The sequence below is a fragment of the Heptranchias perlo genome, chromosome 36 (genome assembly GCF_035084215.1).
Source record: "Heptranchias perlo isolate sHepPer1 chromosome 36, sHepPer1.hap1, whole genome shotgun sequence".
Lineage (NCBI taxonomy): Eukaryota > Metazoa > Chordata > Chondrichthyes > Hexanchiformes > Hexanchidae > Heptranchias > Heptranchias perlo.
In genome coordinates, this window is record NC_090360.1 from 3,206,152 (window position 1) to 3,350,330 (window position 144,179).

The 144,179-nt window shown below is 42.0% G+C and overlaps 1 long non-coding RNA gene across 1 annotated transcript; it reads left to right on the forward strand.

Moving 5' to 3' along the window:
• Positions 1-6,292: 6,292 nt before the first annotated feature.
• LOC137303941 (uncharacterized) lies at positions 6,293-113,953 on the forward strand. Its single transcript, XR_010958480.1, has 3 exons — positions 6,293-6,372; positions 18,537-18,655; positions 113,850-113,953. It is a non-coding gene; the product is annotated as an uncharacterized lncRNA (long non-coding RNA).
• Positions 113,954-144,179: the final 30,226 nt, after the last annotated feature.

The following is a 144,179-nucleotide window of genomic DNA, read 5'->3' on the forward strand; positions in this document are numbered from 1 at the left end:
TTTAGTTTCAAAACTGAGATATTCTACAATGAAGTTTGTGAGTCTTTTCTCGGCCCACTTCACTGCAGAGTACAGAAAGTTCAGCTCCCCGTCTTGAATCTCAAGTGAGCACCCACCTGCATATTTGAACTTTGAGGGACAGTCACATGAACAAAGGCAAACTCAACTCAAAACAACTTGTCTCAGATTTGATGACTTGAGGAGAACTGTTTAAAAAAAAAGAAACAAGTTAGTCATGAGTACGCCAGGAGCCAATGTATGAACATCGATTGATGCAAACTGGGAACAAAGCCGAGGAGCACTGTGCAGTGCTGATTCAGATTTCCTGTGGTTCGGGGGGGACCCTAATCACTCCTGCAACAGCTATGGAGCATGGGAAATGTGAAATCTTTGATTTGCCTACAATTATGAAGACCTGCAGACAAATGGAAGGCCTTGAAACTGTTCTGTTTTCATGCACTATTTTGAAAATATTTAATTTTATTTGTCTTCCTCCTCTTCAGTTTCTCCCCACTTATTCTGGAAAATTCAGAAAAGGAATTCCCAATTTCCTGTGTTTCACTCAGAGCAGGACTCATGCATGGGATTTGCAGGTGGCAGTGGGGAAAACCGAAAAAGGAAGAAATATAAATGGCTAAATAAGACTGAATAGCAGGGATCCCACATTCCCAGCGTGGGTTGGAGACGGGCCAATATTCAGTCATGTATCCTAACGTTGGAACCCTGATTTACTATCCTGCACCCCTAAGAGCACTAATGCCTGCTGGGAGTGTTGAATTTGCTCACGAGTACTTTTACAGTAGTACATCGAACGTTTTAAGGCAGTTCAAATGTCCACCGGACTCTACATTGCAGCTGAATCAGAGAATTCAGATGTCCCATGCACCAGGGAGCCACTTCACCAGAAATGTGAAACTTTGATTTAACCATCTGCAAGGGCCAGGAGAGGCAGCACATTCCAGCAATGAGCAGCCCCTCTTCAGGCACGGAAGTCACTGCCTCCCCAGCATTAACATTTGGGGAACAGTTACTCCCCCTGCTCTCCTTAATTTGGCAGCTGCCTAAGCCTTAAGCTCTGGAATTCCCTCCCTAAACCTCTCCGCCTCTCTCTCCTCCTTTAAAACACTGCTTAAAACCGACCTCTGTGACTCGTCACCTGTCCTAATATCTCCTTACGTGGCTCAGTGTCAAATTTCTTTGTTAACCGCTCTGGTGAAGCGCCTTGGGATGTTGCACTACGTTAAAGGTGCTATATAAATGCAAGTTGATATTGTTTGGTTATTCCACCATATTTTGCATTGCAATGAAGCTGAAAATACTCTGCAGTGTTGCAATTGGGCAATCGAGCAGAAATAATTACAGGTTAAGAGCAAATGTTGTGGACCTGTCCCTTGGACAATCTTTCCTTCCTTGTTACGTTCCTCCTCTTCCCCCATCTGTGTACTGTCCTGTATTATTTCCATCATTTCCATATGTTGTTGTTGTACAATTATCTCATTCAACCATGTCCCCTCACAGGAGTTTGACCATCCACAGGAAAGGCAAGCTTACAAATTCCAGATACGCAACAGCCATTGTCCTGTGAGATTAAACCTTTCATTTCACTGAGAGCGTTCAAAAATGATGCCAGAGATGGAGGTAAATACACTACTAACGTAGTGAAAGTAAGGTCAGGTCAGACTGATTTCTGGTTTCTAGAGTAGGCATAATAGAAAAATAGATCAGGAGGTGGTATTTTTGATTAAATATTATAAAATGTGTTTGTTCTCTTAACATCCATAACTCCATTGTATTGTCATTCCCATATCCTCACACACTGATGGCATTTACAGTGCTCACAGTAGGATGGAATGAGATGGCCTTTTTCTCCCCCCAAACGCACCTAAACCATTCTGCTACTTGTTTTCTCAACCTATTGATCAAGAACCAGACAGACAGATGCTTCCGCATAGAACTCAGTCCTGTACTCAGCACTGTCCTCTGAAATGTCAGCCATGGGGTCAGGCCCGACTTGCTAGATCAGACTCCAGGCCAGAAACCAATTACACACAATACTGCTGGGAACCACTCCTGGTGCAGGGCGTTCACATGTACACGTGACACTAGAGGGTAGAAATTACGATCGGCACTGTTTTTGTATGAATGCTTAATACAAAATTCCCCTGTGCTTTAAAATGGGTGTTTGTTTTAAACTGGTTAACTCCTGCCTTAAAATAGCACAGACAGGAATTTGGTACAGGCGCATTAAGGTTCGTCGAGAACAGCGGCAATCGGAGTTCTATCCTTCCCTTTCCTTTACGTCATTCCACCAACGAGATAAATTAGTGTGGCTTTGGCCACGGATTAGTTCTCTCACTGAACATTGCTCCTTCTCCTTATACCTCAGAGACCAGGACAATTTGCAATTCCACTTGTAAGATGCATTCAGATCAAACTCCAGCCCATCAAAATCCACAGAAATGGAGTGTTGGGACAGAAACGCATGGGGTGGGTGTGAGGCTCCAGAGTCAACTCTAAGTGTAGAGCTCAGAAAATATCCTGAAGTCCAGCTCTGAACAAGTAATTAATGGAGATGAAGTCCCAGATAGGAAAAATATAAAAGTGGTTTGAGCATTTGATATGTATCAGATGTAACATCTCTTGGTTTTAACTGCAGATCATTTCTTGATATATTTGCATTATCAATGACTAATGTGAGAATTATCACACATCAAGGGCACACAGTTCATTGACAGCTGTTCTCACTAATGCATTCATGGTGGACATAAATATGTCTTGAAAAAAATAAAACCCACACTTAAAATGAAACAGATATAGCCTTTGCTATCACTCCTGGGTAATCTAATTTTGGGGTTCAGGTACAGGTTCGATGGGCCAAATGGCCTCCTTCTGTACTGAAATGATTCTATGGTTCTAGATGACAGTTATCAAGCATTTTGACTTCTCTCTGGTGGTTTAGACTGCTACGGGGGAACACCCCTATCTATATCTTCATTATCTCCGAACTTGACATTTCTAATGCACTCAACAATTTCACAATCTCCTGCTCCTGCAGAACTCTGCTACCCACATCGTATCCTGTGCTACGTCCCACTCACCTACCACCCCATCCTTGCTGAGCTCTACCAGGCATTGCCCGTACTTGATTTGATTTCAATATAAGCTCCTCCTTGGCCTCTCTCCACCCTACATCCATAACCTCCGCCAGCCCCACAACCCAGCTTTCCTCACCTCTTGTGAGACTGGACTGCTGGAGATATCCTCCCAGCCCCAACTTTGACAGAACATGGTTCATCCATCATAGCCCTGCACTTGGAAATTCCCTCCCCAAACCCCTTTGCCTCACTACACCTCCTCCACCTTCAAAAGCCTACTCAGAACCTACATTTTTGATCTTGCTTTCAGTCGCTAGCCCTAAATTGTCTCCCAGTTCCTGCTCTGCGTTTGATCTCCTCTCCCTTGTGAAGAACCTTGGGATGCTCCACTACATTACCAATGTTATACAAGCAAATATTATCCGAACCCATCGATTAAAAGCAGCTCACGGTCACTCCCAGGTATCTGTTACTCTCTATTCAGTAAATAAGGCTGGTGGAATTAGTAAATAGTTCAGCTTGGCCCATTTTCTGTTACTCACCACACTGAATGTTGTATAGATGAAAGGAGATATCAAAAAGTAGGACAAAGAAACCATAGTCACACATGTACAGTTTACCCAGTTCTGAAATGAGCACAACTTTACCAAGTTTAAATTATTTTTTAGCCAGTAGTGGAACTGTCATTTTGTGCTTAATTATCTGTAGTTTGGTGTCGGTTGAACCCGCAGCATGGAACTGTAATTCCCCAAATGTTGACACCGCTGGAACTTCCGACTGCACTGTATAATTTATGAACCAGTCAGCAATTATAACCTACATCTTTTATCTTTCATAGTCCAGGCCTTGACATTGGGACACTTCCTTTAGTCCCAGTATGTTCTGCGCAAGACTATTAAATTTTGGGTGGGCAATTCCTGTGACAATGGAAACTCCCCAGCACAGTTTCCTGCAGGCAGGGTGCAGTGATAACAACTTGGCACAACAACTTCAGTACTCGCAGTAGGAAAATACTCTCCAACAAAAACTCATGAGTTTATTTCAGCCAGTCCAAAGTTAACACAATCTCTTGAAAATTTTGATTCAAAATAAAATTGATCTGATTAAAAAAAAAACAAAATCTGCAACACTAAGGCTGCTATCAAACTACAAATTTGCAGTTGATGTCATGTGGTTTTGGATGCACACCAACATGAATGTGGGATATGACTCTGCAATCTGCTCAATGATCTGATTCCTGAGAGCACTGCAGCTAAGGGGCGTGGGACCACCTCCAGGGGGTACTTTCTTACTGTTTAGGTTTGGCACAAAATGTAGTATAACTCCATTCGGATGCAAAGCCAAGTTTAAAAAGTACTGGACTTGCTGCATTTAAGATTTTTAAGCTTACTGCGGACTTATTTTCACTTATGGGTGATGCAACGCTCTCCTCTGGTATCTGTACGGTTAAAAGCAGCCAATTGCATAGCTCGGGTCTGCCAACTGCACCTTGTACATTACTGATATCTGTAGGATAACGGCAGGCCAATACGTTATGGGGTAAATTCTCTGAATTAGCATCCCTGGCGTCAGAGCTGCGTGTGATGGGAACACGTGCTGGGAATTTGGGCAACACCCAATTCGAGGCCAGCTCAATTTTCCATCCATTAGTTTTTCTCTTAACTGCCAAAGCATTTCTATGACAAGCACACCATTACACACCAACAGATAACATCGATAAAATCCTTAATTCAGCTTGAGTAAATTTAAAGTTTGCTGATTACTGAAAACCACAAAACTGAAAGCGCAAGCAGAGTTCAATGATGATATTTCAATGCTATTTTTATTTTGCACGGCAAAGGCTGACTGGGTAACTCATCAGTAACAAAAGTGATTCACAGTCAAGTCCCACGAGAGGAAATGGAAACTGTGTTTCATGGGGAGATACTGTGTAACTCGGTCTCTCACAATCACCGAGATGGTCAGGATCAAAAAACATTTTCGAAGATTTTTGCTTGTTCTTTGGGAAGAGGGAAAAACCATCAGGTCCTCAAATGGTGCCATTCTGATGTAGTTACCAACCCACATGAATGTAACAAACCAAGACCTGCTGAGCCTTGTCATGGTTGAGTCTTACATAGAATGAGAAGGAGGCCATTCGGCCCATCGTGCTTGCGCCGGCTCTTTGAAAAAGCTATCCAAATAGTCCCATTGCCCTGCCCTTTCCCCATAACTCTGCAAAATTTTTCTCCTTCAAGTATTTCTACAATTCCCTTTTGAAAGTTATTATTGAATCTGCTTCCACCGCCTTTTCAGGCAGTGCGTTCCAGATCATAACAAAAAAATTTCTCTTCAACTCGCCTCTGGTTCTTTTGCCAATTACCTTACGCTTTGAGCTTTGAAATGATGCCATGGGATAATAGCATAATGAGCGCTTAAAACATATACGTCTGAAATTCCTCTCTGCTATTTTAGCAGCGGTGCTAACCAGCTTAAAATAAATGGGTTAATGCCTTGAGAGAGAGGAATTTCAGACCAATGTGTTACCAGTTTGTATGCTTTGATCACACAATGTGATTTCATGGCCTTAATACGATAGCCTTTGCTCCTCTGTGATGCACGGTGTATAAGACTGGAGTTATACTTCACTGAACAGTGTGAGCCGACTTACCTGAGGTGGTTTCTCATTAATTGCTTTATAGTGAGGTGGGAATTGAAATTATCGACCTGACTCCTGAGTTAAACAGCTTCTTCCGCATCAGTGTGCACCCGAAAATGATTTTGTAACAAAGCGAAACTAATAGCTAAACTGCACCCAAAGGCCTATAACTTTTTTTTCACGAGTGGATCATCAAGATGTGTTCATTCGTGGCTGCACAACTCCTTGAAGAACCTAAAATATCTCTTTAAGTTAACTTTCGATCATTGCAGCTTTGTAGAAATATCAGACTAGGCCAGAGAAATGACTAATTCTTCCTCCAGATAACGTGGCATTGTTTTTATGACTGTGTTTGATGACATAAAAGTCTGCTTTTTTTGTTGTTTTTCTTTCCCCGCTTAGCAAAAGAATAACTGACTTTATAATTCACTCGTGACTCCCCATCTCGAATCAGGAAATTGTAAGATGGGACGTGGCCTCTTTCACTGGCCCATAAAACATTTGGGCTCTTACCCTTACTGGCAGAGTGTGAAGTGGAGGATGAGGTGCCACCCTGAGAACCCAGGCACTCATCACTGAGAGAGCCTCGGGCTGGGCAGATTCCATTCGGCAGCTTGCGTTTCAACCGTGGTTTTAAAGGTCAGGAGCACGAGGTCACTCAGTGTTTTTAAACTGGACAAAGGACTAACTGGAAATTGTAGTAAATCACAAATTAAAGCAGAGTTTTAATTATGTATTACTCAGTTGAGAATGCAGAACTGTATCAGTACGCATGGTACTTAATACCACACATTTCACTGCAGATAAATAGCACTCTTAAAAATAAGATTAAAATGATGGTTTAAATCTAATTAATTTTGATATTAGAACTGGCAGTGTTTAAAGTGATTGCTTTTCATTTTGCGTTGCTCATGCTGATTGCCCTGCATCTTGAATTGTTGGAGCCACATCCAACTCTTAATTTTTTTCAGTTTATATTTGTTCCATTAGTCTAATTTTCAAAACTTTTGCAACTCTGCTTTCTGATTTGAGGCAAGATTTCCTCTGGCTGTTATGTGTTAATAACATCATTGATGTAGCACAGAGATTTACTCTAAACACAATTTCTAGTTAATCCGTAAACCTATTTTTTTCGAATGTGTTTTCAATTGTTAGAAATAGGAAGATTTGTTTGTTAATATTTAGTGAGCTGAGCCAATCTTCCTCCTTTCACTAATACAGAACTTTGATTAACTCCAAGCACCAGGTGTGCGACCTAAATCACCCATTTGGGGTAATTTTGGACGAGATGTTAAACCGAGGCCTTGTCTACCCTCTCAAGTCAACACAAAATATCCCACGGCACCATTTAAAAAAGAGCAAGGAAATTCTCCTGATGTCCTGGCCACTATTTATCCCTTAAACAACATCATTAAAACAGATTATCTGCTCATTTTTCTCAATGTTGTTTGTAGCACCTTGCTGTGAGCAAATTGGTTGCCACGTTTCTCTACGTTACCACATTGACGTTGTGAAAGGCGCTATATAAATGCAAGTGCGTTCTTTCTTTAATTTGCAAACACCTCAATTATGCTAAGTTCAGCTGATTATGCGGCTTGGCTTGACCTGACCTTTTAAAAAATAGTTACGTTGCCAAGTCACATCACCACGTTCTCTGCTTTAACCATGTATCCCACTGTCATGCTGGGTAATGAATGATTGGTTGTCACTTACAGTTGGACTCACAGCAACAACGGTGCTCCCATGGGAGAGGCTGTCCAATCCAGGCAGTCCAGTGGCACAGTATGCAGTCATTATCCGTCGTCCATGGTCGACCAATAACACAACTGAGAGTCGGGCAATTCCTGGAGCACAAGTGATGCAATTCATATCATTATTCCATACATGGTCCAGTCAGGGGAAGGGAATCTTTTATCGTACAGTGGTGGGCCCTGTGTCATTTTCTATGCAAAACAGAAAATGCTAGAAACACACAACAGGTCCATCAGCATCTATATAAAAAAACAGATGGGTTAATGTCTTTGGTGGGACCCTTTGTCTGAGCTGATGTAGGAAGAGCTGGACCAAAACAAAATTGGACAGTTAGAACAGTTCCAAGTCAAGAGTACAGGCACGTAATCTAACTCTCTCATCTTCCAATGGCAGTTTCGATGAAAGCCTCCGCATCAACCTTTCTTTATTCCTTTCAGACCTTCAGTTGTTTCTCACGTTTATAGTCTTTTTTATGCTTTCTGTGTACATTGGGCACAGTTGTAATCTATTATAAAGTAATGTTAATTTTGAAAGACCATCTGGTGTGGGGGCAGGAGGGGAGGGGTAAAAGAAGGGTCAATCTGCTTCCTTCCATGGTGACTGTGTTGTAATTGGGGTAGGGGAGAAACTACAGCCAATCTTTGTTTGTGAGAGGATGGTGAACATGTTGTCTAATGGTGGAGAGCATTCCCTTTCGCTGCAGAGTAATGGTGAGGTGGGGGAAAGGAGGGGCAATCTTTTGCAATCTACTGGTTGGCTATGTCTCCGTTTTCAGTTGCAGTCTAGTATGTGTGGAGTGAGGTAAAGGATGTCGAAATCATTCAAGTCTAGTAGACTTGTTTATGTCTCCATTTAGAATACAGTTTAGTGTTTGTTTGTTGGGGTGGGATTTGAGATGAGAAGAGGTGGCCCAATTTTTTTTGAAGTCCAGTAATGGAAAATGAATCTGTTTTCTATAATGTTGCACTTTAAGTTGTGGAGAAGGGTTAATCATTGGCGTCTATAGTGCAATTTGTGTTCTCTGGCAATCTAGCATGTGCTTTCGGGAAAATGTGTGTGGGTGTGTGTGAGCAAACAAGAGTCTCTCCATTTCAGAATTATGGATTAGTTTGAGTCATTTTTAGTTCCCTTAGAATAATTAATACTCACTGTGCATCTATACTTGGAGTGCACCAAAATGCTGTCTTCAGAATGGAAGCTGACAAATGAATTCAGTTCTGTAATAATTTGATTCCAAAAGGAACATTAATGAGGATCACTGAAACAGACGATGGAAAAAAAATTATTATAATTTACATCTTCAGTTTGACCAAATGAATTCTTCATGATCTTCCCGATTTTCCTGAATCGTCAGAGACCCACCATTCTGTCTACACTGCAGTGAAAAACACGTCAATAATTGATGTCTTTTTAGCAACTATTGTAATCACAGGTTCATTGTAATGGATATAAAATAGACTTTGGACTAATGCCACTTTAAATAAAAACAGGCCCATGGTTTATGAAAATTAAATCAATTGTCAAATACCCCAAGAAAGGGATGATATAAGTGACTGGTGTTGAGTCTGAATATTAAAACACTCCACCTATTTCCATAAGCCGCTTTTTCACATCTGGTGGCTTTCAGAGGAGAATTTCACATTGCACATCTGCTCTTTGACAAGTGAACAGTATTATTCAACTTTGTCAAAGCTTATTGCTTCCATTTGTACTTCTTGCATTTTATATGCTAAATTGGATACACATTCAAACAGTAAGAACTGCCTGTTTCTTCAGATCCTCCTTCCAAACGATTCACACAGAGATAAAGGGACCCTCAGCCCGTAATAAAGAACACTGTTTATATGAGGACAGAATTTTAATCTTTGCTTTGAAAGGGGATGACATTCCAGTACATTACAGTTTTGTTAGCCATAAAAAAAAGTAATACTCTTTCAAGTCAAAAATTACAGTTGGACTGAAGACGCTGGATCACTTTATTAAGTTTCTGTGACATTAGAGAGAGAAGAGTTACTGATGTGAGGTTCTGGCACAAATCCACAAACCCAACACAAGTCACTGTGCTGCTAAGGTCACCTGAATTAGATTTAATTCGCAAAGCCTAGATGGGAAACTTTTCATGAAAAAAGTTTGAAAGTTATGAAGGTGGGTCATCAAAATGGGAACGGCCATTAACGTTATGGAAGTTTTCCAACATTAAGACAAAGACACTGAAATGAGAAAAGGCCATTGAATCTATCCCGTTCACTCCAGTGTCCAGGTCTTATTTAGGAAGGTTAACTGCTTGTGTCTTAACATATTACATAGAATTACATAGAATTTACAGGATAGAAACAGGCCATTCGGCCCAACTGGTCTATGTCGGTGTTTATGCTCTACATGAGCCTCCTCCCACCTACTTCATCTCACCCGGTCTACATATCCTCCTAAATATATAATTTCCCTATCTCCAAAACCTGTGAACCCTTCACTTTTAGCATCTTCTTTTAAGAGCAAGTTTTACTATTGTATTTTTTACCTGAGTTGCAAAGAATTATGAACATTTAAAAAATATTTTTGCTGAAATAACGAGTGTTGACCATATCATGGGAAGGCCTCACCTAAAGAATTATTATTTTTTATCTCCTATTTTGTTATCTCCTTTCAATTTCAATTATTTTTTCAATTTTTCTTGTTAAAACAATGAGATAATGTGGTTAGGCCTGGAGGATTCTGTCAGTAATATCAGTACAAATGGAAAGGAGTGTTAAAGTTAACTATTTCCATCTGTTTGATTCTACAAAGGGATCCTAATGGCAAGACTCGATCTTAAACATTTTTTTTACTTCTTAAGTTACAGGTCCAACCCTCATAGTCTTTGACCTCAGTCCAGTGTAGAATGACTGAATTTATCCTTTCAAATTAACTTTTTAAACAGTTAATCAATGTAACTTTTTAAATTTAAGTCAGTCTTTATAGAATCACTGCATTTTGTTTGTAGGCTACTGCCAAGCACAAAAAGAGAGAGATGCCAACTGAATTCTAGGATTCAAGTAAATACCAGCACTTAAATAGCAGCATTTGTGGCGAGAGGAAGGTCAGGTTAACGTTTCAGGTCTGTGACCTTCTGTCAGGGTTCTGGTGGAGGTCACTGTGAAAGCCCCAGGAATTTACGGAGTAGTGTGGAAACTGGCTTCACTCACACGCCATATTTGCCTTAGATTTTTGTGCTGGAAAATGGCTTTACGACAGAGATGCAGCATCATTATAGCGCAAGTGTTCAGGAAATTCCTGGCCGATGTTCCATTGTTCTTTATCGTTTTCTTCTGGATTTATTAAGACTTTCATATGCTGAGGAATCGAGCGATCACTTTATGATCTTTTTCTTTGTAGATCTCCTACAATTGGCTGCCCGAAGATAACTCAATCTTTGGTTCTCCCTCTCTCCATGTAGGATAGAGTTGCCAACTCTGGTTGGACGAATTCCTGAAGGTGTCATCACCTGACTGCCCACCTCCAACCGCCCCGCCCCCACACTCATGCCATTGGTCGTCCACCATGCGGTGCACCAATTGGAAAGCAAACAGACTCTTCACTACCCGATTGGATGATTCTTAACTGTCAGTCAGCCTTTCTCCTTCCATGTCCAATATTATTGCGACTAATAAACAAGTGTTGAAAGAATTTTTTTTTTAAAAAGGCACAATTTTTTTTTAATGTTCCTATGATTTTTCCCTTGGGTTTTTGCTTGCAGCAGTGTCCTGGAGATTAGTCTTTAATTCCTGGAGACTCCAGGGCAATCCTGGAGGGTTGCTAAGCCTAAGTAGGATGCCGTCCACTCTTGGACCTTCTGAGTTGGGGAGATGTTTGGGTGAGAGGCAAAAAAGGCATGTGAGGTCCATCAGTGCTCAGCACAGTGTCACTAGATTATCTGCCTGACCAGTAACTTTTCAAAATTAGGCAGTTGAGAAGCTGTGCTGTTTTCCAAATAACTTTTGAGGCTTTTACTGGAATCTAGGGTCTCGGGCTCCAGCTGTCAGCTGTACAGCTGAGTGCAGTTATCCAGTGACTGACAGCAGTACAGTCACAATTTGGCAGTAGGATGTTGCTAAGGGAAGGGTAGAAGGCTGAAACAGAAATCTAACCAGAAGGCTGGGTGGTTTCTGTCTCTTCTGCTCCTTTCCTTTCATTTCTTTCTGTCAGAATGTTATTCCCTCATGTCTCCTGCCTGTTGTAGGTCTGCATATTTATACATCCGAGGTCAAGAGGCAGGTCAAGAGTAGCAGAATAAAGAAAAATACTGAATTCATAGCTCATTAGATGCTGCTACTGCTCCCATTTAAGTGTGTGACCTATTTCCAAGAAAAACTTCATTTGCTTAACAGGCATAATCGCTTACTGCAATCCTCAGGGAAATTCCACTTTATGTACTGATGAAGCTGAATGCCTGTTAGCGTTTTTGACTGAAATAAATAGATGTGTAAATGGTGCAGTGACCTGGCACTGAGTACTGTGCACAGGCAAGCGCACAAGTTTGCACCTGTGATTCACATTATGCTCAGTTCCTAACTGCACGATGCCAAGCAGAAGACAAAGGAACAACCAGAGGACAAATCTAAGGGATACTTTTGTGCACTTCCTGCCACAACAGTCCCTCACAGTTGTCAGTCTAATTTTGACTCTGCTTTTTCCTTGATTTCAGTTATTTAAATGTAGAGAGTAAGTAAAAAGTTGCAGCGGAGTCTTAGAGAGTCAGATGATGCCAAGAAACTACCTAAACTCTGCTGGTGCAGTTTATAAAATGATCTGAACTTCTCATTTAATTTCTACATATTAATAAATCAATCTTAAACATGCAAAAGTGATGCGATTTTGCAAACATTCCAGTTGAATTGCAATTTTATTACATATTAATTACTGCCACGTTCGCAGAGAGTCACTCCTGTGTGAAATTGCACTGATTGAACAAAACAATGAAGTTAACAGTGTAAACAGAAAAAACATTCAGAGTGCATCTTAATCACAGTGCAAAACTGCACTGTCCTGGTAAAGATTTCCACTTGTTCTCCTAAACGAGTTGTGACACTAATTGTTTACCGTTTGTTCTTTTGCCTCCTCTCCAATTCTCTTGTTGAGTTCACTGGGCCCCGTGAGAAGACACGATTTAACTGTGAGGATCACAGCAGCATTTTTGCACCAGGGTTACAACTTTTATTTTGAATTTTTTTGTTGTGAATCAAGAAATTCTCCACAGTCCCAACAATTCAACTTGTTAACGTATATCCCTGTAATTTACTCTCCAACATGACCTCTATAATTCTTGAGGTCCTTACTCTATATTATAGCAGTCCCCTCTTGAGCGTAAGGACAAAGACAAGTTAATCTACACAAAAGCACAAGTTAATCTACACAAAAGCACAAGTCACACTAAAGCTTGGGGGACAGGGGGATGTGGTTGGTCATTCAAAGTCAGCCAAATCCTAACCTTTATCAACTTGAATTAGAAAAGAAAATACTTCATTTATATGGAACCTTATCTCAAACATATCTCAAAGTGCCTTATACACAACAGATTGCTTTGAAATACAATAACTATAATTACGTAGAGCAAAATAAAGGCCTTTATAAGATATAAGCTGTGGATGCATAGAATATGATTGATACCTGATAAGTGGACTAAACTGATATCTTACAAGCAACCAAATAGGATATAAATTGTATCTCATGAATGCTTATCACATTCTGTTTCTAGCACAGTCAGTGATTTAAACAAAAATGGTAAAAATTAGATGAAGTATTCATTTTATCAGCAAACGAAATTGACACGCAGATTTCACATGGATTCTGGTTAGTGTGAAATATTTTGGTCACAGTACAAGTCTGTTCTTGATTGTATCAATGTCGCAATGAAACAAACAAAATGTCACACAAGACCGTGGGGACAGAGGGTGAAGCTGATACCATCGTGCTTAATATAAAATATCACTTGAAAAATCTCACTAATGTTCAGGCACACAGACACCATTTCAAAAATCATTTCTACTTTGATGTTACGTTTCTGCCACTGCCCATTTCATTGGGATGCTGGTACTGTATTTGGGCTGTTACAAGTTTCCTGCCTACTTTAGAAATTCTCTTGGGTGCTGGTCACTTCCATAAGTGGTCCAAGCATTTACATTCAGGAGTCTTTCTTTGCTGCCCAACATCTAAACACATTAGAGCGTAACTTAGGGGTGCAACAATAGGACCCCTTGCGATCTGAACATGTCTTTCACATGTGCCCTTCAACAATCTGTCTGAAAGTGGACTGAAACACTTTAAAAAAAAAATGAGATGAGGCCAGATACGAATTGATAGGCTGCTTTATTTTAGGCAGGAAGCAAATGTACAAACTAACAGGTGGTAATCCAATCTCACCTTGATTCCAAGTATTGAACCCTCCTCGAGAACAAGAAAAATAATAAATATGTCAATTATCCCTATTATTGGGCTGGCTTAGCTTTTTCTGGCCATTCTTCTGATCCGGAACAGGTCTGAGCTTGAGAAGAGCAAGTTGCCACTCACTAGACTAAGCCTCCTCTCCAAACTCTGCATGATCAACTCCCCATCTGTCTCTTTGTCCCTTTCTCTGTCTTCCCAGTCAGTGGAAGGGCTGTCCTTCTGACTCCTTCTCCGATCAGTGATTTGCCAATAGGCCTGTCAATAAAATCATCTAGTCCTCCTCCCCACCACCATGCGGGTTTAAAAAAAACAACTTCTTCTATTCTTAAAATAGGCATCATTCTGGTTTAAGGATCATGGATGGGCCAATGGAGCTCACTATCAATGTGAAATAGACTGTGAGCCGCCACATTCCACAAACTGGCTTATTCGTAGCTTGTGGCTTTTTTAAAAAAACATTACTCTTCAACATTGTTCATTCCCAAATCCTTTCCATGAAGAAAAAGATGAACAGGCATTCCAAAACATGACAGGAGTGTTATTCTAGTTGGCCAACGCCATGTATTTGCGGAAATGACCATTTAATGGCAATACTGTAATTAACCAGAGTATGTCTGGGTCACAATGAAAAAGTAGCAAGCAATCAAAGCAGAGTCTGTGTTATTTGTTTAAGCTTGTCAATATTGATTAGTTGCCATTTTACGATAAACAGAATAGATAATGTAAAGTCACATATGATTCAAAGCTGAATTCAAATTACAATTTATTCATACAGTGGAGAGTGAATGAATTGATTATCTGTAAGTTTCAGCCAATTCACTCATCTCAGTGAGATATTATGGAATATAATTTCCTGGGTGTGTAAAGTAAAGGACTTTTACTAAACTGTTGTTATAAACACAGAGGAAAGTCTATCCTTAGGTCGATCATATGACCCAATGAGGACTATTAAGTGAACTGTGGGACAACGGTGCTCCCAGTTACATCTGGAGTGTCCCCCATTTAAAGCAACAGTCCCGGCAATGAAGAGACCACTCAGTCCCATTCAGCAGGAGTGTCCGAGCTTCTTGTCTCTGTGGGCCGCTCTGGTGGGTAACATTTAAATCAACATTCCCGTTAGTTTACACAAGTCTCACGCTGTGGATACGAACAAACCTCGATGTTCTGATTTAATACACGACAGCACCAAGAAAAGCTCTGTGCAAACCTCCAAATGTGTGAACTTTGAACAGAATAAACCAACAGTAAAAAAATAGAAGTGTAAATAGAAATGGAATTAGCTGTGCTTGTGGGCTGCATATGGCCTGGGTTGCACTTTGGGCACCCCTGCTACATAGAACACTCCTGGACCTGGGAGAGAAACTTGGTCAGAGAGCGTATCGGATTATATAGCATCGATTCGTTTAAGGGGAAGCTAGATAGACACGAGGGAGAAAGGAATAGAAGGTTATGCTGATAGGGTGAGATGAAGAGGGGTGGGATGAGGCTCTTGTGGAGTATGGACCAGTTGGGCCGAATGGCCTGTTTTTGTGCTATAAAATTCTCTGTAATTCTATTATATTGATGTGTTAAAGTGGTTTTGTGGCAAATTTCTTATTGCAACACACTGGGGTAAAACAGAGCATTTTGTTTCTCAGTGCGGGTTGGTTGCTTTTCCATTGACTGTCTTACTGCTCATGCGTTGACAGCGTGAAAGTACCCATGATGTATGGAACAGGGAGAACAATGAAAGCTGAGGGCAACAGGAAGTACTCAGCCCTGTTACTTTGCTATTGTATGGGTGACACATTTAATTTAGAGCCAGAGAACCCATTGCTAAAAATATAATGCAGCACATTTCTGGTAAAAAAAAAATTCCCACGGGCAAGATTCCAAAGGATTCATTTTGGAACAAGTTCTGCAGGGTTTTCATTTGGGCAGTCCAAATACCTTCATAATTTTTTGAGGAGGGGAGACAGTTAGTGCATATTGCTCTATAGTAGCAGTAAGTGGCAAGAATAACTATAGGTGTATCTGGGATTAATCTTCTGTTACCTTAACGTATGGTTGCAAAAAAATGTCACGACTTAACACTTTTGACAGTTAATGATCTCAGTCAACCAGAAAATGTTTATACACAGCCTGGCCACCCAACACTCGCTCAGCCTCCAGACTAGTCATGGTGTGAGTCATGCTGCCCCTATCTACCCAGCACCTCACAGGATTGGCTCCATTCCCTTCCTTTGCTGTGAGCAATCCACACATTAAATTAATTCACAATATTTAACAGATAAAGCCAAAGCCAATCGGATAAAATCAATTCGGCGGTTTGCACAAAAAAGAACAAATTAACTCCATTAAGGAATCAGCAGTCTTTCTTCAGAGGATCCCATCCACCAGAGTACGTTTGGGGTCACCTTAATACGGAGTGCCCCATTAACTGCATTTCCGTTCACACGCCCCTGCAGAGGTGCGACTGCTGCCAATAAATAACATGTTGACAAAGACAGAGTTCCAACATTGCAAACACAAGAGTGGCATTCAAGTGGCAGTGTAAGTCTTGAGGTTTATGATTTATACAAGCCACCTGAACCTTAAGATTGCAATGTATGCTTTATTGTTCCCTTTGGTACGTACAAACTGAATGCGTCGTTTTGGAAAGAAGGACATTGTGGAGAAATATTGAAGGCAGCCATCCAACTGGCAAAAGAAATGGAAATTAATTGTGCTACATGAGCCAAGTACTGTTTACTGGGGCCTAACTAAATGCCACTCAATCTGTTACGAATATTGCCCTTATGCTGCAGTATGCCCAACAGTGAGGTACGGACAGTATTTCAATCATGGTACAAACAATGAGCTGCCTGTACCCATTGTGGACCGGTAGAAGGTTCAGCACATGCGGTCAAATGCACACATGGAACAGTGCTGCCAGCCAATTGACTCTGATCATTTCCCTCCGAGTGATGGGACAATCAGCTCCTTTGCATTTGGCGAAAATCGAAGGCAGCCTGCTGCCCTGGCAGAGTTTTAAAAATAAATCTTTTCACAAGGTGTGTTAAAAAGCAAAGCGAAAGGAAGCAAGATCATCTCTTGCGATTATCTCACTTCCTGCATTACGAACCTGAGGATGTGATGGGTGGAGTTTAACTCTCCCCGCTGGGCGAGAATGGAACCGGACGGCTGTTAAAATGGAGCAACTCCATTTCCCACACCGATCCCGCGTTCTCCGAAATTAACTCCGCTGGTTTTGCCGGTGGACGAGGTTCTGCCGGATTCAGGTGGGAGCCGTGTGCATGAATTCTAATTGGGGTCCTATGATGTCAATAGGACCCTAACGGCATTTAACTGGAGCTTGAGAGGGGAAGCTGTCACATTTACCTGAAAGAGGCTGCGTCCGTTAATCCTACCCATTATCTTTTAACTGTTGCTGAGGTGCAGTTTTCAGCCACCCCACCCCCCTTGTCTCCCCATCCCCCCTCCTCTCCCCTTCCCCCCTTCCCTCACCTCCGGAGGTTCCACTGTCAAGTCCAAGATCAGCAGGAGTTCACCCGCATTATGTAAATGAAGCTGACACTGCAATATCTGATGGAGTTAGCGCCCTGATGTTCTGGCGAGTGCTAACAACACATCATTTAACGCCGGATTGAGAATCCGACCCTTCATTGCCTGTGGCTCCTCTACTAATTATATTGTACTTATATCACTGAAATTGCAAGACTAAATTGGGAGAGGAAATTGGGTGCAATATGACTGTGCTAACCTCCGTGCCCAGTTCCGTGCACTCTCGTTGAGTGAGACTCCATGTCGGGAGCGGAGTCTTTCAATTTCAGGACTTATGTTTAAAGCTGCCTCCAACACTAACTACTTTAAAGCTAAGGTATCTTAACTAAACACAGAGAGTTTTGCGATAGGTCTGCTCCAAATCAACCTGATGTTTGCTTAAAAAGGCAGCTCTTGCAGAGTGATGAAAGAGCAGTGATATGTGCTGAAAGATACAGGACGTTCAGTGTATTCTAGTACCCATGAGTACAAACGACAGCCCGGAAAACTAATGCTGCACGTTGGCCACATGCTGTCAGATATGATGGAGATTGACACCGAGTATTTATACAAGGTTTCTGAGCTGTAAAGATGCATCAATGTGGGAAACAAATCAACCTACCCCTGCATGTGCGTGCACTGGGTAACAGTCTGTGTAGTTTCCACAGGCAATGTTAGTGAAAAGTTCTTGCTGTTACACACATCTGGAAATTTCTGTGTGATGTCAACTTATGAAAGCTTAACGCCTTGGGATCAAATTCCTCTCTCCACTATTTTAAAAGGAGGCATTAAAGGCGGGTGAGGAATGAGTGGGAAGTGGTATTTCCCAGCAAGGGCAATGGGAGGAATATCACGTTCAGGTGGTGAGGCAGAAGTAAACCTAACCGCTCAAATTTTCTTACATTTTCTGCTGCCGCCCAATTTTGGACAGGATCGCAGAGGAGAATTGCCCCCTTTGTTTTTTTTCATAAAACAGTTACATTATGAACTTTTAAGGAACCTGACCATTGGGAATTGGTATCAACCATTAATGCCACCAACTGCTGCGGTACAACGCTCCATTTTTTCTGAAATGCATCTTTGACAGTAAATGTGTTTTTTCTTTAAAGGAGAGCCCAAAGAGGCCCAGACTTCAGAATGCCACAAAGAACTGAAACAGTGAGAGAGAGAAGAGGACAAGGCACACCAGGAAGTTTGAAGATTGTAGAAAGAGGGAACGATTGATGAAGTAAGGAGTTTCTTAACTTTGAGTCCTGGGAAAGAATGAGTTAGAGATGGAGACGGTGCGATGTGTATTGATTTCAATGCAATAGGGATGTAGGAAAAGAAAGAGTGTGTAGAATTTAATTGGAGCTTAGAAGGAACAAAACAGGAAGTTCAGAACAGCACGGACCATAGTAGCATTGATAAAATATGGAAAGACAAGAAAAGTTGCAATGGAGAGAGAAATTGGAGTATTGGAGAGAAGATTGAGACAGCAAACCTTTTTTCCATCCTGTCCAGGACCGTGAGAGAGGTGTAAGAAGAGCCTCCCCAGGTCTAGCAGCAGAATTCAAGTCTTGGATCAATTGGGCTTCATAGAAAGTTAAGAGTTGTTGAGGGGAAAGAGTGTCTAACAACAATGGGAGGGAGGTTTCCTCTGTACACTATATGTAACTAAATCGTAAACCTGCGTATAAAGGAGTTTATAGTGTCACTATATATAGCACATAGTGGAAGCCTCTCCTCCCCCCACCCCACGATGTTCCTGATCCAAGTTCCACTCAGCTCAGCTGACAGGATGGGATGGTTGCATTGAGAAATCCTGCATATTTTTGCTCAGAGGTGGGACTCTGCTGTTTGGTATATAGTACATTGTGTTTTAGAGAGGTGAGCACTCTTGTGCATGATATTCTATATATCGTAAATCAATTCTTACCATTTTTGGTGTTAGTGAATTAACACCCAATATAAGGACACAAACTAATTGGCCCGCGGTGCAAATGCTTCCCGACACTCAAAATTCGGAAAACTCCTCCTTTCCCCTGTTGTTCCGTAATACTGGTCTGTTGGAGACAGCAATGTTCTGATTTCCGATCACCCTGTGGTAAATTTCTGTGTTTTGCTGAGTTCAGTCTGATCACTAAGGATGAGTGTGAATATAGTTATGTTAAAAAAAACACAAACAAGACACATTCTTGTCAGACCTCATCTTCTGCAGTAATGTTTTTGCGCTAAAAGCACTTTGACCAATACTGCAAAACACTTCATTTTTAGAGGCTGTTAAATTTTACAGATTAAAAAATAACTAAGAATTAATTAATGTTGAACTAGTGTTCTGATGTTAGACAACAAATTTAAATTCAAACCCCACACTTCAGTTCAAACACCACAGAACTGTTGTCACAAAACAAACACGTTTCCCGACTCCAGAGTGTGTCTGCCATTGCTTGCTCACTGAACTCACGGTTTGAGGCACGCTGCTGTGGGGAAGGAGCCAAGTATTTACCCACAGAGTAAAAGAGCAACAGAATGAGTGATTCCAGGCTCCATTCATGTACAGACTGGTGGAGAATTGTTTCTAGAGACTGGGAGAGTGTTACCGCGACACAAATAACTGGGACTCTACATTCATTACAAGTTCTATTTGATAATAACCAACTAACTGTATACCATCCAATTGCATGTTTCTATATTTACTTTGGTGAACTAAACGGCAGCATTAATTGGATTTAATTTTTTTTTAAAGTTGATGTTGAAAGACTGACCTTCCCTTTTACAAGAAATTTTGTGCTCATTAAAGTGAGGGATGTTCATGTCAGGGGATGCAATCTTTTCCAATTTGGACATCCGGCATCAGCTTCAATATCAGGGGGGTAATTTTATCCTAATAGAAAATAAAATGAGGTAGAGTGTAAAACAGTCAGCCGATCCAATCCTGCTCACTCTGTATCCCCGCAAAGTTGAATTTCACTCCCACTGAGTTTCTCCAGCGAGCAGCAAACAGAGTCCAAAAAGTTAACCACCAGTGTCCAGCTCCTAACAACCCACCATCCACAACCAGACATACCACAACCAGCCTGCCCTCCACCAGCAGCAGCCAGACACACTGGAGTGCTCCTCCGGGCCCCATAAGGAAAGTTTAGGCTTCTCCTGCCCCGGACTCCCTCCCCCTCTTCCCTATGGCGAGAGTCCCATTAACCCCCCTCCCCACCACCGCCCCAGAACTTCCTTCTCCACACTTACCTGAGTGCCCTTTGGTCGCCCGATTTGCTGGAGGCCGGTAGATACTTTCCGCCCCCGCTTCACCATCGCCGTGGCCTCATCCTGTCGCGGGCGGGTAGGAAGCTATTGATCGCTCTTCTCCTCTTCCCTCTATTCACCGAGACACTCTCCTTCCCCTTTCCCCCAATTCACAGAGATTCTCATCCAACACCAACAAAAACAGATTATCTGGTCATTTATTCATTTGCTATTTGTGGGACCTTGCTGGGCGAAAGTTGACTGCTGTGTTGCCCTGTGCAGAAACGGTGACTGCACTTCAAAAAATAATCCATTGGCTGTAAAGCACCCTCGGAGGTTCTACAGCTGTGATGAGACAGTGTATGAATGAAAATTCTTTCTTCCTTACGCTGATTTGCCCCTCACTGCAGCTCCCAATTTCAATCACAAGATAGGGAATTCCCAAATATCAAGAAAGTTTATTACAGGAATATAGGAACAGGAGGAGGCCATTCAGCCCCTCGAGCCTGTTCCGCCATTCATACAGATCATGGCTGATCTGTATCATAACTCCATTTACCTGCCTTGGCTCCATGTCGCTAGTATCCTTGGCTAGCAAAAATCTATCGATCTCAGATTTTAAATGATTAATTAAATGCAGGAAGAAAGGCATCAGAGGCAGGGGGTAGGAGACAGCTGTGGATGGGACCATTAAAACTGAGCTGTAATGGCTCAAAACATGACCTCAGTGCAACCGGGGCAGTTTAAATCCATGCTGATTCCTCCCTACAAGTGCGGACGTGCAGACATTGGATGTAAAACACCAAACTGTCCATTTAAAATGCAGATGGTTGTCATGCAGGCTGACTTACTGTCCTTTTTAAAAACATAAATTGTGGGCTGTAATTCTGGTCTCTGGTTTCACAAATCACTTCCAGTTTACATTTCTTTAACATGTGTAAACATTTGACACATTTGGCCTCTGATTGGCCCCAATGTATAACTGTAGTGTAATTTATACACTCGGCACAATTTGTTAGCTGCAAAATGCATGAGGCAAACATATGCAAAAAAAACCTACAAAAAATAATGTTTTGCAACCCAACTTTCTATTAAAGAGTTACAGAAACCCTCTAGCTTTAAAAATGAACTCTGGCAAACAAATGTAACAGAACATCTGATCAAAAGATAACAGTGAATTGGCAATGTTTAGAACAGTTGCTCTCCCAGAACTATATTGTATGAATCACTTCTGTTTCAATGTACAAGTATGTTGAGGTTGACTCACTGCTGAAATCCCATTAATTTCTGAATCCCATTAATTTCTATTTTAAAGACGTTCCTGTCAAGTTCAGAAATCCCAGTTAACCTGTTTAAGGCTGGAAAAGTAAGTCAGTGTCAGTACCGGTTTATAATTTTATAAATCACTGGTTAGGCCTTAGCTGGAGTAGTGTGTCCAATTCTTTTATTCGTTCATGGGATGTGGGCGTCGCTGGCGAGGCCGGCATTTATTGCCCATCCCTAATTGCCCTTGAGAAGGTGGTGGTGAGCCGCCTTGAACCGCTGCAGTCCGTGTGGTGACGGTTCTCCCACAGTGCTGTTAGGAAGGGAGTTTCAGGATTGTGACCCAGCGACGATGAAGGAACGGCGATATATTTCCAAGTCGGGATGGTGTGTGACTTGGAGGGGAACGTGCAGGTGGTGTTGTTCCCATGTGCCTGCTGCTCTAGTCCTTCTAGGTGGTAGAGGTCGCGGGTTTGGGAGGTGCTGTCGAAAAAGCCTTGGTGAGTTTCTGCAGTGCATCCTGTGGATGGTGCACACTGCAGCCACGGTGCGCCGGTGGTGAAGGGAGTGAATGTTTAGGGTGGTGGATGGGGTGAAAATCAAGCGGGCACCACGCTTTAGGAAGGACGTCAAGGCCTTAGGCAGAGGAGATTTACTAGAATGGTACCAGGGATGAAAGACTTCAGTTACGTGGAGAAACTGGAGAAGCTGGGGTTGTTCTCCTTAGAAAAGAGAAGGTTAAGGGGAGAGTACCATAGGTATGGTAGCATAATGGTTATGTTACTGGACTATTAATCTGGAGTTATGAGTTCAAATCCCGCCACGGCAGCTGGGGAATTTAAATTCAATTAATTAAATAAAATCTGGAATTAAAATACAAGTATCAGTAATGGTGGCCATGAAACTATCGGATTGTCGTAAAAACCCATCTGGTTCACTAATGTCCTTTAGGGAAGGAAACCTGCCGTCCTTACCCGGTCTGGCCTATATGTGACTCCAGACCCACAGCAATGTGGTTGATTCTTAATTGCCCTCTGAAATGCCCTAGCAAGCTACTCAGTTGTAAAATCTCGCTAAAAAAAGTCATAATAAGAATAAAACCGGATGGACCACCCGGCATCGGACCACTAGGCACCGGACACGACAAAGGCAAACAAAGCCCAGTCGACCCTGCAAAGTCCTCCTCACTAACATCTGGGGTCTTGTGCCAAAATTGGGAGAGCTGTCCCACAGACTAGTCAAGCAACAGCCTGACATAGCCATACTCACAGAATCATACCTTTCAGCCAACATCCCACACTCATCCATCACCATCCCTGGGTATGTCCTGTCCCACCAGCAGGACAGACCCACCAGAGGTGGCGGTACAGTGATATACCGTCAGGAGGGAGTGGCCCTGGGAGTCCTCAACATTGATTCTGGACCCCGTGAAAGCTCATGGCATCAGGTCAAACATGGGCAAGGAAACTTCCTGCTGATTACTACCTGCTGCCCTCCCTCAGCTGATGAATCAGTCCTCCTCCATGTTGAACATCACTTGGAGGAAGCACTGAGGGTAGCAAGGACACAGAATGTACTCTGGCTGGGGGACTTCAATGTCCATCACCAAGAGTGGCTTGGTAGCACCGCTACTGACAGAGCTGGCTGAGTCCTGAAGGACATAGCTGCCAGGCTGGGCCTTAGGCAGGTGGTGAGCGAACCGACACGAGGGAAAAACTTACTTGAACTCGTCCTCACCAATCTACCTGTCGCAAATGCATCTGTCCATGACAGTATTGGTAGGAGTGACCACCGCACAGTCCTCGTGGAGACGAAGTCCCGTCTTCGCACTGAGGACACCATTCAACGTGTTGTGTGGCACTACCACCGTGCTAAATGGGATAGATTCAGAACAGATCTAGCAGCTCAAAACTGGGCATCCATGAGGCGCTGTGGGCCATCAGCAGCAGCAGAATTGTATTCCAGCACAATCTGTAACCTCATGGCCTGGCATATTCCTCACTCTACCATTACCAACAAGCCAGGGGATCAACCCTGGTTCAATGAGGAGTGTAGAAGAGCTGCCAGGAGCAGCACCAGGCGTACCTAAAAATGAGATGCCAACCTGGTGAAGCTACAACTCAGGACTACATGCATGCTAAACAGTGGAAGCAACATGCTATAGATAGAGCTAAGCGATTTCACAACCAACGGATCAGATCAAAGCCGTGCAGTCCTGCCACATCCAGTCATGAATGGTGGTGGACAATTAAACAACTAACAGGAGGAGGAGGAGGCTCTGTAAACATCCCCATCCTCAATGATGGCGGAGTCTAGCACGTGAGTGCAAAAGACAAGGCTGAAGTGTTTGCAACCATCTTCAGCCAGAAGTGCAGAGTGGATGATCCATCTCAGCCTCCTCCCGATATCCCCACCATCACAGAAGCCAGTCTTCAGCCAATTCGATTCACTCCACATGATATCAAGAAACGGCTGAGCGCACTGGATAAAGCAAAGGCTATGGGCCCCAACAACATCCCGGCTGTAGTGCTGAAGACTTGTGCTCCAGAACTAGCTGCGCCTCAAGCCAAGCTGTTCCAGTACAGCTACAACACTGGCATCTACCCGACAATGTGGAAAATTGCCCAGGTATGTCCTGTCCACAAAAAGCAGGACAAATCCAATCCAGCCAATTACCGCCCCATCAGTCTACTCTCAATCATCAGCAAAATGATGGAAGGTGTCATCGACAGTGCTATCAAGTGGCACTTACTCACGAATAACCTGCTCACCGATGCTCAGTTAGGGTTCCGCCAGGACTACTCGGCTCCAGACCTCATTACAGCCTTGGTCCAAACATGGACAAAAGAGCTGAATTCCAGAGGTGAGGTGAGAGTGACTGCCCTTGACATCAAGGCAACATTTGACCGAGTGTGGCACCAAGGAGCCCTAGTAAAATTGAAGTCAATGGGAATCAGAGGAAAAACTCCGCAGTGGCTGGAGTCATACCTAGCAAAAAGGAAGATGGTAGTGGTTGTTGGAGGCCAATCATCTCAGCCCCAGGGCATTGCTGCAGGAGTTCCTTAGGGCAGTGTCCTAGGCCCAACCATCTTCAGCTGCTTCATCACTGACCTTCCCTCCATCATAAGGTCAGAAATGGGGATGTTCGCTGATGATTGCACAGTGCTCAATTCCATTCGCAACCCCTCAAATAATGAAGCAAGATCTGGACAACATCCAGGCTTGGGCTGATATGTGGCAAGTAACATTCGCACCAGACAAGTGCCAGGCAATGACCATCTCCAACAAGGGAGAGTCTAACCACCTCCCCTTGACATTCAACGGCATTGCCATTGCCGAATCCCCCACCGCCAACATCCTGGGGGTCACCATTGACCAGAAACTTAACTGGACCAGCCATATAAATACCGTGGCGACAAGAGGCTGGATATTCTGCAGCGAGTGACTCACCTCCTGACTCCCCAAAGCCTTTCCACCATCGACAAGGCACAAGTCAGGAGTTTGATGGAATACTCTCCACTTACCTGGATGAGTGCAGCTCCAACAACACTCAAGAAGCTCGACACCATCCAGGACAAAGCAGCCCGCTTGATTGGCACCCCATCCACCACCCTAAACATTCACTCCCTTCACCACCGGCGCACAGTGGCTGCAGTGTGTACCATTCACAGGATGCACTGCAGCAACTCGCCAAGGCTTCTTCGACAGCATCTCCCAAACCCGCGACCTCTACCACCTAGAAGGATAAGAGCAGCAGGCACATGGGAACAACACCACCTGCATGTTCCCCTCCAAGTCACACACCATCCCGACTCGGGAATATATCGCCATTCCTTCATTGTCACTGGGTCAAAATCCTGGAACTCCCTTCCTAACAGCACTGTGGGAGAACCTTCACCACACGGACTGCAGCGGTTCAAGAAGGCGGCTCACCACCACCTTCTCAAGGGCAATTAGGGATGGGCAATAAATGCCGGCCTCGCCAGCGACGCCCACATCTCATGAACAAATTTTTAAAAATTGATAGAGTTCAAAATAATGAAGGGTTTTGATAAAGTAAAGAGAAACTGTTTCCAGTGGCAGAAGTGTCGGTAATCAGAGATTTAAGGTAATTGGCAAAAGAACTAGAGGTGAGATGAGAAGAAATGTTTTTATGCAGTGAGTTGTGATGATCTGAAATGCGCTGCCTGAAAGGGCGGTGGAAGCAGATTCAATAACAACTTTCAAAGGGAATTGGATAAATACTTGAAGGGGGAGAATTTGCAGGGCTATGAAGAAAGAGCAGGCGAGTGCATATATTATGCTCGCGCAAAGCACCTAGTCACACTGAAGCAAGGTGAGCTGGATGACTTTTCTGAATTCTGGTAATTCAGCATTTTCCTTGCGGGGACATAGTTTCTCTTTGGTTTCATTCCAGTTGGCCTAAGACCACAGGCAGGGGCAAGGCAATGTTTAAAACTTCAAAGGTGCTTTACATGAGAACATAAGAGAATTCAAAGTGAGAAAAGGCCATTCGGCCCATCAAACCCATTCTATCCAGAGCCCACATATGAGTATTCAATCATTGTCTTCCCTCCAACAGCACTTTCGATAAGGAAAGAGTTGATGGGATACTTAGCTTTTTGCTAACTCACAAATGTCACTGGCAGTTGGAGACTGACGAGTCGAGTTTTGAGCACGAGTTTAACTGTACACACACAAAGCTCTGCTTTCCAAGATCGAAGAGTAATGGCCCAGAAATCACATGGTAGGATCATAGTGCACCGATGCTTAATGTGTTTGCATAAATGTCCTCCCTCTGCTTTTTTAACAGAGGCGTGAACCTATTCTATTTTAAAATATTAGACATAGGAATGTCATGTAAACATTTTCAGCATGGAACACTAGCTACCGCCTGCAGTCATTTCAAGCCCATATCAATAGGCAGTATAACTCCATACTGCCTGCGCTTGCTATTCCAAAAATAATACTGGTACCGACAGTATGACTGAACAATCAGACTTTCTTAATGATTTACATGTACATGTATTATACAACTGAGAATTTGGAGCCTGGAACATTGAAAGTGACAGCAGAGCTGTTCAAATAAAATGAATTAATAATTAATAAGTATTCAACAAGCCAGACCAGGAAAAAAAAACTCACTTGCACAAACCTCAGCTTTCACGGACTAGAAAGCAAATCTCTTTTGTTTATAACTCCAACCTGAAATTCTAATTGAACTAACTCTGAAATTCAACCAGTACTCCATCTCACAGACTTCATCACAACATCTCTAGATCCCATTCAATACCAATTCCTTACTTTGTTCTCTGCCAATTCCACATCTCATTCCCCATCACACAGGTCAATAGCTCAAACCATACATCATATCAGACCCAGTGACATTGCTAATAAAATCTTCAAACCACAGCTGGCCCATTATTATTGATGATAACATTGGAGTTCGTTCCAGATCTGGGGTCCAATTTTCAAAACATTTTGTACAAGATAATAGATTTGCATCTGTGATAGTTTCAATCCCCAAAATGTACCATTTTGACAGGATATGCAACAAAAATGTACATAAATGTTACGTTTAATCCCCTAATTAACTTTTTTGTATACTTAGTGCATTTCTATTCCCCTATGTGACTTTCAAACCATTTTGTTCTTGCAAATCACAGAGGCAAAAGGACGTGACCCAGCTTCCCAGTGTCCTAAAAGTAGCAAGTACTATAAATAATGTCCACAACATCACACATTTATACCATCCCCAAGGCTGTTATTGTCCTTCCGCCCACATGTTTGGAATCAAATCTGAAATGGTCTTAAGGATGTCTGGCAATTTCTCTCATCGACAGCTATTTATGTGTGACGGCATCAAGATTGGAAGTACCATTATAAATCCTGTGCCCACTAAAAAACTTATTGCTCTGAGACACTCATAAAAATACTGTAAATACTGTGGAGACTCTTGAAGTGGCATGCAGCCAACTAGCTATCAGACTGCAGTTGAGAAATGTACTGGTGTCTGAAACTTGCGTTGTGTGAGAGAGAACGAGACAGAGTGCATGCTTTTTTACTGTCTTATGTAGCTTGTGTCGTGTAAAAATGTTTGTGCATGTAAACACGCGTGTGCATGAGAGAGACAAACACCAACAACACAGTCAATGTACAAGACTAAGATAGCAGCTTCACTGACTTGCAGTTGTACCTGCATTTTGGCTGTTACCCACCTCTGTGCATTGTTCCACATTTTGTAAATCCATTACACTTCAGCTGAAAATCCAGAGACTGGGATAAATCCCATTTTTCTTCGTATCCCACTGAAGATACAATGGGATTTCAAAGGGGATCTAATTTTTTGTTAGAACTGAACCCTTCATCTCCCAAGTAAGATTTTGTGAAGATCATTTTCTCCGAGAGTAAAACAATTCCATTTCATGTAACTGACCCTGCTGTTGACCCGTGTATTTCTGGGGTCTCTGTAGATGCAGTTCATACCCCGTTGCAACACTCCCAACCCTCAATTTCATTAACTGTTGATTGATGTAGTGCCATTGTTTTAATGTGCCTGATTCACAGTGACAGAAGGGGCAAGACAGATATATATAAATACACACATTATATATATATATATATTCTTTCCATATATAAACATACGGAAATGAAGGTCAGGAAGTGACTCGCTGGTCCATGTCACAGTGTGACTTCTACACACCATCACCTCCATCTGCACCCCACCCACCAGCCATGCAATCTCCTGGGGGAGGCAGAAAACAGGAGAAAAAAAACATAGGCCAATTTCAGAAAATACTCTTAGAAATTCCTCTCTGATCCCTGAAGACGATTAAACAAGTTCCAGGAGATTATGGTGACACATCCCCCAATAATCAGCCACCGACATTTTATATGGGAACACGTTGCAACTTTTGAGTGCTTGATATTTTCATACATTTAGTTTTAGTTTGGTTAGATAGACCTTGATATTCCTGTTGGCGGCAAGTGATTTTTGACTCTTGTTAACACAAAGTAGTAGGTGAAATTATTTTTCTATTGATGCGAACACTGGCAATATCATTTACCCTGGACCCGTCTCCTGATGTTTCTATAGGGGCCAAGATTGGCTTTATGACTGTACCACGGAGTCTTTTTTTAAATGGCCCATCACCCGTTAAAAATGACCAAAGTCTAGTCCTGATATTTTACCCTGTGCATTAGCTTCAACAAATTTGTAAATATACCTGTAAACTCCTTCACAAATTTGCTGAAATTAATGCACAGAACTCAGCGAACAGCACTGGAGGTAGGGCGCAATAAACTCTTGTTTCAGTCCAACTCCTATCTGTTTAGCCATTTTTCCTAACCTCTCTTGGTAGCCACACTACTGCTTCAACCTAGCCAGGCCTCCCCATTATATGGTAATTGAAATACTTTATACGGCAAATAATGCGAAATGCATTATGTAGGTGCACGTACCAGTGATGATAACCAATGCCTGCCCATAAAGAGGAATACCCGGGCCTCAATACCTCCAAGCCTATATTTGAGACACAGGGTAGCTCAAATAATTCTTCACTGTTTCTTCTTACCTCTAAGCTTCCTCCTGGTTTTTTTTGAACGCAATGACACATGCTAGAGGAGGGTTTCCTACTATTAGTGTTTGACCTGACACTCTATGTTTCTATATATCGACATGTTAATATTTCACAATAAAATCAGCCTTTTTCACTGGGATTGGAGTTTACCAGCATCAATCAGTTTTAAAGTGGGATTGGAGTCCAGTGAGGTTAGTTGGAAGGTGGGGCTAGAGCCTGCCAGAGCCAATCAAGTTGGTTAGCAGGCAGGATCAGAGCCTGTCAGAACCAATCGGATTAATGGAGAGCAGGACTGGGGGCGATAAGAACCAAAGTTCACATTCTGCCTCTGTTGGTTGCAGGTGAAGTTAAGACACAACAATTTTAAATGGGTTGATGCCTTCTGGGAATTGGAGTTCCAGCTCTGCTTTCTCAGCCTTTGGTCCTAAATGAGTTTCATAGAACAAAAATGGTGCGAAAATGCAGCTTTTAAAAACTTTTTATTTTCCCCAAAGGGAGACTTTGGGAATTTCCTGTTGTCTTATGTGAAGGTTTATTTTGTTCAGGAGGGGTTGCAGCTGCTCTTTTGCAATAAGGTAGATGTTCCCTGGTGCATTAATTGGCTTTCTTTGATCATTCCTGTCACTGCACGTATGGAATTGCCACAGTTTGGGAATAAAATGGGGAGTGAGGATGGAGTGGTAATTTTAATTTAATTGTTAAAAACTACACTGAAGTTCCCATCTTTAGGATTTGCATTATTGAGATGTATGAAATGGACTGTGGGTGAGTTGTAGTATCGACTTATGTTTTGACACTTTGAAAGCTGTTTTCAGTTTGTTTATTTGGTTGTGATGGAGGTCTTTTTTAATTATTTATTCGTTCATGGGATGTGGGCGTCGCTAGTGAGGCCAGCATTTATTGCCCAGCCCTAATTGCCCTCGAGAAGGTGGTGAGCAGCCTTCTTGGTCTGCACGCAGACCATGCAGGAACTGGGGAGAGAGCCCCACCACATATATTGGAGCAGGCAACATTCATTGAGAAATTTGAGGAGTGATATTAATAATCAATGAGGGTGTAATGAGCTGAAAACCCCAGGCTGGAGACACCATTCAGATCCCTGAGCTTGTTCTTGCAAATGACATTTTCGAGCACTTCTTTTATTTAAGTGAATGTAGATGTGTAACGATTTTTATTTGCCACACAATCTTTTGACAAAGTTATAAGAACAATTTATGCTGCAAGTTATTGATGCTGATAATAACAGACGAAAGCTTAACACATTCACATGACGTTCCTCTGCCCACTATTTTAATGGAGGTGTTAACTTTAAAGGGGGGGTTAATGTTTCCGTTAAAATAGCTGAGGACTGTCGTACAAATGAACTACGTGTTTCTCTCCAACAATATTTTCTACCCTCGTGTGTTTTAAGGCTCTAAAAACAGAAACTGTTTGAAATGCACAGCAGGTTGAACAGCAATCTAAAAGGGGAAATGGCAGATTAATGTTTGGATATGACCCTTGATCAGAAGTCCGTTTTGTTTCGATGATTTTGACTCACTCCTTTCCCTCCTGCGGCTACTTAAAAATAAAAATTGTTCATTTAAAATAGCTAAATCAGCATAATCCTCAATTCACGTAATTCCCCCAGCCTGTTTCTGGGCTGGTTTGGAGTCCAGGATAGGGATATATGTGATACAGAATCGGTTTATACCCCTGAGGGTCAAGAACTCTACTTGCCAAAAAAAACAGCCATGGACAACTAAAGAGGTAAGGGACAGTATAAGACATAAGGAAAGGGCATACAAAAAGGGAAAAAATGGCACAGATCCTGGCGAATGGGAAAGATACAAAGATCAACAAAGGGTCACAAAACAGATAGTAAGAGCTACAAAAAGAGAGCATGAAAAGAAACTTGCAAGGGATATCAAAACCAACGAAGAACTTTTATAGTTATATTAGGAAAAAGAGGGTGGTCAGGAGCAGTGTTGGCCCCTTAAAAAATGAAAGTGGGGATATTGTCATTGACAATGGGGAAATGACGGACATGTTGAACAATTACTTTGCGTCAGTATTTACAGTAGAAAAAGAGGATAGCATGCCGGAAATCCCAAGAAAATTAATATTGAATCGGGGAGAGGGACTCAATAAAATTGACATAAGTAAAGCAACAGTAATGAAGAAAATAATAGCACTAAAGAGTGACAAATCCCCAGGACCAGATGGTTTCCATCCCAGGGTTTTAAAGGAAGTAGGTGAGCACATTGCGGATGCCCTAACTATAATCTTTCAAAGTTCTCTAGATTCAGGAACTGTCCCTCTAGATTGGAAAATTGCACATGTCACTCCGCTTTTTAAGAAAGGAGAGAGAGGGAAACCAGGGAATGATAGACCAGTTAGCCTAACATCTGTTGTGGGGAAATTGCTGGAGTCTATAATTAAGGATAGGGTGACTGAGCACCTCGAGAATTTTCAGTTAATCAGAGAGAGCCAGCATGGATTTGTGAAAGGTAGGTCGTGCCTGACAAACCTGATTGAATTTTTTGAAGAGGTGACTAAAGTAGTGGACAGGGGAATGTCAATGGATGTTATTTATATGGACTTCCGGAAGGCATTTGATAAGGTCCCACATAAGAGACTATTAGCTAAGAAAGAAGCCCATAGAATCGAGGGTAAAGTACGGACTTGGTTAGGAAGTTGGCTGAGCGAAAGGCGTCAGAGAGTAGGGATAATGGGTAGCTACTCACATTGGCAGGATGTGACTAGTGGAGTCCCGCAGGGATCTGTCTTGGGGCCTCAATTATTCATAATATTTATTAACGACTTAGATGAAGGCATAGAAAGTCTCATATCTAAGTTTGCCGATGACACAAAGATTGGTGGCATTGTAAGCAGTGTAGATGAAAACATAAAATTACAAAGCGATATTGATAGATTAGGTGAATGGGCAAAACTGTGGCAAATGGAATTTAATTTAGACAAATGTGAGGTCATCCACTTTGAATCAAAAAAGGATAGAACAGGGTACTTTCTAAATGGTAAAAAGTTAAAAACAGTGGATGTCCAAAGGGATTTAGCAGTACAGGAACATAGATCATTGAAATTTCATGAACAGGTGCAGAAAATAATCAATAAGGCTAATGGAATTCTGGCCTTTATATCGAGAGGACTAGAGTACAAGGGGGCAGAAGTTATGCTGCAGCTATACAAAACCCTGGTTAGACCGCACCTGGAGTACTGTGAGCAGTTCTGGGCACCGCACCTTCGGAAGGACATATTGGCCTTGGAGGGAGTGCAGCGTAGGTCAACTAGAATGATACCTGGACTTCAAGGGTTAAGTTACGAGGAGAGATTACACAAATTGGGGTTGTATTCTCTAGAGTTTAGGAGGTTAAGGGGTGATCTGATCGAAGTTTATAAGATATTAAGGGGAACAGATAGGGTGGATAGAGAGAAATTATTTCTGCTGGTTGGGGATTCTAGAAGTAGGGGGCACAGTCTAAAAATTAGAGCCAGACCTTTCAGGAGTAAGATTAGAAAACATTTCTACACACAAAGGGTGGTAGAAGTTTGGAACTCTCTTCCGCAAACGGCAATTGATGCTAGCTCAATTGCTAAATTTAAATCTGAGATAGATAGCTTTTTGGCAACCAAAGGTATAAAGGGATATGGGCCAAAGGCAGGTATATGGAGTTAGATCACAGATCAGCCATGATCTTATCAAATGGCGGAGCAGGCACGAGGGGCTGAATGGCCTACTCCTGTTCCTATGTTCCTATGTTTTGTCTTGTGAATGAAGAATGCACTGCTCGTTGGGACAGTAGGTTTGTGTTATAAAAGCTTTCATTTCACAAACTAACAAAATACATTTGAAGTTAAATTCCCAATTAAATAAATTGGATCCTGTAAAATTGTATTGGAGTTCACCCAACAACATCCATTTTCATATTTAAATAATTTGTACCCTTTCCAGGAGAAATTATTTTTGGCTTGAAAGGCAGAATTACAATAGGCCCCCAAATTGCTGGAAAACACATCACGTAAATTGCCGAAAATTATTTTTTTGGGGGTGGGGTGGGGGAGGCGGGGTGGGAGGGGGGAGGCGGGAGGCCCCCACCTCCATTAAAAAATAAATCCCCTGCCTTCAGCACTCATCTCCCTTCAGTAATTTCTAAATTCACCACTGATGTAAACTGTGCTTTTGTGTTTTTATACCTGCAATATGTCATTGAATGTTTGGTATACCTGCAGCTTTAGCTATGACAAACCTGTGTCCCTCTGCATTTCCATCCATCTCCTGGCCTTCATGTGTCATAATGCCTAAGTTTAGGGTCGTTTGCGAGTTGTCAGCTTTTTGCTGTTGATCAGATTTTTGCTTGTTTTTCCAGGTTGATGAGTCCTAACACCCTTCCAAAGCCCTGTTCATGTGACCTCTTCTTTACGTACAAGCCTGGACAACAAGTGCAGGCAAATTATTTGACCACAGAGGCCCATCACTGCTAACCAAAACCCTATCTTCATCTAATGTTCCCACACATAAAACTTCTAGCAAAGGTTGTTTTCCAGCAAAGGTTATGGATAGCAACCATGAGCAGGGAGTTCCAGGATTGTGACCCAGCGATAACAAAGGAACGGCGATGGGGTGTGGGGCTAATTCGATAGCTCTTTCCAAAGAGCCAGCACAGTTATGATGGGCCGAGTGGTCTCCTTCTGTGCTGTATCATTCTATGATTCTGTGACCCAAGTTGGGATGGTGTGTGACTTAGAGGGGAACTTGGAGGTGATGGTGTTCCCATGCACCTGCTGCCCTTGTCCTTCTAGGTGGTGGAGCTCACGGGTTTGGGAAGTGCTGTCGAAGAAGCCTTGCCAAGTTGCTGCAGTGTGTACTATCCACAGGTTGCACTGCAGCAATGGCACTGTGAGAGCACCTTCACCACATGGATGGCAGCAGTTCAAGAAGGCGGCTCACCACCACCTTCTTAAGGGCAACAAGGGATGGGCAATAAATGTTGGCCTTGCCAGCAACGCCCACATCCCAAGAATGAATTTTTAAAAAAGGAACTCTAGCCCTGGGGCACAAGATACCACAGTTGGTCTCCCATAAATGTGTTGGTCGAGATCAATTAGCTCAAACCTGGGATCTTCCCTGGCCAGAGTGGCTCAGTATCACATAGGATGATGCACTCACCCTCTGAGCAATCGTGATGATTCTGTTCTACCCGATAGAATTAAATCACCAAAGCCTTCTTTTCATTTCTATCAGTAGAATGGACCTGTGTGGTCTCAAAAATTTGTGTTGCGTGTATCTATTACCCCTATAACAATAACCACGTCTGTGTTTTCTTCTTAGGAATGCAAGCCTTTACTAACCACAACATCTGTTATTAAATGGCAAAGCTTCTTTAGCAAAAATTGTTGCTTACTTTTCTCCAAAAATCTGTAACTTGACCAAAATATTTCTTAGTTATTAATGACATTAATCCCCATTTTGAGCTGTAGAGTATCATTTATTTGGTGGACTAATAAACACTTGCATCTGTTTGGCTTTTCAATTGATTTTCATTCTATAGTCATTTTTTCATTAATTACTGCTGAAACAACAACCAAGGCAGGAATATAAATACAACTTTACAGCACATAAAACTTATGGTGTACTAAAGACTGGGTATATTGGAAACTAGATGGAATCATTCTTGCTTGATCTTGTTGGTCTGTCTTTTACCTCTGGGACCCACGTTCCAGCAGAACAAATGGAACTAAAGTTTTTTTCCTCTATTATAGGTCAGAGATAAATGAAGTTTTGGTCACTCTTTCTACTGTACAAACCAGCTTCATAATCAGAGGAATTTTTTGTATGACTGTGGAAATAAACCGAGAAGTCAGACACCATGGTGGCTTGGCAAGGATGTGAACCCTATTATCATCCTGATAAAATGGCTTGCCCCCTAATCGTTAGGTTTGTAAAGAGATGTGCAATGATCCAGTTCACATGGATGTGAACAGATCTTGACTCTACCAAAAAAAAATGATATAAATGTACTGCAGTGATTTATGATGCAGCAGATGTAAGGAAGAATTTTCTGCTCCCACTGCTAAAGTGTATTGGTCATCAAAATTGCACTTGCCTGATCTTGTTGGATTTCCCAAGATCAAGTCCATTACATATTCATAGCGAGAGTCAGCCTGGATTGGGCCTGGCATTGGGAGTATCACTGGGAGCTTCACTGCAGATAACTATGGAGATGTCACGCATTCCATGGTGGGCTGCTCAGAATCCTCATACATGACTGCACAGTTGTAAAGAGTGGACTTCCTCACACTCGCTTTCAATTCTTGGAGGGTTCCTGGCAGGTTCTCTGAAGACTGCAGAAAATGTCAGTGCTTAATTGGCGTTCTTCTGTAAATGTAGGCCTCATGGGGTCTGGATCCCAGAGCTCGGCTCCTGAGGATAGATGCCAGCCAGCCCTCCAGCCGGGCACATTCCTCCCATTCCTCAACCTTTATCACCTTCCAAATGGGTATCCTAAAGAGGACCCCATTATTATTTGTATTGTGTGTGTTATTTGGGGGATAAAGAAGAGGATACAAGGCAGGTCAGATTGGATGTGAGGCAGGATGCCTACTTCCACTGTTACTCAGGAACCCGTATGTGCAGGCAGAGGCACAACTACACTGACATGATGGACGAAAGCTGTCTTCATTGTGTACGCTTCACACAAGCAGCAGTGACAGAGTTATGTTGTCTCCTGAAAGCCTTTAGCCAACCAAAACTCTTGGCCAAAAACCTCCAAAAAAGAAACTTCCAAAAATGACCACAGAAAATAACACCTAACTGTAATGTATAGAGGCCTCGCATTTATTTCTATTCGTTCACGGGATGTGGGCGTCGCTGGCGAGGCCGGCATTTATTGTCCATCCCTAATTGCCCTTGAGAAGGTGGTGGTGAGCCGCCTTCTTGAACCGCTGCAGTCTATGTGGTGAAGGTTCTCCCACAGTGCTGTTAGGAAGGGAGTTTCAGGATTTTGACTTAGCGACGATGAAGGAACGGTGATATATTTCCAAGTCGGGATGGTGTGTGACTTGGAGGGGAACGTGCAGGTGGTGTTGTTCCCATGTGCCTGCTGCCCTTGTCCTTCTAGGTGGTAGAGGTCGCAGGTTTGGGAGGTGCTGTCGAAGAAGTCTTGGCGAGTTGCTGCAGTACATCCTGTGGATGGTACACACAGCAGCCACAGTGCGCCGGTGGTGAAGGGAGTGAATGTTTAGGGTGGTGGATGGGGTGCCAATCAAGCGGGCTGCTTTGTCCTGGATGGTGTCGAGCTTCTCGAGTGTTGTTGGAGCTGCACTCATCCAGGCAAGTGGAGAGTATTCCATCACACTCCTGACTTGTTCCTTGTAGATGGTGGAAAGGCTTTGGGGAATCAGGAGGTGAGTCACTCACCACCGAATAACCAGCCTCTGATCTGCTCTTGTAGCCACAGTATTTATGTGGCTGGTCCAATAAGTAATGTATAGAGGCCTCACACTTTCAAGTTCCTATGAAGTTTATTGCTTAATAACTCTCCTGTGCAGCTGCTTAGGATGTTTTACTATGTTAAAGGCGCTATATAAATGCAAGTTATTGTTGTCGAGGCAATTTTCTGACTTCCATCCTCCCACTCGTTCTACTCCAGCATCATCACTGATAGGGCCGGAAAATTTCTCTGTTTTTATGTATTTTCCCTCCAGCCAATATAGGGGTTCAGACAGTGACAGACACTCTCATAGTTTGTCAGAATCCTCACAAATGGGACGCGTTATGTCCACTGCAGTATCAGCAATTCTGACGACAGAGACTGACGGTAACTTTGTGAAATCAGATCACGTGCTTTGAAATTAAGAGCTATTGTGCCACATGATTTCAACCCCAGTGATATTAGCTCCTAATTCATTGCATGGCACAGGGTAATAAGATATGCTGTACGTGTCATCAAACATCATGCACTCTCGTTGCAAGTGATGGAGTGCATTGCAAAGATAATGATCATTCTAATACTACTGCAATTCAGTGGGCTAATTCAAAGTAATTAATGTGTCACAGGCAATAAGCAATTTAAAAGTATTCCTAACAAAGAACTGAAACTCACTTAAAAAAAAATTAAAATCCATTTACACCACAACACAATTTACTCCATATAGCTCCACAAACCTTGTTAACCCATTGGTATCCAATTTGATCTCTGAGCGTTGTCCAGTCAATTTGAAAGAATCTCAGTTGGCCACGTTGAAGCTTTGTTTGTCTGGGTCACTGCAGACTCCTGAGCAAGAACAACAATTGATCCAGCACCTTTAACATAGTGAAATGTCCCAAGGCGTTTCACATCTGAGAAAGAGATTAAATGGCAAAGAGTGGGCCAACTTTCACCGGACGCAGGTTATGGAAACAACCAATGGCCAAAGGAAGAGTTGACTAAAATGTTATAGAGGCCAAAGCTCGCCATAGTGCTCAAGAGATTTAGCTGTTGACGTCTAAATATTGGAAACTAGAGTTTGGTAACATTAGTATGGGATGCAAGTCATCAATTTTTGAAATACATTCTTTGTAACGTCACCTACAGGACTCATGGTAAAAGAATGAATTTCAAAGGGCTATCTGGATTTTGATTTAGAAACCAGAAAGTGTTATCAGACCCACAGAATATATTCATGTTTTTTTTTCTCCCCCAAGACTCATCTGAGCAGAATGGGTTGAGCATGGATTTTAATCTCTTTATATTTTCATTATCCTGCTAGCCTTTACGTATTTTGATATTAGGATAAATCAATTGTTAATTTGACATATATTCACCTATATAAATTGGGAATAATTTTGGTTTTATATATTCTTTAGTCCAGAAATGACTGTTTGCCATATTAGCATTCGAACACTAATTTAACAGAGATGCATTAGAGTTTAGCCGCTGATATTGTCAACAATTATATCTAGACTTTTGTGACTATGTTAATAGTCTTAACCATTATATTATTATACTCAATTTGCAATTTAAGTATTGATTGGTATCCTTCAAACTGATCAATAGAATCCTATACATTCTTATCCTTTGTCTGATTATTTTCAGCTCCCCTTTGCCATATTGGCTAGTACCCTTCACACTGATCTATAGAATTCCTGGACAGTTACATCAAAGGATAATATGGATTTAGATTTTATGGCTCTGGAAGCAATAAAATACTATTTCTATTTTTCTTTTCAGAGTAACTTCAAAAGAACATCTTAGGATATTGAGCCCATATGACTTTTGGATTTTAAAAATACTATTTCAAGGTTTGCCAATGAAAATGCATCTGCACTAAAATGATGACTTGAGTTTAGGCAGCTGGCCTTTAGAACCCAATACATGGTGGGCACAATGTGTAGTGTTAATGAAAGTATGTTGTGTGTGTGTAAAAGTTAATATTGTTCCTCTGTTTACTCTGTTTTGCAACATGTTGAAGTAAAAGCCACCTGCCCTACGTGTTCTAATCTCCAGTACAAGCAGCATCTTTTCTTCCTGTGTCCCTGTGTGCACTGAAAGTTGGAGCTGCTGCATGCCATACCTGTCCATCTACACAGCTGGATTGTATCAGCCCCTGATGTTACACCTGCCCATTCCATTACATCATTTAATTATGTTTTCCTTTGTCCACTCTTGATCCTTCATCCCCTTTGAATGCTTCAAAATAGAATGTTGAATGCAGAAAAAATTCTCTTAATGTCCTTTACTTTTACTCTAATGCTGCTTTCCATTTTCCCCTTTCTTACTTTTCCGTTTTTACTTTTCTGTTCTATTTACTTCTGCAACTGCAATTGGGGGAAAGGCAGCAACATCGGTAGTGACTATAACCAGGGCTCAGTGGGAAGGGGTGCTGGAACTGCTGGGAGGGTAGGAAGGTTTTCTGGTTGATAGATTCCATGGGCGGTGGTGTCTGTGGAGAGAGACAGGTGAACTGTTAGGCTCAGGCTTAGCAGTACTGACTTCCAGTGCACCAGGGGTTTTACATGAGCAGTTTTCTGCCACCTTCAGTAGTCTTGGTAATACAAATAAAGTGCAAAGAGACCAACATATTTAGCAATGGGCTAGAGACGGTGGGGTGTAGCTTGGCCAAAAGAACGCAGAATGCATTCCCATGCTGATGCATATGCATCCTACTTCTTTAGGGGAATCTTTGCAGAAACCATTCTGCCCGCTTGATAACGATACGACACCTCAGGTATACTTTAGAACCCCATACCTCTGAATTTTCCTTTATTAAAATATATCAACAAATCGGGGAGAGTTTGACATTCTTTGAGTGCTTTATATCTACGAATGGTATTATTTATTGAACAACGCTTCATTCTATCACCTCCAGAAATATCCAATGTGCGGGACACTTATAAATTGTGCAATATTAAAACTGACAGCCAATTGGTTAACATTTACAATGGGCTTGCTAAAATGAGGATGAAATGTTTACAAAAATATTGGGGTTTAAAATAATTCCACTTTGTACTCGTTAAGGATCTCTGAGATGAAACATTAGAAATTGTGAGCAAAAGTAATTGAACTTAATGCAGTGAATAAAATATGCAATTTCAATATGAAATGGCTTTAAAATTAGTCTGATAAATCCATTACTTTTTTCTTCCCCTTCCTGCAGATCTGTCAACAGGTCCCATCTCACAAACTCCACAACACCCTGCAGAGTGAAGGATGGGTTAATGCCACTGAGAACATGTCTGGTCACGGGGCCCCAGCTACACACAAGAGGCCCAGCCCGTAAATACCCTCGGAGGAGTGGGGGGGGGAGGGGGAAGATAGCCCCTGTTCATCTCTGCCCCATCCCATCTCCACTGCACAATCAGGCTGTAAATGTAGCCTCCTGTAAATGTTATGTAGGAATATACACATATTATATCTGTGTACCATTTTACTCTTTTGTTTTAAAAAAAATGGTTTTTGAACATTTTAAATTTTATAAATTGTTTGCACACAGACTTTAATCACTAAACATTTGCCAGTTTTCTTCTTACAACTTGTAATCTGTTGTAATGTTTGATTTCTTCAAATAATATGTGGGATTCATTATTTTAATAGTATTTCCTAACAACTAAAATATCTCAGTACAAATGTTTTCAATATGAGTTCTGAAATGACACCATAGGATATTAACAGATGAACACTTAACACATTCATCTGAAATTCCTCTCTCCTAATTTACCAAAGGCTTTAACCTATTTATTTTAAACAAATGGAACACATCCATTTAAATAGCAGAGAGGAGAATTTCAGACAAATGCATTAAGCATTCGTACGCTAGTAATTTCAGGGTCATAGTCCCCAGGGATCTGTTCTGGGGCCTCAACTTTTCACCATAATTATTAATGACTTGGATGAAGGAAAAGAGAGTTGTTTTTCCAAGTTTGTAGAAGACACTAAATTAGGAGGGACAATAAATAGTGCAAATGGGAGCAGGAAGTTGCAAAGGGTCATAGACAGATTAAGTCAGTGGGCACAACTATGGCAGATGAAGTTTAATGTGGGCAAGTGTGAGGTCATCCACTTTGGACCTAAAAAAGATAAATCGGAGTATTTTCTAAATGGTGAGAAACTAGAAACTGTAGAAGAGCAAAGAGATTTGGGAGTCCGAGTACACAAATCACTTACAGCTGCTTTAATGACAGGTTCAAAAAGCAATCAAAAAGGCGAATGGAATCATAGTATGAAAGTAGGTACAGCACAGGAGGAGGCCATTCAGCCCATCATGCCTGTGCCAGCTCTTTGAAAGAGCTATCCAATTAGTCCCATTCCCCAGCTCTTTTCTCATAACCCTATAATTTTTTTCCCTTCAAGTATTTATCCAATTCCCTTCTGAAGGATGCAATTGAATCTGCTTCCACCGCCCTTTCAGGCAGCGCATTCCAGAGGATTACAACTCACCGTGTAAAAAAATGTTTCCTCATGTCGCCTCTGGCTCTTTTACCAATCACCTTAAATCTGTGTCCTCTGGTTACTGACCCTTCTGCCACTGAAAACAGTTTCTCCTGATTTACTCTGTCAAAACTGTTCATGACTTTGAACACCTCTATCAAATCTCCCCTTAACCTTTTAAGGAGAACAACCCCAGCTTAGACCATAAGAGCATAAGACCATAAGAGATAGGAGCAGGAGTAGGCCATTCGGCCCCTCGAGCCTGCTCCGCCATTTAAAGAGATCATGGCTGATCTGATTTTTACCTCAACTCCACTTTCCCGCCTTTTCCCCATATCCTTCGTCTCCCTTGCTGATCAAAAATTTGTCTAACTCAACCTTGAATGTATTCAATGACTCAGCCTCCACAGCTTTTTGGGGTAAAGAATTCCAAAGATTCACGACCCTCTGAGAGAAGAAATTCCTCCTCATTTCCATCTTAAACGGGCGACCCCTTATTCTGAGACTTTGCCCCCCTAGTTTTAGATTCCCCCATGAGGGGTAACATCCTCCCAGCATCTACCCTATCGAGTCCCCTCAGAATCTTTTATGTTTCAATAAGATCTCCTCTCATTCTTCTAAACTCCAAAGTGTATAGACCCAACCTGTTCAATCTTTCCTCATAAGACAACCCTTCCATACCCGGAATCAACCAAGTGAACATTCTCTGAAATGCCTCCAATGCAAGTATGTCCTTCCTTAAATAAAGGCACCAGAACTGCACGCAGTACTCCAGGTGTGGTCTCACCAGCACCCTGTACAGTTGTAGCATGACTTTCCTGCCTTTATATTCCATTCCCTAGAAATAAAGGCCAATATTCCGCTTGCCTTCCGGATTACCTGCTGCACCTGTATGTTGACTTTTTGTGTTTCATGTACGAGGACACCCAGATCCCTCTGTACTGCAGAATGTTGGCCTTTATCTCAATGGGGCTGGATTACAAAGGGGAGGAAGTTATGCTTCAGTTGCATAGATCCTTAGTCAGACCCCATCTGGAGATACTGCATTCAATTTTGGGCACCACACCTGGGGAAGGATATATAGGCCTTGGAGGAAGTACAGCACAGATTCACCAGAATTCTACCAGGGCTTAAAGGATTAAATTATGAGGCTAGGTTACACAAACTTAGCTTGTATTCTCTTGAATATAGAAGGTTGAGGGGGTGATCTAATTGAGGTGATTAAAATGATGGAAGGGATTTGATAAAGTATATACAGAGAAACTATTTCCTCTGGTGGCGGTGTCCATAACTAGGGGGCACAATCTTAAAATTAGTGCTGGACCATTTAGGAGGGAAATCAGGAAGCACTTTTTCATACAAAGGATAGTGGAAATTTGGAATTCTCTCCCCCAAAAGGCTGTGGATGCTGGGACAATTAGAGCTTTCAAAACAAAGATTGACAGATTTTTATTGAGGTAGAGTATCAATGGATATAGATCAAAGGTGAGTAAATAGAGTCGAGGTACAGATCAGCCATGATGTAACTGAATGGCGGAACAGGCTCAAGGGGCTGAATGGCCTCCTCCTGTTCTTATGTTCCTAATTTCTTCTTTTAATTTCTCATTCCACTTCCTGATTTTGTTATCTTTCGCTGTTTTTGTAATCTAATCTTATCTTTTTCCCTTACGTCCAGGCATTTGTTGCGCATTTACTCATAAAATAAAAACAATTTGGCTTAGCTTGTGAATTGTACGCAATTGTTTAATGTCAGTACCAAACTAAAAATGAATCAAATTTTGATAGGTGTCTATATGAAAAAAAATCTGAGTATCTTGCTGCAAATCCGAGATGAATTTGAAGTTTGCCAAGACAGTTACTGCTGTGAAATACTTCATTTTGAAATAACTGGGTGATTTTTATATTTGGTGCCACTTTATATGAGTGCATGGTTTTATAATCATCATAAATTCTCACTTTATGGAGCGTTCGTTTTATTTGAAATGTGGAGTCACTATCAAAGGAGTTGATAAGATACAGTGGCAATAAATGTAGGCCAAGGTCATGGGTGTAGCGAAATGGATTTAAATTCGGGGGCACTATTTCACACCAGCTACTTCCTCAACTTTCAGTCAGTTTACTCCTCCCTTGCTGTGAGGAGCAATTTATATTGATCCTTGAAATGCTATCCACTGTAGACAGGACTTCCTGCAGACGCTTCCTTTGTTCTGGTCTGTGAGAAAGTGCCCAAGAACACAGTAACCACGTGGAACATGTGTTCATCCAATTACACCTGATGGTTAGCAGATGATAATAGGATAATTATAATGAGATTATATTGGATGGGATTCTCGTCTGTAATGCCATCCTACTAAAATTACAATTCTTTAATAGAAAGAAAATGGATCATTTTTCCTTTTGCGAGGTTGGAAACTGGAACCTGCCCAGGTTTAACTGACTTGGAATGTTTCAGTAAAAACAAGAACGAGCTCGATGCATTTCACACACATATTCTGGACTGCGAAAAAAAGTCTGGAGTTTGGAGCTCATGAAAGTCGTTATTCTAAAAATAAATTGTAGAAACACAGAATTGTGCCTGTACATCGTGTAAGCAAGAAATAATTCACAACAGAAAGTGGCAACACATTCATTTTGCTAGCGCTCACTGAGGTCAGGGGTGACTCTGTGGATAATGGAGCCTTTATCTACTTTGCACCCAATGGCGGGGAGAGCTCTCCTGGGTGAGATGTGCCACTGGCAAGCAACAATACTTGTCCCCATCTTCCGACTGGTTTATTTCAAGAGCTTCAAGGCTCAAGGAAGGTTTTTACGTGGGAGAACATTTTATGTGATGCAGCTGGCCTTGGAAAGAAACTGTAGAGAATAATGGGCCAACAATGCACAAACTCTCCGTCAAATTCAAGACAGATAAAGGTGTGCTGCTGCCCTTTAGAGTTTCAATCAAAATCTCACAAATTAAGTAATATTTAGCATCTTTTACATTTTAAAATGGCGTCCTATCCGCATTAAATCCATTGGACTGAACTATATGAATTAAGCTGATCGTGACCCTCAAAAGCTATTAGTAAAATTAGATCTTTATCCTGTCAGCTGGACATTATTATTATGCAGTAATTTGTTAGAGATTAATGCTGCACAATGACAGGAATCAATTTCTCGAATACCTTTGTGGAAATAGGAGTACACTGGGGAACAACACTGAAAAAGGCGTTAGGCCCATTACCGATGCACATCAAGGGCAAAACGCCAATATTAGGCTCATTTCCGATATCGGATTGTGCCTGCACTTTGCAGGGCCCTGGAGCTTGCCACTGAAAAGGTAAATGAATTTTTTTTTTTTACTTACCTGAATGTGGAGGAGCCAGAAGGAGCTGGAGTGCTTCTCCTGGCTCCAAATTAAAACTGCAGGGAGCTGCCGGTCACCATTCACACCACCAACCACCCTCCGCTCCCCCCACCCCCCACAGCTCTTCTTTTTTTTATTCGTTCATGGGATGTGGGCGTCACTGGCGAGGCCGGCATTTATTGCCCATCCCTAATTGCCCTTGAGAAGGTGGTGGTGAGCCGCCTTCTTGAACCTCTGTAGTCCGTGTGGTGACGGTTCTCCCACAGTGCTGTTAGGAAGGGAGTTCCAGGATTTTGACCCAGCGACGATGAAGGAACGGTGATATATTTCCAAGTCGGGATGGTGTGTGACTTGGAGGGGAACGTGCAGGTGGTGTTGTTCCCATGTGCCTGCTGCTCTTGTCCTTCTAGGTGGTAGAGTTCATGGGTTTGGGAGGTGCCGTCGAAGAAGCCTTGGCGAGTTGCTGCAGTGCATCCTGTGGATGGTACACACTGCAGCCACTGTGCGCCAGTGGTGAAGGGAGTGAATGTTTAGGGTGGTGGATGGGATGCCAATCAAGCGGGTTGCTTTGTCCTGGATGGTGTCGAGCTTCTTAAGTGTTGTTGGAGCTGCACTCATCCAGGCAAGTAGAGAGTATTCCATCACACTCCTGACTTGTGCCTTGTAGATGGTAGAAAGGCTTTGGGGAGTCAGGAGGTGAGTCACTCACCGCAGAATACCCAGCCTCTGACCTGCTCTTGTAGCCACAGTATTTATATGGCTGGTCCAGTTAAGTTTCTGGTCAATGGTGACCCCCAGGATGTTAATGGTGGGAGATCCAGCGATGGTAATGCCGTTGAATGTCATGGGGAGGTGGTTAGACTCTCTCTTGTTGGAGATGGTCATTGCCTGGCACGAATGTTACTTGCCACTTATCAGCCCAAGCCTGGATGTTGTCCAGGTCTTGCTGCATGCGGGCTTGGACAGCTTCATTATTTGAGGGGTTGCGAATGGAACTGAAAACTGTGCAATCATCAGCGAACATCCCCATTTCTGACCTTATGATGGAGGGAAGGTCAGTGATGAAGCAGCTGGGTCATTGATGGGCCTAGGACACTGCCCTGAGGAACTCCTGCAGTGATGTCCTGGGGCTGAGATGATTCTCCCTCCACTCCTCCTGGACTCACGGTAAGCGTGGTGCTGGCACCTCTACTGACCAATCTTCATCTTCATCACAATTGGTGCACTGCCTCTTGGGCTGTCCCTCTCCCCTGGTCGCATCCTGATGACACACGAGGACCAATTTCGAGTGATCCTCTTGCTCATCAGTGTTTGGCACAGAGGTTCCTGGATGTCGCTTGCCAATTTCTAGGCCAAAAAAACATTTTCTCTCTGGGCCATCGCTTGTTCCCCAACCTACCCCTTCAAATCTTCAAACTCTGCCTTCTCCACATCTCTCATTCCTGATGTACAATCAGGCTTGGGTAAACTCACCTACACAGATGCATGCCTGATGTTGCTGCTATTGGAATGCCACAACAGCTGCTTCTGTTACTACATTTCTGCTTTACATTGAGGATAAACAGTGACTTGGATGTGGATTACAAAGCTACAAACAGACTGGAGGGGGTTTGGGTGATCTCATAAACCATAAGTGAAGCTTGAGCAGTTTACATGAGCATCGGAAACTCAAGAGTAAGTTACAGCCTTGAATATACTCTCACACGATTTTTCTGATACATACAGCTTAGCCTTGTTTCCCTTTGCAGAGTTTTCCTGCTGGAATTTTACTGTCAGGGCATTTATTTATCCCTTTGCTCTATTCTGCCTCCTTGTATCATGTGATCGGGAGTGGGGGTGTTTCAGCAAATGGACCAAGGCTATAATGAGGCCAATTAACAGGAAAATGGGGTTTGACTGAGAAACAATACATTCCATCTTATGAAGATAAGTACTCCTATATAGTACATTTAACTTAAAACTTACTCTTTAGTTATGGTTAGAAATACACAGTAGTTGTGAACCTCCAAAATTTGCATTTATGATTGCATTACTTTCACTGAGTTACATTTTTAAGCCAAATCCTTACTTAATACATAATTATTCCACACACGGGCAGTTCAGGAGTTAATCCTTTCAGACCTTATCAACGAATTGAAAGGAGAAAAGATTTTCTGTAGAGGCTGCACTCGCTTCATAATCCCAGAAGTGCCTTCGACTCTACCCCTAATCTTTCCGTTTTCCCACTTGCTGTTTTTTTGCCCCCGCCTTGTAAAATGCTTTCTGATGATTGCCTGCACACAAGGAGCACTTGGTAGTGACAGAAATGATGGTCATTAGTGGTACTGATGATTGTGGCAGAAAGTATCAAGTGGACCATCTGACGCAAATCTCACCTCACCTGGGGAATGAGAAAGGGAACTTGTTTGCGTTGCACCCCCTCTCTGTCCCCCGTTTCCCGCCCTCCACTCGCAGCCCATCACTATTGGCAACGTGGTCGTGGAAGAGTCCTCAATCTGGACCACCTGAAGGGAGATGTCTCAACAGTAATATTCACGTGGGGAAAAGAGGGCAAGGAAAAAAAACAAACGATTCAGCTCGTGCGTCAACTTCAACTAAATAACACAAACAATCACTGCTCGGACTACAGCTTCTCATTCGTTGAACAACAACTTACATTAATATAGCATCTTTAATGTAGAGTGACGTCCCGAGGTGCTTCACAGAGCCAGAATAACAAAAAAATGGACGCCAAGCCAAAGATCACAAAGGGAGGTTTAAGCAGGGTTTTAAAGGAGGAGAGGGAGGTGGAGTGGCTGAGGGCTAAAGGGAAGGAATTCAAGAGCGTGAGGCCTTGGTGGCTTAAGGCACAGCTGCCAATGGTGCGGAGAATGGGGGGGATGCACAGAGTCAGAGGAATGGAGAGTTCTTGGGTGGAGGTTGTAGGGGGTTACAGAGATAGGGAGGGGTGAGGTCATGAAGGGATTTAAACACAAGGATAGGAATTTTAAATTTAAGCATTGGAGGACCTGGAAGAGGGATAGGGGTGATAGGTCACCAGGACTTAGTGCAAGATAGGACATGGGCAGCAGAGTATTTAATGAGCTCAGTTTGCAGAGGGAGGAAGATCGGAGGCCAGCCAGGAGAGCATTGGAATAATCAAGTCTGGAGGTGACAAACGCATGGATGAGGGTTTCAGTAGCAGATGGGCTGAGAAAGGGCAGAGATGGGCAACATCATGGAGATGAAAATAGGCAGCCTTTGTTATGGAGAGAATGGGGTTTGGAAGTTCAGCTGGAGGGGTTGAATATGACACCGAGGTTGCAAACAGTCTGATTCAGCCTGAGACAGTGACCAGAGGCAAGAGGATCAAGCGAAATGGGTCCTCTTACGGAGTTTGTCCGAAGATGATAGCTTCAGTCTTCCCAATATTTAACTGGAGGAAACTGCAACTCATGTTGGACACGCAGTCCGACAACACAGAGGCAGTGGAGGGGTTGAGAGAGGTGGTGGAGAGGTAGTGCTGGGTGCGGTCAGCGTACATGTGGAAGATACTCACTTATCGGAAGATGATGTCGCCAAGGGGCAGCACATTAATGAGGAGGGAACCAAGGATAGATCCATGGGGCACTCCAGAGGTAGTAGTACTGGGGTGGGACCAAGTGAGTGCAATCCCACTGAGTTGGATAAAGAAGGAGAGGTGTTGGAGGAGGGTGTTGTGGTCGATTGTATCAAAGGCTACAGAGAGATCGACAAGGATGAGAAGGGAGAGTCCAGCACGATCACAGTCAGGAGGATGTGACTTTTTGGTCAGGTGCTTTAGCAGAGGTAGAAACCTGTTTGGAGAGATTCAAACATGGAATCACTGGAACGGTGGACATAGATTTTGGAGGCGACAACACGTTCAAGGATGTTGGAGAGGAAAGGGAGGTTTGAGATAGGGTGGTAATTTGCAAGGTCAAAGGGATTGAGGGTGGTGATTTTGAGCAGAGGGGTAATAATGACGGTTTTGAAAAGGAAGGGAACAATACCTGAGGAAAGAAAACCATTTACAATGTTGAAAGAATTTCAACTTGGCTTCCAATAGTTCATTATCTTTTTTGCTCATCATATTCAGACACTCCTGATCCATCTGTGTTTCTCATTTCTGTTCGAGAAGCTCAGGTTGTTTCCTGACTCTGTTGGGTTACTTGTGTAAAACTTACTGCTACAGATGTTTTCAATAATAAAGAACTCTTCCTATATCCCCTTGGAAATGAACAAAGGATTGGTTTTACTCACTGTACAGTAAATGCTCTTCTTTCCCACCAAAGCTTTGCACAAAACATATAAGCTGACATTTTGCAAACTTATGATATGCAAGTTATTCTGAGTTGATGTTTTTCCAAAACTTAAGACTGCTGTTGAACTGTGATCACAACTAAATTCAAATCTGTTCCAAGCACAGAATTCCAATGTATTAAATCAATTCTCATTCTCTTCCATTAATTAAAATCCCTCACCCATTCACAATGCATATATCCTTTAAATATTTTTCCTTGGACAAAACAATCGTTTTTATTACTGTAATTCATTTTTATTTTTCTGTCCTTTAAAATCTGGAAGGGAGATCTACAGAAATGCCACATCACTAGGTCCTTGTTTACTCTGCCAAGGTCCTCAAAACCATCGAGACTGGTGAGATTTACCCCCCATCTGCCCTGGGAGATCTGTTTATCATTGTAAATCAAAACTCAATTCTAACGCAGGGTCAGCATGGTAGCATTGAACCTAGCAGCCAGATAATGTGAAATTCAGTCACGTTCTAAAATCAGGATGCGGTTTGAGGTGATTTTAATAGTTTAAAATAATATATCACATGCTCTTTAACCGGTTTCTCAAGTAGTATTAGTTTGTGTGATCCCTACTTCTGTAAATACAGTAAAATAGGTTATACATTCATCTATGTCATTTCTTCTATGTTTCTTTGGAATAGTCTGTGACTTAGGTAAAAACCAGACAGTCTGCTGCACTGCCCCTCTGACTTTTCAAATCAAATATACAAGAGTCATTCCCAGTTATTCAGGGTTGCAGTGATCAGCAGATTGAATGTAAGTGATTCACCAGCAGCCACCACTACTCTTATCCACTGACAACTTAATGTGGAGTATATTTTATCAAGTACTTTGTTTAGGTTTTTTCAGTACAGTTCAGTTGCTGGGAGGGCTGGTTGAATTGCTACAGAGCAAACACTGCAACGTGTTAGTGATTTAAAATCTGTATAAGTCTTGATCAAAAGTTAAAGTATTAATTTCCTTGGCAACTCTGTAATAATTGCATTTTAGCATAATTTCAAGACCATTATGTCTAATCTCAGAAGTATCTAGTTTGTGTACAAGAAGATACCCAGCGAGCCACGTGACATTTTTAACTAGCTTTAGCTGTGTGGCGGCCCCTTTAATCAGACACAATAGCTAAAGAGTTTAAAAACCAGCTGCATTCAAAATAATATCCCAGACTAACTCATTACAAATGTTGCCAAGATTTGTTCAACTGTTTCCAAGGCTACAGGCTGAAGGGAGGAACCAAGCCGCATTCATGTGAATTGCTCAGTTATGTGTATGACTGGCAGTTACTTTTGAATTTAGCAAGAAGTTATGTAAATCCATAATTGTCGGAGGGATATTTATGAGCATGGACTGTTCAAATCATCCCTTTGGTTTGAGACTTTGAAAGAGCTATGTCTGGCCAATTAATTCCTCCAGTTGGTACGACTACAAGAAAATGAATATGGCACATTTGAAGATTGATTATGACATAATAGTTTAGTGTAGAGATCGCAAACATTGAGGAGTTAGTGTACTGTAAATATATCTATTATGTAATTCATTCTCGTTTATCTATTGTTCAATAAATTCGATTTATAGTTAATGTCCTGATGCTGTGATTCTCTGACTTCTCAAAGACATAAGAAAGATTCTGTGGAGAGACAGGAGAGATGCAGTAGCTTGAGAAATTTTTAAAGGAAGGTTTTCTGTTCATTATTGTGGATACATTACTAAAACTCTAGATATCCGGACAGATGAAAGTAGAAAAGGAGCAAATGCCAAGGCTTTGAGAGAGGGTTAGGAGAGGGGACCAAAAGTTTAGTTGATAAGATGGGCTTTTGAAGGAGTGGAGGGAGATAGAGAGGCAGACAGATTTAAGGAGGGCGTTTCAGAGAGCACAGCAGAGACAACTGAAGGCTCTCCTACCTAAGATAGAGTGGAGGGAGAGGGATTCACAGGAGGCAAGAGTCTGAGGCATGGGGGGACAGAAGACTGGCGAACGATGCAGTGATAGGACGGGATGACTCTGGAGGAATTTGGAAATATATTTCCATCCCGATATATTTCCATCCCGACTTGGAAATATATCGCCGTTCCTTCATTGTCGCTGGGTCAAAATCCTGGAACTCCCTTCCTAACAGCACTGTGGGAGAACCGTCACCACACGGACTGCAGCGGTTCAAGAAGGCGGCTCACCACCACCTTCTCGAGGGCAATTAGGAATGGGCAATAAATGCCGGCCTTGCCAGCGACGCCCACATCCCGTGAACGAATAAAAAAATTTTAAAAAATTTGTAGATGAGGAAAAGGATTTTTAAGTTTGATCTAAACACAAGATCTAGCTCTGATTAGACCCCATTTAGAGTACTGCGATTAGTTCTGGGCACCATACCTCAGGAAGGATATTTTGGCCTTGGAGGGGGTGCAGTGCAAATTCACCAGAATTATACCAGGGCTAAAAGGGTTAAATTATAAGGACAGGTTGCATAGACTAGGCTTGTATTCCCTTGCGAACAGAAGATTAAAGGGTGATCTAATTGAGGTGTTTAAGATGATTGAAGGATTTGATAGGGTAGAGAGAGAGAAACTATTTTCTCTGGTGGAGGAGTCCAGAACAAGGGGGCATAACCTTAAAATTAGAGGTGGGCCGTTCAGGGGTGATGTCAGGAAGCATTTCTTCACACAAAGGGGAGTGGAAATCTGGAACTCTCTCCCTCAAGAAGCTGTTGGGACTGGGGATTAATTGAAAATTTGAAAACTGAGATTGATAGATTTTTATTGGATAAGGGTATTAAGGGTTATCGAACCAAGATACAGATCAGCGATCATCTAATTGAATGGCTCAAAGGCTGAATGGCCTACTCCTGCTCCTATGTTCCTAAGAAGAATGGTACCAGGGCCTTAATATACCCAGCATCATACTGCAAAGGACTGCAATGCCCCATGTTGTACTATTTGCAAAGTTAAGAATATAATATCCTTGATACATAAACTTAATTTTTGAAACTTTCTCTGAGACAGCCACGATCCAAATCTCTTCCCACTCCTCTTCCTTAATCGGGCCTAGAGCCTTTCACATAACATTGCATGTTGTTTATCTGTCTGTGTTCCTATCAATAAAGATTCAATACATTTTTGATATTATTTTAGTATCTGCAAATTAATACTCTAGTTTTTTTTTATTACCAGTGGGTGGAGGGAGAGAAAGAAAATCAATTTTGTGCCATTGGATATGTTTTTACAGTTGGCTGAAGGACCTGGGTCTTTCTCGATGCGAGGTGGGTCGTCCTTGTTATTTCTTCAGAGAGTAGACAATCCAGTGACCTGCTACATGACCATATTATGATGGGAAAACAAGCAAAAGGCAAGGAACATGAAAGTGTTCAGGACCGCCTGTTGCCCGTATATTTTTTTTGGTATTGTTGTCAAAAGAAATATCTTTAAAAGGAATTTCAACTTGTGACCCTGTGCAGAGCAACTCACAAAGGCAATTTCCCAGTCACCAGGATATCTTGTAAACTTTCTCTGTGTGTTGCTTCATATTGTAATCACCAAATTGGATAAAGTATTATTTCATGTTTAGAACATTAGCACCAGAGATTTTTCAAGTGAGGAAACCTTTTTACTTTGAGCTTCAGTGACCTTGTAATGAATTGGGAATATTTCAGTGCACCCCAGCACCGCCCCCCCCAAATTCCTAATCAAGTAACAGAGACACAATCACCTGTAAAGAAAGGGGGGCCATCTAGGATTTGGAGCAGGGTTGCTTTTTGTAGAAGTGCAATCATTGCATAAGTTGATGGGAAAAATTAACTTTGGAAAATAGAAGAACTCTTTTACTTTTCGGACCTTCCTACAAGAATGCTGGTTCCATCCATTTGTAATGACAGTATTGGAATATTATCGTACACATAAACTTCTAGAGAAATCCTAGATTTTTCATCCAAATAAAATTCCGTTTCTTCTTAGGATTTTAAAAAATTTCTCTCTGTACTCAAAGGTTCTTTACAGTGGTTAGTGTAATATTGTCACTCAGAAACCCCTTCATTACAGCTTGATATTTCATGGGGATGCATTGCAATTATAGGATCTAAACTGAGCCATGCAAAACACCTAGAAATCTGGTTTTGTACTGCAACTAAGAGCCGGCGAACAGTAGCTGCAGTATACGTTCCAGCCAGGCAGCGCGTCGTTTGATGCCAGTACCTTCTGCCTGGTACCAAATGGCCGAGCACAAGCTTCATTCCCAGCCAGTACAATATCAATGCTTTGAGAGCTTGGGCAAGAGAATCCACAGTCTTAGTACATGTAAATAAGCTCAAGAGATCCAAAGGATCTCCTGAACACTTTGTAAATCCAGCTTGACACCACAGTGAAGATTGGTGAAGATTTTCATGTTCCTGCAGCTGGGGCTATTGGATGTCGGGCCACAGAGATTACAGGAAAATTGGGTGGGTAGAGTACACAGCCTTGACAGCCCACCCAATTTTCTGTCCATTAATTTAAATGGACGGAAAATTGGACAGACATCCTCATGGGCATGTACTCCTCCTCTGATCTCTGTTCACTAGTCCAGGTGATCCAATAGCACCAGATACAGGAACAGAAAAATCTGCCCCATCTGTCCTCACAATGTCGTACCCAAGGTTAGTAGTTGACTGGAGTTATACCATCACTTTAACATTGCTTAAATTACAACAGAAACACACTTAAAATCAGACAAGGAATTTGAAATGTTGAGTACATTGCCTTTTGACATTGATTGGAAGTATAATGCACATTCATAAAACACACAGGCTTAAGTAGATTTATTTGACACCAAATCTTTCCACAGTAAATTATTTATCGGCCATGTTTCCTCCCGCCCCCGCAGGATTACATTAAAACTATGACTGTAGTATATCACTGCCTAAAATAGCTAAGAAAGGAACTGTCACCTTATAAATCAATTCAATTATTATACTATGAATGTTCAATTTTTTATAACATTGTCAAAAATGCATGCATTTTTCATGGCAAAATCACTACATCAACAAAGGAAACTGGCACAGTTCCTTAAAATGTGTTTAAAATCAAAATGGAGCCAATGAAAATATTAATGATATTCTTTGGAAATAAGGCAATGACATTTATTGAGGACAATGGTATTTAATATGGAAGAAGGGATCGAGAAATTGCTCGGTATTTGTTTTGGCTGTATAAAATATGAATGGGGAACAGTTATGCAATATTGGATTAAGTCAAACAATTATTTCCTTGCTTTGCTTATTGAAGGAAGCAACAATGGTCTCCCCACAGCTTTGCTGTCATACATCCAGTAATATTATTCCACTGTCTGTATACTGTCTTCTACCATTCCGTCGCCTTTTTAGATTTCCGCCTGCTCTATGCGGAATGCAGACTGATCTCCTGAACACTAATCTGATCAGTACTGACATTTAACCCACTTAGATTGACACTGGGAGTTCTGCACCAAGTCAAGAAATCATGACAGGTTATCACATGACAGGTTTTCACATTGTTTATTAATTGCAATGTAGTGCGTGTTCCTCTTATTTCTGTATTACTTTTAAATGGCTCGGAAAAATTGGGCAGATTGCAGTTTCTGTACTCAACAATGCCTCAAGGCAACATGCTGTTGTAACCCAATACCTCAATGCTACCTGTTCTAGTGATGACATAATTCAGCAACTCCTTGGATGCTAAGTGGGGTCTGGAGAGTAAGTTAAAAATGGGAGCTGGCTGCTCAAGAAAGTCCAGAAGAATTTACTGTTTTCAGTTTTTATGCAAAGATGATAATACCATTATCTTGTTAAATATTAGTAAGAATATTGAATAAAAATATCTTGTATCTTAGATTCTGTTCAAAATACTGACTGTGGTGAAATCATGAGAATAGAACAAGAAAAAGCCATTTGACCTATCCAGTTTGATCTAACTGAAGGCTATTTTCTGGAAATGTGCTATTCTAATTCTATTCAACCCATCATCAAACCTTAAATCCCAATCGTTCCTAATTGGACTGTGGCTATTTATCTCTTACATTATTTCACTGTTGTTGGTGGTCTTTTATTCTATACAACAACTGTAAGTGAGAAGAAGTTGTGCCTTAAGCTATGTCTACTTCATCGTTTCCTGAGCTTTTAATTAAAGTCTCTGGATCTTCACTGCCAGGATTGCACAAAGAACATATCAGCCAACTGAATAATTAAAAAGGGAATTGAAGAAAACTGAAACCATTTCTACCTTGTTTTATTGAGAAGGAAAAACCAAGGTCTTAAAACTGTCCTCATTACTCAATGATCTCAGCCCAGAAATATCTTAGTTTTCATTCTTCTACCTTTTTCAATTCCCTGCCTTTTTGTGGTCATGGTAATTAAACTGGATGGAGTATACTGTGAGTGAAGGTTTCCTCTGTGCAGTATGTGTAGAAAAATTGTGACATGTTGTTTATAAACTAATTTAGCATTTTGCTGCACAGAGGACAATTTCCCACCAAACCAGTATTACTTCCTTGGACTCGCACTCTACACATCTGGCTACATACCAATTATTGCCTCACGTTATGGAAATATTTCCAGAGTTTTCCTGCGCTGTCATCTGTATTGTTATTCATTGAGTACTCAAGTATTTTCCATTTTTAGCACATATATGTGTTACATATAATTATCAATACTGTTGATACATCAAGTACCATCAACAAACTTTGACATTCTAATGAGAAGATGCTGGTCAAGATTGTTATTAAATATTATGAACAGTAGAGGTCCCAGGACTGATTCCTTGAGGGTCTCCAGTAGTTACCACTACTGACCTTGAACTATTTCTGTTCAATTTGCAAGTCCACCATTAATTCCATCAAGATGCATCTCCGTTGTAAATGTTTTGAGAGGCAAAATGCCTCTGAGAAGTCAAAATAGGCTATTTCCATCATCCATGATTGTCAATAAATTGATGATCTGTCCACAACTGCAGGCAGACTCATTGTTATTACCTTCAATACAACTAGATACTCCTGAATTGTTTCTTTTATAACAGTCTCCAATATCTTCCCCAATGTTAATGCCAAGTTAACAAGGGGACAAGGGGACAAGGGAACAAGGGGACATAGATTCAAGGTAAAAGGCGGGAGGTTTAGAGGGGATTTGAGAAAGAACTTTTTCACCCAGAGGGTGGTTGGAGTCTGGAACTCACTGCCTGAAAGGGTTGTGGAGGCAGGAACCCTCACAACATTCAAGAAGCATTTGGATGAGCACTTGAAATGCCATAGCATACAAGGCTATGGACCAAATGCTGGAATATGGGATTAGAGTAGACAGGGCTTGATGGCCGGCGCGGACACGATGGGCCGAAGGGCCTCTATCCGTGCTGTATAACTCTATGACTCTATAACTGCTCTGTAATTCACAGACTATACCTCAAACCTGTCTTATTTATAATCATCTGTTTTAAATCTTTCTTCCCTATTGCAGCACTATATTCCGCTGTCCCATTTCATAATTGAAAGGATGGACAAGCAACTATGCCAGCTTTGTACGTGTCTTCTCTTCCATGCCTTACAGCACATGAGGCAACCCATTTCTTTCACTGCTTTACATCAAGCAGATTGTGCTCTGGGTCGTTTCTGTAATGAATTCCCTTTTTACATGGACAGATCATCAGCCTGACTTACCACCAGGATAACCGGCTAGATGGGATGGGGGTGGTCATTACTCCACTCCCATCGGACGCGAGTACCCCACTGGATGTCAACCCAGGACTCAAAGACCAACTCTCCACTCCACTCGTCGGGGCCCTTGTAGTTGGTGAAAATGCTGACACTGAAAGCATAGATCTGATTTAAGATAAAAATAAACCCTCAATTTTAAATCCAATGATCATTGCTTCCGTGTTTGCTGGCCAACAAAATACATTGCTAGAAATCAAACAACTTTTTTTTCTAATAATTCCAACCCTCTTTATTGAAAAATGGACATTTTGATCTTATTGTAGATCTTGACTGTGCAATCCGATACCTTAATACTTCCAGGAACTGATGCCAACTTCTACTGTTAGCGAGGTGTAGTTCAAACTGATTGAGACTCGATTCTGTTCTTATCCTCTAAATTAACTGTGTTGGATCAATTTCTTTTTATAGCTACTTATTAAAAGCCAGTGATAAAAAGAACAGCATGCACTTATAAAAAGAATGATAAAATTGTACTTGTTCCAAATTATAAATTTGCAAACTATATTTTATTAGGTTTTTAAGGAAGATGGGAGTCTAAGTGGGGCAATGGGTTAGAAAACATTCTTTCTCCTCTGGGACCTGGGTTAGAAACCACCTCTGAGTGATGGGATGAAAGCTTCCTGCCGGCTGTTAGGCTCCCAAGTAAATTGACTCAACCCAGTTATTAGTGCAAATCTGTAGCACACTACAAAGAATTTGGCACAAAACTGGAAATATTACTCAAAGAGGCCACAAGAGTGCCTTATATATACAATGGAAATGCCACATGGGTCCAGTAGGCACATTGTTGAGACATTGTAAAGGGACCTTTGCTCAGCACCTAGTCGATACTATATATGACCTAAGAGTGCTTGATGCTGACTGGATGCCAAATGTTGAAATGATTCCTCTGCAGCACCAACATCCCGAACCTTGTGGAGAGAAGCATTTTAGAACCTTACATAAGTTTGCATCTGGAATTGATACTTTATTGTTTTGAAACTTTCCCTCAAAAAAATCCACTAATTTGCTGGACCAGCTTCAATAATGGATGTGGCAAAGTGTTAGGACTATAAAGTTTGGCTATTGGGAAGTTAATTCAAACAATAATGTTCTCTCAAGACTACATATGGTACACAAAGAAAATGCCTCTCTGTGATTACACTACTCCAGAGGAAAGAATTGTTGCCTGTAATTTATATCCATGTCACATTTAATATTTGTCAATTTGTTGTTACTTAGTTTAATTTCCTTTCAAAATTTAACTTATGTGCTTTAAGTAAGAGCAACTTTACAGAGGAAACCAGCTTTATTTTCCTGTGTGATTTCTGTCATCTTGAATGCCAAAAGTGTCAGAAATTGGGAGCATTTTATAACAGACACTATTTGCACGAGTCCTTATAAACTGGAGACAGCAGGAAACCCATTTTTATGCCTACTGAGATATAATAAAAAATGAAATATAAGGATTCATCTAGTTTAAACAAAATTTTAGTGGGTATCAAATTTTAAGTAAAATTGCTTTTAACAAACCAATGGAGGGAGGGAGGGTGGGTGGGGGAAAGAGACCAAGAACTTGGCATCACCCTGCAATAAAAAACTATTCTAAAGATTTCTTCTTTGGGCACAGGTTCATAGTCGGCTCACATCTGACCCCTTGCAAATTGTCGTTAAGGTTCATGAGTAGAATAGACTACACTCGCAAGTGTATTAAGAACATAAGAAATAGGAGCAGGAGCAGGCCAAACGGCCCCTCGAGCCTGCTCCGCCATTCAATAAGATCATGCCTGATCTTTGACCTCAACTCCACTTTCCCGACCGATCCCCAAACTAATTCCTTTGATTCCCTTAGTGTCCAAAAATCTATCGATCTCAGCCTTGAATATACTCAATGACTGAGCATCCACAGCCCTCTGGGGTAGAGAATTCCAAAGATTTACAACCCCGAGTGAAGATATTCCTCCTCATCTCAGTCCTAAATGGCCGACCCCTTATCTTGAGACTATGCCCCATAGTTCTAGACTCTCCAGTCAGGAGAAACAGCCTCTCAGCACCTACCCTGTCAAGCTCTCAAAGAATTTTATATGTTTCAATGAGATCACCTCTCATTCTTCTAAACGCCAGAGAGTACAGGCCCATTTTACTCAATCTCTCCTCATAGGACAATCCTCTCATCTCAGGAATCAATCTAGTGAACCTTTGTTGCACCGCCTCTAAGGCAAGTATATCCTTCCTGAAGTAAGGAGACCAAAACTGTACACAGTACTCCAGGTGTGGTCTCACCAAAGCCCTGTACTATTGTAGCAAGACTTCTTTACTCTAGTACGAGACCTGGGTGTCCTTGTACACTAGTCGCTGAAAGCGAGCATTCAGGTGCAGCAAGCAGTTAGGAAGGCGAATAGTATGTTGGCCTTCATTGCAAGGGGATTTGAGTACAGGAGCAGGGATGTCTTACTGCAGTTGTACGGGGCCTTAGTGAAACCACATCTGGAGTATTGTGTGCAGTTTTGCTCTCCTTATCTGAGGAAGGATGTCCTTGCCATGGAGGGAGTGCAACGAAGGTTTACCAGGCTGATTCCTGGGATGGCAGGACTGACGTATGAGGGGAGATTGGGTCGACTAGGCCCATATTCACTAGAGTTTAGAAGAATGAGAGGTGATCTCATAGAGTCATAGAGTCATAGAGTTATACAGCACGGATAGAGGCCCTTCGGCCCATCGTGTCCGCGCCGGCCATCAGCCCTGTCTACTCTAATCCCATATTCCAGCATTTGGTCCGTAGCCTTGTATGCTATGGCATTTCAAGTGCTCATCCAAATGCTTCTTGAATGTTGTGAGGGTTCCTGCCTCCACAACCCTCTCAGGCAGTGAGTTCCAGACTCCAACCACCCTCTGGGTGAAAAAGTTCTTTCTCAAATCCCCTCTAAACCTCCCGCCTTTTACCTTGAATCTATGTCCCCTTGTTATAGAACCCTCAACGAAGGGAAAAAGCTCCTTAGTATCCATCCTATCTGTGCCCCTCATAATTTTGTACACCTCAATCATGTCCCCCCTCAGCCTCCTCTGCTCCAAGGAAAACAAACCCAATCTTCCCAGTCTCTCTTCATAGCTGAAGCGCTCCAGCCCTGGTAACATCCTGGTGAATCTCCTCTGCACCCTCTCCAAAGCGATCACATCCTTCCTGTAGTGTGGCGACCAGAACTGCACACAGTACTCCAGCTGTGGCCTAACCAGTGTTTTATACAGCTCCATCATAACCTCCTTGCTCTTATATTCTATGCCTCGGCTAATAAAGGCAAGTATCCCATATGCCTTCTTTACCACCTTATCTACCTGTTCCGCCGCCTTCAGGGATCTGTGAACTTGCACACCAAGATCCCTCTGACCCTCTGTCTTGCCTAGGGTCCTCCCATTCATTGTGTATTCCCTTGCCTTGTTAGTCCCTCCAAAGTGCATCACCTCGCACTTTTCCGGGTTAAATTCCATTTGCCACTGTTCTGCCCATCTGACCAACCCATCTATATCGTCCTGCAGACTGAGGCTATCCTCCTCGCTATTTACCACCCTACCAATTTTTGTATCATCAGCGAACTTACTGATCATACCTTTTACATTCATATCCAAGTCATTAATGTAGACCACAAACAGCAAGGGACCCAGCACCGATCCCTGTGGTACCCCACTGGCCACAGGCTTCCAGTCACAAAAACAACCTTCGACCATCACCCTCTGCCTTCTGCCACTAAGCCAGTTTTGTATCCAAAGTGCCAAGGCACCCTGGATTCCATGGGCTCGTACCTTCTTGACCAGTCTCCTGTGGGGGACTTTATCGAAGGCCTTACTGAAATCCATGTATACCACATCCACTGCGTTACCCTCATCCACACGCCTAGTCACCCCCTCAAAAAATTCAATCAAATTAGTCAGACATGATCTTCCCTTGACAAAGCCATGTTGACTATCCCTGATTAATCCTTGCTTCTCCAAGTGGAGACTAATTTTGTCCTTCAGAAATTTTTCCAATAATTTTCCTATCACTGATGTTAGGCTCACTGGCCTGTAGTTCCCCGGTTTTTCCCTACTCCCCTTCTTGAATAATGGTATTACATTAGCGGTTCTCCAGTCCTCTGGCACATCCCCTGTGGCCAGAGAGGTTCTGAATATATGTGTCAGAGCCCCTGCAATCTCCTCCTTTGCCTCACACAGTAGCCTGGGATACATTTCGTCCGGGCCTGGGGATTTATCCATTTTTAGGCCTGCGAAAACCGCCAATACCTCCTCCCGCTCGATGTTAATATGTTCGAGTATATCACAGTCCCCCTGCCGTATTTCTATGTCTACATCGTCCTTCTCCATAGTGAAAACAGATGCAAAAAATTCATTTAGAACCCCTCCTACATCTGCCGGCTCCACACACAGATTGCCATTTTGTCCCGAATGGGCCCTATTTTTTCCCTAGTCATCCTCTTACCCTTCATATACTTATAAAACATCTTAGGATTTTCCTTTATTTTGCTCGCCAGTGTTATTTCATGGCCCCTCCTTGACTTTATATCTCATCGAAACATATAAAATTTTAACAGGACTAGACAGACTAGATGCAGGGAGGATGTTCCCAATGGCTGGGGAGTCCAGAACCAGGGGTCACAGTCTCAGGATACAGGGTATGCCATTTAGAACCGAGATGAGGAGAAACTTCTTCACTCAGAGGGTGGTGAACCTGTGGAATTCTCTACCACAGAAGGCAGTGGAGGCCAAGTCATTAGATGTATTCAAGAAGGAGATAGATATATTTCTTAATGCTGAAGGGATCAAGGGATATGGGGAAAAAGCGGGAACGGGGTTCTGAGTTAGACGATCAGCCATGATAATTTTGAATGGCGGAGCAGGCCCGAAGGGCCGAATGGCCTATTCTTTCTCCTATTTTCTATGTTTCTATCTTTCTATGTACTCCAATCCCCTTGCAGTAAAAGCCAACATTCCATTTGCCTTCCTAATTGCTGGCTGTACCTGCATGTTAACTTTCTGTGTTTCGTGTACGAGGACACCCAAATCCCTCTGAACACCAACATTTAATAGTTTCTCACCATTTAAAAAATATTCTGTTTTTCTATTCTTTCTACCAAAGTGAATAACCTCACTATTCCCCACATTATACTCCATCTGACACCTTCTTGCCCACTCACTTAACCTGTCTATATCACTTTGCAACCTCTTTGTGTCCTCCTCACAGCTTACTTTCACACCTAGCTTTATATAGTGGATACATTATACTCGGTCCCTTCATCTAAGTCCTTAATACAGATTGTAAATAGCTGAGGCCCAAGCACTGATCCTTGCGGCACCCCAACTAGTTACAGCCTGCCATCCTGAAAATGACCCGTTTATTCCTACTCTTTGTTTTCTGTCCATTAACCAATCCTCTATCCATGCTAGTATATTACCCCCAATCCCATGAGCCCTTATCTTGTGTAAATATCTTCTGTGTGGCGATCCAAATATATTACATCCACTGGTTCCCCATTATCTACCCTGCAGTTACATCCTCAAAAAACTCTAATAAATTTGTCAAACACGATTTCCCTTTCATAAAACCATATTCTGTACTATGTAGCAAAGTGACTATAGACTTGAATGAACATGACTAAGAATTTCTGGCTTATAGTTCACACGTTTTGAAACAATTGGCTCCTGTCTAAATATAGAAGGTTTTTTTGGTTTTTGAGTAAGACATTCCCTTTAATTGGTCCAACTTGTTTAATTGGAATTCAAAGCATTTAAAACTGACCTCTCAATTCTTAGTGAAATTATTGCATTTCTGTGAACACTATTTAAGCTCCCTTCTTCCCTGGAATCCATGGCGTTCTCATTCATTCTCTTCATGTCGAGACTGCAGTGCAGTTACTGAAGGAGTGCTGCAACGTCAGAGGTGTCATCCTTCAGATGAACCATTAACCCAAAGCCTGTTCCATTGGTTCAAGTGGTTAACATCAAGATTCCACAATATCGAAGAGCAACTGGGAATTCTTCTGATGTCCTAGACATTGATGCTTGTTCAATCTTACTGTATGTTAAATTGCTCCCAGGATTGCCCACATAGGAACAAGCAAGGTAACTTGTTATATGTATAGAACTTTGAGACATTTCTGAGATGTGTGACAAGGTGCTCTATAAATGCAAGCCTTTCTTTGCTTCCCAGCTGAAGTCAATTTCTACCGCCATATTGCCTGGTTATTTTTAAGTGGTCAATAGTTCATTGAGCAGTTAATTAGTTCCTATCACATCAATGGTTTTACTTTACTTTGCATTAGTTAAGGCTGTTGCCACACACGGCACGTGGTGTGATTTGTTAGATAAGCAGGAGAGACAACTCTATCTTCTCCAGCTGAGTTGGACTGAATGGTGGTTTATCTGTGATAGCCAGGGATACTGAACCCTCAACAGTCGCACAGTTACCAGAAGTAGTGCCCTCTGCATTGCAGGGGGAGTGAATCGCTGCTTAGGCAGATTTATCAGCTCAATTTAGGGTCTCTTTCAGTAGCAAATGAGACATTCACTTCCTAATGAGACTGAATTTGTAGATTAGGTCCTGTTGCCTGGTGAGGATAAGATAGAGTATACATTTCTCATTGAGCTTCTAGTTAAACAGTTGGTAGAGAGACCCATCGCTTCTAACTACAGAGGCTATAACCAACTAATCAGCATATCAGAAGGTAACAATCCGATATATACTGATTTCACAATGCATAGTAGGGTTGATTTTCCATTGCTTTGCATCAAGGGAATTGTTGTTTCTTAGGCACAAAGCAGCAGAAAAAAGGGCCAAGACTCACAGTGCTGGATCGCTCCCCTCTTTGGGTTGCATGTACTTCCGGGTGTTTCCCTGAGGGGCATTTGGTATTTGTGCCTACAATAGGTGGAAGGATATAAGGAGAATCGTAATGTGATGGGAGAGACATCACCATGTCTTCTGCCTAATTTTTCTAGGTCTCCCCTTGGCAGAGGCCCAGAAGGAGTGACGGCCATAGTTAATGGGCCTTACTGCTTGCACACAACCCCCTCAAAATTGGAGGATCGGAGAGGGGCAGGTAGCGAATGAATGGAGGACCCAAAAAGATTTTGGACATCAGCTAGAAGACCCCAAAGGCAGTGAATATTACCACTGAGATAACTGCCCTCTTAACAGTGAAAATGCCACTGAAGTGATCGTCACAAATGATCAGCAATAATAGCATCAGATGCGTTGTGGAAAATAGATTTTGACTAATGACTGCAACCGGGATTCGTTTAAACTGGGAAGCAGTAATTCCGTCATCAGCTATGGTTGGCTAAACTGTTGCTTAAATGGGCATTGCACGTCAAGGCTGGAAAACTGCATTTTATTAGCATTAAAACAGAGCTATTAGTAAAACTAAAATAGCTGAATAATCATAGAATGATACAGTACAGAAGGAGGCCATTCGGCCCATCGTGCCTGTGCCGGCTCTTTGAAAGAGCTATCCAATTTGTCCCACTCCCCTGCTCTTTCCCCATAGCCCAGCAAATTTTTCCCCGTCATGTATTTATCAAATTCCTTTTTGAAAGTTACTATTGAATCTGCTTCCACCTCCCTTTCAGGCAGCGCATTCCAGATCATCATAACTTGCTGCATAAAAAAATGTTTCCTCGTGTTGCCTCTGGTTCTTTTGCCAATTACCTTAAATCTGTGACCTCTGGTTACCAACCCTTGTGCCACAGGAAACAGTTTCTCCTTATTTACTCTATCAAAACCCTTCATGATTTTGAACAGCTCTATCAAATCTCCTCTTAACCTTCTCTGCTCTAGGGAGAATGACAATGCAAACTGGCATCGTGACCCAGTGCTCCATGCCAATTATCATCCTAAACTACTCAAATTTTGGCCCTGTTGTACTTTTCTTTAGAATTTTCCTAACTGGTATCATATTGCTAATCATAGTATTCGTTGAATTAAGCTAAACAAGCAGCACTGTAATTTGGTCCATTAAAGACGGGTACATTTTTTGTCTTTACTGCCGGTGTTTTAAGTATCACCTGGGCAGACAGCTGAAAGGAAAACCTGGCGGAGAGGATCTCACGCTGGTAACAGATCCCACCAGATTATCTTTCCATTGAAATGAATGAAAGGAAAATCCCTGGGTTCTGTTACTGCCGAGTAATCCTCTCCATCAGATGTACCGCTCTGTGCCCTGCCCGGATAAGGACACAAATCCACACCACTGTCTGCAGTCCAGACTTTTTTGTTTGAAAGAAACCTCCTTGATACAAATACTTGAAGATATATCTCAATTCAATTTGTATTTCTGGTGTCCACACTGATCTTTAATGAACTAAAATTAAAATCCTTAAAGTTCATGCATTAAATAAATAATTAATCTGAAGGATCTATCATATGAATGGCTAATGATATTATTAATGGGCTGTTAATTGACAAATTAAATTCCTTAAAATTCCTGCTTTATAATGCACACTGAACAATGAGGCAGCCAAGTGGCACAGGACATTACAGCGTCAGATTGGCTCAATTCACAACTATAACAACAACTTCCATTTATATAGTGCCTTTAACGTAGTAAAATGTCTCAAGAACACAGGAACATAAGAAATAGGAGCAGGAGTAGGCCATCCGGCCCCTTGAGCCTGCTCCACCATTCAATCAGATCATGGCTGATCTTCTACCTCAACGCCATTTTCCTGCACTATCCCCATATCCCTTGATGTCTTTAATATCTGGAAATCTATCAGTCCCTATTTTGAATGTACTCAATGACTGAGCCTCCACAGCCCTCTGGGGGAGAGAATTCCAAAGATTCACCACCCTCTGAGTGAAGAAATTTCTCCTCATCTCAGTCCTAAATGGCCTACCCCTTATTCTGAGACTGTGACCCCTGGTTCTAGACTCCCCAGCCAGGGGGAACATCCTCCCTGCATCTACCCTGTCGAGCCCTGTAAGAATTTTGCATGTTTCAGTGAGATCATCTCTCATTCTTCTAAACTCTAGAGAATACAGGCCTAGTCTACTCAATCTCTCCTCATACGACAATCCCGCCATCCCAGGAATCAGTCTGGTGAACCTTTGTTGCACTGCCTCTATGGCAAGTATATCCTCTCTTAGGTTAGGAGACCAAAATTGTACACAATACTCCAGGTGTGGTCTCACCAAGGCCCTATATAATTGCAGTAAGACATCTTTACTCCTCTACTCAAATCCTCTTGAAATAAAGGCCAACATACCATTTGCCTTCCTAATTGCTTGCTGCACCTGCATGTTAGTTTTCAGTGACTCATGTACAAGGACACCCAGGTCCCTTTGAACATCGTTGCTTCACAGGAACGATTATCAGACAAAATTTGACACCGTGCCTCATAAAGAGATATTAGGACAGGTGACCAAAAGCTTGGTCAAAGAGGTAGGATTTAAGGGGTGTCTTAAAGGAAGAGAGAGAGGTGGAGAGGCAGAGAGGTTGAGGGAGGGAATTCCAAAGCTTAGGATCTCGGCAGCTGAAGGCATGGCCGCCAATGGTGGAGTGATTAAAATTGGGGCTGCTCAAGAGGCCAGAATTGGAGGAGTGCAGAGATCTGAGAGGGTTGTAGAGCTGGAGGAAGTTACAATTGTGTGTTCATTTGGGGTACAGAATGTAACTGACACTCCACTGAGAGAATGCTGTATTGTCAGAGGTGCTGTCCCTGGAAATAGACATTAAAATTGACCTCTCCTAGAATAATCTGCCTGTTCCGATGGTCCAGGTGAATGTTAATGATCCCATGGCACTATTGGTGGGCCAGCATTCCTCTGCCAACCAACACCACCAAAACAGATTAACTGGTCATTCATCACATTGCTGCCAGTTGGTACTTGCTGTGTGCAAAATGACTACTACATTTGTCTATATAACAGTGGCTGCCTTTGAAAGTAATTCATTGTATGTTTGTGTGTGATAATGCATTATGCTGCAAAACATAGCCTGCAACTCAGCAGCAGGACAGGAGTATTCGCCCCTGATTCCCCACAATGAGTCCTGACCGTAGCCACGTTTTCAGGAATAATCAGGTAGAGACCAGGCATTTTTCCACAGTGAGTGAGGCAAATTCGAAGCATGAGATACCCTTAATAAAAACAGAAAATGCTGGAAACACTCAGCAAGTCAGGCAGCATTGGTGGAGAAAGAAACAAAGTTAATGTTTCAGGTTGAAGCATGAGGTACCCTTAGCTGCTCAGGCACTTTTTTTTTGCAGATGATTATGAAGTAGCTTTACTGGAGACCTGGAAGATGAATTTCCTGCTCACCCCCTTTAACCACAAATTATTGTACGCTCTGCAGTGGAGAGAGCAGGAATACACTGGCTGGGCAGCCAGGTGACTGTCAGTACATCCTGAAATCCGGCAGTGTGGGCCATCATTTCAGGGTCTTGGTGCTTTCCTGTTGGAAAGGAGATAAAAGTTCTGGCCAGCACATTGGATCATTTCAATCCAGGTTTGTTGCATTATCTAGAGGCATAAACATTGAGAGCAGCGGTGACTTTGACTATAAACTTCTACAACTGGCTCCCTGCTGACCCAGAGTCTGCAAAGGCAGTTCTCCCTCAGTGTGCCAAAGCCTGCAGGAATGGTCGGTGATCTAATAGGTATGGCTAGTATGGCTTAAGTTCTTGCTTAGCTCCCTGGCATGCCTTCTTTCATGCTGTACCACTATAACCATGAAGCACTGTATTTGGGTGCATGTAAACTAACCGTGGCTCTCTGCTGATTGCAGCTAGATGCCTTGTGGTTCTTTACACTTTCCTGAAAGTTGGTACGTGCCTTCCTTTTTCATCTGTTCCTGTTACGTGCAGAAATGCTTCCACAACAGTTTACTTCTTGATAAAACTCCATTATTGCCCACCAAGTTAAGACAATAAAAAATATTATCCCCAAAATTTATTCCGGAACATAGGCAGCGTCGTGAATTGAAGAAAAACATTGTTATGGGCTATGGGGTGCAGTTCTGAGTTATAAGGATCAGGAAGGTGCAAAGCTCAGTATGTAGTCCGCGCAGAGTTAACTGGACCAGTCATGAGGGCAATACAAATGGGCACAGTGTCCCCAGAATAGGGAGGGTGAAAAATTATCCAAAATTCCTGTTCGTGATTGGTATTTAGCCAACCCTGCTTAAATATATATGTGTGGACATCTCTGGTATCAGTCTGAGTTGTGATGCCCTCTTACTCCCATGGTTAAGAAGCCTGTCTGGGCTTACACAAGAATGGTCACCTGGGCAAGGAACTACAGGGCTACCTGCAGTAAAGCATAAATCACTGCTTTCAGATGAGGGGAGGAAATTGAGACAATAAAAGGTTTGTTGTGATGTAAAATTAATTGTAGGTAAGTTAATGAAGAGTTTTTCTCTGTGACGTATGTAAGCATCCTTTTGTGGTTTTGCTGAATCCCATATTATTCTTGAAAAACATGCAATCTGACCTGTCTCAGAGGTTACCTTTTGATCAGCTGCCCGTATCAGTCACCTCATCTAATTCTCCGCAGCCCCTCGATTATTCATGAAGCACTAAAACCTGCTTAGAGGCCAGCTGTTCACAGCTGTCTTGGTTGGTGTCCATATGCTGGTTAGGAAATAAAAGTGGATGCATAACGGATTACAAAGATATTCCAAATGGAGGTCAGCTCATGAAAGGTTTTGCTGTTTCAAACCTTATCCTCTGCACGGTGTGTTGTTTTCCCTATAACAGTCACCACCACTTACCAACAATCATTACTAACCGACTGTGACCAGGGATCTACTTAGTAAACAAGTCACGTTTTTGTTTGTTTTTAATTTTCTTCCCCCTCCTTTTATGTCTGCCTAGACCACATTCCCACGCTGGGACCTGCTGCTGGTTCCCTGCTGGTGCTGCTCTTCAGAAGATGACCAAAAAGTGTGTGAGGGTGGCTTGGAGTCTCTTGTCTTGATTTTTTTCTCTCCCTGTTAGACAAAACTTGACCCCACCCGGAACCAACGTTCCAAGACTGAATCTTGTGTGTCAGATATTGCACTGTGTAAATGTATTCCAAGCTAGAAGTGCATTGAACGCAATTTTTTTCCCCCAGCTGAATACCACTTCCCAATTTCAAATGAACGTTTGTGGCCACATTAGGCTGGACTGCAGAGGAAAACCAAGTTGAACTCTCGGGAAGGATCTGAAATATTACTCTGCAGCCCTAAGAATAGATGATAGGTCCTTAACTTTTAACATCCAGCTAAAGGGTCAATATTGTCAGATTGGGGAGTTTTGCAGGGTCAGTTCTGGAAGTGACTGCCCTTAAAACCTGTGCTGATTTCCACTGTAGAACAGCTCACGGTTGTAGAAATTGTCAGTTTTATTTATAGCAACTGAATTTGAATAAAGTGTTAAATGAACTAATGGCCTCCTTGTGCATTTGTCGACTTCATCATTCCTATTATGACAAATGTTCTCGAAGTGTGTACACAAGGTAATCTACAGTAGTAATGTCTCTAAAGCATAGTACCAAGGTGGCAAAGCCAGAGGGAGACCTGTTAGCGAGGTTGCCACACCTCTGTTCATTTGTTAACTCCCTCAATAACACTGCTGGCTCCCTAACAGCATCTTGTTGCTGGTTCTAACTCCTACCTGAAGCTGTTGCTTTATTCCCGGATCAGACCGACTGCTAGCACTGCAGGTGAGAATTCCCAGAGCAGTGGGAGCAGGGTGGCAGTGAAGACCACCTGAAAGGGGATGGGAGAGCACTCTGTGGGCAGGGTGATTTTTTTTTAGTGTTTAGTCATTGTTGCAATATGATTATGCACAAAGATATTTGAGAGGTTTTCAGCTGCTAGCGGACGCACAGAATCCTAATCATAGGAACAAAGAAACAAAGGAACAGGAGTAGGCCATTCAGCCCCTCGTGCCTGCTCCGCCATTTGATAAGATCATGGCTGATCTGTGATCTATCTCCATATACCTGCCTTTGGTTGCCAAAAAGCTATCTATCTCAGATTTAAATTTAGCAATTGAGCTAGTATCAATTGCCGTTTGCGGAAGAGAGTTCCAAACTTCTACCACCCTTTGTGTGTAGAAATGTTTTCTAATCTCACTCCTGAAAGGTCTGGCTCTAATTTTTAGACTGTGCCCCCTAATCAATGTGCTGTGTGTCACAATTAAACTTTCTTTGAATGTCATTATAACTGAGTAGTGGCACACTCTCAAGTTATCAGCCTATCTTCTAAAATAACCCCCTCTTTTGCTTCCCGCACATTAATCATCACCCAAGTTTTTAAAAATTCATTCTGGGGATGTGGACGTCGCTGGCAAGGCCAGCATTTATTGCCCATCCCTAGTTGCCCTTGAGAAGATGGTGGGTTTGGGAGGTGCTGTCAAAGAGGCCTTGACGCGTTGCTGCAGTGCATCCCGTGAACAGCACTGTGGAAGTAGCTTCGCCACACGGATGGCAGCGGCTCACCGCCACCTACTCAAGGGGCAACTAGGGATAGACAATAAATGCCAGCTTTGCCAGCGACATTGGAGTACAGCTTTCTACTACCAATCTTAAATCAATCAGTGATTTACCTGTAATTTAAGTGCTTGGAATATTTTAACCAACAATAGCTCCTTCTATTTACATTTATATAAACCCTTTAACATAGTAAACATCCCCAGATGCTTAAAAGAGAAGAGATGCTGAATAGTGATAGGAGATGACCACAAATATGGTCATTTGAGGCACCTTTTGAAGATAGGGAAACAGTTAACATGGCAAAGGGGTTTAAAGAGGGAATTCCAGAGATTGGAGCCAAACAGCTGAAAGCTCCTTAACCAAATATGGAGCGAAGGGAACGAGAAAGAATAGTCTGCTCTGGGACGTTCTTTGATTTAAAGGGGCAGTGGATCGGCTTATTTTGGCTTTGATTCAGAAACAGAATTGCTGATAAAAAGTACAAGTAAAATCAAGAACATGATCGAGAAGCAATGATTACAGAAACGTATTTGAGGACAATGTCTATACACTTAAAACAAAACAATATAAGCCCACGAACGTTTTTTAAAAATATAAATTAATTTACTTTTGATGAAAAACAAGTCCATTTTGGCCAATGTCTTTTTATGTAATGTATTTGAAGTACAATCTGTGAGGAACAGTACAAAAGAAGGGATTGTTGCATTAATCCAGCACTTTGATTCTCATGGTTACAAAATATTGTACAATTTAGGCTGGGAGCTTATTCCATTGAAGTCAGATCGTAATTCAAAGACAATGAACTGAAATTCCTGTCTTTGTTAATTTTTGTCAAAAGTACACACAAGTATAAAATGGTGGAATACGAACTTTTGCTCAATTTTCTTTTTTGCTGAAAACAGGAATTTTGGCCCCTAGCTCGGTTAAACAAAAACAGACCCATATAAATATAATGTTCTTTGAAAACCCGTATTTATAGATGTGTGGAGAGAGAAGTACACCATTGTACCTGCTGTTCTCTGGCATTCTAATGTGATTTATAAACCCCATGCCTTTTAACTATTCTTTGTAGCTTTCCACATAAAGTTCCAAAGTTCTTTGCAATAAAATGTATCAAAAACTTACCCCTGTATAGAAAACAGCCCAAGAACCTGTCTCCACGATCATCCAAAACAGACTGGGATGCGAAGAGGCAGTGTTCCTGTACTAGTTAAATGTTTGGAACGCTCCAGTTTCCAGAAAAGCCAATATCTCTGCTGTATCTGATGGTCCACAGGCTTTCAATAGTTTTCATATTTTTGTCTTCAATTTTTATAATTAAGGAACTCAAGTAATTATAAATACCAGATGCAATCAGGTCATTGTTCCTTTTTGCTGTGTAAACAAGAGAACTGTTTTTCACCATGGCCATAATGTCACTTTAAACCAGACAGTGGAGAAAACACACTTTTTTTTAAAAAAACAAACAACGTAGATTAATTCAGTAGTATGATACTCATTACTGCACTGAAGTGTCAGCCTGGCTTATCGATTCCAGTCCTGGAGTGGGACTTGAACCACAACCTTCTGGCTCAGAGGCAAGAGTGTTATCAAGCTGATATCTATTTTAATTACCTATGCTTTTGCAGTTGCAATTTATTTGGACTCTGAAGGCTAAGTACAGACATACCTGCTGTCTGGTTACTGATGGCAGGACATTATCTGTAATGAATTTTTCACTGTTCTGCTTTGTCTTGAAGGTGTATGAATTGTTTGAATCAGGATTCCGAGAGGCTACAAATGTGCCTTTGAAATCTATTTTGTTTGAGTTTTGATTAATTGTGAAGATACCTTTACATCATCTTTTGTAATAGCTTAAACATCAAAAGAAAGAAGCCTTTCTTTTGTCCGTTGGTGCCTTTCCTGCTTTGTTGTTCCATTATATGTGCTGGGGCAAATTGGGTGTCCTGTGATGGTTCAGTCCCACATAAAACTTGTTGTAAGAGTGTAAGAACATATGAAATAGGAGCAGGAGTAGGTCATAAGGCCCCTCGAGCCTGCTCCGCCATTCAATAAGATCATGGCTGATCTTCAACCTCAACTCCACTTTCCCGCCCGATCCCCATATCCCTTGATTCCCCTAGAGTCCAAAAATCTATCGATCTCAGTTTTGAATATGCTCAACAACTCAGCATCCACAGCCCTCTGGAGTAGAGAATTCCAAAGATTCACAACCCTCTGAGTGAAGAAATTCCTCCTCATCTTGGTCCTAAATGGCCAACCCCTTATCTTGAGACTATGACCCCTAGTTCTAGACTCTCCAGCCAGAGGAAACAGCCTCATTAACCTTGTCAATCACTTGAAGAATTTTATATATTTCATTGAGATCACCTCTCATTCTTCTAAACTCCGGAGAGTATCGGCCCATTCTACTCAATCTCTCCTCACAGGACAACCCTCTCATCCCAGGAATCAATCTAGTGAACCTTCGTTGCACCCCCTCTCAGGAACGTGTATCCTTCCTTAGGTAAGGAGATCAAAACTGTACACAGTACTCCAGGTGTGGTCTCACCAGAGCCCTATATAATTGCAGCAAGACCGCCTTATTCTTATACTCCGACCCCCTTGCAATAAAGACTAACATACCATATGCCTTCCTAATTGCTTGCTGTACCTGCATATTAACTTTCTGTGATTCATGTACAAGGACACCCAATTCCCTCTGACTACCAATATTTGTTAGTTTCTCACCTTTTTAAAAAATATTCTGCTTTTCTATTCTTCCTACCGAAGTGGATAATTTCACATTTCCCCACATTATACTCCATCTGCCACCTTCTCGGCCACTCGCTTAACTTGTCTATATCCCTTTGCAGCCTCTTTGCATCCTCCTCACAGCTTACTTTCCCACCTAGCTTTGTATCATCAGCAAACTTGGATACATTACACTCGGTCCCCCCTTCTAAGTTTTAATATATATTGTAAACAGCTGAGGCCCAAGTACTGATCCTTGCAGTACCCATAAATGATCTGTTTATTCCTTCTCTCTGTTTACTGTCCGTTAACCAATCCTTAATTCATGCTAATATATTATCCCCAATCCCATGAGCCTGAATCTTGTGTAACAACCTCTGGTGTGATACAGAAGAGGACTGTTAAAGTTACCGTTTTTTTTTTTAAATAGATTGAATAAAGTTAAGTGAAATACTGTAATCTTTCTAAATCTACTTATCTATTTTTTGCTTCTGTATAATCTTGCAATTTAATAAACACCCAATTATTTTTTGCCTGAGCCATCAATCTATCAACAAAATGTTTATCAGTCAGAGAGGTCAGGTGTGCAAGGTGGTATCCTATACTATTTCCAGTGCCTACCACAACTGTAAAAGAGTTCACTGTTCACCCGAGGACCCACTAGCCCAGATATTTTGTGCACAAGATCAAGTTTCAGCTCACAGCAAATGCGTGCTTGTATGTGGCAGCTGAATTTGGCATTGAGCACCAATAAAGGATATTGGGATAGAGACAGAACAGTCTAAAATATGAGCTTGGAGTTCAGCTAAGTCTCACACAAAAAAATAAAACCAGCTATGAATTCTACCTGTGTATATTACTTAGGATAACATAAGCTGAAGTGTGTTTCAAAGACACAATCCATCTCAGCTCTCAAACAATGAATCACTCGTCATGATACTGCCAGGTAACAACAAATGCTGATGATACATGTTTGTGCCAAATTTGTGAGTACTCATAAACGCAGATGCTGGTCCTGGATCAGACATCACACCATTGATAGGACATGTTCTGCTGTGTGTGATTGAACAGTTGGTGTAAGCAATGTTACAAAATTATAAGTTTCCAGGTAGACAGTGAGTAGGAATAAGGCAACTCTATATAAAAAGGACCAAGAAAAAACAGAAGCATTAGTCATACCAAGCCCTCTAATGCACCAATTTATGGCAGTCATGAAACAGTACTGGTAGAGGCCAGGGGTGGGGAGAGGAATAAAATACAGAAATAATTCATTAAAAAAAATCAATCCCACTCAAACAAGTATCTCATCAAAATCTAGTTATGACATTGTAACCAGATGTGAAGTCTATCCCCCAATTCTATCCTTCATTACTGTAAATGCTTTACTCCAAACATTTCATTGAATCAAAAACAAGACATCCCTGGTTATTATTTTTTTTAATATAGTTTTTAGATATTACTTTTGTTTTACATTGGTTTAACACAAATTCTAATGTGGCATTAAAACCGTGCTGGCTCATGGTTTATGGTTCCATAACAATTATAAAATGAATGCAATGTAGAATTTCTGTGCCTTTAACTTTTATAGCTACTTTGCACTGCTATAAACTGGCACAGAATACATAATGATGACATAAAATGCACTTTTGAACAAAAAAATAGCAGTGTTACAAAAGGAGCGCAAAAAGTGAAAAAATGGAATGCTACAAAATAAATGAAAGTATCCAAGTTGATTTTGTTGGAGAAGAACATCTGAATTCAAAATCTAAAAGGTCATTTCCTTGAAATAAGAGTCAGAAAAGGAATAATCAGCAATTGATGAAAAGTTGAGGCTTCGAATTGCTCATATCTACTATCGTTCATGGGCTCTCAGAAGCTGAACAGATCTGCTCTGTTTAAAGGAGGAGGGTCACATTGCAGATTGATGTGAGTTTGTTTCCACTTGCAAATCAAAGTAAATGGAAAATTACTCAAATTAAAATATGCATGAGGACAGATTGTGCCAAGTCTTTGAATTGCCTCCTTTCAAGTAACTTTCACATCCAACATGAAAGATCACACAATCACTTAATTAAAAATTACAGGTTACTTTATGAATTTGGGAAGTCAGAAGCTTGCACACATTGTCAGCAAATATCAGTGAGTCCATACGTATGTCAGCACTACGTAAGCACATTGAAATGATTAAGAAATAATTCTGCCATATAATTAAACAAAATTTGATCCAATAAATTGGAGACATATAAGAGAAGAGTAACTGCGGGGGCGGTGGGGGGGTTCCTCTGATCCAGTGAGCGTCATCTGATTTGGGAACAGTTGATCTCTGGTTTACAGATCACATTAAGCTCAGTTTTATATAGACTATACAGGCAACATACTTTCAATGTATTCTCCTTAGAAGGGCACATCCAGCAGGAAGTACCCAAGAAGATTAACAGAATGCTTTTATTGCATGCTCAGGGTTCAACAACCTCTTATAATACGTCACTCTTTGTGTGTGAAAGGAACTGCCTCGGCTGCAAGTTGCTTTGTGACAGCCATGAATAGCCATGGCCTGAAGCCCTCCCATCCAACTTATTCCTAAAAGATTTACAACAATGCCAAAAATAACTTATTATTGATAATGTTTAGATCCTTGATAGGAGCGAGTGTTAACAGAAGCCATTGTTCGTTCGTGTGATGTTTGTCTGTTCCTTGCTGTTTTATAAAATTGATATTTACAGCACTATTGCAACAATTTTGCAGGTGCATGCCTAATTGTTTATGTTCGGAGCTAATAACATTAATTTCATTACAGCGCCCCATTTGTGTTATTCCTGACACTGATTGGGAAAATGAAAATAAGCCCCAAATAATTGGTAATCATCAAAAAAATATATTTTCTTTCAGTAAAAATGGAACTGGATTAGTCACTTGATGATACAAAAGAATCAATGGATTTATAAAAAAGTTTATAAATACATTATTTTCACACATGACACAGAGCTGCGTCAGAATTGAGTATATCAAAATAACTGGTGTTCTGCTAGTCCATCTTCTCAGTCACGGGTCAATGCAAGAGTCTCCAGTACCCACAGAAAGAGGGGGAGAAAACCCTTGATAGAGGTGCAAAGTTCATCATCCTCACCCAATGTGCCAAAAGGCTTTTGCCATGTTCTAAGATCTTTGAAAATAGCAACCAGACATTTATTAGCTATTAAACAAATAATAATCTTTCACAAAAACGTGTTATCTTTAGCATCATCAAAAGAGATTCCTTAAAAGCAAAAACAGCATTGAAATCTCATGCTGCTGTTGTCAGCATCTCCCTACTTTGCTAAGCACCAAAAACACCAAATACTCCCCTCCACTCAGTCAGTGGCATCAAATCAACCCCTGATTGGGTTTGTGATCAGACAAGCCACGATCTCCAGTAATACTGACTCACCATCAGCTCAACCTCCAGTTGACTTGAGTCATTATCCAACTTCGAACAAGTCTGGTCTTTGGTTGTTTCTAGTCCAATTTCACAAGGTTGCAAGATACTTATAGATGAGGAAGACCATTCAGTCCATCTGAACTCCCCCATCCAAAGCAACCCTACACTCCCTTCAAGGTGAGCTTCTGCCCATGATTCTGCTGTTGCAGAAATCAGAATGAGGTGTCTGCCTCCCTATCAATGCAGACTAGTTCTAGAGATCCTTTTATAATATAAAAGCTGGCATTTAAATGTTTTGTTAGTTATGTATGAACAGCTTCACAATAAAGCAGGTCTTATTTCAAGTCTATACTGATTGTTATCTAGAATTATCCAAAGAGTAAAAAAGCATTGTTAAAAGCACATAAAAAGCTCATAGCTTATGTCGATGTTATAACTGGGAAAGTAACATCTCTATAGACTGTAAAAGGTTAAAAGGTTACTTTAATAACCCAGTCCAAATGAGACTAAAGGTGATTGTGTTCAAGCCAAAAAAAATTACAGGGGAAGCATTTGAGCAATAGATTAATGAATATTTCCTTGTAGAAAGTAAATCCCATCTATCCTGCTGTGCATAAATATTGGTGGTTTTTGGTGGTTAAATTTATAATGCTCCGAGTCCAAAGGTTATGCCTCACAGCTAATGCTGACACCAGCATACAGTGTTAAAGGGCAGTGCAGTCTTGGAGTCACCATCCTTTGAAGAAATTGAGGCCCTGACAGTCTATCCTAGACAGCCTTCCCAAAAGAAATCCTTTCCAATACCTTCCTTTCCTCAGGACTCAGACACAAACAAGATATGCAATCTCATTAAGAACCATGATTAAATATCTTCTCAATTCATAAATACACAAGTCGACAGTTCAGTTTGGTTACTAGGCTTTCGCTGATTACATTAAACAAATTTGCTTTGTGTAGAATAATAAATTATGCCTTAACTCTCTGGTTAGATTTTAAAAATTGTCTCGGAACAGTCTGAAATGTTCCTAGAAATAGTTGCTATTTTAACCAAGCTATTATAGTAGCTAGTAATGTCAGTGCTAGACTCTATAATCACCTCAGGGCTCATTTCAACTCAGGGTGGGAATTGGGGCAGGGGCCATAGCAAATGGCAAACTGTCCGCCCCCGCCAACCCCCCTCCACCCTCCAAGAGCGTGAGGCCCGGGAGACTTTAACTCCTCCCCCCCGGCCTCGTTCGCATGCCCTGATTCTGACTCTCATCCGAAGCCAATGGGAACGACAGCACCACTGGGAGGCGGGAGTCACAATTGGTGGGAGGTCTGGCCAGGGAACCCGTCAAGATACGTAGAGATTGGGGGAGAGGAGGGGAAAACGGCGAATGCACAATGGGGAGGGGGGGTGGGGAGGCCCAAGGTGTCCTTGTGGGACCAGCACTCCTGCTCTTCCTGGCCCACAAGGAACCTTTAAAGTTTTTTTTTTAAATGAGAACTTACCTGGGCCCGGATCCTTGCTGATGCCAGCATTTGTTCTCTGGCTGGAGACAGTGGTCAGGCCGTGATTAAAGTAACACGCTCGCCCCGATGACATCATCAGGGCGCGACACGGCCATTTAAATTTTGGCCCCTGCTCCTCTGGGTCAGGCAGCCTTTCCGTGCTTGAAGACAGGCAAGTAAAAGATGTTGGGGGGGGGACCGCGAAGGAAACACGGTGCAAACTCCCCTCGCACTGTTCCCACTGGGCGGGAGGGGTTAAAATCGGTCAACACGCCATTACCAACTATCGTATTATATGACACAAATACACGGCAAACATTTTGAGGGATATTCCGGTGAATCGCCAGAGTGGTCCACATACCTGAATCAACACAGCAGCATGTGTGTCCAATCGATTGCTCTCCGAGTAGACCAATGTCTCTCACTGGATTTGTGCTCACACTTTTCACTTTGCACCAATGTAATTATCGGCGGTTTCAGGCCAAAAGCTTCGCAAAATAAAGGAAAAGAATTTAGCAAATGAGCACAAGAGTGGTTAAAGCCAGTCAACAGAAAGGAAAAGACACGGAAATGCAGAATAACATTGAACATTTATTCATGATCCAGGCCCTTTACAGCAAACCAGACTCAAAACTTCCTGTGCAAAGAAGACTGAGACAAAATGAATGAGTCATGCCCTAATCATGGGTAGTCAATGATCATATTTGCAATAATACTTTTGGCATTTAAAAAAATACATTCAAAGAATGAAATCCTTTCCTGCTGTGGACATGATTTCATGCTGGGCAGATGCCTGCGGTGAATCTTATGTTTAGTCAATGATACCCAGAACCTTTGGTAATGACACAAGCTCTTTTTGATTTTCTGGCTCTGCTGTGGTATAATGTTCTGCTCTTTCGAAAATGCAGGTATTACCTGAATGATGTGCACACAGATGGAATGATGTAATGTCTACTGCATGAAATAAATCAGTAGTGAAAAAGCTAAAGGGCAATTGTCTCTTTTGCATCCACTGACAAGACACAGTACAGTCGTCACTTCTCTCTGTCTAGGTCAAACACCATTCAATGCTCAAAAACTGTGCGATGGGTTCAGCAACCTCTGGGGCTGAGGCCTCTGATGTTCCGTTTTACACCAGGTATCTGTTTGAGATCAATACCTGCTGTAGAGCAGACTGAGCTGGCATCAAACCTCTAATCAAATCTATATTGTTTGTTGGCGAGTCAAGCAGAGCTCCGTGTGTGTATGAGTAGAAATTCTGGTTGGCGCACTGATGTAAGATAAGTGAATGGGGAGGGATTCAGTTCACCAGATCCCCGTGCGAATCATGCACACCACACAAATTCTACCGTCCCCTGGATCACCATGAAATTTCTACTCCATGTTGTGAGGTTCTTGGCTTAACAGCGATTTGGTTGCAAATAATCTTTATTGAGTTCAACCGAGTCTTGACACACTCAATGTCTTAAGCAATAATCATAGAGAAATAAACAATATTACCCGTTTTCGCTCTGGATAGAGAACGTAACCTTTGTTGATTCTTTCGTTCTTGTCTCTCTCTACGAATTGTGCAGGAAAGCTCAAGATCTCTATAGGTCTCTAGTCAAACACAGTGATCCCTTAAAAGGAGTTGTTATTCAATTTCCGAACTGATCTGTTGATCATTGTCTTGTTTGATGGTGATGTAAGCTACCCCCTTAACCGGGAGACGACTGCCTTCTTATTCAGCATTCCTTGCGAACAAGAGACCTCACCTTGCTGACAAAGCTTTCTCTTGCTAAATGTCATCCATACCCTGAGCAACTTGACCATTTTAATATTTCTAGCTACAGTACAAGTCTACAAGCTGTTTATAAGTGAAAAGAAAGCAAAAACCTTAATCATATGAGATTAAACCAAGTCCTAATCTTATGTATATAAGAATAGGGTATCTTAACATGCTCAAATACTCTACTCCGGATGCAAGTGAAATTTTTAACCTTAGTAAACTGAGTTTTCACTCCTTACCAGCTGCCACAGGAATGGCAATGAGGTGGCTGGCTTTTTAAATCAAATATCTTATTATTAAAGTAAAACCCAGCACATAAATGTTTGCCCAATTATATATGAAGAGCTACATAACACAGGAGGTTTATTATGTACACGTGGCTGGATGGAGGCAACCAATACAGGCACAGAGCACATGCACCTCCTTCAGAACACCAAAGGAGTTATTTTAACAACAGTCAAATAAATGTCACAATCTTCAAAAGAAAGTGTGCAGTACTTCATGGATTTGCTTGTAATAAATGGTTGCCTAACAGAAAATATTTAGATCAGTTAAGAGACTCTATCCAAGGTTGTGTTAGAATTTGTTTCAATGGGCCAGAAATCGCTCACCTCCAGACGTTGTTCCATAATGGCGTCCTCTCTCTTCGCCGGGGGATCCAGGAAGCAAGTTCACGTATGCGCACGCGCACACTAAAACCCGGAAATTGTGAATTTGCTCCCATTGGTTTGCTGACGGTTTGACAGCTGTGAATTAAAGGGGGATGGTACGTTACAATCACTGAAATCGTTCAAAAATTGTAAACTTACCCATCTGCCCAGCTGGAACAGGTACCAAAAAGGTACGCTGAAAAATACCAGCTCTGCACTACTTTTGAAAAGTGCGATGACTCCTAATGACTGCGAAAAACCTAAAAATTAAATATGTGGAATGTCATATTACTCTTATTTTAATATTTTTTGATCATTAAAAAAAAATGTTTTAAATTAAAAATTTTAAAACTTTTTTTTAAACTTTTAACTTCCAACTATTTCATTAAATTAAATCATTTGCTTGGCTTTTTAAGGTATATTACATTTTTATTTACGCTGACATACAGAAGTTCACTTTAAATGAACGGTTTGTACTTGCCTGCTTGTGGGCGTGGCTTCCATTCCCACAGACATTTCCCATGCGAATCAACCCACACTGTTCAGAGGCTGGGCTGAAGTTGCGATTTTTTTCAAAGCTTCAAAATCACGCAGGTCTACGCCACGATCCACGGTAAGTAAATTTGTAAATTTTATTCGCAGGAGCTGCTGTGAATGTTGCCATGCCGATGTGAGGAATTTCCAGCCCAATGACTCTAAGAGAAAGTAAACAATGACTAGACTTCATTCATATATAAGGAGATAATCTTACCTGATTCGCTCCGTTGCTGTATGGTTTCTAACCTCATAAACTTTCAATGAGAGGTTAAACAATCTTACAAAATCACAGCATCAGTTAAATAAGCAGCTTGAAACACCAATGGATATTTTGCTGTGCCCATTGTGTCTCCCTTGACACATTTTGTCTATGAGACAACCTTGGGAAGGAACTCATTGTACAGAAGTTTGGAATTGAATGAGGGTATCCCGATTAAATGAATAAAACAGCACCACTTTACCGAATCAATCTCTTAGACTACTTCAAACAGATCATACGTATGCACTTCAATGGGCCAAATGGTCTTTTATCCTCTTTGGATAGGCGGGATGAATGACCTTCTCTCACTCTACATTGTGATTTGAGAACATAAGAGAATCTAGTTATCTCTTCCACTTATGATTGTCTCTGATGGAACTTTGGCAGTAGAATGGGGGAAGTAGTGCATGTGTAGAAAGAGGAGTAATGAATTGATTGGGATTGTAATGAATGTACACGAGGATCTTTTGTACCTCCGAAGCGTGTGAGAGATCTACTTTTGATTAGCTTTATCAGGCGTATTTTCTGAACAATAAAGTTCAGATACAAACAGGTTATCACCTGGCTAAAAATAGCAGAGAGAGAAATATAGGACATATACATTAAGCTTTTGTACCCAATCTTCACTGATCAGATAACAGCATAACATTCACCACATCAAACCATCACTGCCATGCAGTGTTGAATTAATGGATTCGATAGAAAATGTGAATTTTTACCATTACTTTCATCACCCACATTTAGACAGTCAACAAGTCCATTTATACCAGATGGTTTGTTGAAACTCATTGCCATTATTATTTAATTACAATCAACAATCCACAATTAAATGACTGAAGAGGTTTGCAACCAAGATCTCTTTTTTTAAATAGTCTAATAAAATGCATCAATCATCACTGTAGCACATCTACAAATGCAGTTGCATTAGACTGATCAGCTTGGAGCAACTGTGGGCCTACATCAAATGAAGTAGTTCAGTTAATTTAATACAGATTTAATGGTATAGGATCAGGCAGTTTGTCATCATCAGCCAATTTAGACATGTCAGTGGACCCAATTATTTTCTTGCCCGATTGTCACCGACTTCTAATTCATTGACCATTGCCGTCCTACCTGCATTGGACAAGTGCACTTGTCTCTTGTTAATTTGATTCGGGAATCATTGCAGTCCACACCAGGCACGGAGCTGCAAAGCACTTCACACCACCATAAAATTAGTTGCTGGTTACTGAAAACCGTGATAATACATCCTAAATAGAGATTCACAAATTTACTCTGTTAAATTAGTGCTGTATTGTAGGATGTGTATGGAAAAATTCAATAAATATTCTCTAAATACTCATTTTAATGATAAAGTTCAGCTGTGGCTCAGTGGGTAGCATTCTTGGCTCTGAATCAGAAAGTCATGGGTTCAAGCCCCGCTCTAGAGACCTGAGCACAAAATCTAGGCTGACACTCCAATCCAGTACTGAGGGAGTGCTGCACTGTCAGAGGTGCCATCTTTTGGATGAGATGTTAAACCGAGGACCTGTCTGCCATCTCAGGTGGACAGAAAAGATCCCACGGCACCATTTCGAAGAAGAGCAGGGGAGTTCTCCCTGGTGTCCTGGCCAATATTTATTCTTCGATCAACATAAAAGAAACACAGATTATCTGGTCATTATCACATTGCTGCTTGTGGGAGCTTGCTGTGCATAAATTAACTGCTGCGTTTCATGCATTTCTCATTGAAACATATAAGATTATTAGGGGGTTTGACAGGGTAGATGCTGTTTCCCCTGGCTAGAGAGTCTAGAACTAGGGGGCATAGTCGCAGGATAAGGGGTCGGACATTCAAGACTTGAGATGAGGAGGAATTTTTTCATGCAGAGGGTTGTGAATCTTTGGAATTCTCTACCCCAGAGGGCTGTGGACGCTGAGTCATTGAGAATATTCAAGGCTGAGATGGATAGATTTTTGGACTCTAGGGGAATCAAGGGATATGGGGATCGGATGGGAAAGTGGAGTTGAGGTCGAAGATCAGCCACGATCTGATTGAATGGCGGAGCAGGCTCGAAGGGCTGTATGGCCTACTCCTGCTCCTATTTCTTATATTCTTATGTTCCTACAACAATGACTATGCTTCAAACTACTTCCTTGGCTGTAAAGCACTTTGGAGTGTGCTGAGGACATGAAAAGTGCAATATAAATGCAAGGCTTTCTTTCTTACTTATTATTGAGCCAACTGAAATAGAGGATTCTTTTCTAAAACTGATGCATTATCATATTTTGTCATCAAATTTAAATGGATTTAAAGTGTATTGAACATCAGGAGAAGTCTGGGCTATGGAAAAATGATGGTTGGAGTTTCTGTCCTTTTTTACATTTAGCGTCTGACAGTCAGTAAGAGGCACAGAGACTTTTGAAAGTAAAATAATGACATCTACTCTTCCAGAAAAGAAATGAAGTTGAAATGAAAATATGCTTCGCCCCGTAGCCCAAACGAAAAAAAACCTGCCAACAAAGGCCTGATTTTGTGAGCTTCCATCAGTAGTGTGATGTCTCTCTAACAGAAGGCACAGGCTGGAAAATTAGAGGCCTGAACTTGTGCATGGGACGCCCGATTTTCCGAGGGAAGATTTGGAGGCAGAAAACTGAGGCTATGTTACTGACGTCTGCAGCTTCATTTCAATATTTAAACAATCTTTTAAGAAGTTCCACACAGAATTTCACATCTTTGGGCAAGGTTTCGACCCACAGCAGTGTCCTACCTGTAATAACAGGGTGCTTGATGTGATTGAGGACCTGGCTATTTCAATATTGGAATGACGCTGCAGATTGAGAAACCCCCTGAAACCACAGGAGAACCTTGGCCTGAACACCTCAGCATCAGCTTGCTGTTCCTTAGCTGCCACCTGTCTCTTTAAGAAAAGTGTGCCATGTAGCTTTGGAAGAGTGTGTACAAAGGGGCAATAGTTGTGTACAATGCGTCAAATGATAGCTCCCAAAGAGTGTGCAGTTCTCACCATAGATTTGTGCCATGATTGATTGGCCTCGTGCACCACAAGCATCGTGTGCAAAAGAAAGAAGTACAATTACCTTCATCTAGCAGCCAACTACTTCCATGCTTGAGCCCAGTATGCGGAGGCAGGGTTACCGCATTGACTCAGCTTGCATCCGTGCTGAGAGGTGGTCCTCAGCACAGAAAGGGCACCTCCCCAATGGTGTACCTCCTGCAATGACACCTCCAACTCTTCCAGTTCAAAGGAGTCATCTCCGCTGGGCTATACTGAACAATTTGACCACATATTGGCCAGTTTCCCCCTTTTAAATGGCAAACTGTACCCCTCTAAGAGCGGCTGCCTTGCCAAATTTTGTCTCTCCGGCCAAATGCTGTACGCCAAGATCTCTGGGTAAACTTTTCTATTTAAATGTCCACTGAGCTGCTGACACAGGGGCACTTGTGGACCAGATCAATCCAATTTTTGCCATTCTTGCAAAATCTGGCCTTAAATACCAGCAGCACAAAGCACTTCTAGGGCAATGTTCAACTCTCAGGTTCCAACAGTGCTTTGTGCCCTTTCATGGGGAAAGGCACCACATCCTCAATGCAGTTTGTGTTTAGTGAGTGTTTTTCTTGGACGAAGGTACATATTATTTATGTTCCTTGCATCATGTTCTCCATTTTTGTCATGCCAGCAGAATTATATAACATGAGTTTAGTATGTAGGATGCTAGATCCTCCTATAAACACAGACGTCGCTATGAAAGGTGATCTAAGCAGAAAAGATTTGCTTTAATACTGTCTCTAAGCTTCAAATAACTGTGGATTAACCAGTTTTTCTGTCTAACAATTGGAGGTAGTCACTCAGATTACATTAAATGCTGCTGCATGTTTTCGTTCCAAGTTTTCCAGTGAATGATAATATCCTAATAAATTATTCACAAGTTCCCCAGATTAAGTATTTCTGTCCCAGTGTGAAATGTGTAACAACACCAGTCTTTGTATTTTACGATCTTTGATAAAGAGCTAGCACAGTCGTGGTGGGCCAAATGGCCTCCTTCTGTGCTGTATTACCATGATTCTGTGATAAGCAATGTGTACAAGTCAATCATGTAAAGCTTCAGCCTTGATATGATTGCTGGTGGTCTAATATTTCGTGCACATGCAAGTCCTGGTAATTGGGGAGTATTGCTGTGCATCCAATTGCCAGTGTCTAGTGGTGGGCATGTGCCTAGCACTTTTGTCTTTCTGTTGGGAAACATTGTTCCAATTTAATGGAACAGTTGAAAACTAACAGTGCCATTAATAAAGCAGTGGTGCACAAAAATGTCACTGTAAGAAATTGCTCTCCTGATCCAAGTGTCAATTTCAATCCATCTTTTAAACACTGTGCCAGAGGGAGTCCCATAGGGGAGTTATATGTCCAGTAACTGGTATGTACTCGTGGGATCCATATCTGGGGTGGCATTCAATGGCTGGCTATATGAGTTTCCTGGAAGTTCAGTGGAGGCTTTGCACACTCACATACAAGTGCTTGCAACCTATATTCAATAGAGGTCACAATGCACTCATCCCCAGCGTGCAATTTTTGCTGTACTGAATGGTAATGAAACAAACTGACAGACATTGGAGATAGTTTGGCCAACTCATGGGATGTGAAAGCATCTGCCCAAATGCTTGCCTCAGGGGAGGGGAAGAACCTGTCAGGAACGACATGACAAGTGGAAGAGCAAAACCGCAGCTACTAGCTGTATTGAAAAGAAATTATAGGGAGAAGTGGGGAGGGGGAAAGTGACTGGCTGAGATAGTGAATCAAGACAAGTGCTACCTCCATTAGCCTGAGGCATCGTTCAATTATTCTGCAAAATCCTTATTTCATCATCTTCAATCATATCACGTAACGTGTAAACTATCCAGAGACCTGCTATTACATTTCAAAATACCATGTAAAACAGATTGTACAGTAATGCCATTCACTGCTGTTTTTTTAAAAATTCGTTCATAGGATGTGGGTGTCGCTGGCAAGGCCAGCATTTATTGCCCATCCCTAAATTTTAAAATTACTGGTAAGTAGTTTATATTGCAATTTCATTTAGTTACTCATCTAATATTTTGCCAACATTTCAAAGTATCTCCAACAGACACTTGGCCTGGTTTCTGCAAAAGTACTGGGGAAATGTGTGCTGAAAGTTTCCTTTTTATTTTATGTAACTGAACAGTAATTCATTGTGTGAAGTCCTTTGAGATGTTTTAACATAACAAGGCATTTTACAGATACAAGCATTATTGTTTTTAATGTTATTCTTCAACTTAATGATAGATCCAACTAGGCATCCCAATATCTTATGGATAATTGACATTTCAAGTCGACATCACACACATGCAGATGCATTTATATAGCTTTAATATATCAAAGATCTTACATACTCATGCACTTCCTACCTACAAAATCTACTTCCTGTTGTCACACTTCTGTGTAATTTTTTCCATTATTAAATTACATGTTAACATTTATAATGGAACCTTGCTATATAAACATGTTATATTGTCATGGCACCCTCCTGTCAGTCGTGGCATGAGATAAAAATTATGGCATCAGTCTTTCCAGTATTTAACTGGAGGAAATTGCAGTTCATCTAAGACTGGATGTTGGACAAACAGTCTTACAACAAGGGCAATGGGAGGGATGGAGAAAGGTGGTGGAGAGGTAGAGTTGGGTGTCGTCTGCATACAAGTGGAAGCTGACACCATGTCTGCAGAAGATCGTCAGCAAAGGGCAGTATGTAGATGAGAAAGAGGAGGGAGGACAAGTTTAGATCTTTGGGGAACTCCAAAAATAATGATATTGGGGCAGGAGGAGAAGCCATTGCTGGAGATGCTTTGGCTATGATTGGATAGATAAGAGTGGAACCAAGCAGTTCCACTGAGCTGGACAATGGAGGAAGAGGATGGTGAAGTCGACCATGTCAAAGGCCGCAGCGAGGTCATGCAGGATACAGAGGGATAATGATCACAGTCACAGAGGATGTCATTTGTGACTTTAATTAGGGCCATTTCAGTGCTGTGGCAGGTGCAGAAACCTGGAGAGATTCAAACATGGAGTGGCAGGAAAGATGGGCACAAATTTGGGAGACTACAACATGTTCAAGGATTTTGGAGTGGAAAGGGAGGCTGGAGATGGGATGGTAGTCTGCATGAACAGAGGGGTCGAGGGTGAATTTTTTGAGGAGTGGATGATCACAGCAGTATTGAAAGGGAGGGGCATCAACGGTGGAAGTTAGGGAGTGGTAAGCATATCAACAGATGCTGTTCAGTGTCTGGGCAAATAAAGGGCCAAAGGCTAGAGAGTTGGGAGCTTGAAAGTGAAATTGTAAGTGACTTGAGGGAAGAGTTTTTTCTAGGGATGAAGCTAGAGGGAAGTGGCATTGGAAGTGGGAAGGGGGATGTGGGTGGTAAGAAATACAAGGACGTGGTCAGAGATGGCCTTGTCCGATCAAGGCACGGGAGCAAACAGGCCACATGAGATAACAGGTCAATGCTGTGACTATGAGTAGGAGTGTTTATATGGAGGGAGAAGATTTGGGAGGTGACAACATGTTCAAGGACTTGAGAGGTAAGGGAGGTTGGAGATGGGTTGGTATTTTGCAAGAGGGGTCGGAGGTGGGGTTTTTTGGGAGGACCTTGACTGCTGCATCCAGTTATAATTACCAAGACACAAGAATGACATTCAGACGCAACAAGCAGTGTGGAGAGCCACTGGGTTTGTCCATAGTGTGAAAGTGCCAAGCCATGAAGTCTAAAGAGACTAGAAAGCAGGAATCTGAGGGGTGATCATATAGAGATATAGAAGATGGTTAGGTGAATAAATTCAATTTTGAGAGTAGGATGAAGGGACACAGATTCAAGTTGGTAAAAGATAATATTACAATTGCTGTTAGGATATTCTTCTTCACACAGAGTGATCAATGTATGGAATTCCAGGAAGAGTAGTGTAGGGAAAATCCCTGGATTCTTTAAGAAACAGATACTGAAATAGTGGGACTTCAGGATTTCTCTGGATGGGTAAGTTATTTCCCATTCCGAGCATCCCATCAGCATTTGAGCTACTGATATATATTTTACCAGGTTTACAGTAAAATAATTAGTGATAGATTGTCTCCACTGGTCAGTGAGACTTAACAAAAGGGCACACGTTAAGATAGCAAATAAACGTACAATCACTGGTGGAAATCATTAAACAGTAACTAGGAAACATTAAGCCTCACAATGTAGGAAACAATAATAGTCAAGTCAATAGGAGAATGGGTTAGGCAGAGTACAATTGTAGAGGATCCAGCCATAGCCATATGGTGAAGAGGCTACTGGCCATAACATTTACAATGTTGTGCAATTGCTTCTGTCTTAAATGAACAGAAACACTTTATTCTCACCAGAATACAGTCCATTCAAAATGTACACAAAAGTAGTTAATTTTGAGACATTATTGATAATTGCCTAAATGCCCTTTTTCAGTTTATTTGCTTTATTACAGTATCAGTGAGCCCAAGAAAGGCGGATGTTTGAAATATTATGAATTTTGTAGCAGCTTCTGCATATTTTGAACTATTTTGGTGCGGCACCTCAATGTTCAATAACACTTTAAGAGCTTATTAAACGCTGGTTTATTTCCTTCATGAGTTACTAGTTACGGTAAAATTACTGGTAAACCTTCCCACGATCTATAATCTGCATGTTATACGATCCAGGACATGACCAGACACTTATGTGCATCCTGCCTTCTAGAAGCAATGCAATTTAAGAACAGAGAAGTTGCCAAGAGCAAGTCCAGTCTTCCTCACAGCTTTTGTTACTCTGACTGTAATGCATTGAGCTTCAAGTCGAGTACTGGATAATTATTAAAGATTATAATTGAGGGATTGAGATGATAAATCATGAATGAAGCTCGCCAAGATTGCACACTGTCTTCTATTCCTTTTTAACAGGTTTTAAAATACTGTACATATAATTTTAATTTGATGCAAGTGATGAGTTCAAAACTGTTTCAGATCTTGTGGAATAAGATTAGCGACTGTATATTGTAAGCCCTTACGGCATAAGTAAATGCACGATAATGAATATAGTATGTGGCTAATGAAGGGGTGTTGGGGAATTACTTTTGATAGTGATAGAACTCAGTTATTTACTGCCTTGTATATATTACATTATCGCGTGGATGCAATAAAGAATTCTGACTCTTCTGATGTGACAGACACAGGCCTGCACTTTTTCTTAAGATACTTTCGCATTAAATCAGTAAAGATTAGGCCTATCAAGTAAAGAAAGCCAACCACCAATATGTCAAATGGTGATGTACTAGACAGTCCATAATTGTTAACACAACACCGCAAAGATGTTTGTAGTTGTTGTCCTCTCCTGTATATGTTACCTGGTATTTAAGACTTTGATACAACAGTATTTATTGGCCCTCTGATTATCCACCATGCAGAATGAAAAATGTGCACGCAAAACAATGATTCAGATTTTGCCACATTGCGCCCTTGCATTCACTTGTACAAGATGTCTTTGTAAAAATGACACAAAGGCAACTTCTGCCTTCTCAGATAACAACATTTTCCAAATAACTTTTCATGAAGGTTGCGATCATTTCAAAATCTTATCTTGCCACTTGATTTATTCCTACATACCCTTCCTAGGCATCCCAGGGAAATCAGAATTGGCTCGGTCCTAATTGAAACTAGTTGTGCGCCATCACAGTCACTTGATGGTTTAAGTGGTTTCACTCAGTAATATAAAAGTAAAATGAAGAAAGACAGGCTCAGGTAAAGTGACGAGGCTTCAACAAGCAGTCTGGCAGAACTCCGCACCATTCCGTCTCCTTTGGTGCAGATGTCGAGATGAACAGAGTTTGCTCCTCTGTCAGTTCACATCGTCTGACGGCAAAATTCAATGTGGTCTTTCCTCGTTTTATACTGATCGAGCAAATTGTAGACAGACATCATGGCAACTTCCTTGTCTTTGTGTAACATTAGCATTCTGATGTTGAGTTCCAGTGAGAGTCCTCAGACACCACCACGGAAGTCTCCCTGAACATTTTGCTAGTATTCCCAAATGATAATGGTTAAAGGAGGTCAAAAGTTAAAACAACTGATCTCTAGTGGTCCTCCCCAGGAGGTCAGGAAAAGGTGAGATGAACTTTTCACAATAAATAAAAGTTATGGTACATTTGAGAATGGGTTATCAGTTACATCACTGACAATGGACCTGTGTGTCAGGTTCTCACCTTTGTTTTGTTTAAATCTTATAATAGAGCAACTATATTTAATTTTATAAAAACTATGCATTATGTGGCTGGGTTTTTCTGTTCCTGTGCTCACCAGCTCGTGATGTTCCGTGATTTAAAGTGAATGATTAACCGAGTACAGAGGAAGAATACCCGGGCCAGTGTTTAAACAGCTGATTAGCTGGCGTACAATAATGGAAGGTTTTACTTTATGGGAATTTGAAGAAGAAAAAGGAAAGAAGTTGAATTTATAATCAAGCCGTTTATGACCTCAGGACATCCCAAAGCACTTTATACCAATGAAGTTCTTTTTGAAGTATAATCGCTATTCTAATGCAGGGAAATGCAGCAGCCAATTTGCGCACAGCAAGGTCCCACAAATAGCAATGAGATCCGTCACAGAGTGGCTGCAGGGCATTCTGGAGGGGGAAGGTGAACAGCCAGTAGTCGTGGTCCATATCGGTACCAACGACATAGGCAAAAAAAGGGATGAGGTTCTGCAAGGTGAATTTAAGGAGTTAGGAGATAAATTAAAAAGCAGGACATCAAAGGTAGTGATCTCAGGTTTATTACCAGTGCCACGTGCTAGTGAGTATAGGAACAGGAGAATAGACAGGATGAATGCGTGGCTGCAGGGATGATGTAGGAAGGAGGGATTTAGATTCCTGGGACATTGGGACTGGTTCTGGGGAAGGTGGGACCTGTACAAGCAGGACGGGTTACACCTGAGCAGGACCAGGACCAATGGCCTCGCCGGGATGTTTGCTAGTGCTGTTGGGGAAGGTTTAAACTAGAATGGCAGGGGGATGGGAACCTGAGCAGGGAGACAGAGGAGGGGGAAATAAGAAGTGAAACAAAAGACAGAAATGGAAGAAGCAATAGTGGAAGGCAGAGAAAGCAGAGGTGAAAAACAATAGGGCCATAGTGCAAAATAAAACTAAGATGACTAGCGATCTCAAAAAGACAAGTCGAAAGGCATTGTGTCTTAATGCGTGGAGCATTCGCAATAAGGTAGATGAATTAACAGCGCAGATAGATATTAACGGTTATGATATAGTTGCGATTACGGAGACATGGCTGCAGGGTGACCAAGGATGGGAACTGAACATCCAGGGGTATTCAATATTTAGGAAAGACAGGCAAAAAGGGAAAGGAGGTGGGGTAGCATTGTTAGTAAAGGAGGAAATCTATGCAATAGTGAGGAAGGATATTGGCTCGGAAAATCACGATGTGGAATCTGTATGGGTGGAGCTAAGAAGCACCAAGGGGCAGAAAACGTTGGTGGGGGTTGTCTACAGGCCCCCAAACAGTAGTGGAGATGTAGGGGAGGGCATTAAACAGGAAATTAGAGAGGCATTCAAGAAGGGTACAACCATAATCATGGGTGACTTTAATCTACATATAGATTGGTCAAACAAAAGTAGCAATAATACTGTGGGGGAGAAATTCCTGGAGTGTGTACATGATGGTTTTCCAGACCAATACATTGAGGAACCAACTAGAGAACAGGCGACCCTAGACTGGGTATTGTGAAATGAGAAAGGATTCATTAACAATCTTGTCGTGCAGAGTCCCTTAGGGAAGAGCGACCATAATATGATAGGCTTCCTCATTAAGATGGAGTTTGAAGTAGTTGAATCCAAAACTAGGGTCCTGAATCTAAATAAAGGAAATTACAAAAGTATGAGGTGCCAGTTGGCTATGATAGATTGGGGAACTTTACTAAAAGGGATGACGGTGGATAGGCAATGGCTAATATTTAAAGAACATGTGCAGGAATTACAACAATTATCCATTCCTGTCTGGCGCAAAAATAAAACAGGAAAGGTGGCTCAACCGTGGCTTACAAAAGAAATTAGGGATAGTATTAGATCCAAAGAGGGAGACATATAAAATTGCCAGAAAAAGCGGCAAGCCTGAGGATTGGGAGCAGTTTAGAATTCAGCAAAGGAGGACAAAGAGATTGATTAAGAGGGGAAAAATAGAGTATGAGAGTAAACTAGCAAGGAACATAAAAACTGACTGTAAAAGCTTCTATAAATATGTCAAGAGAAAAAGATTAATAAAGACAAATGTAGGTCCCTTACAGTCAGAAATGGGGGAAATTATAATGGGGAACAAAGAAATGGCAGAACAATTAAACACATACTTTGGTTCTGTCTTTACAAAGGAGGACACAAATAACCTGCCAGAAATGTTAGAGAACCAAGGGTCTAATGAGAGGAGGAACTGAAGGAAACCTGTATTAGTAAAAAAAAGTGCTCGGGAAATTAATGGGGCTAAAGGCTGACAAGTCCCCAGGGCCTGATAATCTACATCCCAGAGTACTAAAGGAAGTGGCTCTGGAAATAATGGATGCATTGGTGATCATCTTCCAAAATTCTATAGACTCTGGAACAGTTCCTACAGATTGGAGTGTGGCAAATGTAACCCCACTATTTAAAAAAGGAGGGAGAGAAAAAACAGGGAATTACAGACCAGTTAGCCTAACATCAGTAGTGGGGAAAATGCTAGAGTCTATTATAAAAGATGTGATAACAGAACACTTGGAAGGCATTACGAGATTGGACAAAGTCAGCATGGGTTTATGAAAGGGAAATCATGCTGAACAAATCTACTGGAGTTTTTTGAGGATGTAACTAATAGAATAGATAGGGGAGAACCAGTGGATGTGTTGTACTTGGATTTTCAGAAGGCTTTTGATAAGGTCCCACACAAGAGGTTAGTGTGCAAAATTAAAGCACATGGGAATAGGGGGAATATACTGGCATGGATTGAGAATTGGTTGACAGATAGGAAACAGAGAGTAGGAATAAACGGGTCTTTTTGCGGGTGGCAGGCAGTGACTAGTGTGGTACCGCAGGGATCAGTGCTTGGGCCCCAGCTATTCACAATATATATCAATGATTTGGATGAGGGAACTAAATGTAACATTTCCAAGTTTGCAGATGACACAAAGCTGGGGTGGAATGTGAGCTGTGAGGAGGATGCAAAGAGGCTCCAATGTGAATTTTGACAAGTTGGGTGAGTGGGCAAGAACATGGCAGATGCAGTATAACGTGGATAAATGTGAGGTTATCCACTTTGGTTGTCAAAACAGAAAGGCAGATTATAATCTGAATGGTGATAGATTGGGAAAAGGGGAGATGCAACGAGACCTGGGTGTCCTTGTACACCAGTCGCTGAAAGCGAGCATTCAGGTGCAGCAAACAGTTAGGAAGGCGAATGGTATGTTGGCGTTCGTTGCAAGAGGATTTGAGTACAGGAGCAGGGATGTCTTACTGCAGTTACACAGGGCCTTGGTGAGACCACATCTGGAGTATTGTGTGCAGTTTTGGTCTCCTTATCTGAGGAAGGATGTCCTTGCCATGGAGGGAGTGCAACGAAGATTTACCAGACTGATTCCTGAGATGGCAGGTCTGACGTATGAGGAGAGATTGGGTCGACTCGGCCTATATTCACTAGAGTTTAGAAGAATGAGAGGTGATCTCATCAAAACATATAAAATTCTAACACGACTAGACAGACTAGATGCAGGGAGGATGTTCCCGATGGCTGGGTAGTCCAGAACCAGGGGTCACAGTCTCAGGATACGGGGTATGCCATTTAGATCAGAGATGAGGAGAAATTTCTTCACTCGAAGGCAATGGAGGCCAAGTCATTGGATGTATTCAAGAAGGAGATAGATATATTTCTTAATGCTAAAGGGATCAAGGGATATGGGGAAAAAGCGGGAACAGAGAACTGAGTTAGACGATCAGCCATGATCATTTTGAATGGTTTCCATGACCAGATAATCTGTTTCTACTGATGTTGATTGAGGAATAAATATTGGCCAGGACACCGGTGAGAACTCCCCCTGCTCTTCTTCGAGTTGTGCCATGGGATATTTAACATCCATCCCGAGAGGGCAGACAAGGCCTCAGTTTAACATCTCATCCGAAAAGCGGCACTTCTGACAGTGCAGCACTCCCTCAGTACTGTACTGGGAGTGTCAGCCTGGATTATGTGCTCAAGTCTCTGGAGTGGGGTTTGAATCCACGACCTTCTGACTCAGAGCCAAGGCTGAGCTTTTTCTTTGTAAATTGGTAAGGATTGAAAGAAAATCAAAGATCGAGTCAACCTGTATGCCTCGTTCGCAGCTCCTAGCAGCCAATTTTAAAGCAACACTGCTACAGACCTGGGAATGTGTCGTCAGGCTATCTTCTCAGTCAGGGAATGCTGTGTGGATTGGGGATGTTTGGAGAGAGGGGGGACAAAAGTGAAGCTGCAAAAATTGTTGCAACAAAAAATGAAGTGGTAAAATCAGGTGAAAGTACCAAACTAACTGAACAGAGTACTTGAATGATGCAACATTATGCTTCCATTAACAGCCACAGAATTACAGAAGAATTAATGTCATATAATAGAAGAAAACTCAAGAATTGTCAAAAGACTATGTGGATTTGAATGCATTACTTGCAAGAGTCACTGATACGGTTAAAAAATATTTTAACTTACAGATTCGGGGTTCTATCAGAGTCAACCTTTAAAATTCACGTCTAAATTGAACTTGCAAATTCCGTTCTCACAACTGCTGTAGCAGAACCTCATTCATCCATCATTCCAAATCGACACTCTCCTCTCTGAAGTCTGAGTTTCAGGCTGGGAGACCAGCAGCAGTTAGGATTGCTCGAATTTATTGAAAAAATTAGACCTTTGCATTTAAAATTAAATTACTTTAAAACAACCACTGAAAGGAGATGTGGGGACACTTGATTATCTACCATACAGATTTTAGAAATAGGTTTAGTTTCTCAAACTTAATGTGGAGGGACCAAAAAAGTGGCCACTGTCAAATGAAACCATGACATTCACTCCAGATTGTTCAGGTTAGGCAACGAATAGCTGAGCCAGGTAGCCTAGAAAGGTTCAATGCCTGGTCTTTGCTGAGTTAACTCATCTTAGCCAGGACAGATGTTCAACTGTAGAAGCATCACAGCCAAGCTTAATCTCCACACATACAGTCCCAGCACGAATGGGACTGCGCCTGCTTTTCCTCTCCCTAATCCAGATCCCCTGGGTTAGGGGGTTTGGGGAGGGTGGGGAAATCAGACACCGTTCCAGTGTACGTGTGTAAAGGCCGAGCTTAGCTGTGATGCTCCCACAGTTGCATTGCCTGCTTCTCATTGTTGTCCAGGCTCATGTGTGAATAGCCATTTGGTTGTGTTACTAGAAGGGATCTGGAACTCATGGAATTATATCGAAACAGGATTTAACCATGGCTCAGTGGTAGCATGCTTGCCTCAGAGTCAGAAGGTCATGGGTTCAAGCCCAAGCCGAGAGATTTGAGCAAATAATCTAGGCTAACAGTTCAGTGCCGTACTGAGGGAGTGCTGCACTGCCAGAGGTTAAACCAAGGCCCCGTTCAACCTCTCAGGTGGACGTAAAAAGTCCCATGGCACTTTTTGAAGAGGAGCAGGGGAGTTCTCCTGATGCCTTGGCCAATATTTACCCTGAACCAGCAACATTAAAAACAGATTATCTGGCCATTTATATCATTGCTGTTTGTGGGATCTTGCTGTGCACAAATTGGCTGCCGCATTTCCTACATTACAACAGTGACTACACTTCAAAACAACTTCATTGTCTGTGAAATGCTTTGGGACGTCCCGAGGTCATGAAGAGCGCGATACAAAAGCAGGTCTTTCTTTTCCTACCAGTTTTTATTCTCTGTCGGGGAGGGGAGTGGGTTCAGGAACCTTCCGTTGTCAAGGATCATTGAGGTTCTGCTGTAGTTAGGTTTTTTTCACCTCTGCCCTTTAAATCAAAAGTACAAAACATTACAATTTGTCTGGTATTTGTTTTTTAAAAAATAGATTTGTGTTTCAACAACTATAATGTTTTTCTGTTATATATAAGCTATAAATTTTAGTCCAAAAATTAGGGCAGACTTTGTGAAGGTGACTTTAGTGACCAATAGAAAGTTACCGAAAGGCTGTAGACCTGGTGAGTTATCCAGCAGTGGGGACGGGAGCTGCTGTGCCACATCTCAGCAAATCTGAGTGATTATTACACATCATCTTCTCTTTCAAAAAAGTTGCCTTTCACAAATGACACACCTAACACTAAAATGTTTTGTTTGCAAAAAGATATTAGCAAATGCAAGTATACCGAAAACCTGCAGCAGTAGAAAATTACAAGTATTGGTGAACACACAACCTTAGGGGCACAAATAAACCAGAAATTACTCACCACCCCCCACCCCCCAACCACCAAAATATTGTCAATATGAAAATCTTTGGTTTTACAGTATGCATTTTCACTGATTATTAGTCCATGCAAATTCATTGTTACAAGTTTGTAACCTAATGAACGGGATCAGATAACATCACAAACCGTGAGAGTGAAGCTCAGGCTATTTGTGATTATCTTAACCTCATGATTAGATTGAATTTGCGGACATATTCCATGTCGGCAGTCAGCAGCTGTCTCTTTGCCACGATGTGGTCATGTTGAGGTTAAAAATACTTCTCAGCCACTGCACTGAAAGATCGGCAGAAGCTTTTAAAAATATATATTATCGGATGCTCTACGGTGTCGCACTTGAACTCAAGAAGTGGCGGTCAGTGTGACGGACTTTTAAGGAGTGCAGGTAGTGGGGGTGGGTGATGGGAAACCAAGTTGATTTACAAAGAAAAGTAAAATAAATAAGAAAGTTAAGCCCAGAAGGGAGCATGATGGAGAGGGGTCTGGGTTCAGGGCACAGGCCCTTTAATCAAACCCAAGATATCTCTACATCACTGAGCAGTAATTGGAGTTGCAGCTTTGTGTAACTTTGCCATTTCACTCACAGGAGCGTCTGATAATTCAATCACCTTAAAATTTACAACATTTAAAGCAACACCACCATTAATAGTTTGTCGCACTCTTGGGCCGAGGTGACTCTTGGAGAATTTTATATTTTCTGCAGTCATTAAGGAGAAATTGACACTAAGGGAAAAATGTTTTGTGCACGTGATTGGCAAATAATGAAAGTAAAACTGACAAAAACAATCAATTAGAAAGGAGAAAAGCACAGAGGCTTTAAAATTACATTATGGAATACTAGTGTAGAAACACGTAACGCAATCATACAATTTTTTTCTTTGCTATTTTAACGGAGACATTAACCCATTTAAAGTAAACAAGCCAATGCCTCTGTTAAAAAAATGGGAGAATGGAATTTCACACAAATGTGTTATTTCAAGGCCAGAGAGTTAACTGATAAGGAAGAACAAAATTGACACGCATGGTTAACGGTTAACACTGAGGACAGACAAAAGAAATCTATATATTATTTTAAAACTTTGCATAGAGCATGCACTTCCTGTATTAAAACCTTACTTCCCGTTGTCATGAATTTGGGTCATTTCCCATTGTATTACAAGGTCAACATTTACCATTCAATTTTGCTATGTCAACGTCACACTACAGTTGCAGACTCTGGCCATTAGGTGGCGATGTGGAGTGACTTTTTGTAGTCTGTCGGAACTCAGTCTGCCATCTTGTATTTTCCTTTTTTCGGTGTGGGAGTGTGTATATCTGGGGACATCGGGTCAGGGCAGGGCAGGGTTGGGATCGGCCTTGAGGACCTCTCCAGTGGAATAGCCTGCTGTCAATTATTCTCTAAAATCGCATATGAGGAATGACCACTCGGGTGAGGTGCCAAAGAGCAACCAGTGGCCACAAACTTGTACTCCAGGATGGAGACAACACCTTCATGAATTAAACTAAAAAATTCGCTGTTGCTGATTATACTTTGCTCAATAGTCCTGATTCTGTAGTTAAATTGATGTCTTGCATGTTATTGGAGTCTGAATAAATGCAAACAGTGTGATTTGGGGGAAAGCAAAAACCTGAGAGAACCCTACATCAGCTCGATTTGTATTTGGAAACCACTATGGAACTCGACCCTACTATAACATAATTCTTTTTGAGCTCCCTAATTGTATCACATGCACCTGTCACTGCTACACATCAACAGTACGATCTGATTACTAAAACCTCAAGTGCAATCCTCTGTGTAGACAGTGGCTGGTCTTTCCAGAAGGCATCAGCTTCTGCTGCATTCAAAGAGATAGCCCCATTCATTTGCAGAGGCTTTTAAATCTGTTCATTTCTCAGTGCAGAGTTATTTCAAAGGCACTTGATGAGCAGGGTCAAAGGTAACCCAAAGGCTATTTTCACTCTATGATGCGCACTGTGCAAATATCTATCATAACTCAACAGCAGCCATTGGGTCTATATTTTAAAAGACTGTTCTGTCACATCTATCCAGACACTGTCAAAACGAACACCACTTAGTTTGATAAATGGCACAAGTTTTCTTAGTTAAGTGTTGGGAACAGGTGCATCAAGTGTTGAAAAATCTCAGCTACAGGTTTTCGGAATAGGTTACACAGGAGTAGCCCAGTAGATTGAATGAGACTAACACCTGCACGCCTTCTTAATTACCTGTATATATGACACAGTGCAGGTGCACACATCTACAGTTGCCTGATAATCCCAGGGTATCAAAATATTAGCTGTGCTGCTAAATTTGTATAAGCCCATTGCTACCTAATTTTTTTTTAAAACAGTTTGCTGATTATCACTTTGCTATTCAGAGCTACAATATACTTTAACATGCCATCTTTTTACAATAAGATTGTAAACAATTTTACAACACCAAGTTATAGTCCAGCAATTTTATTTTAAATTCACAAGCTTTCGGAGATTTTCTCCTTCCTCAGGCAAATGTTTCAAGATCTCCTTGAAGCCTACGCATTTATACATATTGAACAATAAAACATGGTGTTTACAGACTGCCCCTGCAACTGCCCGTTGCAGGGGCAGTCTGTAAACACCATGTTTTATTGTTCAATATGTATAAATGCGTAGGCTTCAAGGAGATCTTGAAACATTTGCCTGAGGAAGGAGAAAATCTCCGAAAGCTTGTGAATTTAAAATAAAATTGCTGGACTATAACTTGGTGTTGTAAAATTGTTTACAATTGTCAACCCCAGTCCATCACCGGCATCTCCACATCATGATTACAATAAGATTAGCACAGACTTGCACTGTCCTACTATTATGGTAAAAAAATTTAGTCCTCCACATTGAGAAACTGCTCTGAAATGTGTCAGGTTCGTCCCACATAGAGATTTATTTCCCCTTCCAATTTTCTCTTCCTCGCCTGAAGACACTGACTCTTGCCGAGGAGCAGTTCCATGGGGGCGAGGTACCCTCCAGTACCTCAAAGCAAGCGCTCGAGTCTGGACAGTGAGGGTCAGCAAGCTATTCCACTCCAACCCACCATCTATGTGTACTTGCCAGCAGGGGTCACTGAATAGTGATTAAGGGCAGGAACCTTGGCTGAATTTTCTCCTCCTTTGCCTATTGGTGCTGAGGCCAATTGTGGAGCCTCGACTGCAGTTTCCAGCTGAGATCAGCTCATTTGTTTAGATCCAGTACTTCATCCATAAAATATGTACCCAGTCATCTAAAGAGTTACTAAGGAGACATAAAAGGATGCAATTTAAATTCTGTAAAATATAGCACAATCTCTTCCATTTCAGTTTCCCAAGTTGTTTCATATTTGGAACAAAATATTCAAACATATATAAAAATAATTAATCCTTTATTTGGAATTTTTTTTGATTTACTTGGTTAAAAATCCAGAACAGTCTCACAGGATGACTCGTGTGGCTCAACAAATTCTGTTCCTTGCTCAGACTATGACATCACTGAAGCAAGTACATTTGAACTTGCCCCTGGTTTGGGTGTAAGGTTATAACAGTTTTGCAACAGCATTGATATGTGCAGAGTATGTGTCACCAACCCACCACATGTACTGTCTGTGTGACTCAGAGACTCAGGCCCCATAATTATTTTTGTAAATCAGTGTTGCAACTGCAGTCAACAGGTGTCCTGTCAAATTCAGATCATACCGATAATGGCGCCAAGGTATGACGGGAATGGTACATCTGCTAGAACAGTGCCGAGGTTGGATGACAGTTTATTGATGTAACTGGAGTGCTGTAACACAGTTCAGAACAATAAACCAGCCAATGTACATGGGCCATTGTAAACTATGTAGCCTCCATGGCGCAGAGTAAATGCGCAAAGTTCAGAGCTTAAGGAGTTAGCATGTGGTGCTGGCACAGGAATCTTTTGCAGCATAAGTTATTTAAAGGAGGATTGTCATACTTTTACCTTCTTAGTAGTGTCATAAAGTGAAGATGACAACAGCTTATTGCACACTGTAAATATTTAACAGTTTAAGCAAATCTTCAATACATTTGGCCAATTATTTGATTGTCGTCTGCCACTAACATTAAATTTTCCATTGCTTCCCTAAAGTGAAAACCAAAAAAATGAAAGAAATGTGTGTAAAGTTGCCCACTGTCTTGTTCTATGTGTGGGGGATGGAGATAGGTGAAAGAATGGTTCACGCAACATTATTTTGTGAAGAGAGAAGAGAAGAAAGGTGCTGACAGTACGTGTACCATTCTCCTGCTGTCAGCTGCATGAACAAATATAAAAGCACCGAATTACCATGTTCTGACAGCAGCAGACACTCTTTTTCAATGTGGCAAAGGCTTAAAAGTAAGCATCAGTCCCATGGTTTTGGGGTACTTTGTGTCATTTCCCTTGAACACCTCCAATAATTTCTTACTGGGGGAAGCTCAGTACTCTTTTATCTAATTGATTCAAATGAATGGCTCATTATTGTGCCCAGCTACCCTAGAATTAGCTTCCAATATATAAATCATATTTTCAGTCAAAAGTAAAAACAATGTATTTTCCCCAAGTAACAAGATCAATGATTGACCGACAAACATCAGTTTCCTTCCACAATTATATACATTTGCATCCCTTACGGAGACATCCAGACTGTTAGTTTTCCTCCCCCCGGAATTTCCGAGAGTTATGGTTATAGCACCATTGCCCAGGGCAACTGTAGTTAACTGAATTATTCCAACAAGACCTGTTCTCTGCAATGAGCCAGTTGCATTGTGAGAACACTCAGTGCCACAAACAATCATTATTTTACAATCCCTTCAATCAAAGTGTTTTAACTTGGTTTCTCCCAATTTGCTCTCATCACTCACCCTCTCCCCAATTTTTTTTTAAAAGTATAAAAATCTAAAACTTAGCACTAGTTCAACAATTAAAATAGAAAGGCAAAAGACTTTCAGGAGATTGTCATATTTTTCTGGAAGACATAATGATACAAATGCTTTGAAAATGTCAGGAATTATTTCCTATTTTAGTCTGCTAGACCACTGGTTGTTTTAATCTTTTGATTACTCAGCTCATTCAATGAATCCTTGTGCTGCAACAATTCTACAAGTACGAGTGGAAGTATGTTTTTAACTAATTGACTGGAAACGGTTTCTGCAATTGAAGGTATGTATGATGGTTTAGTGAACAGGGAGGTTTCTGCCATCACTTTTTTCTTCTCTTATCTGATCCTTCTTGTTTTTTTTCGCTCGTTCTCATTCTCTTCCCCCCCTCCCAATTCATTTTCTTGTGTCTCTCCCTTTTTCTACTTTTGTACATCACTTTCATTTCATGCTGCTACTGCTAGTTTTCAGACAGGAAGAACTAATGCTTCTTGATCTCAATTCAGGCTGCAGTGTATGTGGGAGTAGCACCGGGGGAAGAGAATGGAGCGGAACAGACTCACCAGTCATTCTGGACTCCTTTCACCACAAATAAACTGGTGTTGATTTCCTATCCGAGCTCCAGCTGAAAAATACATTCACAGCTGTCTGCTTATCTGATAGCCAAAACAGTTATGGTCAGACCTTGTTATATCGAAAAGCTCAAGATGACTTTCCGTGTGTGGTCTGATGAGGGTGTCACTGTAATGAGATATAACTGGGCTTGTAATAGAGATAGAACCGATCCAGGGACTGTACATCCATATTATGGTTCCTTAAGCTAATTGTACAAATGAGTAAGGAGGACCATCCCCCTAATAAATGGAGATACCAAGGATCAGCAGAACTCAATATAGGTTATTACTGAACAGTTTAAAAAAAACTGTCAAATGCTTTACTTTTTTTTCTATACCAATATATGATAAAAGTAGTAAATGATCTGAACAGGTAATGCTCATTGGAAGAGGCATCTGGCTGAAATGGAATCACTTAAGCTTAGAAACACGGAACTCATTCACGTCAAATTGCTCTCTCCATGATTTTAATGAATAGGTTAATCCATTTATTTTCATTGGGTTAAAGCCTCTGTTAAAAGGCGGAGAGGAATTTGGTATGAGGGTGTTAAGTATTTGTATGATAAGATGACTCACAGTAATTCCCAGGCTTTCATGTATCTTTATTTGACTGTCTGTACTCAAAGTGGGGTCATTTTAACCTAACTAAAATTGTGGGAAACTGAGAGAATCGGATCGGATTTTCAAAGAGAACAAAATTGAATTTTGCGGGTTAATATCTGAAATGATGGTCTCATCAAACAGCAACAGCTTTCACAGAACAAAGTGAAGGAGGAGAATTGATGAGTGTTAATCCATTGGAAGGAAAATTGTGTGGTCTACTGATCGGATGTGTTGACTCTAGTGACATAATTCCTGATTCTTACTCCCATCATGTGAAATTCCGTGCTAGGAGCGGCAATTTGTAAAAGGTATTCCTGTAATCTTCATGAGAGAATTGCTAATATTGCAAATTTGCCACGGTTTGTAAGCAAAAGCCTTGAACTTTATTTTAAATTCATCTTTTTCTCTATATACCTGTAACCATTTTGGAAGTAAGCCAGTGATTGTAATGATATAGTACAAGCATTTATCGACATTCGTTTACTTTAATGTCAATAGTTTGAGTTTGCAATTTAAACGTTCCCTTTATAAATCAGTATCTGACAATGATTAATTAGGCACTTAGTTAGATCCAGACTGTAAAGGGTAGCAGTCTGCAAGGTGAAGTTTGTAAGCAGACACTGAGCTGCTGTATGTAAAGTTGTTTAAACCTTAGCAAAGTTATTCCTTTTTCATTCGTTGGATTACAATAAACCCTGCAACAAGTTCATTACAGGAACTTTGCAGTGCTGGGGAGTTATAGTTACTTGTTCCCATCCCTTGCCTCCTGACCTCATTTCTCTCATTGCGTCAGGGATAGATATTGCAGGATTAATTTTGACTTTGATAGTGTAAAACGGGCAATAGCGATTCAGCTGCCTGTTGTACATCCCTCCTGATTTTCAATTCAATTGAAGCCAACGAAAAGGAAAATCAGAGAGATGTATAACGGGTGGCTGATTTGATATCGCTCGTTTTGCACTATCACCCAAAGTCAAAATTACCCCCTGCAAGTTCACTACAGACCTATTTAACCATGGAGGGCAGAAAAGAAGCCCGGCATAAACAGGTATTTAAAGATACACTGCCATTTAGAATATACATATACACACATGTACAATTATAATTACATGGAATGTACAGCACAGAATCAGGCCATTCAACCCAACTGGTCTATGCCGGTGTTTATTCTCCACACGAGCCTCCTCCCACACTATCAACATATCCTTCTACTCCTTACACGAAAACCACACGACAAAATTTGAATGACAAACTTATTGTGGGTATTCAGGAGCTGAATAAACAGTGGTGTAAGAGTGCAGAGCCCCTGCTGGTGATATCATTGAGGCACAGCCTAGAACAAAGCTCTTGCTCATCTGATTTGAACTGAACTTGCTGTTGTTTTTAAAAAAAAAGGTACAGAAGTAATCTCACTCAACACAATGAGTCAGTGACAGGTGCAACTTTAATTTTAATAAACTGTGCAAATTGAAATATTCCTGTTGAATATATTCTTCTTTAAAATTGGCCTTGACTTTGTATCAAAAAATACAAATCCTGCTCAAGAATCTGACTTTGTCCTCCACAACTTTACTGATGCATGAAATACCCTAACGGACCCACTACAGGATTACGTCAATGTATTTGATCATACAGAATATCAAATCTTTTGTGAAGTGCACACTGTAGGAGATAAACATGAGAAAGGTGGAGACCACGGCAGTCTTCACATTGAGCTTTCATTGGAAAAGTCTTTGAACTTCTGCAAGCTTGTTATTTCCCTCCCAGGTGACCAATTTCTGTCCGCTCATCCAGTTTTCTGCCTGCACAAGTCTGAACCACTAAAAAGTGAACGGACATCCTGGTACACTCAGAACAAGGCACTTGAATGACAATGACAGTGGGGATAATATGCCATGAAACAGATGGCTTCTGAAGATACTGTTTCAAAGGATCAAAGATTTAGCACTTAATGCAAAATGACCCTGTTCATTGCTCACCTCACACTTAACCAGGTCGCTGATGTAAATCCCAGTGGTGACTCTCAAATGCGAGAATTCTCAGAGAGTTAGGTCAAACAGTCTAATTTGGAGCCAATACACCCCATATTGAGTAAAAATAAATGCTCTGCAGCTCATACCCTTATTGTTAAGCATATTTTCAGTTTTGAGAGTTGTGCAAATCCATTGGTGTAGAGGTTAGAATAATCAGTGTGTCCTTTCAGTTAGAGGGGGATATATTATAGTGATACATCAATGATAGAGGGACCAAGTCAGAAAAGGCAAAATCAGGCCCCCAAGTAGAACTCTGAAGGCTTGAACCTGGTTCGCAACTTCAGTTGAATTGACAAGTTACAATGATTAAAAGTACTTTGATTCTGTTGTTTTGATGGCGGTTTCCAATGTGGGTGATGTTGTTCTGCTGCCACTCAGAACACAGCACGAGTGGCTATAGAATCTTTTAGGTTGCAGTTTTGTTGTGACCTGCTGAGAAAACAGTGGGTCCTGACCCTGTCCATTTAGCCAATCTCTGCACTAAAGAACAACAATGAATTAATGAATGGCATTCCTTCCCCCAAAACCCTGATTGTTAAGAAAATAAACATTGACGTTACACAATTCAAAAGGTTAATCGATTGATTCCATTTCTGGAATGATTATTCAGTTCTGTTTGTTTAGCTTGACCTCTGTTTCGAACTAGGGTAACCCAAACTAAGTACCTTCACAGGGAAGAGAGAAGACTGAATCAAGTAGCTTTGCAGAATGACAGACAGGAGAATACAGCCATTCTTTACAAACAAGCAAATAGAACAGCAAACCATGCTGCTCCCAATATTTTCAATGTGACTGTCCACAGTATTGTGTGTGCATGGTTTTTGCACATGCCCATCCCAATTACCTTGTCTATCATCTCATTCTCTCAACTACCAGCTAATTCTGCACTTAGTTACATAAAGTCTGCTGCATTGTTTCTTCTTCAGATGAATTGAATCGGATATCTTTCACACTTCTACCATCATTCAATGCCAGACCTATTATTAGAAATTTAAGAGATGCAGATGGTCAAAGCTAAGAACCACTGCACCTATTGTTGAGGTTTCTATAGGGTACCTAGTACAGAATGGTAAATGGGTACAAAGGGAATATCTTGCTATGCACAAATTTTTTTAATGTTACCTTTCCGTTTTCTTTGAATAAATAATAAAGTCCATCACTTGAAATAAATCATGGTTGATATCATTTCTGGAAATCAGAAGATGGCCTCTTTATATCGTCAAAGATTTTGCTAAAAATTCAGACTATAGAACTAAAGGAAGATGCACTTGAAGCAAATTCTACAATATCTAATAGGACATCTCCATGAGAGATAGTTTGTATCGCATCGAAGTCAGAATGCAGACCATGTGGAAAATGTAATAATGATGTCAGCATAACTATGATACAGTCTATCAATTGTTAATCAAATTACATCAATCTTTGACTATAATCCTCCCCCAGTGGTAATATACACTCCACTGCAATTTGGGACCATGAATTTTAGGGAAAATGTTAGTATTTTAGCTGTTTTAATATCGATATATAGTATATGCTCCATTTTGAATTTGAGAGGGAAAGTGCAGATGATGCTCAATTATTTATGGTAATGTTTACTTCTAACTTGTACCATTTCAACTAATTATCTACCATATGATGTAAAAAGAACACACAGTAAGTAGCCTTGAAATAGCATCCATTTCCCATTTGTGTTACTCATCATAATCCATTCATGGTCAGATCACCTCACTGGCAGAATATTAACTAACCCACTGCTCATCATCACATATCTTCTACTTGTATCAGGAGTGACTGTCGTCATTTTCAGTAATGACTTTTGATATTTTGTGGAGATATGGTGACATTCTAATTGCCACAACTAAGATGCTTTGAAAATTCACTTGAAGGAAATATTTAAAGGATACTTATTTGAAAGTCACCCTGTGAAATTAGTACATGCAGGACCTCTGCATGCAGTGGGACTAAGCTGAAAAATAATAGTCATTTTAAAAAAAATACCTAATTCCTTACCAGATTCATTTTTAATGTATGGTGCACACAGAATACATTATAAAAACCCATGGGACAGGACTTAAATCCTACTTCTGATGCTGACCATAACCCATTCACAGGGTCATTTCTGAATTATTGAGTCAGCTCCCTTGTGGAATATAAGTCGTGTCCCATGGGTCATCATTATATATCCTGTGAGGTATGGAGTTTAGATCAACACCACAGCTGTGTCCCTTTCATGCTTTATCCAGAAACACTGCCTTTAATGTTGATTTTTGTTTTAATGTTCAAGCCTTTATTGCGGCGTCAGTGAACGGTCCCCTTCTTCCATTCCCTTTCCCAAGAATATACTTCTTCCACTGAATTGTGCCAAATTGGTTTCAATACTTCTGTCTGGAAGGAGAATTAAATTACCAAATATTCTTTTATTTACTGCAGCACTTCTTACCAGTTATTCCCACTCTCTCGTGATCTAATGGGTTTAATTTCAAGCCTGTTTCAGTGGAGAAATACTAAAATCTCTTCAAAGACTATTTTCTGGAAATATTCTGCTTTTCTGGGTCCACTTAAATGAATGATTTATAAGCCCTTGAATGTAGAAGTTAGAACTGCAGCCAGAATGCTGCAGTAATATATTGCACAAATATGGGCTTGACAATAATACATAACACAACCTTAATAGTTACTTAAAGCTTCACTTCTCATAATGGTTCTGAAAGACCAGAGTAAATCTGATTCAGTGGTTATGGCTAAGCAGTGCAGTCAATGCACTTGGCTGCTATTTCACAATAATTTTCAATACAACTGTTTCTTTGATCTTCATCCATTTTTCTCTTCCTCCCTGAACTCCATCTGTTTCCGTCAAATTTCCAACTATGATGGACCAAGGTAATTACTGACACAATAGCAAGAAACTTAAAGCACAGAGATAGGATTTTGGAGATCTACTCCTCATTTAGAAAAGAGGTTAAAGACAAACTGCAATGTGCAATTTAACAGCTATTTAACCTGCTTTCAGGGAGAATGTCAGATTTTCTGCTGTCACTGCTTTTATCGAGTGACCTTAGAGCAAATGTTAAATAGTGTCTCGGCACAGGGAATATACATTTAGGCATAGGAACAGGAGTTGGCCATTTAGCCCCTCGAGCTTGTTCCGCCATTCAATGAGATCATGGCTGAACTGTGACCTAACTCTATCTACACGCCTTAGCCCCATATCCCTTAATACCGTAGATTTTTGTTAACCAATCAATCTCTGATTTAAAATTATCAATTGAGCTAGCATCAACTGCCATTTATGGAAGAGAGTTCCAAACTTTTACCACCCTTTGCATGTAGAAGTGTTTCCTAACTTCACTCTGAAAGTCCTGGCTCTAATTTTTAGGCTATGTCCCCTAGTCCTGGACTCCCCAACCAGTGGAAATAGTTTCTCTCTATCCACCCTATCAGTTCCCCTTAATATCTTGAAAATTTTGATCAAATCACCCCTTAATCTTCTAAAATCCAGGGAATACAACCTTAGTTTGTGTAATCTCTCCTTGTAATTTATCCCTGGGAGTCCAGGTATCATTCTAGTAAATCTATGCTGCCCTCCTTCCAAGGCCAATATATCCTTCCTAAGGTGAGGTGCCCAGAACCGAACAGAATTGCTGGTGTGGTCAAACCATGGCTTTGTACAGCTGTAGCATAACTTCTACCCCCTTGGCAAGCATCATTCATTCTCTTTTTCTTCTTGCCATAGATATTACTGAAGATGCTCACATTTTGGAAGTGTGGGTTTCTGTACAAGGCATGTTTTACATTAATTCCTTGACCCATGTGATATGGTTTGGGATTTTTTTTTTTTGTGCAGCCGTCTTATTCAATGCCGTGATAACAATTTCCAGAAGAGACTGTGGTCTGGAAATTCGTGAGGGGTTTCCAAAGGGGAGACTAGCAGAGACCCACTTCCGTCAATCCACCCCTTACCCAGCAACTGATGGGCTAGGATCAGGAATTTCCTAAGCCGGAGTTTCCTGGTCTTGGCCATGTTCAGGGATCTAGCAAAGTAGTGGTGGCTGGCACGCTAAGTGAGGTGTACTTTACTCCACAAGGGCACAGGTGGGCCCCACTGGTGGAGCCTTAAAGCAGAAGTTTTATTTCAATAAAATTCCTGCATCGGTCCACTTGTTTGGAGAAGGGGATTGGTCAGAGCAGTGCCAGGGTCACTCTGCCCCTCCCCCATAGCCAGGTATCCAAGTGTCAAGGTGTACGGGGCAGACCAACTGAAGTGATGCTACATCAATCTCCCCCAAGCAAATGAATCATACAGCACAGGAGGCTATTCGGCCCATCATGCCTGTGCCGGCTGTTTGAAAGAGCTATCCAAGTAGAAGTTCTCTCCCTCTGACCCCGCAAAATCTGATGAGGGTCAGTGCTAGAGGGCACTGTTAGATGGGATCCCAGTAATTTTGGGGCCTGTGTCTCTTACTACCTGAAATCTAAGTTTTTGCTTCCTATCCCTGCAGAAAATGTGAACCTGGGAACCTGGGAATTAGCAACTATCACAATTGCCTTACTGCTACTGGTTTAAGCAAAATCTCATGCTACATTCCCACACACACTTTGAATAGACCGGAAAATATTATATACAGGCAGAGACTTGGCAGGCTAAAACAGCTAATCAAATGTATTTACAAGGTCAAGGTGCGTAATAAAATACAATGAACCAAAACAACACTAGAGTACAGGACAACTATGATTTGTAACACACAGTCCATCAGTGACGTCAACATCCCTCCTTCAGGAGTTAGAAAAATCTCCTGAAATAAAAACAGACCAAACTTTTAGTACTGTACAGTTGAAAATAGCTTCCAGACATCTTGTGGCCCTCGTCTTATATGCACCCCTCAGGTAGAAAGTTTCACATGGAATATGCAAGCTAACTGTTCACAAATCTCTTTCATCTGAACATTCTTTGGAATTCATCAAGGACAAAAAAAGTGCTGTTAGACCCTGCTTTTATCGCTTAACTTCTTTGATATAGGTAAGCAGATGAACCTTAAAGATATTACCAAACAAACATACACTGGTATAACAGTTTGAATTTTTCAGACAGTTCACGCCAATTTTCATGCATCCCAGTTGGCCAGTTTTAAGGTGCAAACACATTGAAACCACATTTAAGTCTGATATTATACAATGATAAAATTAATATGAACAATTCCTGATTCTAATTGTAAGACTGGGACCAACTTACACAGTCCCAGTCTATTAATACCAAAAGCACAAAACCTGGCTACCTAATTAACTGAGCTAATAACCCCTTTCAAATCAAGAGAACAATTACCTACTTTTAACTATTGTTTGAAATAATATTGCTTGCACTTTTTTAATGTATAAAAAAGCAGAAATTTCACGCTTGTGACACCATGGATACTTATATAAAGCACTGCACATTACAAATGAAAATAATCAATCTTGGGTTAATTTAAGTATTTTAATGTCTTATTTATACCAAGTTCCGGTCTTCAAGTTGTGCCATCTATTCCTTAATACCTCAGAAGAGCTGCCATGTTTGCATTTCTTCCCAAAGAGCCATCTCTACTGCTGCTCTGCTTGCTGCCTCCATGGATACAGAAGCTCTGTAACTCAAACACACACAGATGTCGCCTGCATTCCTCAAATCAATTGTTCGTTTGAAGGGAGCCTGCTGGGATGCAAATCTTAGCTTGGAATCCACTAGCAATTCACACTGTGCTGATGCACAATTGGTGAGAATGTGATGCCCACCTGCTGGTTGGGGTGGACCAATTTTTCCAACAAGAAAACAAAATTAGGAGAAGTATATCAGATATTTATACATCAGTTATACTACAATGTTTGCAAAGCTGAAATTGCTTCACATCGATATAAATCTTGTTGCATAATTCAGGTGTGAAGTCACCAGAGGCGTATTTAGGCAAGTGCGAGACCACATCCAGGAAGTAGTCTCATATTGTTATCAGCAGCGGGCAATAAAGCAATGGCAGGCACAGACACAGACGCCTGAGGCTCTCAGTATGGACCGAACGCACGGCCAGCAATCAGAGCCTCCACACAAAGAAAGGTATGAGTTCAAGAAGCCCATTAAGCCCAAAAGGCCTCTTCCTTTTACAAACCACAGACAATTTGCTCCATGACGGGCTCCACACCCCACTAAAATGATATTCCACAGGAAATGCCCAACTTCCAAATAAAACTTCCAAATAAAGCTATGTGGAATTCTCCTCAACTCTCAGGAAGCAGCAATCTAATGTTTTCAGGGTTAGCCAGCTGCATTTCTCACATGACAATTCTACGGTTCCAGCACCACCTGAACCATTCTATTCCTGAGAATATTGGATCATCTAAACTTATCCTTGTAACTTTCAATCCCATTCTTAACCAGTTCTAACCCCAAGCAGTATTCTTGCAGTGAACCTCATCAGGTATGCAGATAGACCCTTCTATACCTTCACTTTGATTTCTCCCATCTGACCTAGCTGGAGCTCTTAGTGGGCTGGCTTTACTAAAAGCGTTCATTGAAATATCCTGAGTGGGCGCAAGAAATTGTAGTAGACTTGTCCTGCAACCATTATATTGTCCAACTGTCCTGGGGGAATATTATTGCAAATAATCTAGGAGTTTGCAACTCTGTTACTCATCCTCCTATTCAAAGGGGATGGGAATTATGACGGGGACTGTCAAAAAGCCTCATGACAGCAGCAACTATCCTTTTTGTACAAAAATCAAACACAGCAATCTACAAGTCTTCACTTCTCATTTGCTCACAGATGCTCTTACTACAGTTCTTCAGAAAAATCAAAAGATTTCACAAACCCTGCAATCAATCAGACACAGATTTTTTTTGCAAAGTTCAACAATGTGAAGTTACGTCAGGCACAGAGAGCAGATGTTCTCGACAAGATGCAGAACACAAGCTACTGACAACGCTGTTAATGTTGTTAACGTCTCATCTTTGCTCTGTGAATGGGCAGAAGTCATCTCGATGACGATGTTTATCAATTTAACAGACAGAGAGACCTTTGCTACTCACCACTAACAGCCTGACAAAATATCGCCACTTTATAACAGAAGACAGTTTGGGTACCTGATTTGAAACCATGTAAAAGCAGGCTTACGTCATCAAACAACCTTGTGTACACATCAGAATTCTGGCTTCAAGATGATCCAAATTTGAACATTTCAGTTTATTTTGTAAATACCTGAATTTTGCTGATTTGGTTCATTTTAGAGCTGAATTATCCTGCAAGGGTAGAGAGTCCAACACATCTGTCTGCACACGTGTACATTGCTCTACATACCCCATGATTAGTTCAACAGGTGGCATGTTCAGATGCACATGGCCAAAGTCATACTGACAAAGGGAAGTGGCAACAAAAAAAAGTAATTAAAAAAATTGTTTAAGTTGTTTTGCTATTGTGGGCTGATCAATCAGGGGTGAGGGTCTGGGAGAAGAGGTGTGTGTGTCCATTGTTTGGTACGTAAGGGTGTGTGTATACTTGTACTCATTTTCCCTTATGTTATAGCAGAGAAAATGTATTTGTGCAGGCAATCAAGGGAGATTATCAATGGTATCCAAATCAGATCAGAACGGCTTTGTAAATTTCCAAATTCTACTACCTCAAAAGAAATTCAATTTCACTGCTTCCCCTCCTTTAATTAGTTAAAATTATCATTACAAAAGTCTAATTAACGTAGAATGCTGGTTAATCTACTGTTGCAATACTCATAGACAACATTTTGTAGTGTCTCTTCCTGTAATTGCCCCGTTGTTGATCTCTTACTCTATAATTCTTTGTCTCCTTCTGTTTTTCTGTTAATCTTCCATTCTTTCTGATTCCTTCTCTTTATGCCTCTTTTTTTATTCGTTCATGGGATGTGGGCATCGCTGACAAGGCCAGCATTTATTGCCCATCCCTAATTGCCCTTGAGAAGATGGTGGTGAGCCGCATTCTTGAACCGCTGCAGTCCGTGTGGTGAAGGTTCTCCCACAGTGCTGTTAGGAAGGGAGTTCCAGGATTTTGACCCAGCGACGATGAAGGAACGGCGATATATTTCCAAGTCAGGATGGTGTGTGACTTGGAGGGGAACGTGCAGGTGGTGTTGTTCCCATGTGCCTGCTGCTCTTGTCCTTTTAGGTGGTAGAGGTCGCGGGTTTGGGAGGTGCTGTCGAAGAAGCCTTGGCAAGTTGCTGCGGTGCATCCTGTGGATGGTACACACTGCAGCCACAGTGCGCCGGTGGTGAAAGGAGTGAATGTTTAGGGTGGTGGACGGGATGCCAATCAAGCAGGCTGCTTTGTCCTGGATGGTGTCGAGCTTCTTGAGTGTTGTTGGAGCTGCACTCATCCAGGCAAGTGGAGAGTATTCCATCACACTCTTATAGACTTTCTCTCATGGTCTTTGTACCCACTGGTCTCTGATTTCTGTCCTTCTTTCTATCTCCTCTGCAGTTTGTCTTCACTCTCTCTCTGCACCTTTCATAGAAAAATAGGAACAGGAGGAGGCCATTCAGCCCCTCGGGCCTGTTCTGCCATTCAAGCAGATCATGGTTGATCTGTACCTCAACTCCATTTACCCGCCTTTGATCCATACCCTTACCTAACAAAAATCTATCGATCTCAGTCTTGAAAATTTCAACTGATGCTGTATCCAAAGCCTTTTGGAGGAGAGAGTTCCAGATTTCTACTACCCTTTGTATGAAAAAGTGCTTCCTGATTTTACTCCTGAATGGCCTAGCTCTAATTTTAAGAATGAGCCCCCTTGTTCTGGATTCCCCCACCAGAGGAAACGTTTTTTCTGTATCTAGTCTGTTGAATCCTTTTGTCATTTTAAACACCTCGATTAGATCACCCCTCATCCTTCTATATTCAAGGGAATACAAGCTAAGTTCATGTAACGTGTCATTCTGGTGAATCTGCACTGAATCGAAGGTCAACATATACTCCCTGAGGTGCAGTGCCCAGAATTGAATGCAATACTGCAGATGAGGTCTTTCACATCTCCCTTTATGAATATTGTGCAATTAATATGTTGAATTTATCTATGAATAAATTCTAGCGTAGCTTGTTGTCAATATATATGTTTGCAATTATTTTAGTTTTAAAACTTATTCCCAATTTTTTCATATTAGATTTGATGCACGAAGAGATATTCGCCACAGTGTGCACCTGATCACAACATCCAAAGTGATTCACTTCCAAGTGCTGGGATACAATGAGGATGGAATGTACTTGTTGAATTTTACACCTTAGTTGATCTGAACCCTGTTCTGTTTTTTGATGAAATTGTTAATTTTCAGCATAAGTAATATTTCTTTAGATTTATAAAAGGACATCTTTAATGCAATTAACAGCCCAGGTTACATCATCAGACCCAAATTCATTTATTATTCTTCAATTGTGATTTTTCTGCTGTGTCAGGGACTTTCACTGAACTATTAAAATAAATAAAGCTATTGACTGTGCAGCATTGATGTTCAACATTCCAGAGGACTATGGTCAGGGAGGAAGTCAACAGGTTGTGCAGGAAGTTCTGCCTTGAAGTTTGGTACTTGATAGTAGTGGAATTTGAAACATCAACCAGTAAAATATGAGAGAAGGCATCAAGGTTATTATATAGTACTGCAACTTTTGCAATGCACATTTCAAATACACTTATTTTAAGGCTTCTATTGAAATCAGATTAAAAACAAAGCCCAAAACAGAAAATACAGTATTGAAATATGTAAAAGATAAAGACCTTTCCTGTAATGAACTGCAGATTATTTTCTGATATACCTTCAGTAGTGATGTCACAAACCATTAATACTTATGTTAATGTCATTACGCTCAAGTCAGTAGAGCATTGTGTGTGTGTGTGTGTGTGTGTGTGTGTGTGTGTCCGTCCGTCCCTTCTGGTGCACAATGAGCAGGGCCTGAATAAAACCCTCGTAGGACAGTCTCAACCAATAAAGTTACTAATGGGCACGTACCCTCAGCACAAAACAGTCCATAATTGGGCACTAATTGCAAGTCTCTCTTCATGAACACATGGGCCTAGAAATTAGTTTTGCCCAGTTTTGAAGCGTCAAATGGACACAAGGAACGAGGTCCAATTGCTACCTCACGGTGTGTGAAATGGAATTGTCACGTTGGCTGCAGGAGGGAATGCTCTTCTGAAGCTGGAGTAGAGGTACATTGTGTCAAATCCCCAATAAACCAGAACTGTGAGTACTTAGAATCATGGAATCACAGAAAATTTAACAGCACAGGAGGCCATTCAGCCCATCGTGTCCATGCCGGCCGAAAATGAGCCACCCAGCCTAATCCCATTTTCCAGCACTTGAATCCGTAGCCTTGTAGGTCACGGCACTTCAGGTGCACATCCAGGTATTTATTAAATGAGTTGAGGGTTTCTGCCTCTGCCTCCCTCTCAGGTAGCGAGTTCCAGACCCCCACCACCCTCTGGATGAAAAATATTTTCCTCAGCTCCCCTCTAACCCTTCTACCAATCACTTTAAATCTACGCCTCCTGGTTATTGACCCCTCTGCTAAGGGAAATAGGTCCTTCCTATCGACTTTATCTGGGCCCCTCATAATTTTATACACCTCGATTAAATCACCCCTCAGCCTCCGCTGTTCCAAAGAGAACAACCCCAGCCTATCCAATCTTTCCTCATAGGTAAAATTCTCCAGTCCTGGCAACAGCCTCGTAAATCTCCTCTGTACCTTCTCCAGTGCAATCACATCTTTCCTGTAATGTGGTGACCAGAACTGTACGCACTTGATATTCTTCAACACTGAGATCCTTCACCTTGACCAGCACAAAATTCACACTCACCAGAAAAAAGAAAACTATGGGGGTGGGAGGTGGTGGGGGGGGGGGGATGAGTCTTCATTTAAATTGAAAGTGTACATATTATAGTACATAAACTAAATAAAGAGTTTGAGGAATGATGTCACAACCACAACAGAATGGTTCAGATAATCGTTAGAAGTTGCCAGGATTTTGAATAATCTGGTGTAACAAAGATATATTTCTTTTTCCATCTTAGTGATTCTTGGATGCAACTTCACATGAAGGTGTTTAAGGTAAACCATGCTGACAAATCACTTTTGCTCTTTTTTAAAAAAAATCCTTTTACATTGATTTGCAGAAAACAATAATATTGGCATAAAAGGATTGCCGTGGAAGCAGCAAATGATGTGAAAAATAGGTACATGAGAATTTTAAAATAAAATACACAGCCTTACTTGGTATCTTTGCGCAATGGCAACAGGTAAAGGTCAGTTTCGAGACCACTTGAATGGGGAATAAAGAGGGTGCTACTGACCCCTCACACCCATAGCAAAACCTACATCTGGAATGAGTGATGCAAGGAACAAGCTCCCCCTTCCCATAATCTACTGCTGAATAGGAGTGCAGTATTATCCTTCCCTGTTTTGAAAGATGAAGCTTTCCTGTACAAACTGTAATCTGACCCTGCAAGGATTTCCGCATTTGATAACCTTTGTGATTTGTTGCTTTTGGCCACAATTGTTCCTGTGTCACGGCAGACCATGCTTCCAGTTGCTCAGTAAACAGTATTAAAGAGTTTATTATGCTGGTGACATCCCAGTTTATTTTGTCAAATGAATGCCTCGGTTAGGAAGAGACTCATAATTTAGTCATCAGTCTGACAAACTGTCTGAGTGCCTGGGTTAAACATACTCATTACACAGTGATGGATGCTATTCTGATGCCTTTAAGCATCTCAAGTAGATAAAGCATAGGAAGTCACGCTGTCGAACGGTGACTACTGAATAAATGAGGCCATTAGGCTACTGTTGATAACATTTCAAGATAATGATCATAACATATTGGTTCTGAAATTGAAAACTCCTTTCCTCATTTTTTATCACAAGATAAAATACATAGTAACAACATTAATAATATTTTTACTTTTGCTCTGAAACCATAAAACAAGTTCACAATCACATATTGGAACAATGTGATTAGGATTCACAGTCCCGGATGCCAATTCCATTTGAAATCTGGAGTCCCAGGATATTACAGGATCTAGCAGGGAGTTCCTGAGGTTAGCAGATTTCTATGTTTTGTGTTTTTTGACTTACTAGCACAATGGGGATGTAATCAGGAAGTTACCATCAAAATTACACCAGTTTGCTGATGTCAATTTACACCTTACTTTCCTGCACATCGCATCAGCGTACACTGGAACGTAAAGAGTGGCTTATTCAGCGGAAACAATCAGGGCTCAAGGAAAGCCTGTAACTCACATCACATAGTCCTTCTTTAAGTATGAAATTTAAAGTTTCAAGCCAGCTAACCATCAGTCATGCACATTAGGGATTAGTGGCCTAGACATTTGACGATGCTGTGCCCATTTTACATAAAAGCGCCCAATATGGCAGGCAGCGTGCCGTCCGCTATATTGGTATACGCATCAAAAGAGGCATTCAGAGCCCAAGCGTTAGGCCTTTGCATATTCAAATAAGGTGCCTAACCCCAGTTAGAGGCCTTCTTTACCAAATTGGTTTGCCCCAAATGCAGCCGGCTCCAGGCAGACTGCATTCAATAAAGTGTGGACTATATCTGGCCTAACCAACAGTCCTTAAAGGAGCCACTGCAGACCACCAAAATGGGAAGTTTTGTAAAATATATTTACCTGAATGTGGAGTCAGGGGGAGCAAGAGTGCACCTCCCAGGTCCACTGCAGCTCCATAGATGATTGCCAGCTCCCGATCATCCCCTCTCCCGATTGCTGCCCACCTCCCTCACCCGATCGAACTCTTTCCATCGCCCCCTCCACAGGACCTACTTAAGGGCTGCCGCCAGTGACGCAGTGGCCCAAAATTGCAATCCTCTTCACCAGCGAGCAATCTGGGGACACCCAGCAGGTGTCTGCAACTCGCCGGCCTCAGGTAAATGAGGCCCAAGGCCCAATATCAGGTTCCAGCACAGCCGGCAATACAATTTCTAGGCCAGCATGTTTAAGAACATGTAATTCTAATGAGCCTAGATGCGTTCGAACGCTGAGATCGATAGATGGGCGTAAAAGATTGAGGAAATGCGGGCACAGTGTTATTACACGCATAACACACTTGCGCCCCCGAGTTTCCTTGATCTTTTACGCCAGGTATTTGCTTTACATGACGATTATGCTCGTCTCAGTGCAAATATACAGGAAATTCCACCCCATTCTTTCTGTTGCTCTACATTAATAAAAACGTTTTCTACAATGTTATATCTTTGGGTTGCTGACATTGTCTTTCAGACATTAGGACAGGGAGTACGTCAATATTTACAGGGGGATCTGTGAGTTCATTAATTTTTGTAGGGAGTCCCCAGGAGTGTGTCAATATTCTCAGGAGGAGCTGGGAGTGAGCAAATATTTGCTGCGGATTCTCGTACAGAAAAGTTTGAACACAGTATGCTGAATTGATCCCAGATTCAAATCTTAGGATCCTGGGCAGAGATCAAGATTGCAATTTAAAATAGAAACACATTGGGGGCTGGCTAATCCACGGGGACCAAAGGGAGGACGCATGCTATGCAAGCACATTTCCCTCTATAGAAGGGGGAAGCAGCAGCTGTTTCTCGAGGAATCTTCACATTTGATTTCTGGTTTATAGATCATCCTGACTTTTCTTAACCACCCTCTCCCCACCGTCATTTGGGATTTGTAAATTTACAGTTGCGTCAACTGAGATATTTTGTTGCATGTGATGGTTCCTTTTAGGTTTGGGCAGAGGGACAATGGTTAGATGAGTGTAAGTTTTTTCTTTTCAATCACCTACACCAGCACTGTTTGGGAACATTTACTGTTGAGGTAGTTTACGCCAGCCATTGCAGTCTCTGGTTTCTGCTGCATGAGGTTTTTTTTGTTCCTGGTTCAGGAGGGACACACAGTCATTGTTGAGTTTCAGGAAAATCACATTCATCAGTCCAGCAGCCTGTGCGAACATCAGGGTTCGTCAGGAGGAAGTCACATAAAGAAAGACAAATCCCAAGCTTGTTCCCAGTAGAGATCCTCAAATCAAAACTCACATTGAAATAAAATATAAATTTATTACAATATGAATGGACTACCCCACAGTTCCCAATGTGATATTTATACAACTTCTTAAATACTTCAAGGAGTAAAATTTGCAAGATTAAGGGAAAGGGCAGGGTAGTGGGTCTAATTGGATAGCTCTTTCAAAGAGCCAGCACAGGCACAGTGGGCCGAATTACCTCCTTCTGTGCTGTATCGTTCTTTGATTCTATGAGCGAGGAATTCGGCCATGTAGCGCCCGTTCTTTTGGTGCTATGCGGACTCCCTAAGTGCCAAGATGGCGTCTTGGCTGCGCACACAAATTTCCAGCGTGACGTGCACCAGATGCCATCTTGATATAGGTATTAGTGCATGTTCAAATACCAAACGCCGGCAGCTTGTAAGGGGAATAGACAGGCGTTTCTGCGGCCGCAACCGAGACTCCAGGATGGTGTGTTGCCTCCCTGGTGCAAGGATCAAGGATGTCTCGGAGCGGCTACAGAACATTTTGGAGGGGGAGGGCGAACAGCCAGCTGTCGTGGTGCACATAGGCACCAACGATATAGGTAAAAAAGGGGATGAGGTCCTAAAAGCAGAATATAGGGAGTTAGGAGGTAAATTAAAAAATAGGACCTCAAAGGTAGTAATCTCAGGATTGCTGCCAGTGCCACGTGCTAGTCAGAGTAGAAATAGGAGGATATTTCAAATGAATACGTGGCTAGAGGAATGGTGCAAGGGGGAGGGATTCAAATTCCTGGGACACTGGAAACGGTTCTGGGGGAGGTGGGACCAGTACAAACCGGACGGTCTGCACCTGGGCAGGGCCGGGACCGCTGTCCTAGGAGGAGTGTTTGCTAGTGCTGTTGGGGAGGGTTTAAACTAAAGTGGCAGGGGGTTGGGAACCTGAGCAGGGAGAGAGAGGAAAGCGTAACAGGAAGGGACAGAAGGTATGGAGTAATAGGTAAAGTGTTAAAAAAGGAAAAAGCAGGAACTAAGCGTCACAAAACAGATTTGAAAGTTCTTTATCTGAATGCACGTAGCATTCGTAATAAAATGGACGAGTTAACGGCACAAATAACTACGTATGGGTATGATCTTGTGGCCATTACAGAAACATGGCTGCAGGGTGACAACGACTGGGAATTAAATATGCCAGGGTATTTAACAATCAGGAAGGACAGGCAGGAAGGAAGGGGAGGTGGGGTGGCTATGTTAATAAAGGAAGGAATCACTGTAATACAGAGAAATGATATTGGGACAAAGCATCAAGATAATGAAACAGTTTGGGTGGAGATAAGGAATAATAAGGGAAAAAAAACATTAGTGGGCGTAGTATATAGGCCTCCTAATAGTTGCAACTCTGCTGGAAGAAGTATTAATCAGGAGATAGTCGGGGCATGTAATAAGGGAACAGCCATAATTATGGGGGATTTTAATTATCATATTAACTGGACAAATCAAATTGGGCAGAGCAGCCTTGAGGACGAGTTCATTGAGTGCATCAGGGATGGATTTCTTGAGCAGTATGTAACTGATCCTACAAGGGGGCAGGCAACCTTGGACCTGGTCCTGTGTAATGAGTCAGGATTAATTAATAATGTCCTAGTTAAGGATCCCCTTGGAACGAGCGACCACAACATGGTTGAATTCCATATCCAATTAGAGGGTGAGAAGGTTGATTCTCAAACAAGCGTACTGAGCTTGAATAAAGGAGACTATGATGGTATGAGAGCGGAATTGATTAAAGTGGACTGGGAAAATAGATTAAAGGGTAAGACGGTACATGAGCAGTGGTGTTCATTTAGGGAGTTATTTTACAACTTTCAAAATAAATATATTCCACTGAGGAAAAAAGGGTGTAAAAGAAATGACAGCCACCCGTGGCTAAGTAAAGAAATCAAGGATAGTATCCGACTAAAAACAAGGACATATAAGGTAGCCAAACTTAGTGGGAGGATAGAAGATTGGGAATTCTTCAAAAGACAGCAAAAAGTAACTAAAGGATTGATTAAGAAAGGGAAGTTAGATTATGAAAAGAAATTAGCAAAAAATATAAAAACAGATAGCAAGAGTTTCTATAGTTATATAAAAAGAAAAAGGGTGGCTAAGGCAAACATAGGTCCCTTAGAGGATGAGACCGGGAAATTAATTGTGGGAAACATGGAGATGGCAAAAATGCTGAACAAATATTTTGTTTCAGTCTTTACAGTAGAGGACACTAAGAATATTCCAACACTGGACAAACAGGGGACTCTCGGGGGGGAGGAGCTAAATACGATTAAAATCACTCAAGAGATGGTACTCAGTAAAATAATGGGACTCAAGGCGGATAAATCCCCTGGAGCTGATGGCTTCCATCCTAGGGTCTTGAGGGAAGTGGCAGTAGGGATTGTGGATGCTTTGGTGATAGTTTTCCAAAATTCCCTGGACTCAGGAGAGGTCCCGGCAGATTGGAAAACTGCTAATGTAACACCGTTATTTAAAAAGGGTAGTAGGCAGAAGGCTGGAAATTATAGGCCAGTTAGCTTAACATCTGTGGTGGGTAAAATTTTGGAGTCTATTATTAAGGAGACAGTAATGGAACATTTAGATAAGCATAATTTAATAGGACAAAGTCAGCATGGCTTTATGAAGGGGAAGTCATGTCTGACAAATTTGCTTGAGTTCTTCGAGGATATAACGTATAGGGTGGATAAAGGGGAACCAGTGGACGTAGTGTATTTAGACTTCCAGAAGGCATTCGACAAGGTGCCACATAAAAGATTATTACTTAAGATAAAAAATCACGGGATTGGGGGTAATATTCTGGCATGGGTGGAGGATTGGTTATCAAACAGGAAGCAGAGAGTTGGGATAAATGGTTCATTTTCGGACTGGCAACCAGTAACCAGTGGTGTTCCACAGGGGTCGGTGCTGGGTCCCCAACTCTTTACAATCTATATTAACGATTTGGAGGAGGGGACCGAGTGCAACATATCAAAATTTGCAGATGATACAAAGATGGGAGGGAAAGTAGAGAGTGAGGAGGACATAAAAAACCTGCAAGGGGATATAGACAGGCTGGGTGAGTGGGCGGAGATTTGGCAGATGCAATATAATATTGGAAAATGTGAGGTTATGCACTTTGGCAGGAAAAATCAGAGAGCAAGTTATTTTCTTAATGGCGAGAGACTGGAAAGTACTGCAGTACAAAGGGATCTGGGGGTCCTAGTGCAAGAAAATCAAAAAGTTGGTATGCAGGTGCAGCAGGTGATCAAGAAAGCCAACGGAATGTTGGCTTTTATTGCTAGGGGGATAGAATATAAAAACAAGGAGGTATTGCTGCAGTTATATAAGGTATTGGTGAGACCGCACCTGGAATACTGCATACAGTTTTGGTCTCCATACTTAAGAAAAGACATACTTGCTCTCGAGGCAGTACAAAGAAGGTTCACTCGGTTAATCCCGGGGATGAGGGGGCGGACATATGAGGAGAGGTTGAGTAGATTGGGACTCTACTCATTGGAGTTCAGAAGAATGAGAGGCGATCTTATTGAAACATATAAGATTGTGAAGGGTCTTGATCGGGTGGATGCAGTAAGGATGTTCCCAAAGATGGGTGAAACTAGAACTAGGGGGCATAATCTTAGAATAAGGGGCTGCTCTTTCAAAACTGAGATGAGGAGAAACTTCTTCACTCAGAGGGTGGTAGGTCTGTGGAATTTGCTGCCCCAGGAAGCTGTGGAAGCTACATCATTAGATAAATTTAAAACAGAAATAGACAGTTTCCTAGAAGTAAAGGGAATTAGGGGTTATGGGGAGCGGGCAGGAAATTGGACATGAAGCTGAGTTCGGATCGGTCAATGCCCTGTGGGTGGCGGAGAGGGCCCAGGGGCTATGTGGCCGGGTCCTGCTCCGACTTCTTGTGTTCTTTAGATTTGTGGTTGGGATCAGATCAGCCATGATCTTATTGAATGGCGGAGCAGGCTCGAGGGGCCGATTGGCCTACTCCTGCTCCAATTTCTTATGTTCTTATGTTCTTATGTTCTTAAGTAGAAAATGGATACAATCAGCGTGCAAAGCTGATTTAAAGTGATAAGTCCCAAAATGGTGTCTAACGTTCAACTCAACGGACAATCTTAACCACGACCATCTGAATATGTCTTAGAGTACCTGGAGGACCCCCCACCAGTGCTACTTAAAGGGACCATGCTGGATTTACAGGTTAGTGGATGGATTATTGCTTTTGGCTGCTGATGCATTTGTAAGTGTTTTTGGAGGTCTCCTATACTGGAATACTAGGAAGCGGGGACATAGCCTAGCATTTAGAGCCAGGACGTGCAGGAGTGCAATGCTTCTACATGCAAAGGGTGGGAGAAGTTTGGGACTCTCTTCTGCAAATGGCAGCTGATGCTAGCTCAATTGTGAATTCTAAATCTGAGACTGATAGATTTCTGTGAACCAAAGATATTAAGGGATATGAGGCTAAGGCGGGTATATGGAGTTAGGTCATAGGTCCACCATGATCTCATTGAATGGCGGAACAGGCTCAAGGGACTAAATGCCACTGTCACTTGCTGCCTCTTGTTATGCGCCATCTTCTCCTGCAACCAAGCAGGACATGTGTCTGGGTGATGTGCCTGTCATGATTGAATAGCTGCCAATGTGTGTGGCCTGTGAGCTGTGGGTGGGCGGCTTGCAACAGTGGTAATGTGTAAGGGTGAGAGGAAGTATCTGATTGGCAGAGTTGAGCACTGATGGAAAGAGTTTGTTGGTATGTGGGTGATGGGGGGTGCAGTGCGTGGAGCAGTGGATGCGGCTAGTGGTGCAGTTGGCAGGAGACGCCACTTGACAGTTGACCCCACTCACCTTGACCACTTGTGTCAAAGCATTGAACTTGTTCCTGCACTGCATCCACGTTCGTGGTGCTGTGCACCTGGCATGATTTCGTCCCCCGCTGCTTCCCACTGCCTTTTGGACAATTGTCTGGAGGGCCTCTTGCCCCCACCCTGCAGATATAGGATGTCCCTCCTTCTATTCACCTCTTGCACCAGGGCCTCCAGTGCATCAGCAGAGAACCTTGGTGCATGCACTCTCGCAGGCCTGGTACAAACTCAGATCGGCAGATTGGTGAGGTCTGGCATGCAGATTGGAGGCTGTGGGATTTAGTAGTGTGCAATCTTTATTCAATGTTTTAACATAACTCATCAGTTTGTAAACATAGGGACAGGACCTGCATCTGTGTTTTACGTGTGCGATGTCTGATCTCCATTCAGACTCCATGCAGGCAGCAGACTATTGTTTTCAGCAAACAACAGGTACCGGCTACCTTTAAGAGACATCCTCCCTTTAAGAGATTGGGGCTCCCCCTGCTGGTGGAAAGTGCGCATTTACTTGAATCGAAGTGCAAGGCCTGGATTTCAACACTGCTTGAAAATGGGTACTGATGTCGGATGAAGTTCTTGTCCTGCCTGTGCAGGGACCATTAGGGGGGGTTTAATAGCGGATCATGCTACCCGCGCCCATTAATAGGCCTTATTCATTTTTTCCCCCCTAATTCTGATCCCATCTACATATAGCTCATGTGACCTCATCAGGAGTTGTCCAGCGTCATTGGGTAAGTATTACGACAGAACCTATGGGTTAACCTTCATTTCCCCTCCAGTGGGGTATCTCTATTTCTCCTCTTTGAAGATACACATTTTAGAATTACTTAAATGGTCTCCGATAACCACTTCAATCACATTTTTAATAGAACTTCATCAACTAAAAGGTTTTTTTTTTTAAGTATCAATTAATTTAAATAGTTGTATAATCATCCGGATTATTAAACAGACAACGTTCTTATTTCAACCTCTCAAGACATGACATTAAAAAACTACTCGAGCTTCGCTGTTACAATTTAAAGTTATAATCGCTCCTGTGTTATAGTGCAACAAACTCCCAGCAATGTGTTGTCCTGTACATTACGTGATTAAAGAAACAACGCAGCAAGATTCATGTAACAAACTGGACTGAAAATTAAAATATTTGTCATAATGGCAATACAATTTAACCATCAAAAGTGTTCGTAATGTTACACATACTGAAGCTGAAAATGATCTTATTTGGAATCATGCAAAACAAAGTGACAAAATGACTTGTTTTGGAAGACAGGATTCCACTCACTGTCTGAAAATGTCTGGAATTTAATATACAAAATATACAGGCAGTGTAAAACGGTTTTTATTTTGCATGTTTATGCAGCCAAATATTTTGATGAGTTGGAGTCTAATGTAAGGTTGCTCCCCTTTTCCCTCCTCCTCATTATTTTGTAACTTAGTCTTATTCCTTGATATAGCTCAACAAACATTCGTGTTCAAACACTTAAACGCTCGCATGAAATTACTTTGAAAACAACGGCCGCACTCAACTTTTATCAGACCGGGTCATTTCAGCCAAGGTGGATCTGTAATATCCGTCAGACTGCAGTACCGCCATTCGTCAAGTGACTGAAGCACTTAACAGGAGAGCTGGGGAATTCATCTCCTTTGGAACACAGCAAGGCAGTGGCGAGATATGGTTGTGCAAATGAACTGATCCAGGAAATTCTAGTGTGAAGACCTCTCCAGACCCAACTCATTTTCTATTGGCGTAAAAGCAGCGCATCTCATCGTGTGGAATATCTAGGCCGTAATCACACAGATCATAACGCAGTCTGAGTATTTCCAGCATTTTCTGTTTTTAATCACAGTCACATGCAGCAACTCAACTGTCACAGACACTGCTGTCTTACACCAGTAACCACTGCTGCTCTCCCCGCTCCCAGAGACACTGCAGTCTTACACCAGTAACCACTGCTGCTCTCCCCGCTCCCACGGACACTGCAGTCTTACACCAGTAACCACTGCTGCTCTCCCTGCTCCCACGGACACTGCAGTCTTACACCAGTAACCACTGCTGCTCTCCCCGCTCCCACGGACCCTGCTGTCTTACACCAGTAACCACTGCTGCTCTCCCCGCTCTCACGGACCCTGCTGTCTTACACCAGTAACCACTGCTGCTCTCCCCGCTCCCACGGACACTGCAGTCTTACACCAGTAACCACTGCTGCTCTCCCCGCTCCCACGGACACTGCAGTCTTACACCAGTAACCACTGCTGCTCTCCCCGCTCCCACAGACACTGCAGTCTTACACCAGTAACCACTGCTGCTCTCCCTGTTCGAGACCTTTTACATCTTTTTATTTCTGGTCTCCCTGATGATGCAGTAGCATACATCTTCTAATTGGGCCCTTCCACTGACCATTGGTCAGGTGGTCTGTTATTAGCATACACCCAGTCTGTACTGACCCAGTATGATTTTGCATGTAATTTAGTAATGTGGGTGACCTCCCAACCCACAGTGAGCCTGACAGAGGCAGGTAGGGTCAGAAAATCAAATATAAGACATCCTTGAAGGCTTCATATGGGCCAAAAATTATTATAGCCTTTGCAAAGGCTTCTGATAATTTTTATGTATATATTTCATCTTTTGCAAAGGCCAATTGGGTTTTGAAAGTCATTTTTGTTATCCAGTCACTGGCACAATAAATATGGAGCCAGGAAAACCAAGTCTTTAGCCAAGGGAAGGAGAGGTAAAATATTCTAACCTCCTGTCTGTTATTACTACTGGCTGTGCCAGCCTTAGGTCAATGTTAGCTACAGGAGATGACAGAGTTTGGTCACTTGATGACCGGGGATTTGGAGCATCGACAGAGCTCAACTTACAAATCCAGGTAGTTCTGCCTCTGTTAGTCCAAGTAGGAGTGAGGGTACCACTGGTTAGGTGCAAACTAACCTGCCTGACATCTTGACATTGCTCTTCCTCGTCTTGCTCCAAAAAACATCATAAAAAGTGGGAATTCCTACAGGGCAACCCACTGTGCCAATATTATGGCTGCATATAGTGACACCACTATTTCCAGCCAGAATGGAGATGATTGGATAATTCCCCCCGTCAATCATGCCTGGAGACCGCACTGCTGTAAGTGACTGGGATTGATTTTACGCACATAATTTGTAACTATCCTCCACTCACTGCATTTTGTTGGAGAAATCACCCTGCTTTTATCGGGAGAAGTTGCTGCAGTTTCGGTCATAAGTTCTGTTTGCTGTAGTTCATAGAGGCTTTATTTTTAAAATAAACATTGTTTGCTGTAAAATAGATTGTTTGCTATGAGTCCTGCCATAAGTCCCGCCCCGCCTCAACTCAGTGGCTGACACAGTGGTGTCAATAGACACTCTGCAATATTATAGATGTCGCAAGAGAAATGGGAGTGGCCGAAAGACTTGATACAAAGCCTCCTGGGCAACAGGAGGGAATAAAAAATTTTACAAACAAAAAACTGACACAGTCTCACAATTCCACAGTAAGTATTTAATTGGCCTCTTTAAATTCATTTCCATATACAACACAGCCCCAGCAACCCTAGACAGAAATTATTGTCCACACGAGATCGAATGCTACCAATTTAGACAATTGTAGGGGATCAGTGTAATAAAATCAGGGGTGGGGGGCGCAATTTTCCAGCCTCTTGCCAGATGTGAAATTAGATTTAAACTGTTTAATCTTCCAGTGGAAAATGGAAAAGAAATACTGGAAATTTAATGACATAATGCATTTTACACTATGATTGTTCCCCATCAGGAGGCATCAAGGGGTAGAGAGAGCAGGAGTATGGTATTGAGGTAGAGGATCAGCCATGATCATATTGAATGGCGGAGCAGGCTCGAAGAGCCGAATGGCCTACTCCTGATCCTATTTTCTATGTTTCTATAAGTACAACAGTAAACCAATGACTTTTCCGTACATTGTGAAATTTTAACGTTCAGCAATCATAAAGCCTGTCAGTACATCTGATCACTGGTTACTGTGATTGCCTGTCTTAGAAAATGTGCATCCAGGTAGATAACTTACATTGGTGGAATGATGCAATTCAAATTGCCTGCTGCGTATTATGTTCATCGAGGGAAGACCCACAGGATAGGATAGGTCACTGAGGATTTGAGAAACTGAAATTCTGCCCCCTCCTTACCTTGGGGAGAGGGGGGGGGTGGGGGAGTAAAAAAAGAGAAATTGTATTTTGTTCGGGGTTTATTTTAGGCAGTGTGACTGATCACTATCAATGGTATTGATGCACATTAAAAAATGCTCAATTGTTACATCACTGCGACAGGTTGGAGAAATAATTTGCAGTTGGCTTACCCGGAAATACCAAGGCCAATTTCTAGAAAAGATTTTGGAGACACTATACTGCAGCTACCAATCCGAGATCGATATCTTTCCCCCAACAATGAGCAATTGGCCGACACTCCTTAAACTGCAGACTGACCTCAGTCTAACTGACACTGAGGCACTGCAGTAATGGAGTTCTGTGCAGTAAATCAAATTAACAGGCAGGAAAAGACCAGCTGGTCCATCAAGCCTGCCCCACACCACGATGGCTGGACCATCGTGACCAAACACTTCGTCCCTCCTTCGAAGCATGCGTTGAACTTTATTTGCTAACAGCCAACTTCTAATGGAGAGAAAGATGAGTTAACATTTCGGGTGTAGGGCCTTTCTGAGTTCTGATGAAGGATCTACAACTGAATCATGAACTCAGCTGTTCTCTCCACAGATGTTAACTGATCTGCTGCGTGTCTCCAGCGTTTTCTTTTTTACGTTTCAAATTTCCAGCATCTGCAGTTTCTTTCCTTGTAGCTTACTTTTAAAGTTACAAAAGTGCAGCTGGGAGCATCTGCTTTGTCCTAACATTAAAGAAAATCAATAACCAAGTTTTAAAAGTTGCCATCGGACTGTGGCCTTGCACCATGACCGTCAGAAATTCAGACCACTGGACAGGAACCAACTTGGACAGGATCTCAGTGCGTTCAGATCAGGTGGGGACCCGACACCCAAGTTACATGATCACTTTTCACCTCAATGTGGATCTAAAATCATTTCAAACTGATGCAAAAATCTACATCCTTAAAGGATAAAATACAAATGGAAAATGCTTAAGTTTAACAGTCACCGAAATAGAAACATTAAATATTCCTTTCATATCCTTGAGTTTTTAATGTTCTATTGGTCAGCCATTTCTGTAATGGGTGAAATGGGGTGTCAAACTGAACAAAATTAAAATCTAATCGGAGACAGGGCCAGCAGGTTTGGGGTGGGGGGGCGTGGTTGCTGTGGTGAGGGAGAGAAAGCGAACACAACACATAAACTAATTGACCTCATAACGCAAGAATTTAATTTAATATCTATAAATTATAGAGTAGAGATTCTTCAGTTCTCACTAGATTTTGTTTTAAGGACAAGCAAGAATAAAAGATGAGCAGCAATTATCAGTCTTCTGTTTATTCAATGGAGCATTTATTATTTCCAGCAAAAATTAGATATTCAAACTGATTAGATGTGAGAAATTCATTCTCTATGTGGGGACCCCTTATAAATATTGACCCACTCCCAGGGGTCCCCTTTCATAACATCCAAAAGAAACTGTCAGCTACCCAAAGGAGAACAGTTCAGAAAACATTTTTTAAAATTAGTACACAGTGGCAGAAATAACAAAGTAGAACGTGGAATTGTTGAGACACTGTACTCACGGTGCATAGCATTCCCGACAGAAGTCTGATGATCTTACAGAGCCAGAAATCTCTTCCACGATCTCTTAATGTTTGAGAGTCCCTGTTTGAAAACCTATGATACAGAAGTGCAAAATCTTAATTTGTAGGAACATAGGAACAGGAGGAGGCCATTCAGCCCCTCGAGCCTGCTCTGCAATTCAATTAGATCATGGCCGATCTGTATCTTAACTCCATCTACCCACCTTGGTTCCGTAACTCTTAATAGCCTTGCCTAGTATCTGAACATGGAATTATGGAAGAAAGCAGGGTCGGGGGAAGGGGCCACAGGAGAATCCTTAAATCTTACCTGTTTGAAGGTGCTAACATTTGAGGGAGGTGTAAGCCTGCCTAGTTAGCCCACATGGAAGATCTGGTTAGGGAGTGCTGTAAACCCAGGTTTTAGCTCATTATCTCTCCTCTTTCATTTTATTTGTTACTGCACAGCACAAATATTTGTTCCCCAGCATCCCCCCCATTTAATGCAGTACATTGGGATTTAAGTGGCTTTAAAACAGTAGCTGATTTCTCTTTGATCCAACTCCATCTGTATAAACATAACAAGGATCAGACAAGCATAAGACTACCTAAAAGAAGCATGCAGACAATGGACCTGAATATTTTGTAAATAGAGTGACACCAAATGGACCCACACCAGGTCTGGCCATACATTTGGGCCTTGTTTTTGATGTCTGTGTTTCAGCGTGAATCAGTCGAATCAGAGAAACGAGGAAACAGCTTAAGTGATTTGCTCCATTCTTCAAAACTGCTGTGTGTGATCTGCCCCCAGCCTTGCAAGTTTTAAGAAAAAAGTTGAAGTAACGTGAAGAATGTTTAAACCTGCAAGTATCCATTCGGTTTAGAGTGACCTATATTAATCTGTATGTCCAAATCACAGCAGGATGCAAGGTGACTTCGATATTACTCTTGATGGAATCAGAAATACATCACTTTCTTAAATCTTTACCTTTCGAGTGAAGACAAATGTAAAGCAGTGGCAAGATAATGTAAACAACTTACACAGTGGAGGAAATGTTAGTTCTGCCCATTCAACAACAACTTGCATTTATATAGCACCTTTAACGTAGTAAAACATCCTAAGGTGCTTCACAGGAGCGTAATCAAACAAAACTTCAGTGAGAATTGAGAGTGAGCCCAGGGCTCCAAAGGGTTAGATCACGAGGCGAGATTACATAAACTAGGCTTGTATTTCTGGAATGTAGAAGGTTAAGGGGTGATTTGATTGAGGCTTATTAGGATTTTGAAAGGAATCGATAGGGAGAAACATTTTTCTGCTGGTGGGGGAGTCTAGGACAAGGGGACATAACCTTAAAATTAGAGCCAGGCCATTCAGTAGAGAAGTTAGGAAACATGAAAAGGGTGGTAGAAGTGTGGAACTCTCTCCCATAAAAAGCAATAGATGCTAGCTCAATTAATAATTTTAAATCGGAGATCGATAGATTTTTACTAGCCAAGGGTATTAAGGGATTATAGAGCCAAGGCGGGTGGATGGAGGTAGCATACAGATCAGCCATGATCTTAATGAATGGCGGAACAGGCTCGAGGGGCTGAATGGCCTACTCCTGTTCCTATGTAGCAGTTAAAATGGAGTGGCTCCATTTCCCGCTGATCTCCAATTTAAATGCCACCAGACTAAGGTGGGGGAGGAGCCTTATGAATTAATGCGAATCGGGGTTCTATGACACGACTAGCCCCCGATGGCATTTTAACTGGAGCCTGAGCCGGGAACACAACTGAAGCTATATAATGATTCCTGTAAAACTTTCAGATTTGGGTCATTTAACAAGGGGCTCATTGCGCATGAGAAGACAGAATGAAAGGCCATGTGCTACTTTGTATAGTGCAGTTTGGGCTAAGCAATTGAGAAAGTGTTGAGATTATTTTAAGATACAAGCAATGTTTTTTTTTTAAAAAGTGTGTTGCTCAGGTTCAAATCAGAAGTAGCCGAATTTTCCCCAGCATTGTTCAGTGCGGGCGGAAAAAGAATTAAAATTCTACACTTCCACTATTTCACAGTGGATCATTTCCCTGTGCTCTTGTACTAATTTTGCTTCCCAATGTTAAAACAATTTAGTTGTTCATGACTCAGGAACTTGGGGTAAAAAAATAGTTTGATTGTGATAACAAACCTAGAATCTACTCATAAACTAAATGATCTCTTTAACAGTACAAGGACACAATGGCATCATAAATTCTATACATCCTGAGTAATTTTCATTCCCCAGTATCACAGCAGCAAAACATGTTCCTGTTTCAATGGCAATTCCTGTCACAGGACACGAGATACCAGATAACTTTTAATAGAGTTGCTGGGATAGCCTCTCAAGCAATTACTCTGCTCATGCTCGACATGGCTATAAAACCAGTATTAATAACTAAATTAGCTGCTTCAACATCACATTTCACCTTGCTGCACCACCCTCCCTACAATCTCCTCCCTCCCTCCCTCTCCCGAGGAGCTGTCTCATGCTGCAGTAAGTTTCACTGCCCTCTGGTACTTCACCCACATATTCAATCTTCACCAGTAAGTTGAATCGCCAAGTGTTGCTCGTCTCTTTTCCCATGGGAGACATCGTGGCTGAGGTTGACCTCATCACTGGTTAGCAGTAAGGAGTGGCCACCCTGGCCAATTGAAGGGCCCCAACCAAATTCCTGGCCAATTGTAGGGGTCCCAGCAGGTTCCCTGGCCAATTGTAGGGCCGCTCCCAAATTCCCTGGCCAAGCTAATACAGCACAACATTTTGTGCTTTTCATTTACAAACTGAGTCATCGGAAGAGATCGCTGATAGAATTTTGTTTAAATAAACCAGAGAGTGGTGAGAATGTGGAACTCACTACCACATGGAGTAGTTGAGGCGAATAGCATAGATGCATTTAAGGGGCAGTTAGATAAGTACATGAAAGGAATAGAAGGATATGCTGATAGGGTTAGCTCATGTGGAGCATAAACATTGGCTTAGAATCATAAAATGGTTACAGCACGGGAAGAGGCCATTCGGCCCATTGAGCCTATGCTGGCTCTTTGTAAGAGCAATCCAGTTAGTCCCATTCCCCCGTTCTTTCCCCATAGTCCTGCAAATTTTCTCCCTTCAAGTATTTATCCAATTCCTTTTTGAAAGCCACGATTGAATTTGTTTCCACCGCCCTTTCAGGCAGCACATTCCAGATCATAACTAGTCACTGCTTTGAAAAATGTTTCCCTCATGTTGCGTTTGGTTCTTTTGCCAATCACCTTAAATCTGCATCCTCTGGTTCTCAACCCTCCCGCCAATGGGAACAGTTTCTCTTTATTTGCTTTATCCAAACCAGTCATGATTTTGAACACTTTTATCAAATCTCCTCTCAACCCTCTCTGCTCCAAGGAGAACAACCCCAGCTTCTCCAGTCTATCCGTGTAACTGAAGTCCCTCATCCCTGCAACCATTCTAGTAAATCTTTTCTGCACCCTCTCTAAGGCCTTCACATCCTTCCTATAGTGCAGTGCCCAGAATTGGACACAATACTACAGTTATGGCCAAACCAGTGTTTTATAAAAGGTTCAACATAACTTCCTTGCTTTTGTACTCTATCCTTCTATTTATAAAGCCCAGGGTCCCATGTGCTTTCTCAACCTGTCCTGCCACCTTCAAAGATTTGTTCACATATACCCCCAGGTGTCTCTGTTCCTGTATCCACTTTAGAATTGTACCATTTAGTTTATATTGCCTCTCCTTGTTCTTCCTGCCAAAATGTATCACTTTGCACTTCCAGAACATAAGAAATAGGAGCAGGAGTAGGCCATCCGGCCCCTCGAGCCTGCTCCGCCATTCAACAAGATCATGACTGATCTTCTACCTCAATGCCATTTTCCTGCACTATCCCCATATCCCTTGATGCCTTTAATATCGAGAAATCTATCGATCTCTGTTTTGAATATACTCAATGACTGAGCCTCTACAGCTCTCCGGGGCAGAGAATTTCAAAGATTCACCACCCTCAGTGAAGAAATTTCTCCTCATCTCAGTTCTAAATGGCCCACCCCTTATTCTGAGACTGTGACCCCTGGTTCTAGACTCCCCAGCCAGGGGAAACATCCTCCCTGCATCTACCCTGTCGAGCCCTGTTAGAATGTTGTATGTTTCAATGAGATCACTTCTCATTCTTCTAAACTCTGGACGAATAATCCAGAGTCATGAGTTCAAATCCCGCCACGTCAGCTGGGGAATTTAAATTCAATTAATTAAATAAAATCTGGAATTAAAATACTAGTATCAGTAATGGTGGCCTTGAAACTACCGGATTGTCGTAAAAACTCATCTGGTTCACTAATGTCCTTTAGGGAAGGAAACCTGCCGTCCTTATCCGATCTGGCCTATATGTGACTCCAGACCCACAGCAATGTGCTTGATTCTTAATTGCCCTCTGAAATGGACGAGCAAGACACTCAGTTGTAAAATCTCGCTAAAAAAAAGTGATAATAAGAATAAAACTGGACAGACCACCCGGCATCGGACCACTAGGCACCGGACACGACAAAGGCAAACCAAGCCCAGTCGACCCTGCAAAGTCCTCCTCACGAACATCTGGGGACTTGTGCCAAAATTGGGAGAGCTGTCCCACAGACTAGTCAAGCAACAGCCTGACAGAACCATACTCTCAGAATCATACCTTTCAGCCAACATCCCAGACACTTCAATCACCATCCCTGGCTATGTCCTGTCCCACCGGCAGGACAGACCCACCAGAGGTGGCGGTACAGTGATATACAGTCAGGAGGGAGTGGCCCTGGGAGTCCTCAACATTGACTCTGGACCCCGTGAAATCTCATGGCATCAGGTCAAAAATGGGCAAAGAAATCTCCTGCTGATTACCACCTACCGTCCTCCCTCAGCTGATGAATCAGTCCTCCTCCATGTTGAGCACCACTTGGAGGAAGCACTGAGGGTAACACGGGCACAGAATGTACTCTGGGTGGGGGACTTCAATGTCCATCACCAAGAGTGGCTCGGTAGCACCACTACTGACCGAGCTGGCCGAGTCCTGAAGGACATAGCTGCCAGACTGGGCCTGCGGCAGGTGGTGAGCGAACCAACATGAGGGAAAAACCTACTTGACCTCGTCCTCACCAATCTACCTGTCGCAGATGCATCTGTCCATGACAGTATTGGTAGGAGTGACCACCGCACAGTCCTCGTGGAGATGAAGTCCCGTCTTCGCACTGAGGACACCATCCAATGTGTTGTGTGGCACTATCGTCATGCTAAATGGGATAGATTCAGAACAGATCTAGCAGCTCAAAACTGGGCATCCATGAGGCACTGTGGGCCATCAGCAGCAGAATTGTATTCCAGCACAATCTGTAACCTCATGACCCGGTATATTCCTCACTCTACCATTACCAACAAGCCAGGGGATCAACCCTGGTTCAATGAGGAGTGTAGAAGAGCATGCCAGGAGCAGCACCAAGCGTACCTAAAAATGAGGTGCCAACCTGGTGAAGCTACAACTCAGGACTACATGCAAGCTAAACAGTGGAAGCAACATGCTATAGACAGAGCTAAGCGATTCCACAACCAATGGATCAGATCAAAGCTCTGCAGTCCTGCCACATCCAGTCGTGAATGGTGGTGGACAATTAAACAACTAACGGGAGGAGGAGGCTCTGTAAACATCCCCATCCTCAATGATGGTAGAGTCCAGCACATGAGTGCAAAAAACAAGGCTGAAGTGTTTGCAACCATGTTCAGCCAGAAGTGCCTAGTGGATGATCCATCCCTGCCTCCTCCCGATATCCCCACCATCACAGAAGCCAGTCTTCAGCCAATTCGATTCACTCTACGTGATATCAAGAAACGGCTGAGTGCACTGGATACAGCAAAGGCTATGGGCCCCAACAACATCCCGGCTGTAGCGCTGAAGACTTGTGCTCCAGAACTAGCCATGCCTCTAGCCAAACTGTTCCAGTACAGCTACAACACTGGCATCTACCCGACAATGTGGAAAATTCCCCAGGTATGTCCTGTCCACAAAAAGCAGGACAAATCCAATCCGGCCAATTACTGCCCCATCAGTCTACTCTCAATCATCAAAGTGATGGAAGGTGTCATTGACAGTGCTATCAAGTGGCACTTACTCACCAATAACCTGCTCACCGATGCTCAGTTTGGGTTCCGCCAGGACCACTCGGCTCCAGACTTCATTACAGCCTTGGTCCAAACATGGACAAAAGAGTTGAATTCCAGAGGTGAGGTGAGAGTGACTGCCCTTGACATCAAGGCAGCATTTGACCGAGTGTGGCACCAAGGAGCCCGAGTAAAATTGAAGTCAATGGGAATCAGGGGGACAACTCTCCAGTGGCTGGAGTCATACCGAGCACAAAGGAAGATGGTAGTGGTTGTTGGAGGCCAATCATCTCAGCCCCAGGACATTGCTGCAGGAGTTCCTCAGGACAGTGTCCTAGGCCCAACCATCTTCAGCTGCTTCATTGATAACCTTTCCTCCATCAGAAATGGGGATGTGCGCTGATGATTACACAGTGTTCAGTTGCATTCACAACCCCTCAGATAATGAAGCAGTCCGTGCCCACATGCAGCAAGACCTGGACAAATCCAGGCTTGGGTTAAGTGGCGAGTAACATTCACGCCAGACAAGTGCCAGGCAATGACCATCTCCAACAAGAGAGAGTCTAACCAACTCCCCTTGACATTCAACGGCATTACCATCACCGAATCCCCCACCATCAACATCCTGGGGGTCACCATTGACCAGAAACTTAACTGGACCAGCCATATAAATACTGTGGCTACAAGAGCAGGTCAGAAGCTGGGTATTCTGCAGCGAGTGACTCACCTCCTGACTTCCCAAAGCCTTCCCACTATCTACAAGGCACAAGTCAGGATTGTGATGGAATACTCTCCACTTGCCTGGATGAGTGCAGCTCCAACAACACTCAAGAAGCTCGACACCATCCAGGACAAAGCAGCCCACTTGATTGGCACCCCATCCACCACCATAAACATTCACTCTCTTCACCACCGGCGCACTGTGGCTGCAGTGTGTACCATCCACAGGATGCACTGCAGCAACTCGCCAAGGCTTCTTCAACAGCACCTCCCAAACCTGCGACCTCTACCACCTAGAAGGACAAGGGCAGCAGGCACATGGGAACAACACCACCTGCACGTTCCCCTCCAAGACACACACCATCCCGACTTGGAAATATATCGCCGTTCCTTCATGGGGTCAAAATCCTCGAACTCCCTTCCTAATAGTACTGAGAGAGAACCTTCACCTCACGGACTGCAGCGATCCAAGAAGGCAGCTCACCACCACCTTCTCAAGGGCAATTAGGGATGGGCAATATTGCTGGCTTCGCCAGTGACGTCCACATCCCACGAACGAATAAAAAGAAAATACAGGCCTAATCTACTCAATCTCTCCTCATACGACAATCCTGCCATCTCAGGAATCAGTCTGGTGAACCTTCGTTGCACTCCCTCTATGGCAAGTATATCCTTTCATAGGTAAGGAGACCAAAATTGTACACAATACTCCAGGTGCGGTCTCACCAAGACATCTTTACTCATGTATTCAAATCCTCTTGTAATAAAGGCCAACGTACCATTTGCCTTCCTAATTGCTTGCTGCACCTGCATGTTAGCTTTCAGTGACTCATGTTCAAGGACACCCAGGTCCCTTTGAACATCAACATTTCCCAATCTCTCACCTTTAAAAAAATACTCTGCATTTCTGTTTTTCCTACCAAAGTGGATAACTTCACATTTTTTCACATTATATTCTATCTGCCATGTTCTTGCCCATTCGCTTAGCTCTCTTTATCCCCTTGAAGCCTCTTTACATGCTCCTCACAATTCACATTCCCACCTAGTTTTGTGTCATCAGCAAACTTGGAAATATTACATTTGGTCCCCTCTCTGCGTTAAATTTCATCTGCCATGTGTCCGCCCATTCCACCAGCCTGTCTATGTCCTCTTGAAGTCTACTACTTTCCTCCTCACTGTTTACTACCCTTCCAAGTTTTATGTCATCTGCAAATTTTGAAATTGTGCCCTGTGCAACCAAGTCCAAGTCATTAATAAATGGGTTCTGGTACTGACCCCTGGGGAACACCATTGTATTCCTTCCTCCAGTCCAATAAACAACCGGTCACCACTTCCTGTCACTTAGCCAATTTCATATCAATGCTGCCACTGCCCTTTTTATTCCATGGGCTTCAATTTTGCTGATAAGCCTATTATGTGACACTTTATCAAACACCTTTTGAAATTCCATGTATACCACATCAACTGCATTGCCCTCATCAACCCTCTCTGTTACCTCATCAAAAAACTCAATCAAGTTAGTTAAACACGATTTGCCTTTAACAAATCCGTGCTGGCTTTCCTTTATTAATCCACACTTGTCCAAGTGACGATTAATTTGTCCGGGATTATTGTTTCTAAAAGCTTCCCCACCACCGAGGTTAAACTGACTGGCCTATAGTTGCTGGGTTTATCCTTACACCCTTTTTTGAACAAGGGTGTAATATTTGCAATTCTCCAGTCCTCTTTCACCACCCCTATATCTAAGGAGGATTGGAAGATTATGGCTAGCACCTCTGTAATTTCCGCCCTTACTTCCCTCAGCAACCGAGGATGACCGGGTGACTTATCTACTTTAAGTACAGTCAACCTTTCTAGCACCTCCTCTATCAATTTTTAGCGCATCTCAACTACCTCCTCTTTTACTGTGATTTTGCCAGCATCTTCTTCCTTGGTAAAGACAGATGCAAAATATTCATTTAGTACCTCAGCCATGACCTCTGCCTCCATGCATAGATCACCTTTTTGGTCCCTAATTGGCCCCACTCCTCCTCTTACTACCCGTTTACTATTTATATACCGATAGAAGACTTTTGGATTCCCTTTTATGTTAGCCGCCAGTCGATTCTCATAATCTTTCTTTGTCCTTTTTATTTCCTTTTTCACTTCCCCTCTGTATTTTCTATATTCAGCCTGGTTCTCACTTGTATTGTCAACCTGACATCTGTCATACAGTCCCTTTTTCTGCTTCATCTTACTCTCTATCTCTTTCATCATCCAGGGAGCTCTGGCTTTGGTTGCCCTACCTTTCCCCCTCGTGGGAATGCACCTAGACTGTACCCAAACCATCTCATCGTTAAAGGCCGCCCATTGTTCGGTTACAGCTTTGCCTGCCAATCTTTGATTCCAATTTACCCGGGCCAGATCTGTTCTCAACTCATTGAAATTAGCTCTCCTCCAATTAAGTATTTTTACACTAGATTGCCTTGTCCTTTTCCATAACTAATCTAAACCTCATGATACTATGATCACTGTTCTCTAAATGTTCCCCCACTGACACTTGCTCCACTTGACCCACCTCATTCCCCAGAACCAGATCCAGCAATGCCTCCTTCCTCGTTTGGCCGGAAACATACTGATCAAGAAAGTTCTGCTGAGCACACTGCAGAAATTCCTCCCCCTCTTTGCCCTTTACACTATTACTATCCCAGTCTATTTTAGAATAGTTGAAGTTCCCTATTATGACTACTCTATAGTTCTTGTACCTGTCTAATTTCCCCGCAAATTTGCTCTTCTGTTTCCTTCCCACTAGTTGGTGGCCTATAGAATACACCCAGTAGTGTAATGGTGCCTCTATTGTTTCTTAATTCCAACCAAATAGATTCTATCCTTGACCCCTTATCATATTCCCATGTGGCTATTTGTGCCTGCAGCTCACCAACCTTATTTATCATGCTTCGCGCATTCACACACATGCACTCTAAACCTTTCTTAGACCTTCTCATATTCTCTCTCGGTCTGATCCCACCCAATACCATACTATTTCTTACTCTAGTGCTATCTGTCTCTCCCAATCCTTTGTGCACCCTGCTGCTCCTTTCTAATGCTACATCCTGGTGCCCACCCCTCTGCCAAATTAGTTTAAACCCTCCCCCACAGCATAGACCAGCTGGGTCGAATGGCCTGTTTCTGTGCTGTAAATTTTGTGATTCTATATAAATTTGTATTTTCATTGTATGAGTGTGTGTCACCACCAACAAGGTGCACTGTTATAGCATCATAAAGTGGTTTAGTTTAATCAATACTAGTATGTGTTGTGCGGCCGACAAGAGGCGGGGGTCGGGGGCAAGGGAGCGGCCGACAAGAGGCGGGGGTCGGGGGCAAGGGAGCGGCCGACAAGAGGCGGGGGTCGGGGGCAAGGGAGCGGCCGACAAGAGGCGGGGGTCGGGGGCAAGGGAGCGTCCGACAAGAGGCGGGGGTCGGGGGCAAGGGAGCGGCCGACAAGTGGCGGGGGTCGGGGGCAAGGGAGCGGCCGACCAGAGGCGGGGGTCGGGGGCAAGGGAGCGGCCGACAAGTGGCGGGGGTCGGGGGCAAGGGAGCGGCCGACCAGAGGCGGGGGTCGGGGGAAAGGGAGCGCAAGTGTCAGGGAGAGGTGTAAAATAAAACACACAAAGTGACGTCAGCACAAGGGAAGGAGCTGATTGGTGAGTAGCTAGTGGGTGTTTTGTTTTTTTTTGTCCAGATCAGAGATGTCTTAAGTTTACTTCTGGTAAGTTTAGTTAGTAATCTAATAAATGGGAACATGGCAGGGCACCTCAGTCCTGTCGAATTCACATCCTGTGCCATGTGGGAAGTCCAGGACTCTTCCTATGTCCTGGACACCACATGTGCAGGAAGTGTCGTCAACTGGAGGAGCTCAAGCTCCGGGTTTCGGAGCTTGCTCAGCAGCTGGCATCACTGCAGTGCATCCGCGAGGCTGAGAGCTACATCGATAGCACGCTTCAGGAGGTGGTCACCCCGCAGCTTAAGAGAGTGCAGGCAGAGAGGACTGGGTGACTGCCAGACAGACAAGGAGGACCAGGCAGGTAGTGCAGGATTCCCAAGTGCATCTCGCTGTCTAACCGGTATTCAGTGAGGGCGATGGCTTCTCTGGAGAGTGCAGCCAGAGCCAAGTCCACAGCACCAGGGGTGGCTCAGCTGTACGGGGTGTGGCAGGGGGGCAGGGAGGAGGAAGGTCAGAAAAGCGATAGTAATAGGGGATTCAATAGTAGAGGAACAAACAGGTGTTTCTGCAGCCGGAGACGTGTGTCCAGGATGGTATGTTGCCTCCCTGGTGCCAGGGTCAAGGATGTCACTGAACAGCTGAAGAACATTCTGAAGGGGGAGAGTGAACAGTCAGACGTCGTGGTCCATATCGGTACCAATGATATAAGTAGAAAGAGGGATGAGGTCCTGCAGGCAGATCTTAGGGAGCTAGGAAAGAGATTAATAAGCAGGACCTCAAAGGTAGTAATCTCCGGATTGCTCCCGGTGCCACGCGCGAGTGAGTATAGAAATAGGAGGATAGAGCAGATGAATGAGTGGCTGGAGAGATGGTGCAAGAGGGAGGGCTTTGGATGCCTGGGGCATTGGGACCAGTTCTGGGGGAGGCGGGACCTCTACAAGCCGGACAGGTTGCACCTCAACAGGGCCAGGACCAATATCCTCGCAGGGAGGTTTGCTAGTGCTGTTGGGAGGGTTTAAATTAGCAATAGCAGGCGAATGGGAAGCTGAGCATAGATTCAGAGGGGAGAAAAGCAGAGCTGGAAATGGAAGGCAGAAAATTAGTAAGCGAGTTTGGAAGGCAGAGGAAACAAAGGCTAGAAAATAGATAACAAAGGTGTTTGGCAGTGCTTAATGGTATATATCTCAATGCAAGGAGTATAGTGAATAAGGCAGATGAGCTGAGGGCACAGATCGACACTTGAAAGTATGATTTCACAGCTATTACTGAAACATGGCTTAAAGAAGGGCAGGAATGGCAGCTAAACATTCCTGCTTACAGGGCTTTCAGATGAGATAGAGAGGGGGATAAAAAAGGAGGGGGAGGATGTCGCAATATTGGTTAAAAAAACAATTACAGCTGTGAGGAGGGGTGATATGTTAGAAGGATCATCAAATGAGGCCATATGGGTTGAACTGAAGAACAAAAAATGGGCAATCACACTGCTGGGAGATTACCATAGACCCCCAAACAATCAGAGGGAGATAGAACAGCAAATATGTAGGCAAATTTCTGACAAGTGCAAAAATAGGGCATTAATAGTAGGGGATTTCAACCACCCTAATATTAACTGGGATAAAAATCAGTGTAAAAGGTATAGAGGGTGCAGAATTCTTAAAATGCATTCAGGAGAACTTTTTTAGCCAGTACGTAGCAAGCCCAACAAGAAGGAGGGGCAGTTCTGGATTTAGTTTCAGGGAATGAAGCTGGGCAGGTGGAAGAAGTATTAGTGGGAGAGCTTTTTGGTGGTTGTGATCATAATTCAGTTGGATTTAGCGTAGTTATAGAAAAGGACAAACATAGAACAGGAGTAAAAGTTCTCAAGTGGAGAAAGGCTAATTTTACTAAGCTGAGAAGTGATTTAGCAAAATTGGACTGGAAACAGCTACTTGAAGGTAAATCAGTGTCAGAGCAGTGGGAGGCATTCAAGAAAGCGATGGTGAAGGTTTAGAGCAAATTTGTTCCCACAAAGAAAAAGGGAGGGACTCCCAAATATAGAGCCCCCTGGATGTTAAGGAGCATACAGGGTAGGATAAGGCAAAAAAAGGGAAGCTTAAGTCAGATACCGAGAGCTCAATACTGCAGAAAGCCTAGAGGAGTATAAAAAGTGCAGGGGTGAAATTAAAAAGGAAAATTAGGAAAGCAAAGAGAGGGCATGAAAAAATATTGACAAGTCAAGGAAAACCCAAAGACGTTTTATAAATACATAAAGAGCAAGAGGATAACTAAGGAAAGAGTAGCGCCTATGCAAGATCAAAGAGGTAACCTGTGTGTGGAGGTGGAAAATGTGGGTATGGTTCTTAATAGTACTTTGCTTCTGTCTTCACGTAAGACGGGGACGATGCAGACATTGTAGTTAAGTAGGAGGAGTGTGAAATATTGGATGGGATAAAAATAGTGAGAGGGGAAATATTAAGGGGTTTAGCAGCTTTGAAAGTAGACAAATCGCCAGGCCCAGATGAAATGTATCCCAGGCTGTTAAGAGAAGCAAGGGTGGAAATAGCGGAGGCTCTGACTATCATTTTCCAATCCTCTCTGGCTACAGGTGTGGTGCCGTAGCATTGGAGGACTGCTAATGTTGTTCCGTTGTTTAAAAAGGGAGAAAGGGATAGACCGATTAATACAAGCCAGTCAGCCTAACCTCGGTGGTGGGAAAATTATTGGAAAAAATTCTGAGGGACAGTATTAATCGTCATTTAGAAAGGCATGGATAAATCCAGGACAGTCAGCATAGGTCAGTCAGCACTTGTTAACCATGTCTGAATTTTTTGAGGAGGTAACAAGGAGGGTTGATGGGGGTAACGCGTTTGATGTAGTCTACTTGGATTTTAGCAAGGCTATTGACAAGGTCCCACATGGCAGACTGGTCAGAAAAGTAAAAGCCCATGGGATCCAAGGGAAAGTGGCAAGTTGGATCCAAAATTGGCTCAGTGGCAGGAAGCAAAGGGTAATGATTGATGGGTGTTTTTGTGACTGGAGGGCTGTTTCCAGTGGGGTCCCGCAGGGCTCAGAATTGGTCCCTTGCTTTTTTGTGGTATATATTAATGATTTAGACTTAAATGTGGGGGCATGATTAAGAAGTTTGCAGATGATACAAAAGTTGGTTGTGTGGTTGATAGTGAGGAAAAAAGCTGTAGACTGCAGGAAGATATCAATGGACTGGTCAGGTGGGCAGAAAAGGGGCAAATGGAATTCAATCCAGAGAAGTGTGAGGTAATGCATTTGGGGAGGGCAAACAAGGCAAGAGAATACACAATAAATGGGAAGATACTGAGAAGTGTAGAGGAACAAAGGAACCTTGGAGGGCATGTCCACAGATCTCTGAAGGCAGCAGGACAGGTAGATAAGGTGGTTAAGGCATACGGGGTACTTTCCTTTATTAGCCGAGGAACAGAATATAAGAGCAGGGAGGTTATGCTAGAACTGTAAAAAAACATTAGTTAGGCCACAGCTTGAGTACTGTGTACAGTTCTGGTCACCACATTGCAGGAAAGATGTGATTGCACTAGAGAGGGTACAGAGGAGATTTACAAGGACGTTGCCAGGACTGGAAAACTTTAGCTATGAGGAGAGATTGGATAGACTGGGGTTGTTTTCTTTAGAACAATTGTAAACAATTTTACAACACCAAGTTATAGTCCAGCAATTTTATTTTAAATTCACAAGCTTTCGGAGGCTTCCTCCTTCCTCAGGTGAACGATGTCGAAATGAAATCCTCGAAATGAAATCGCATTTATAATTCACAGAACAATGCTTGGTGATTACAGACAGTTTTTTCAACTGCCCGTTGCCAAGGCAATCAGTGTGCAGACAGACAGGTGTTACCTGCAAGGTCTCAGAATATACAAATCACCAAAAAAAACAACAAACAAAAAAAAACAGAGATAGAGAGGTAGAAACATAGAAAAGACAGCAACTGACCCGTTATATTAAAAACAGATAACATTTGTTCGCTGGTGGGGTAACGTGTAGCGTGACATGAACCCAAGATCCCAGTTGAGGCCGTCCTCATGGGTGCGGAACTTGGCTATCAATTTCTGCTCGACGATTTTGCGTTGTCGTGTGTCTCGAAGGCCACCTTGGAGTACGCTTACCCGAAGGTCGGTGGATGAATGTCCATGACTGCTGAAGTGTTCCCCGACTGGGAGGGAAGCATCTCCATTTCTTTAGAACAGAGAAGGCTGACGGGAGATTTAATTGAGATGTATAAAATTATGAGGGGCCTAGATAGAGTGGATAGGGAGGACCTATT